General features: G+C 44.8%; 10 protein-coding genes and 1 long non-coding RNA gene across 19 annotated transcripts; 5 read left to right on the top strand and 6 right to left on the bottom strand.

Annotated features, from left to right (window-relative positions):
- The first annotated feature begins 217 nt into the window (after positions 1-217).
- Positions 218-10,146, top strand: LOC118507664. Of its 2 annotated transcripts, none has more exons than XR_004905683.1 (2): positions 218-1,463; positions 10,015-10,146. It is a non-coding gene; the product is annotated as an uncharacterized LOC118507664 (long non-coding RNA). The 2 variants fall into 2 exon arrangements; XR_004905682.1 differs by having other exon boundaries at positions 218-1,487.
- A 102-nt stretch (positions 10,147-10,248) lies between these two features.
- On the top strand, positions 10,249-53,488 carry LOC118507663. The gene is made up of 4 exons (XM_036046440.1): positions 10,249-10,979; positions 25,908-26,056; positions 40,392-40,472; positions 41,065-53,488. Exons 1-4 carry the CDS (start codon positions 10,916-10,918, stop codon positions 41,227-41,229), a joined length of 459 nt encoding a protein of 152 aa, XP_035902333.1. The 5' UTR covers positions 10,249-10,915; the 3' UTR covers positions 41,230-53,488.
- Positions 53,489-53,936: 448 nt separating this feature from the next.
- On the top strand, positions 53,937-54,476 carry LOC118507662 (39S ribosomal protein L34, mitochondrial). The gene is made up of 2 exons (XM_036046439.1): positions 53,937-54,080; positions 54,153-54,476. The coding sequence occupies exons 1-2, from the start codon at positions 54,058-54,060 to the stop codon at positions 54,400-54,402; spliced, it is 273 nt and encodes a 90-aa protein (XP_035902332.1). The 5' UTR covers positions 53,937-54,057; the 3' UTR covers positions 54,403-54,476.
- Positions 54,477-54,578: 102 nt separating this feature from the next.
- LOC118507660 (zinc finger protein 615-like) lies at positions 54,579-55,970 on the top strand. Its single transcript, XM_036046437.1, has 2 exons — positions 54,579-54,859; positions 54,922-55,970. The coding sequence occupies exons 1-2, from the start codon at positions 54,611-54,613 to the stop codon at positions 55,822-55,824; spliced, it is 1,152 nt and encodes a 383-aa protein (XP_035902330.1). The 5' UTR covers positions 54,579-54,610; the 3' UTR covers positions 55,825-55,970.
- Positions 55,971-56,385: 415 nt separating this feature from the next.
- LOC118507659 (40S ribosomal protein S6) lies at positions 56,386-58,639 on the bottom strand. Its single transcript, XM_036046436.1, has 3 exons — positions 58,497-58,639; positions 57,765-57,972; positions 56,386-57,667 (listed from the first exon to the last, which is right to left on the bottom strand). Exons 1-3 carry the CDS (start codon positions 58,500-58,502, stop codon positions 56,613-56,615), a joined length of 1,269 nt encoding a protein of 422 aa, XP_035902329.1. The 5' UTR covers positions 58,503-58,639; the 3' UTR covers positions 56,386-56,612.
- A 480-nt stretch (positions 58,640-59,119) lies between these two features.
- Positions 59,120-61,631, bottom strand: LOC118507658 (histone H4 transcription factor). Its single transcript, XM_036046434.1, is given in 5 exon segments — positions 59,120-60,044; positions 60,108-60,424; positions 60,494-60,935; positions 60,937-61,143; positions 61,220-61,631. Coding segments are annotated over 5 exon segments (1,998 nt in total). The 5' UTR covers positions 61,520-61,631; the 3' UTR covers positions 59,120-59,312.
- Positions 61,632-61,839: 208 nt separating this feature from the next.
- Positions 61,840-63,190, top strand: LOC118507661 (60S ribosomal protein L36). Its single transcript, XM_036046438.1, has 3 exons — positions 61,840-61,975; positions 62,281-62,412; positions 62,710-63,190. Exons 2-3 carry the CDS (start codon positions 62,290-62,292, stop codon positions 62,926-62,928), a joined length of 342 nt encoding a protein of 113 aa, XP_035902331.1. The 5' UTR covers positions 61,840-61,975; positions 62,281-62,289; the 3' UTR covers positions 62,929-63,190.
- An 876-nt stretch (positions 63,191-64,066) lies between these two features.
- LOC118507657 (secretory carrier-associated membrane protein 5A) lies at positions 64,067-69,499 on the bottom strand. 2 transcript variants are annotated; one of them, XM_036046432.1, is made up of 8 exons: positions 69,341-69,499; positions 68,835-69,011; positions 68,468-68,728; positions 68,222-68,230; positions 67,330-67,664; positions 67,020-67,272; positions 66,808-66,950; positions 64,067-65,238 (listed from the first exon to the last, which is right to left on the bottom strand). In XM_036046432.1, exons 2-8 carry the CDS (start codon positions 68,889-68,891, stop codon positions 65,229-65,231), a joined length of 1,068 nt encoding a protein of 355 aa, XP_035902325.1. In that variant the 5' UTR covers positions 68,892-69,011; positions 69,341-69,499; the 3' UTR covers positions 64,067-65,228. The 2 variants fall into 2 exon arrangements, with proteins under 2 accessions (XP_035902325.1, XP_035902326.1); XM_036046433.1 differs by lacking the exon at positions 68,222-68,230 and having other exon boundaries at positions 64,093-65,238; positions 69,341-69,494.
- A 194-nt stretch (positions 69,500-69,693) lies between these two features.
- On the bottom strand, positions 69,694-71,565 carry LOC118507655 (bystin). Its single transcript, XM_036046431.1, is given in 5 exon segments — positions 69,694-70,052; positions 70,130-70,930; positions 70,998-71,127; positions 71,209-71,425; positions 71,427-71,565. Coding segments are annotated over 5 exon segments (1,488 nt in total). The 5' UTR covers positions 71,484-71,565; the 3' UTR covers positions 69,694-69,769.
- A 390-nt stretch (positions 71,566-71,955) lies between these two features.
- Positions 71,956-114,729, bottom strand: LOC118507654 (protein tweety-2-like). 7 transcript variants are annotated; one of them, XM_036046430.1, is made up of 9 exons: positions 114,566-114,729; positions 112,349-113,226; positions 86,765-87,037; positions 85,414-85,638; positions 83,084-83,326; positions 80,324-80,721; positions 80,019-80,249; positions 79,102-79,271; positions 78,764-79,012 (listed from the first exon to the last, which is right to left on the bottom strand). In XM_036046430.1, the coding sequence occupies exons 2-8, from the start codon at positions 112,490-112,492 to the stop codon at positions 79,145-79,147; spliced, it is 1,641 nt and encodes a 546-aa protein (XP_035902323.1). In that variant the 5' UTR covers positions 112,493-113,226; positions 114,566-114,729; the 3' UTR covers positions 78,764-79,012; positions 79,102-79,144. The 7 variants fall into 7 exon arrangements, with proteins under 7 accessions (XP_035902316.1, XP_035902317.1, XP_035902323.1 ...); XM_036046425.1 differs by having other exon boundaries at positions 78,871-79,012; positions 79,950-80,249; positions 114,566-114,669; XM_036046427.1 differs by having other exon boundaries at positions 78,871-79,012; positions 79,950-80,249; positions 114,599-114,667.
- Positions 114,730-115,028: 299 nt separating this feature from the next.
- Positions 115,029-118,794, bottom strand: LOC118507653 (poly(U)-specific endoribonuclease homolog). Its single transcript, XM_036046422.1, has 5 exons — positions 118,273-118,794; positions 118,086-118,181; positions 116,013-116,910; positions 115,513-115,945; positions 115,029-115,432 (listed from the first exon to the last, which is right to left on the bottom strand). The coding sequence occupies exons 2-5, from the start codon at positions 118,138-118,140 to the stop codon at positions 115,199-115,201; spliced, it is 1,620 nt and encodes a 539-aa protein (XP_035902315.1). The 5' UTR covers positions 118,141-118,181; positions 118,273-118,794; the 3' UTR covers positions 115,029-115,198.
- Between the last annotated feature and the right edge of the window lie 1,257 nt (positions 118,795-120,051).

The raw sequence follows: 120,051 nt of genomic DNA, 5'->3' as shown, positions 1-120,051 counted from the left end.
TCCATCGCATCGTGAGACCCCACGGTGGATATGCGTATATTGAGATGCGCTTCTCTTCACTCTCGGATGAATCTTTACTCTCACTTCTGATCTCGCTCTCACTCTCGCACTCGCTCTCTCTCGTTATTTTGACATCACCGTTCTCTTCCGCAGCTCAGCTGACCGAAACAAAGCCTGCGGAATGTAGGCAGACGGGAGACGTTGCAGTATTTTGAACTCGAGACCGAGACCGTTTCTCCTCGGGCAACGAGGAGTTTCAGTTGCAAAAGTGTTGCGGTACAAGTCGGACGACTAGAGGTGCGCGTGCAGTTCGTCTCCCAGCGGTCTGTGGCGGACGGACCGGACTGCCGTAATTCATTCTACGACCGTTTACGCCGACAATCGTGTCAAATCGATTTTGCGATCGTCAGCCGGAACGGCGGTTCCGGTGTATAACCTGTGCTACCGTACACCATGCGTGAAAACGTGTCTGCTAACTATCGCGGTGACCCAAGGGCGACCCGAGCCTAACATCTAAGGCATTCGGTTGTGGTCCATAGACGTGTCGTTCGCTCTTGCTCTCCCAGGACAGCTCTCTCGCTCTCTCGTACCCGTACACCAAATACACTCTGCGGACTGCAGATAAACCAGCAGACGGTTGGACGCCTTCCCGAAACCGAAGGTAGCAAACGAAAAACGGGCAAAAAACGGAAGCAGATAAAAGTAACACAACAACAACAACAACTGAGGTGAACCCAAAACCTTCTCGGCTACCAAAACAACTTGTCGACGTTCAGTTCTCGGTGGAAAACAAACTCCAAAGTGTTCTGTACTGCAGTGTTTTCCTCTTCGGGAGTGTTGTTTTTGCTTTTTTGTTGTTGGTGAATTTAGGAGACTGTCTCCTAGTGAGCTTTGCTGCAGTGTGTCAAAAAGGTGGGGAGGAGGAGGAGTGCAAAGTAAGAGTGAGAAAGGGAAGGGTGTGTGTGTGTGTGTGTGTGCGCGTGTTAGCCGTGTGTCTGATGTTTGTGGGCACGTGAGCGTATGTTCCGTGCTGTCAGCGGAAGCGATTGATGATGCGGTGACCAGTTTTTGCTGACCCTTTTGCGTGACCCTTTCGTGACACGGTTGAGGTGAAAAAAGCCATAACAGCTGGGTACGATGCCTGTCGCACCTGCACTGCACACAGCAACCTGATGCAGTGCTATTCATCATCACCGAACGGTGTGATTATCGCTAAGGTTGTGAGCAAGCGTACGTGTAAGTGTGTCCTGGTGGAGTTTAAGAGTTCCCCTAGATGAATCCCACGCTTGCAGTGAAATCAAGCGTCCATAATGAAGTGCACCTGTGCGTGGTAATGGTGCAATACAGTGCAAACAGTGCTTCAGAATAGTGTTTATTCGATTGTTGTTACCGTCCGTACAAGCAGCTCTCTCGATAGGAATAACACATAGCCAACAGTTACCAGCAGTGTTGCAGAGCGAAAGGTATCCCGTACCGTAGCTGGAAAAGTAAGATAAGCTACTGTTCGCTAGCACCACAACAGCACAACACAAACACCATCCACCAGTACAGAAATCGATACCAAAAATTCAACAAATCACAAGCCCGGGAGACTGTGGCCTAAGCGGCAGGACCCACTGCAGTGAGGATTAAATATTCATCACTTTCCTCGTGGCTTAGCGCGCAATCTGCATGGGAAGAGGATCGAAACAAAGGAAAAATGCTATTTAAATGTGATTTAATCTATAAAGTACACTCTTTGATATGTTATGTTATCCCAACAGGAACTATCAGTGTGAGGAAATACAAACACTGTCTCTTGGTATTATCTTATCCATGTTCCAGTCAAGAACAATAATAAATTGGGCCACACGCGTGCTCTCACTTCCTCTGCGAATCTGTTGGTAGATTATTGATTCTAGAAAACTGTGCTACATTTACAGCAGAATTTACAGTTCAATGATCAGTGTAAAAGTGTTCTTTCAGCATTCAGCATGACACACGCCCACAAACAGTAACATCCACGATGCAACCAAACCCGCTTCAACTGAAACACCCTACACCCAGCAGTCTATGCGGCTTGCGACATTGACGCGATTTTGCAATGATAATCCACGGCAACACGACCACACATCTGCTCGGACGCAGACTCTAAAAATACCTGTGATACCATTTGGTGCGTCGCTTTTTTTTGCGACGGTTCGCTATGGGACCAACCGTATCATCGGTGGTCTCCCTTGTCACACCGGTGATTTGTCTTTCGGTTGAAACTCAAGCTACAATTCTACGTAAACGAGCCGCGACCCGTTCAGGTTCTGAGGGCAGATTGTTTAGTGTTTGAGAAAGATTCAGCGGAAACTTCGCAACATTGTTTATTTGAGCTGACAAACGATGTGTCTTGCTTCAAGTCTTTGTAACTTTAAGGAACAAATCTATGGATATCAGCAAATAATGATTTCTTTTACATATGCAAAGTGTATCAACCACAAAACGCGTGCTGCACAACAAACCAACCCAACGAACTATCATCATCATCATGCTAACTTGCTTCATACATACATGGTTCGGCAAAGTTGCTTTAAGCCACAAAATGTTTCATCCCTCGTGAAGTACAATTTGGTCGCGGTCGATTCGCTCACTAGACCGCTGTTCCACCAGACGTCACTCATCAGTTTCCGGTTGTTTTCGCATCCGGGTTCGCATATAATGGTGCTTCCCCCGAAGGACTCTTTAGCGCCGTACCATGTGACTGGCTGTAAGCCTCGGTCCATGGTGGTACGGTACGGGGAAGCAGATTCGTGGTCACGTTACACCGTGGCTCAGGCTTCAGTCGGCTCAGTCAGTCAGGCAGCCGGCGGGGATTGGACCAAATTTTGTGCTTGTTTGCTATCCATCACCCATACGAACGTTACCCGGAATCACCATGTGCATCAACACATTCCAGTAAATCACACCCATGATATTGCTACCAGCAGTTCTTTCCCGGCAAACAATAGTAGAACGGCAAACGAGAGTAGCTCAGTAAGCCACGGAATCATTCACGCCTTTAATAACGAGACACATTCCCTTTCTGGAGGAGGTGAAGTTTTGCAAACTTTGAGCAGATATTATGCAAAACTGAGGTAAAAGACTTTGATTAAAGCTTCAATTCTCTGCCAATGTTTTGAGCTCACCGTTAATATGCTCGTATTGAGCAACATATTAGCACATGAGCGTTTTATGGCCCTAGCACACCAAGCACAACCTAACAAACTAATCAATTTCACGATTTTCTGCAGTGAACGCCCTAACATGAAACTGGCTAGTCACGCGACACTATGCCCGAGGTGAAACGAAAGCTTCCGAGTCTATGATCGCAGAGCTTGATTGCACAATGGCATGCTTACAAGCATTTTTGTTGAAACGCAAGAGTTCGTAAAAGTTTTACTATTTTTCTCACGGATATAATTCGATCCAGACGCAGCACTTGCGATAAGCTGTGTGATAAGTTTTGTGACAGTATTTTAGAGGAATTATATTTTTGAAGCGCATTTGTACACACCAGAAGCAAGTAAATTACATCGCAGCTCAGTAATGTGCTGCTGATTAGCTGTATTGGCAGGTTGTATTTCTAGAGTATTGGGTGACCGCATTATGACTCGCAATGTAACAGCAACCGATGGCTCATAGGCTCAATACTTACAATTACATTTACTCGATAATTATCACGATCTGCTGGTGTGGACCCATCGATTTTCTAATTGTTAGTTCCCTGTGCGGTGTAATGTGGCACTCTCACGATATCTCTCACTCTCGCAATCTCGCTCGCTCTCTCTCCCTCTCCCTATATCCCTCTCGCCAAAAAGGGAATCATCAACAATTCAAAGGCGGCAGGCCAAATTACATAGTTTTGGGCGGATAGTAACCACAAAGCCCTAGCCCATGACAAAGAGCAGCAGTTGTAGTCAATTAAGTTTCCCAACCCTCCCAATTTACACTTTCCTATTGGCAACAAGTAGTCGAATTTTGATTCCACCATTTAAATGCCAAGCCTCCCCCGCCGCTAATCCGTCATTTGGTAATGGACGCACAGCACACCTTTAAGTCCTTCGGAGCCCGGTCTATGCAGCGTACAGCAATCCGGACAACATTTCCACAATGTCATATTTGCATGTTTTGCCCACCCGTTCGCCGGCTTTTCCCCGTTGATGAATTCCGTTACCCTTGCCGGTCCCGGGTGTCAAGATCAACAACACCCACGTCCGGATGGAGCCGCACGGATTGGAGTTGGATTCACCGTTGGAAGTCGGACGTACTTCATGCAAGGGTGAAAGGCTCGTGATATCTCGTTTTCGCCCTTTAGCCGAAAGAAATCAACGCGGATGAGCGCGTGAGTGAGTGAAGGGTCTCATGAATCCTAATTTCCGTTGTGGTTCGTTGAATTACGCATTAATTTTCATTAGCAATGAGGGAAAGTTTTTAAATTCGATTTATTCAACTTTTTTTCTCGCTCCCTTCATTTGATTAAGCGACTTTGTGGGTGTGTGTGTGTGTGTGTGTGTGTGGCAACCACCATCCAGGTTGACCAGTGCTCATTGCTTGAATTCGGTAGTCATTGCGACGGCACATTTTCGTTCATCGAAGTGTGTGCTTTTATATTTCGGAACTCATAAATATTCAATTGAAGCAGCAACATTGAAGCTGCTTAAGGATGGCGTTACTAGTTACCGGTAAGCTAACGGTTTTGCTCACCTAACATTTCGAGTGTAATTGGCGATATACATCGAAATTCTTGAATGAAGTACTTAGCTATACTAAACTTAGCAACAATTACTAGCTCAACTTTGTTTGGCTCTTTATTTTGTGCCAATGGTGCTGTACGACACTTTCGGGCTGTTACAGCCTAACGATAAAGAAGTCATTATTTATTTATTCTAATGTTTATTAAATTCCTACCACTGTTTCATCAGAGTACTATAGTTGCCCCCACTACGCACACTCTGCTTTCAAGCGACACAAAATACCAAACAATCTCAGCCCCAAACAGCACTGATCTCTCACGCTACGGTCAGACACGCCCCGTACACGCACAACCATCCCTTCTTAAGCCGGTCCGGTTATTTGATGTATTTTTAGCAGCTGCCGACATTTTCATCATAACCTTGCCGGCGCGACGCAGAAGAACAACCGAATTCTATCTTTTCTTAGCTTCGCGCGAATGTTTTGAGTTTTGGTCTCCCGATCCCGCCACTTTCTTCGCACCACCGCTTTTTTTTTTGCCCGTAAGATTAACCCCAAAAGGCACTCGGCCACGCTAATTGCTATCAACACGGTTCACCACCACAACGATATACTACGGGTGTGTGTGTTTATGTGTGACGATTCTGCCAAAAATAATTTCGCTTGCAACAAATGATGGATGGGTTGCGATGCTGCTTGGAGGCATCAACAAATAAACAACACAGAGAGAGAAACGGATGCGAACCATAAGCGGAAGAGAGAGAGAGAGAGAGAGAGCGAGAGAGCAAGCGAGCAAAGAGTGATGATTTCGTTTGAATTCTTTCAAGTTTGTATCTCATTTTCCTCACCACATATATCCTTCGCCACACGGATGGTGAACACCACAGAGACGACAATGCCAGACTCGTCCCGCCCGGTCACATATCATCGGAACGGAGCATCTCCTTGTTTCACCATTCACTTTTCACTGTAGTTGTCACTTGAAAACCAATTCTGATCAAGTGCAAGTAAGTGTTTTCTTTTGTTCGGTTCACCGACGACGGTAAATATCTTCGCCAGTGGAGGATGGTGAGGTGGATGCCTTATTTTTCGTTTGCTTTTGTGCCTATTTATTTGCTCATCGGAATGAGGATGGGCGAGGTAACGAATCCACTTTTTATCTAATCTTAATTAACAAACGCTTTCATCCGAAGCAAAGCCTTAAAATCTTCAGACAAAGCATACAAATGGATGAAATTAGATTAGATTTTGAAGCTCTAGGTTTGGATGCAATTTTTATGGGCTTTTTTTGTGCATCGTACTGCTGTAAGTACATCGTACCTCTACTATGGGGCGGTCCGGTGCCCGAGGCGATAACGGCACCGATCTTCACACGGCAGGACCGGGGTTCAAATCCCATCCAGACCGCCTCCCCCCATGCGCAGGGCTTGATTATTTTGCTATGGGTGAAAACCTAGTCACAGAAAGCTAGAAATGGCAGGCCGAGACCTCTCGAGGTTATAGTGCCAAGGAAGAATTTGAAGAAGCTCTAAGTAGTTGTGGAAGTTAAAACAAGCCGCTGGAAACACTAAATTTCTCCAGCCAACTTTATGAGGATTTTGGCGTTTGTGTTAGTTCATTGTGACATTTTGTTTTGCTGAAAATAAATTTGTGTAATTTAATGGTTTCATTTAGCTCGCTTTCTACCATTTTCTATTTTCCTAAATTCTCCTAAAACACTACTGCTTCCGGACCCTAACCGGCTTCATTCGATCTAGGAATCCATCCGCTCTGGATAGTTTTAAACTCCTCACCACTAGATGGCGCTGTTTTCCGCAACCATAGTGATCATTCCTTGCTAGTACTTTACAATTAGTGAAAATTAAAACCATCCAACTACTCGTACTATTGACACATTAAGTACTCCAAATTGATGGAAAACCGCACACGAATAAGTTGCTCTTAAAGAAAACCACTAACACTTACTAATACCCTTGCAGCCACGCAATTCAATTAAACCAACAACCCCACTCATCGTTCACCAAGTTTTGCATCGACGCTCTTATAAACAAATAAACCCAGTTGATGAAATGCGCAACGGCGAAAGCAAACGGAACAATGATCGCACTTTTCACTAGCATTTCCGTAAACATTGCACTGCTCACTTTCACCGCAGCCCGGAGCACCCTAGCTTTCCCCACCTCCTGTCCGGTTTAATCGAAAAAGACAACAGCAAGAACGGCCGCTGCCGCTCATCCACGAATCTGCTCAGCTCAGCGTGCGGTACAGCTTGCCTCCAAACAATGGGCAACGAGTCGCTTTGTGTAAGGAAAATTCGTTTACGGAATGTGTCAATTTGGCTTGTTCTTGTCACCGTCACCGCTCCAGGGTGGCTGTGTAAAGAATCGTTTATACTGGAGGTTAAACAAAGGCAAGACACCAGCATTTGGGTGGGATTTGGTCGCCCTTTTTTTGTGGGGGAAGTGCTTGGGTCGCGTGGGGTTTAGAGGGAAATTGTTTCCGTTTTTTTTTTTTTGTTGACGGACGATTTATATTTGATGTATAAAGATGTTTTCCCATACTTTTCGAGGGTTTTCATTCATGCTCAAGGTTGAAGCTTTAATATTTGTTGTATGTGTCGAGTGGAGTCGAGTGGACCTTCTCGTTTATTGTGATGGCAGTAAGCAGAAGACATGCAGGGGATATCCATTTCCATTTCGACCATGCCTTATAAACGGAGCTGACACATCCGTAATGCAGTTGACAGTTCTGCAGCATATAGTAATACCGTACCGGGTGAAACTCACACTTATCCACTCATTTTGCATCGTTCATCACAAACAGGCTATATCGCTAGCCGTCCTGGCCCTTCTGCTGTCAGAGCTGCCACAGCTGTCAGACAGCACGGTATAACAGCAAACTATGGCAGCGGCAGGACTGCTTCACAGAAGGAGAAAACCAAAAAGTAACGCCCGTCTCCGGCCAGACACAGCCCACAAACAACACTCCAATAGCTCATTGCAAGGTATCAAGTGATAACAATTTTGCAAATACCCACTACGCTTTCGCATTGAACGAAAACTGTCCATGACACCGGTGTTGTCGCAGCGCATCACATGCCTGTGCCACCTTCGGCTGTAATCTCTCATCTCGCACTTAATGCTCTTATCATGAATATTTATGCGCTAAAGAATGGGCAATTTTTACGCGACAACAATAACGAAGCACGATCCCGCGCTGTTCGCACCTCGCACTCTCGAAGCATCCGAAGGCCACACCGAAAGGTTAAATTTAAAAATAAAACCAAAGGGACCGCCCCACCCTGGCTATAATCCGGTTTTTCCTAAGAAGCTTGAGGGAATTGAAATTACGCATTTCCCGGCGACTGTCGCTTTGGGTGTTGTTTCCTTTTTTCGCGCCCATAAAACGTGCTTCCTCCAGGGTTGGACTGAAGAATGGATCGCCAAGACATCATACGCCGGTCATCAAATTGTGGACGATGTATTGGATTATATTAAACCAATCGCTTTTAGAGAAAAAGACACACAGAATTACTGTTTCAGTATCCGACTGACGAAATACCTTTCGGAGATCCTGGATCCGGAGCAAGGTGTATGTATTTAGAAGGTGGATTTTTATCGATTTGACAGGGCGACATTTTAGTCGAGTTATGTCAGAGTTTGTTTACAAAATCATATGGTATGGGGCTACCAACATGAACAAACAGCCTCGATTCTCAGTCCTTTGAGCAATTTCGCTAATTTATGGGTCATCTTCGCATATTAAGTGTTGTCCCACAGACGATTGACGATATTTGGTTGCATTTTTCGTCAAAAAATCGCAAGCGATACCACCACCGGCGCCTCCTCCGACGCTGCCGTCACTCTTCTCAATACCCTTCCCCTTGATCACCACGGAACTGTTATGTCAGGTCGAGAAATGTCAATTTGCTCTAAACAACTCTACCTTCTATATCTACATACCTTGATCCGGAGATCCAAGATGGCGCATCGTCAAAACGTCACATTTGACAGGAATGAACCAAACCGTCCCGTACTGCGTATTACAGTGACACTCCTAATCAATAATGCTTTCACAGTACCGTGCAATGCGTTGGTTAACGCACCTCACATTAAGTCGTTAAGTTTCATTAGATTCGATTATCGGTACGATGAATGCGAACAATGAGACAGGATGATGATCACCGGAGCGAAAGCATCTGGAGGACGGTTACCATTTTTCCGACGCCGGACCATTCCGCCGAGCCGTCCAGCACAGTATTGTGTCTGGTTTGCGCTAGAGCTTGAATTTCGCATTAATTTGTTTACATCCTTCGTTCCACACTTGGCGCGCGCCCTCCGGGGAACACGAGCGAACGAACGAACGAACGGACGAAATTTGATTGCTTCGGATGATTTATTTTATTTTGTCGCACATCCACTGGCGGTTCAGATTGGTGGAGTCAAATTTAATGTTGAATATTTTGACGCATTTCGCGCACCCGATGCTTACTCCCGCGGGGAAGTACGGCTTTTGTGTGGAGGTTTTCGTTCGTTACGCTTAATTTTACCTCCGCCCAGCGTATTTTTGTTCGGATATCGGTGCGGGTGGAATGTGCTTCCTGGCAGAAGGAAGCTTTAAAGGGAAAGCGACAGCTGACACCATTTATGTCGGGCAACTTACGGATGGGTACGCTCATAAATCATTTCTAATGATAAATCAACCTATAAGGCGTTTGGTGATTTGCTACTTTTCTCCGGCACGCAAACTCTCCTTTCGGGTTTTTGGGTTAGGTTCGTCTGTTAGGTAAAATCATTAGTTTGGTCAAGTTTTTGTGTGCGAAGAGCAATGGAAGAGAAGATATTGCTCACTAAGCTAAATCAACTCCAAAAACCTCCAACAATATAATTGCAACAAACCATTTGTGAAATCTATTTTAATTATCTCTCTCTCCAACGTCGCAGTTACGCCACGATCAATAACCACAACTTATGGAATTACTCAACATTGTGTTTGATCGTTCTCGTGCGTCGGTGATATCACACCGGCTCTCCTGCTACCGTACAGTCCCATTTCATCGACCGAATAAGCTATCCTTTCGGCAAAGCAAAAGCAAACACGGGAAATCAATACCCTGGGCCAGGGTGTATGCCGCGTTCGTATCGGCTAATGCGAAAAGACATAAGCCAACGACCGAAGACACGGATTTACGAAACCAAACCAACACTTTCAAAGACACACACACACACACACACACCTGCCTAATATTATTTGAACCATTATCAGCCAAATCACGATTTCTTATTCCGTTTCTCCTTCTTCCAATGTTGTTTTCAGATAGCCTCATCCGGCCGACCACCAACTCAACTCAACGCGATCGGCAAATTTTCGGTCGGCTACACAAGACCACCGCCTCCTAAACCGGCCGTTCTGAAAGTTCGATCGATTTGGTGTGCCCGATGTGAACAACAACAAAAAAACACCCACGAAATAGAAACTTCCCCAACCTTACCCGATGGCAGGAGCGACAGTGAAGTGAAGTCTTAAATTAAGCCCTTTTTGTTTTTGCAGCAGCGGTGTGAGTTTTTTGGAAGTCTAAAAATGATTAAAGCCCCAAGCATTCATCATCCAAAAATACGTCCCAAGTTTTGTGTCCCTGTGCTGAGCGTGTCTGTGTGCTGCGAGCGAGTAATGAAAAGCTGGCCGGCTAAAGTATGCCCGGTACAGCTGTACAACGAATAGGTATTTGCTTTCGGGAAGTGACGAGCACTACAAACAACAACAGCAACGACTGAAAAGCTCGTCTAAAGCTCGGGCACCGTCCATTTGCTAAGCAAGTTACTTCTGAATGGAGATTCGCTAACGGCACTCGGGTGTCTACACTGGTGTGCCGCACCAGCAAGTGTAACCGCTTGACGAGACGAAGCAAATTGACACCGGGTCGTGTTTGATACAAACGGTTTCACTTCACTCGTAGCCACTCGCGATTGTAAGCTGTTTTTTTTCCTCGGTTCGACCCTCCCGGTTTGAAGCTTACCCAGTTTGTCGTACTGCAGTATTAACCGGCCCGAACTACGCCCGGGATTCGGAATCCCGGGAATTTTCATTGATCCAACGTTTCCAGCTTTGCAGTCGAGCATTTCGTTTCGGGATTAATTGAGTGCTGCCCGCTGCTGATATCGACACCCATAGGTTCCGGTTCCATAGGAAGGAAGGCGCGAACAGTGTAGTGAACACAATGAATAGCAAGCTGCATCTGCTGGCTGTGGTGCCCTTGCTCAGCCTGCTCATGGGCTACGTAGGTAAGTACTGCCAGGTGTACCTTTTTACAAAAAAGGGTAAATTTTTATCGTTACTTAAGTACTCTTACCACTCGGCATCGGTTCAAGGGTGGTGGCTGTCAAGTGCAAATGCCTTCCATCCCAGGACCATTCTACCTAGAAGTATTTATTTTTTTACAACAAACTAAACACAGACAATAAAAACAACTTCATAACGAGCTAAATGATGAAGATGCTTGTAAGGGCACCTTTTTGCCTTTTGGGCTAAATGAATTGGAATAGCGACGGGGGGGAAAAACTGACCCGGTGAATCAAAGCGATACAGATTAAAATAACTTCCTCCACCATCCAGCGCCCAGCAACTCGATCCACTTATTGTTTACTGGGTTGGCCAGTCAAATGTCAAAAGTTGGTAACACCCCACTCGTCATACAAGTGCTCGAATCCGCATGCAACGTCCTAATTTTGTGTCACAAGCCCGCCGGCCATACAAAATTGAGGACGTTTTTACATGGACTGAGGACATTCTGAGGACGTTCGGATTCGGGCTTATGGGGTGGTGTGCGTGAGCGTTTGCGCTCCAGGGGTATACATGTGTGTGTGATCACGCTGTTTGTATGTATTGTGATATGTGTTTTCTTTCGCCTTGCCACTATTTGCTTCACAAACAAAACAGCTCTTTTTTTAAACCATTTATTAAAAGAGGCTTTGGCCCTCAGAGACCTCATCCGCCTCTTTAAACACTCCGATAGTATCCGATGCCGGCTCCGAAACACATCCGGAAGCTTCCTACGCCGGCTCCGAAAGAGAGCCAAAGGCTTTCATTGCACTAGGTTTTTCCCGCAAATTTTTAACACAATTGATTAATGCGACGGTCCCTCCGATACAGGAGCGATCTCGACGTGACGCGGATGTTTTGGCTGGCAAACTTGCTTTGCCTAAACACAATTCTAATCCATAACAGCAACTGCGGCCAATGGTTTGTTTACGTGCCGGCACCGTACCTGTCAAGTCTACACCGACGCGACAATACATACCAATACCGCGCGTTTACACGGTCGAGCAGTGGCATACACAGGCATACACATCGACACAGGCTGTGGAAGAATTGACAGAGCAGCACAGACGATCATTGCCATACTGGCAAAGAGGGATAGCAATATGGAATGTTGCACACGGGCACAAAATTGGGTACAAAGCTGAGGACCTTGTGCGGAAACTGCTCGACAGGACCAGTGGGACGACAGCGCTGAGACTGCTCCTGTCACAGCGAATGATTTTTCTAAGCTATTCCTGCTAAGCAGGAGCTACCCCTGTTTTGTGACCGTTTCGAAAGTATTTCATACAGCAATGAGGAAAAACGTTAGCGTGCACGACAAACTTTCCTTCGTACGGCATCGGCCTCGGAACTTGGCAGCAAAGCAACAAACTTTCCCCAAACACACACACACACACACACACATACTAACGCTACTGGACGATGTTTAATTTCCACCAATTCCAAGCCCAATGCGAAGCTTGGCCGGCAAATGGTCTAGCTTGGAGCAGGGTAAAGTATTTTGACAGTAGAAAAAAAGCAGCCCTGTATAAGTGTGAGTGCCAGTGTGTGTTGTGTGTGTATGTGGCAATCCTTTGTCGACTTGTGGTTGACTTGTCCACACAAGTCATATGTATTCGCTTGAGGGAAAGGCAACTTTCCGTTCTCGTCAGTGGGAGCTAACTTCTTACACCGTCTCGAACTGTGTACCGTTACTAGCTTAGTGGCTTACCAACTACTATTAACAACACAAACAATTTACTTTCAGCTGCCTGATCTTGTTCGTTTGATTTTTGCACGACAATTGGCGTTCGACGCTTTTAACCGTTTTCCTAGTTAATTATTAAAGTTGTTAAGTTAGCGATCTAATTTATACATGGGTACGTTTTTTTGCCACTTCACCCCTTTGACTTATAACTTTAATCTCATCAATGTAATTTAATTGATTCGATGGAAGTAGACTAAAATGATTGATGTATGCGATTTACCTATTTGCTAACTAATTAATTCCGATTGAAATATCTGCTCCATATTAACGACACGGTACGCCGGAATGGATTTGATGGATTCCTGGTTGCATGATGAACTCGGGTGAGCTTTAAAGCAATGCACCAGATGGCTGTGAAAGACACAACAAAAAAACCGCCGACGGTAGAGATTAACTTTACACGATAAAAACCTCCCCCCTGCCAGTCCCAGCCGGATCGTAGCAGCAAGAACTAATTATACACTTCACTTACATACGTTTAATTTACCCTAACGAGCATGCACCGGAGCACTTGTCCTGCATCCTGTGCAACCGTACAACGGAGGAAGAACGGTTCTTCATTTGCTTCAATATTTTGCCCCAGCACAAACACTTAACCTTTTCGCCCGTTTTCCCCCCTCCGTACCAATTTTACCAGCAAGAGCCTTTACTGGCAAGTGGAATGATACTCGTCAGCGGATGCAATAAGCCAATGTCAATGTTTTTGTAATCGTACGGCACATGTCAGCGCAATTTTACGAGTCGCCCGCCTCGGTTTCCCGGGTTTTCATTTTGCATTTTTTGGTCCCTTTATTAGTTTATAGCTACTACCGGGTCTTTCAAATGTGACCCTTGCCAGCGCACTTGCCAGTAGCGATTTCTTGAGCCTTGCTTTTCAAGTCGGGGCATGGCCACTTCAAACCTTTCCCACTGCTCCCACATGTATGCACTAGGCAAGCTAACTCGAAACTCACGGCCTTGCTAGTTTACAAAGGCTCGAAGCTAGCACCACTTCACTTGACCGAGATCATAACCTTCCACAGTGCAGGGAGCGTGTATGATTGTGTGTGTGTTAGAGAGAGAGAGAGAGAGTAGTAGAAAGCATAAGCGTGGATAAGGAAATAACAGCCACTAGTGAAGTAATCGACGCAAAGTGAAGTCAACACTGACGTTTTACCACGCACTACGATGCTCGTACTTTCTTCACACAAACACACACACACACACACACACACAACACATATGCTTTACCATTCACAGTGGTGGAAAGACATTCCAGGAAGCCCAGCGAACCCTTAAGCGCGAAGGGAAGCGAAAGAAAGAGTTCCAAAAGGAATTATAACTGCGATACGCTTTGGTATACCCTCTCTCTCTCTATCTCTCTCTATCTCTCTCCCACTGGCAGCCCGAAGGAAAGCTATTACAACGGGCTCTTTGCGCCAAGGAAGCGTTCGAGGTGTAACCACCACTTCCAGTTGCAATCCCGGTTTGTCCGGGGTTTGTCTTCCGGCGTGCACAAGGACACTTTTCAAGCAGGCAATAAACATTGTTGACAGCCACCGTCCAAGTGGCGTTATGCATTTTTTTTTTGCCATTTTCTGGCCACCCTCTGCTCAGCTCTGGCTCGAAACATTGTTTCCTTCCGGATAGCGTGTGTGTGTGTGTGTTGCGGACCGGTTCTTGGTAGTAGCCGGCCAAGCGTCAAGAAGTGAGTAGTGGATTGTTTTAAAACCCCTGGGTAAGATGGATATTCCGCTCTGGAGGTCAAACGGGTTCGGTTTGTGTGGCAAATTGAAGAACCATTTCCGTACGTTCTTTATTTTTAGAGCCAGGTTTTGTTGGCTAATGCTTTTTTGAGGTAAGGTTGGGTTATGAGGGCTCCCGTGCATAATTCTTGGAGCGATGATCCTGGTAAAGTCTTATTTGTCTGCTATAACAGGTCATCAATTTGACGATAAGACAGTCGCTCTGAGTCATTTGTTGTAAAAATTTCTAGACAAATGCATTTTATATGGTTTTCTTGTAAAATATGGATGGAAATCTTGACCGAAAGTTTTGACTTAGGCGCCACTAACGATTAATCTAGCAGGAACCAACCCTCGGGATTATCTCCGGCTGTTGAGCAACATAATAGTGTCAAGCCTAGCACGTGACTTATTTGATGTTTAATGTGGTGGATGAATAACACCCTTTTGATAATGTTAACCGACACTCAATTCAAATACACTAAGGTATCGTCTAAATCTCGTGTGGCCAATCAAGGGTAACACCCGTTGGACCTTTTTACACAAAATCAACCGTATTTGATGCTCGACAGACAACAAATCTGATCCATCTTGCCGAAGCACCATCCAGACACGAGTGAAGGTCGCCGCTAATGGGCGCAGCAAAGCCCAAATAATTCACTTACTATGCATGAATCATCAGACCCACCTTCTTTCGTCACCTTCACCGGAATGCAAACAGCTTCATTGATCGGAAAGTTTTCCACACACCCACTCACCTATGGCACGGTAGAAATGGAACGGTAAATTTGATTTGTAATCCAAATTAGCACGGCTAACCTTCTTCGTTCGCTTCTCTCCATGCCTGCTCTCTATTACGAATGGAGCACGTTTGGCCTGAAGCCAATTTAAGGTAAGGGAAATGATGGAAAATGTTGAGAGTACCTGCTAGCCCGAAAACGTCAGCCGTTCACGAGCCACAATCCTTTAGCGAAACTCGTGGATTTGCGAGTGTTCATCACCCCTTCTATTTGCAGATTAGTCGTACATTTTGGACTCAGTTCAAAAGCTCATTTCAACGTCTTCAATGTGACTCAATGCGATGACGCTTGCAAAGGGATTCGACGACAGTAGGATTTAAGGAATGCAGTTCTTTGTTATTATCCCATCTAATGCAGAATAGGTTTAACAAAATAATGACGACTTAATACCATTTCTTTTTGAAAATTTGTCAAAGGAATTGGATACTATTTCGTCTAAAATCACAATGTCCTAGCCGAATAAGACATGTCATATGTCAATTACATACTTCTACCTCTTTACGCTGATAATTCAGAAACATGTCTATCCTTTAAGCTCACACGTCGAGTTGCGATCATTTAATATTAAACGTGCACTTAAAATCAATCCCATCATGAGTCAGCACCATTCATTCATTAACTCATCAAACGGTGCGGCTTTTGTTGGATTGATGACCAATCTTATTGACAGTACAACCGAACAAACATGTTTCTACTCGCATCAATACCATGATCGATCCGGGGTTTAGAATATGCCATCATAAACACTTGCTCCACGCGCTACGTTCGATTCCCCTGGGCTAATGCAATCGATACGACCAGCGAGTTTTCCCATACATCATTTTCACTCTTCCGTTTATCTCGTTGCGTTTACCGTAATGCTGCGAAGAGCGTTAGCGAGCTAGACTTGTGCTGAAATTCATTCCACTTCAGCTCATTATTATGATGTAAAGGTTTACTGGCCCTACCCTTCCTCCGGTTTCGGTTCGGTGTACCAATCGATTCTCGGTAGTTTAGCCCACCAGTTCCAAATTACCTTCCACCGAACCTTTCGCTAGCTAAAAAAATATAAACCCACGAATATGGACTCCACCCAACCGTACAGTGCAGTACTTACCGCCACCAGACGAGATTCTATGGTGGAATCGATTTTCTTGCTACATGAGCAGGAGAATATTTTGAATTCTCGATCGATACTACATCAGGGAAACAACAACGAAAATCTAGCTCCCTTTTTGCCGCTTGACTTAGTTTACGTGACTGTGAATCCGGGACTGCTAAAAGCTCACATTTCGCACCTGATCCTGCTCGTACATCCCCCGGTTTTTCGTTCGTTAGTTTATCGCGTCGTGCATAGCACATGCTGTTTCCCGGTTTACCGCAGCTTCTATCATGCAAGCACACATTGTGCTCTTGTCTTACATCGCGTCAAATAAATCATAGTCATCAGCCGGAAGCATCGTATCGATCGGAATCAATGAAGAGCTCGTGAGGAATATATCATCTACGCAACAAACCACCAATCATCGACACATGTTCGGTTCTGAAACAGCAACACCAAAAAAACCCTCAGTGAGCAGCTCAAGCACACGTACAACATCCCTAGAGGGTAGCTCAATTCACCGTTTTGTGAATGGTATTGTTTTTCTGTCCGATCTCTCACATAAAGTTATCTCGAAGGATGCTTCCTTATCGTTATGTGTATTGTTGGATGTAAGCGACCGAAAGCCCTTGATGATAGCTCTTTAATATTAGCCTCTCTGTTTAGGATTTTCTTCACCATACAATGGCAAACATACGGTCTTGTGTCATAAATCAATCCGATCGTGCAAAAAGCTTTCAGAACCATCGTATTAACTTTAGTACTTTTAAGCAGCGTAGACGCCCTACTTCAAGGGCACGTGCGAATACGTTAACATTAGCCAGTCTTTTATAACACATTTTATCTTACCAGATTTCTCCTCGCTATTCAAATTTCCACCAAACATGTTCTATGGATAGCTTCTTACAAAACATTCTACTTCTACTGCCGTATGTCAGTTCAAAGTCACCTCCAAAGCAGCGTTCGGTCGTGGAAACAGCTTACAGCAGATCTAAAATAAAAGCAATCCACTCAGGCAACTAGCCGACCCGGGCCAGTCGAACCGTTTGCTGGTCCAATTCCCTTCGTATCAGCATAGTTTACCGTTTGCTCGCTCACAGCAGCCACCCAAAACCGCGCTCAGAGACACTCACTCCTAGCCTTTGTATCCAGATCGAAGAAGACAGCTTACCGAGCGCGAGAGTTCTAACTGCAACCGACAAGCTTCCCTTAGCGCTTTCCCATTTACCCACGTCAAACGCCCATTTTGCCATTACGCATTCCGGTGCTTTCCATAGTCGATTATAACGCTTGCTATCTAATTTGCATACATTTCGGCGAAAAATGCTAACGATAATAACCGGTCGGGCAGGCGTGCGAGCTAAATGCTGGCGGCAACACTTATTGCCCCCGACCCGCGAAGCAACCCGTGGCAACCGAATACGGCGGGCTCGTAATATTTCCCACCGTCCGCGAACGTGTCGCGCCAACACGATGAATGGCACACAAATACGGACTCCAGAGCGGAAACGAATCAGACAGACAGACTTGCTGCTGCTGCTGCTGCTACTTGCCGCATTGAAGCCACGCGGAAGCGTTTGGTTTTCTGAGCTGTCTCATAAATGCTTGCGGTTAAGGATGTGCCTGAAGTGTTTTAAAATGGCGCACCAACAATGTACGCTATCGCGTGTACACGGGCGAAGCCCGTCAGTCTGCTTGCAGCGCGTGCAGATCGGGGCTTTCTAGCGATTGAAAAATGGCTTCTCGCTTTTAAGTTGTACATGTCTTTGCATGTCGTTTCGAGCCCGGATGGTTGGGACCGTAATTAATTTAATAATGTTGAATACGGGCGGTTTTATTCACATTTTACCGTCTTACGAATGATACATACCATCTTATACTTAACTACGATGATGGTTATTAAAGCCCGCAAAATGGTTTACATCTCTTGGATGCTTCTTGTTCTACGCTAGTACTACAATTTCAGAAAGCTTCGGTGTGTCGTTTTCGATTTCTTACTGCTGAAGAGTGATCAAGAAATCAAACAACGTATCATGTGGCATGTTTTATTTTAGTAACCATTATTTATAAAAATACCCTTCAACTTGGACTCCAGGAAACGGAATACGCTAACGTAGCACAACAAAACTAACCTATAAACAAAATCGCTCCTTCAAGAAGGACTCACCGTCTGCACTGAAACGGTCCAAAAGAAAACAAACCCTTACCGTCGCAGGTAATACAGCAAATCCGCTCACATTTCACACCCCTACAGATTCTTTAATAGCTTCACCGAAACTTGACATTTCACAGAATCGTACAAGCCAATGAATGCAATTTGCAGAATCAGGTCAGTCGGAACACGGCCAAAATCTACCGAAAAACGCTCCGTCAGAAATTAAATTTATGCTCCCGTTTCAACGGCAATCCCTTCCTCTCGCTAACTACCAAACTGCTTCATAACGAGACTTTTTACCTGATAAGAGCAAACAAAACAAAACGGAACCTTTTTTCTCGAGAAAAACTCCTCTGCCAAAACGTCCCCAAACAATCAGAGAAAATGTTTGTCTTGTCAGTGACCCGTAGCGAAGAAGTTCCGAGCTATCGGATGGAACAGAATTTGACGTTTTTTTCTTTCACCCGTTCCGTTTTCGAAACCATTACCTTACCACTGAAAGTCAAGGATAAGATTTTTCCTCCCAGGTTGCAAGGTTTTCGGGTGGAATGGTTTAAATTATTCGCAAACAGCACCGCACAATACAGCCCGGTGAAGTGAAGCGAGCGCATTAGCAAATGAAACCTTGCCTGTAAAACGGAAACTAAATAAAACGGAATAACGCACTTGAGCTGAACGGTTCAGTTGGTTGCTTTGGGCGAGTTGTAAGTGAGTGTGGATAAGCATGAGAAAGTACTCTTCACGAACAGTTCTCTTGCGGTTGATGGGTTAATAGTAGTTTTGGCTACTGCCGGCGTGAGGTAATGTACTCACCTGCGTCAATATACTAACGGTGCGATTATTTTGACACTTTGCCCTCCGGCCATACATTACACCAGGTAAGATCTTCGCGAAAAAAAGCACACCATAAAGGATCACCACTTCACGTTAGAAACTAGTGCATAAACTGTCCCGAAGGCTTACCCGGTATCGCAGAATCCGTCCAAGCGCGCACGAACCATTAAACATTAACCATACGCCACCACCAACGAGCGAAGCTCCAAAATCGCTCAACCGTCCGCAGCGCTTCACCAATGTTCACGTGTTTAATAAGGAATGAAACGACACACCGAACCTTGCCCCCTCGTGTCGATGGAATGTACACCGGTACCGGTAAAGATTATAAAGTGACGACACATTCTTTGCGCCATCCCTTCGGGGAAATTCTTGCTCACTGCTAAGAAAAGCGTGTGCGTGTGTGTGTGGCTTAGCTCGGCATGTGAGTGTACAGGCAGGGCCGCGAAACGAAGTTAACCTTGTCACACAGGACACACAGCTTCTTTCTGGGGTTCGGGGGCTAAATTATTTACACCACAGGCTCCAACACAAAACACTTCAAACGCGAATGGAAGTTGACCGAGCGAAGGTACACAGCTCGCAGCCGTGTGCTTACGTTCGCAGCAATCCGAAGAAACGCGTCAAATATTTAATGCATGCCGCATCTAAAAATAGTTCAAATCTGTTACATACAGCTCTTGCAAAGTGATACTTGCAAAAGTATAGCTGGCCTATTTCCTTTGTGAGTTGAAATCGTACTCTCTGATTAAGAAAAACAAGATGATATACTATTACTGTTGTTGTAGTCAACATTATCGATAAAGCTGATTCGGGACAAGTTCACCATACCCTAGCTCGACAAAACACGCACACGAGTTCATTAGCTATAAGCAAAACATCCGACGCTTAAAGTACAAAACATAAGCTACGTACACTGCGCATTGTTTTATCTAGGCTAAACTGTATTTGTAATTTCCTATCCACAAATAGAGCTCCCGCCAAAGACACACCAACCAGCACCGGTGAGGCGCGTTGGTGAACATTATTTTCTTCCCTTCTAATTTTTAATTTCCGTCATGCCTTATGGCTACTGGTGACGGCGCCACTCACCGGGAATTTCCGCCCCTTTTTTTCCACCGCTGGTGCTATTCAGTAGCACCCAAGCACGCCTGTAAACACACGGTCATGCCTGCCATTCGCACCGAAACCACTTGCCTGAAAGGGCGAACGCGAACGCTGGTTTATCGCGTGCAAAGTTAAAGAAGCATCCTACTTTATGTTTCTTACCTGGTCGGTCACCGCTACGGTCGCGCCCGCCCGTCGCGAACGTCCCGAGCGCCACAGGATGCCCGATGTGATGTGCCGGCGAGTTGTGCATTTTATTTTTCCCAACAGCCGGGTTTTGCTACTGGGCCGCCGCTGCCCATGGTACCGCTGCTGATCACCGTAGCCGGACGAGCTTACGGCTGGCGAAGGTATTGTTCACCACCAGCACGGGCTAAACGGGCTTTGTTCGCAATCCACACCCTCAAAACAATGAGCCACCAGGCGCCTCCATTGAACGTTTCGCTTTGCGTAACAAACAATGAGCCGTGCCGTTATGCCCCGAAAATAGCTTATTTATTGTGGGACAAAGATTCCGATTAGCTTTGCAATTGATGGAAAACACTTCATTAGCTGCTTGCTCTTTCTTGTGGGAAATTGCTTAAAGGTGCTTAAATATAGAACCCGTCTAATGTATCGGTTTCCAATATAATGCTTAAATAACGCCAAAACAACATCGAAACCAATCAAGAAACAATTTTCTCGCTTATCCCAGATTCAACATGGGCAACATTTTCAAAGACGACTTCCTCCAACTATGCATCAGCTGGATGATGTCAATCCGCTGCAATTTAAACTTTTGCTTCCATTTGTATGAAAGCAGCTATCTACCTCCAATCCCTCGTCAATCCATCGCCATTTTCTTATCCAAAGCGCTAGCATAACAAAATGCTACACAAATCTCTGTTAGATTCCTGCTGCCTTCCTTCGTTCGCGAGCACGATCTGTCGCGCGTGGAATTTTTCAGCATCAAACGAACGGTCGCTTTGTCGCTGCTCTTGCCCCGTTTACTCAGCTGACACGCTTTGCGCCACGTTTTCACTTGACCTTTGCCGTGCCGTGAAAGACGAACTTTTTGCCTAGGCAATGGAAGACGGAAAACCGACGGTTGCATTTCGATTGAGCGTACATCAACACCACCATCCGTCACCCTGCTTGTCACAAATTGCCGCATAGCATAGACAAGATTGCATCGGGATGATGACGACGTTGCAAGTTTGGGGCTACAGCAGTATCACATTCGCCGCCCGCCGCAACAGCTCCGGCAGCTGCGCGACGCAAAGGATGTGTGTCAATGTTGACGTCATAATGCCGTACTTCCGGCAACGTGTCCTGCCAAGCTAACAGACAGCTTTCGCTGGCTTATTGCTGAGCTTTGCCAGAGAGAGAGAGCGCTCACTACCCCATTCACTCATACGCTCATACGTTTGCATACCCACTGTCACTCATTCGCCAATGGGCACTCACCACTACTTTTCCGGTATGATGAGCGAGATTTCGAGCAACATACCGAAGAGCGACGAATGGATGAGCAGGAGCAAGGCACCGTGGCTCGAGACAATCTTCTCGTTCTGCCGGTTTTGTTCGAGTTCTTCGAGTTTTCCTCCTACTGACCAACTGTACTGTAACGATCGGGAGTAGGCAAATATTTTCAAAGTGCTGCCGTTAGCAGAGCACTGTTAACGACCGAAAACCGGAGGGGTTCTCACCCAACCCACCCGGATTGAAATTACACCGCATTGACCATCGAGCTGGTTCCGAGAATTGTACGATCAATCAAACGATTTCCTGGCCTACAATCAGTCGTGGACAGGCTACTTCGGTGCTGGTTACCACAATTGACAATCAATTCTTCGTCAACCGCAAGGATTGTGCTGACATCTTATTGCTAAGTTCGTCGTCGTGCAAGAAACATCCATCAAAATGTCTCGCCTATGACGAATATGGCACAGAAACAGCTATTAGGTTGAAGTGAACGTTTATTGCTTTATTTATTATTTATGAATATTAGTCCGAAGATTATCTCTCAGATACGATTGAGCCAGTTTGAATCCTAATGTTGTAGAACCTGTCAATAGTGACACTCAAACTCCGTAGCTATTGTTCTTATTTCAAACTTAATGATTTGATTCAAAGATTAGTGCCTAATTCCTTAGCCTAAAATAGTTAAGTGAAATTAAAAATTGAGCTACTTAACATCTTCTAACCACTAAACTGCTAATCTGCTAGTCCGTCCAGTGTCAAGTAAGTCATTCGAAAGGTTCTTCTGCGTGCTAAATATTCTCGGAATCATTGAACAAATTAAAACTTGCCCTAAGCTACAATGACAACCTTCCCGGTTTCATCGTAGTCAAAAACAGAAGCACACAGCTCCATTTCCAGCAACACGCTAAGGTTCATCTGAATGTTGTTCTTTTGCACCCGTGACCTGCTCCCACACCTCCGAACGGCCCGTAACTACCCTGGTCAATTGCTAATGTAATTCTATCGCTTGATGACACCCGACGAGCATGCCGGCTTCCCAACACACCACTCGCATCGCTTCGCCATTTGTCCGGCACGCCACCCCATGAACAAACATAATTGCACCGCACACGTTTTCCACGGGTACGCTGGAACGAAAACGAGAGCCAGGGTGCAAATAGTAACACATTGGTTTCCTTCGACCAGAAGCGTTTGGTCGGGTGCTGAACAGGTCCCGTTTCACCTAGCCTGCGGAAAATGTTTCGCATTCGAGTCCAGCTTCCGTTTCACGTACGTACTGTACCAGCCGGGGTAAGAACGTAATTAAATTCTTCGAGGAAGGACACACACACACACCGACACTAGCCCACGAAACTCAATCAACTTATTCCGGCTCGTGGCACCGGCAAGGGTGCGCTGCTTCGGGACATCTTACGGGACCTTACGACGACATTTTCAACGTCATGCTTCACGTGCTCTGCAACTACAATAATCAATGGTTGCCCAAGTTTTGCTTTGCTGTGGTTTAGTGGAGGCCATGCTGGGAGGCCGAAAGTACGTCAACGTAGTGCAGCACATGACACGATAATGCACTGAAACTAGAACCTAGGCTCTAAAAATAGTACATTTTAAATTGATTATTATTCGCTGAACTTTCAGCACGCTGTATCGGTTTCAGTACCATCTACCGGGGCGCGCGCGTTTCGGGGAGGGCCAGCGCGATTGTGTACAAATATAGTTTCAATTAAATTTCAACCATCGGTGCCATCATTACCTGTCCCGCTGACAGATGATGGGTACAGATGATGGAGAAGCATTTAATTATGCATATGTATGCAGCAGCATTTGGTGGGGATCGATGCACGGAAAGCTGGCCCAGTTTATGTTGAACGCTACATTTAGCACTAACGCCACATGACGGGTACTTGAATTGTACCGGCAGGTAACAACTGCCAACAAAAACTGCCAATTTAATTAAATACACATTTTGGGCAAACATATTGGGCGCACCAAGTTATCCCAACGAGATGGAAATATTTTTTCTTCTTCCTTGGCACTAACAACTTCGAGGGGTATCGGCCTGCCATTTCTGGGTTTCTGTGCCTTGATTTTAACCCGTTGCAAGGTAGTCAGTACGGGAAGACAGTCTGGACGGGATTCAAGCGCCTGTTCTGCCGTGTGAAGACCGGCGCTACTGTCGAATCGGCCTCCAGACCGCTCCGAACATATCTTACCAATCAAGAAAATCTTTCCTTGAACATCTCGCAGTGGAAAATTATTCGAACCCAGTTTAAAGTGTGCAGCAAATCGTTCCATTGTTTCACACAAAGAACAATGTTGATCGTAGTAAGCAATACAATCTAATTTAATCGTTGCGGCTCATTAAGCACAACACTGAACCAAAGCATTTGTTTAGCCAATTTCTTGAATTGCTTGTCTACACAACGCTTGCACACACACACACCCATGCACTCCATACACTTGATTATCTTGACCTTTACACCCCGATTCCCGCTACCCGTCCCGCTAGACAATTACTGCAGCGACAATGCTACAAATCTCGATGCACAAACGACAACGCGAGGGCAGGTGGAAAAGGAAGTCTTCCACTAGAGAGCTCATTCTCATTCAAGCATCCTTCAAATCTGAATACTCACAGCAAGAGCGTTAAGCCCTGCAATCGTTCATTCGGTACTTTCTTCACTGCGGTAGATACGCGGCCCTAACTATCTTCCCCATTCGCCGTACACTGCCAGTACAAGATTATGCACCGGAAATCTTACTCTACTATTCGCCGAGTCCTTGTACAAGACAAATTTGGTACCGGCTTTCCAAGGTTGCCAACGGAGCCAACCCCATTTATCCATCTCGCCTTCCTGCTCGCTTTCTCTTAATCCCACCCTGTACGCTTGTAATTTGCTTTATGAGTTAAAGTCTCTCTTGAAGCGGAGCTTCATAGAGCACTCTCAAGACATGCCTTTCCAGTTAGTGGGAAAAGCATCTGCTTCTTCGGTTTGTCCCATGCTTGTCAGCTTTCGCCTAAGACGCTCGCTTAGGAGTAGTTAGTTCTGCAGGTTTGCTGGTGCAGGAATAGTGCAACAAATTTCAATGCCACGAACTTTCTGGCTGCCCTTTAGCTGCCACCATTAATCAGGAGTAATGGTGTAAGCGACGGGTTCCATGTTTCCGAACAAAGGCTTTGCATCACACACACATGTGTGTGTGTGTGCGTATGATGGAGGACTGGTGCATTTTGCTTTCTTATCAAGAGCCACTCGCAGCAATGACATAATCCATTATTATCTATCGTAGTTGTTTAGCTGCGGGCGATGCACCGATGTAATGATAAGCTGCATGTTTGTTGTATCTGCCCTGCAACACTATAATTAATCCTTGTGTTGTTTCGGATTGCAATGTGGATAAGGTTACAACATAATTACTTTATTTTTATTCAACGTACAAGGTTTTATGGGTCAAAGCCCAGGGTGGAACACATGAACTCGAAGTTCTACTAACTTTCGTCTGAATTGCTCCGTAATGTATGAATATATCATTCTACAAATAACACAACATAAAGTCATACCGACAACTTGTTTGCGGAAAAAGTTTCGCAATTTCGCTATCCCTCTATCCCTTTAGCTTTTTTCTTCCGTTCCCTCATGGTCATACGTTGAAGTTAAAAGAGGAAAACATTCCCAGAAAGTAGTATGTCGTCTGCTCGGCTCGTACTCGTAAACTTGCCATAGAATCGGCGGTTGCTCAGCTCAAGCCGTTTGAAATGCACCAACAACTTATACGCTCAAGTGTTTGGTGGATGGATTTACACAGTCGAAGCATAATCGATTAACCACCACCGATGGTACTTTGCGGAAAGTTCATAGCCAAAGCAAATCACGTTGGTAGAAAAATCTGGTCTATCTGTTTAGTGTGATGCGATTCCGTACCGTTGCTGCTTACTTACCGTGTTCAATTGTTCTTTTCTCTCTCTCTCTCTTTGCAGCTAGCCTAGAAGAGGATTGTGTCGACTTCCAGGGAAACTCGGTCGCACACGGTCTACTCTACGTACCTGGACCGGGCGTGTGCAGTTTGTGCGTCTGCTACCACTCTGAGCCGCTATGGTGCAAAGCAATATACTGTGATCCTCCTTATGTAAGTGTTTGCCAACAAAAACAGCGTCCACACGATAAAGACAAATACAAGCTTCATCTCACTTGTGACATTCAGCAGAGCGACACAGTGCAGCTCATTGAATAAATAGTGTTTTTTTTTTCTTTTTAATAGTAAAAGCTATAGCGATAGCAGTTTGGCTTGCAAAGGGCTTGCAGAAAAATCAATTTTCATGTTCAATGCACACTGAATAAATGCATACGTTTGGCATGTGCAGCAGGTTTTTCGAACCCAAATGCAGTATGCAATCGATTTTTAAACAAACAATCTCTTCCAACCCAAACACAGACTGTTCCCGGAAGCAATTTTCAGCACGAATCAATCAATGCAAACCACTTGTAACGAAATGGAAATTGTGAGCGGACTCCCGTTGCTTTGTGTTTGGCTCAATATATGTTCTTAACATGCAAAATAAATCACCCATTTGATGCTGTAAATGGGGGGCGTAATTTACGATTCCCACCGCAAACGGATTGCTAAAATGGTTGACAATAAATTTGTTACTGAATGCAGTGCGACAACAGCAAAAAAGACCAGCACATGAAAGTATTCGATTACACTGCGTGCAAGCGATGGCTTTATTGCTCCACATTGAAGCACATACTTCGTGAGCGAAATTATGCATACAAGTTTAACAGTCGCTGTAGAATCTGTTCTGGTTGTTAATGAGGTGGTACCGCGCAATTGAAATCACTGTCACAACCACTCACACACACTGCGGTAATGTCGATCAATCGATAAAAACACATCCATGCATTGTTGTTGAACGATGTTTGAAGCATAATGAAGCTGTGTTTTTGAATGCGATTGGCGATAGACACAAGAGGTGTCTAAATGGGCGCTTTCCACTAACATAAGAGCTATCGTATTAAACAGTTCAATCGAGTTGTTAGAGGCAAGATATCATTATTCTAAATATTTGTTTACGCGTGACATATCAGCGATCATAAAGAAAATTGTCCAAGTTCTATTTTTGCCAGCTTCAGCAAAAATCATACAACGTCACGCTTGCTGGCAGAACTCCATCCAACCGCAAGTTAGCAACGAGCGTCGGTAATCGCTAAATCAGCATTGGGAGTGTCGTGTTGTATCCAACGCGACGAGTTATGCTGATGCGGCGATCGCTGCTGGGCCGTTTATGGGCCGATAACGGAATCGGCTGAATTCAATAAAATAGTTAATTTCAAGACACCGAACTGTAAAAGACTCTTTCTATCTATTCAGAAAGAAAAGTTTTAACTGGCGCCCGAATAGGGACCTGACAAAAAAATCAGCGGGAAGTGTATAAGTTAAAAAAAAATCCTATAAAGTTAGCCATTTAAAAATTGTGGCTAATCTCGTGGTTGAAGGAGCCATCATAATAACGAAGCGAACTTTGGGACACCGTGGTTAATTCCCGATTGCTGCCAGCGAGCCCCCAGTCATCAGAAGGATAAAAAGGAACATCTTGCTGTAGCTGCCCAATTTTCCCCCGAAGAAAAAGAAGTCAGATGCCCATGGAAATTAACTCAACCATACTGTAAGTAAAAACCTAAAAAATCCGAAATCAGTGAAATTTTGGTGTTTAATTAAATAGCTTCTGCTGTAATTTGTTAGTGGTGAATCGTGATCGTGACAAGTGTTAAGTGAAGTGAGCATTTAAAACACAAAAATGACCAATCCCAACACTGAAATGGTTCTACGATCTTTCGTGGAGATGGGAAAAACCCCTGACTTTTTGAGGGATGTTCCTATTTTTGATGGAAACCCAAATGAGTTGATGAATTGGATTTCGGATGTGGAAGATGTTTTTATCATGTATAGAGATCTTCCTGACGACTCTGTGCAGTTCCATCTGATCGAACGAACAATCAGAAGGAAAGTCCGTGGAGAAGCTTCCGATGTGTTAAATGCAAATAATGCAACATGTAGTTGGCATCAGATAAAATCTATCCTAATGCTTTACTATAAAGATAAGCGTGACGTGAAGACCCTGGATTATGAATTGACGTGTATTCGTAAGGGTAATTCGGAAAGCCTCGCCGGATATTATAGCAGGGTTAACCAATTGTTAGCCGCTATAATAGCACAAGTTCAAACTGACAGTAAGTACTCTCTGCATGCAAATGTCCACATAAACTATTTCAGAGAGAAAGCTTTGGATTCGTTTATTAGAGGTTTAGAAAAACCATTATCCACTTTATTAAAAACTGCTGACCCGAAGACCCTTAGCAAAGCATATCAATTTTGCATTGATTACTTTAATATGGACGTTCGATCAGCACCTTTTAAAAATCAATATGGAAATCAAAATTCTCTTAATATTCCCAAGCCAAGAGATTTAGGCTTCGAGCCTCAACCCCCTAGGGTAGCACCCAGAAAAATTGTTTATCAACCAGTACCCCCTCCTAGAGCAGCGCCTCGTCCAGCTCCACGATACAATTCCCATTACCTGCCTAATCAGCAATATACCCCACAGAGGCAACAGCCCGAGCCAATGGAGGTAGATAGAAGTATAAATTCACGTCATATTGACTATGGTAACAGACCCACATATGGCGAAAAAAGACCAAGACCACCATCAAGTCAAGAAGCGTGGGTAAAGAGGCAAGCTCACCCATTATATGCTCATCAAATGAATAAAAATGCCAACGACGCAAGGTATTGTCACGGACAAACAATAAATGAATTTGAGCTCACAGAGCAAAACAATCTTGTTGACAAATTACAAAACATAAATTTGCAACACGAGCATGATCCGTTGGAGGGATCAAGTCGCGATGGTCAGAACCATTTTTTAGAGTGGAAGATGAGTTGGTAGTTCCCAGCCTTCCTTTTATTTATCTTAAAACTACCATTGGAAACTTTCCGTTTTTAATAGACACAGGTGCTAATATTAATTTAATACATCCACAATTGGCACGTGCATATGAAATCAGTAAACCGTACGAATTTTCAGTAGGTCAAATAAGTTGTGCAAATAGTACATTTGCTCCTACTAGTGCAATTAATATAAATTTTTTCCATCCCAAAATTGATTTTGAAGATCGCTTTTTGTTACACAAATTTCACAATTTTTTTTATGGAATCATTGGAAATAGCATGTTGAAAACATTGAAAGCTAAAATTGATCTAGAAAATGACCAAATCACATTGAGTAGAAACTCTAAAAGATTCGTCATCCCAATCTCATACTATTCTCCACATAATCGGTCATCCCACAATTTGATCCGAACATCTCATCTATCCAAATTAGAGCTAGAAAAACTAAACCAGGTTTTAGATAAAAACAGAGATGCATTTTACAAACCAGACAGTAAACTAACATGTACAACCAAAGTGGAATGTGCAATACACACTTCAGACGATACACCTATCCATCAAAGAGTGTATCCATATCCTGCAGCATATGCTGACGAAGTAAATAAGCAAGTTGACAAGCTATTAGCGGATGGAATAATCAGACCGTCTCGCTCAGCTTGGACTTCACCGGTATGGATTGTGCCAAAAAAACCGGATGCATCAGGACAAAAGAAATTTAGAATGGTTATCGATTATCGAATGTTAAATGCTAAAACCATCTCCGAAAAATATCCAATGCCCGAGATAAATTATGTGATAGACCAATTAAAAGGAAAAAAATATTTCTCGACTTTAGATTTAGCTTCGGGATTCCATCAAATTAAGATGAAAGCATCAGATATTGAAAAAACGGCTTTTGCTATTAATAACGGTAAATACGAATTTACTAGGATGCCGTTTGGTTTAAAAAACGCACCGGCTATATTTCAAAGGGCTATCGATGATGTACTTCGAAATTTTATTGGAAAAATATGTTACGTTTATATAGACGACGTAATAGTTTTTGGCGATGATTTAGAAAATCATTTGAAAAATTTGGACACAATTTTGACAACATTAAATAATGCAGGACTAAAAATTCAATTAGACAAATCAGAATTCCTTCGCCAAGAAGTTGAATTTCTTGGTTTCATTATTTGCACAGAGGGAATAAAACCCAACCATAAAAAAATAGAAGTTATAAATAAATACCCTGTGCCCAAAACCATTAAAGATTTGCGTGCCTTCCTAGGATTAATGGGCTACTATCGACGATTTGTCAAAGACTTTGCCAAAATTGCTAAACCTTTGACAAACATTTTAAGGGGAAAGGGATCTGACACATCCAAAAAGAAAATTACATTAAATCAACAAGAAATCGAATGTTTCAATAAAATGAAGCAAATACTATCATCGAGCGATATTCTCATCTATCCAGATTTTAACAAACCATTTATTTTGACAACCGATGCTTCAGATTATGCAATTGGATCCGTTCTTTCTCAAGGTGAATTAGGCAAAGATAAACCAATTCACTTCGCATCAAGAACACTATCTAAAACTGAAGAGAAATATTCCACCCCTGAGAAAGAAATGCTTGCAATTTTCTGGTCACTACAAACTTTCCGCAATTATTTGTATGGAGCTAAACTCAAAATATTAACTGATCATCAACCACTTACTTTTGCCCTCTCCCAAAAAAATACTAACGCAAAATTAAAACGTTGGAAAGCATATTTAGAGGAGCATGACCACGAGATTTTGTATAAACCAGGCAAAGGCAATGTTGTAGCAGATGCCCTCAGCAGAATAGTTTTCTCTATGACTGGTACGCAACATTCATCACAAACTAGTGACGATTTTTACATTATCTCTACAGAAGCACCACTTAATGCTTTTCACAACCAGATCGTGTTGAAAAAAGGGAAACCAAACACAGTAATTGAATATCCATTCCAAAATTTTAAACGTACAACAATTTACTCCGAAATAATAACCGAATCATCTCTTTTACAGATTCTAAAGGATCATTTCACAATATCAAAAGTAAACGGACTTTTCACGAGTGAAGACATAATGGGAAAATTTCAAGAGGTTTATAGGAAGTATTTTGGAAGTCAGAAGCTCCTTAAGATTCGATTTACTCAAAATCTTCTGGAAGACATTACAGACGAAGATCAACAACGAGAAATAATCACGGCAGAGCACAATAGGGCACATCGTGGAGCCCAGGAAAATAAGTCGCAAATTTTACGTAAATACTATTTTCCAAAGCTGCTAGCCAAGATAAAAAAAATTGTTTCCAATTGCTGTATCTGCAATGAAAACAAATATGACCGAAACCCTATCCGGTATCCTCAACAACAAACTCCAATCCCCGTACACCCTTTCCAAATTGCACACATTGATATAATGTTTCTCGAAAAACATTATTTTTTAACTTACATCGATAAATTTTCAAAATTCGCTCAAATTAAAGAAATTCAATCGCGAGCCGCCTTAGATATTGTTCCGGCAGTTAAAGAAATAATTACAAAATACCATCCTCCTAAAATATTAGTAATGGACGGCGAAAAATCTTTTGGTACACAAGATCTAATAGATTTTTATAAAACTCACCAAATCCAAATATATTTAACAGCTACAGGTCGAAGTGAAATGAATGGAGTAATAGAAAGGTTCCATTCTACCATATTAGAAATTTATCGAATAACGAAATTTGAGAACAACAATTTAACTATTTCTGATCTAATCGAGCTTTCACTTCACAAATATAATTCATCCATTCATTCGACTACTAAATATACTCCTTATGAGATAATTTTACCGTCTGTCCGTTCATCAGATATTTGTGAAAATGTTTACAAAAATTTAACAAAGAAACAGGAGAAAGATATTTCATATTACAATAAGAGAAAAAAGGAAATAAATATAAAAGAGGATATGACAGTTTATGAAAAAACCAGAGCCAGATTAAAACACAAGCCGAGATACAAGAAAATCAAGATTAACAAAGTAAACAAAAGCACTATAAACACAAATGATTCACGAAAAATTCATAAAAACGATATAAAAATAAGATAGCTAACAATACCGTCATTCTAACATCATTGTTCTCTTCTTACAGTTTTCTATTTGTAGTATGTACCCTAGCTGAACCGAGGATCTCTATTCTGAAGGTAGACAACCAACCTATAGTTGCAATGGACGAAGGTTGGGCAAGAATAAGGATAGATAGCCATATTTACATACACCATTACAATTTAACTGCGTATAAGGGTTATATTCAAGCAATTAAGGACGATTTCGAAAAAATGAGCAATAATCAATTTTCCAGTATTATCCAAAACCAATTCGAAGAACTGAATACCATATTGAAAAGAATGCTTCCCACTAAAAGATTCAAACGTTGGGATTCCATAGGAACAATTTGGAAGTTTATTGCAGGAACACCAGATGCAAACGATCTTCGTGTTATTAACAAAACAATTAATAATCTCATCGATGACAATAATGCACAAGTTACAATCAATAGGAATATTAACAACCAGATTAAAGAAATAACAGAAAAAACTCGTAACGTAATAACTCAATTCAGATCAGAATCATTAGAAATTCATTCCATCAATATTTATCTCCACCTAAAAAAGATGATAGACACACTGCAGGAAATAGTTGATAGTATAGTTATGACGAAAGCGAATATTTTAAACGAAAAAATATTGTCAAAATATGAAATCAATTGTTTGGAAAAAAACCTGGCAGCAGAAAACATTCCGTTCGACACAACTCTAGAAGCGCTTTCCTACGCCGACGCCTCTATCGCCACCAACCGCCAAGAAATAATGCTGCTCATAAAAACACCCAAACTCGACCCAAGAACGTTCCGTAAGATAAAAATTTATCCAATCCTGTACCACGACGGCAAGATTCACCTCCAGTATGACAGATTCATAACTCACGAAGCAATCAGATACCGTGTTAGCACTCTAACCCCGAAAATCTATAAAATCAATGAAATAGAGTTGGATGAATCAGATTGCATTCCAAGATTAATGGAAGGTCGAGAAGCAGAATGTAACTTTACGAAGAGTCCAGCCAAAACTGAAATATTACAGATTAATAATCACGCCATATTGATTAACTCTGTAGAGAAATTTACACTCGTCTCCAAATGTGGTATAAGCAACAGAACACTTCAGGGATCGTTCGTAATAAGCTTCAACACATGCGATATTTACATAAACGACGTGAGATACTCATCCAAACTCACCGATCTAGTTGGAACGTTGAACTTATATCCACTCGACGGAGTGTTTATTAAAAGACAGCTGGAAATTTCGAACATAAGTCTGGAAGATTTACATAATCTGCACATCGAGACACGTAAAGAATTGGAGCACATTCGCTTACAAAACAACTCTTTTCAAATAACCTGGCCAACGATAAACATTTTCGGAGGTATCATCTTTCCTCTCATTATACTGGGAGTAGCATTGCTTTACTGGTTTACAAAGAGGTGCAAAAACACGCAAACGGTAGTCACAGTACATAATTCGTCACCAAATCAGACACCCGACTACGTCACATTTCCTAAACAAACACAGTGAATCGTGGACGTTCACATCTGAGGGGGGGCGAGTTAGCAACGAGCGTCGGTAATCGCTAAATCAGCATTGGGAGTGTCGTGTTGTATCCAACGCGACGAGTTATGCTGATGCGGCGATCGCTGCTGGGCCGTTTATGGGCCGATAACGGAATCGGCTGAATTCAATAAAATAGTTAATTTCAAGACACCGAACTGTAAAAGACTCTTTCTATCTATTCAGAAAGAAAAGTTTTAACTCGCACAGGGTATCGGTACGAAATTAGTTCAACCATTACTTCTACCCCCAAACATCCTATCCCCATCGCTTGGCGTACTACAGGCGTACCGCAAGCATCGGCTTTCAAACCAACCGAACACAATGTTCCGCAACCGACCAGAATTTTCAAAAACCGAACCAACTTTTTAATTAGATTCTCCAATTAGCATGCTCATAAACTACAGCCTCGGCCGCGTCTCCGGATGTCAGCCCCGTTTCTCCCTTCCCTTCCCTTCCCAACCGGCTTCCCGCCAAACGAGTTCATTAAAGCATTTGGAAAAAAAGTTTTCCACTCGCACACAGAGTGCCGCCGTCGCCAGGTGAAAAACGTGAAAGGTGCTCGATTCGCAGCGCTAGATGAAGAATGCCGGGCACACTTTGATAAGACAGTGACAATCGACTCGGTGCGAACGAACTCATAGAGCGAACGTGCGCTTTCCGGGTGGAAGAACAGATCTTTGATGCCTTACCAACCACAATTGTGCGCGAAAATACCTTCAGCTTTAGGGGTTTGGCTTTGGAGCATGGGAAGTTGTGCGCTTACACGATAATTAAATGTTGTTGTGCCATTTTGTTTGTTGCCGAGTGGATCAAAACTTAGCGCTGGTGCACTTAATCATTTTCATTTTGCTCTAATTAAGATGTTTTCTATATCGGTTCTCGCGCGATAGAGTGTTGTTTGAAGATGTTTTGTTGAAGCGTCGAATAAGCCGTAACACGGCAAGATGAGCTTTATATTTAAGTTTGCAATATAATGCTTGCTTCTTGGAAAATATTTAATAAACTAAGAAGAGAGCTTATGCATTATAATAAACGCCAATACAATAGAAAAATTATTCTACATGGTAGATGTTGAACGCCAACCTCCACTCATCATCCTTCCTAACCGAGTTCATTCTGCCCTAACTGAACGCACAGTGTAAAATTGTTCAACAAAACGGTTAGAAAAACAAACACCTCAACCATGCTGAAATGCCACAATCAAGCTTCTGTTCGCCTTTTTTTGTTCTTAATAAAACTTAAGCAAACACTTAACGTGCACTGCTTCGTGCACTTGTGCCACAAAAACAAACTTGCCTCTCACCCAAGGGCAGGATCGTTTGATGTGTCAAAAGCTTAGCGCGTTAGTCGCTGGGCGAGCGCTGGGCTCTCTCAACCGGTAGACCGGTAGCTGGCGCAGCTGTTGTTTGAAATTATTTGCATACTTAAGTGCTATGAAAAACTACTGCTCACCATGTGTTGTTTAGCGTGTTTGTACGCTTTTTCTCTCTCGGGGAGCACTGTAATGAAGTGTGTGCCCCGGGACTGGGCTTTGTAGTAACGGGTTTCTTTGCTTGCCATCAAACTTCCTTTATGAACTACACAACTTGCACCGATTTCAAAAGACCGGTAGTGTTTCTTAAAGCGGCCAACAGTTTCACCTTTCCAATGAGAATGTAGAACAAAGAATAAAAATGTACTAAATAGAAATGAATTTAAAGAATAGTGTGTATTAAAGCCCGGGGAAAGAATATGGGAAATTTCATTCCTCTATACTAGCCCGACGTTAACGCTCGATCAAAACCTTAAACGAAACTGATTACATATTGTTATTGCATACGCTCCATGCAAACCACGTGTTCTAAACGTGTCTGGCAAGCGTAGTTTGGTTTGCATTTGCACTGGCACTGAAATTGCACACTGTGCTTATTGAACCATACCGGAACACCAACCGACCCGGCTATTCCTGCCATCAAGTAATATGAAACAGAATTGACGATCAAAGCGTTCATCGCGCTAGCCCAGCAGGCTTCACATGACCCAACCAGGGTAACGAATGGGCATACTGGCAACGAACAGGGGAAAACCGCTCATCCCATCACCATCTGCTCATCCGCTGCACAAGCATCCAGATTTATCGCGAACACTGCAACGGTACGTGCGGCTTTTGTGTGGTAACGCTAGCTAAAGCCCCCTAGCGAGCGGTTTCGTTACGGTATCGTGTAGATCGTGGGGCTTAATGCTGCTCCAGGTATACATGCCGGGATAAATGTCAACCTGGCGTGTAAAACAACCGCTGCTCTGCAATGGCATGCATGTGTGCGTGTGTGTGTGTGTGAGTGTGTGCGTTTGTATGAATGGATCCCCAAAGCTAGTGTATAGTTTATTCTTCTTCGTGTAAAGCACTCCATCACCAGAGCTCAATCGTACCGGAGGCGCATGTTAGGAACCTACCGCATTCTAACGATTTACCTCTTCAATCTGCTAACCAAACACTTCCTTAAAGCATTCGTGCCCTATATCCGGAAGTGTAAAAACTGCATCAGCTATTTCAAGAAGGTTCAACACTCTTCAGCCAAGAACCAATCGAATGAAGTTTTGTTAAGGAAATATCCCGGATTCAAAATTAGTAAAATAATACTTCTTGTATTTTTTTTTTTATTTTTACAAAATAGAGGTTAAATTAATATGCTAGACATTATTTATTTATTATTTTATTCATAAATAAAGAGATATTACAAACTAAATGGAGGCGCCCAGTACCTGATGCACATTTCATGTGGAGATTCATAATCAGATGAATTACATTAGCAAAATAATGTCAATCGATACAAAATCGATAACAACAGTATTCAAAAAAATAATTATTTTACAAAAAATAATCTATTTAAAACCTTGTTTTTGTTGATTAATTTCAAAAATAATTCACAAATAAATAGGTAATGGAAAATAAATGGAGGCGCCTGGTACCTGTTGTTCATTCCTTATGATCAGAGATACGGAAATAAAATTTCTGAATTTAGTTAAAATTAGGAAATTATTGTGATAAACAATTTAAGAGACATAATAAAAGAAATAACAATTATAATAATATACTAAAAGAGACACCGAGAGCACAATATGAATTAAAGTGCAGTTTTTTTTATTTTCTGTTATTATTTTAAAAAAAAAGCATTTTTTTTTAAAAAAGCAGGTATTCTATTATTAAAAAAAAGCATACAATTTTCATTTCCAGAAAATATTATTTCCCGCTTCCCGCTCCTAAAACAGAAACTATTTTAACGATTGTTACTAGAAAAACTATTATTTTCGTTAGTCCGAATTCACAGTATCGATAGAACCACGTAAAAACACAAATACTGGGAAAAATAAAATGAAACGATTGGGTTCAACAAAGCTTCGAACTATTCCCTGCCTCGAATAGATTTTCCACGAACATGAAAGATTAAACTAGAACAAACCACGGTCGTGCTCATTGTTCTATACGTGTGATGGTGCTATACGCCCTAAACTATCACCGCTGGTGATCGGTTGTGCAATGTGGTTGCTCAAACTATTGTAGCCATGCATTCGTGTGTAATGATAAATAAAAAGGCAACAATTATAACAATGCCTCAGTAAACAGACAATAGGAGCCCAGTTTAATTAATACAAACAAAGTCGAAATGCTCTATATAACCATACATTACACATTTTTTCTCTCTGCTTGCTTTACGTGTCTCATTACTGCCAATGCTGCTGCATCCTCCATATGCACCATAACACAGTAGGGGACATAAAAATTCCGACCATGCTCATTATTCGATCAACCCGTCACCGCACCCCAACATCGCTTACACCACCATTTTCAAATATCTATACCATTAATTAACGGATACTACCACCACTAAAACCATCCAACCAAATGAATCCACCACCCGCTCGGTGGATCTGATGCGGAACGAATCCCACCAGACGGTGATAATGATCGTGGACGTTAGCTGAAATGCAATGCAACTCACACCGAATGGAAATTTTGAGCTTCATCACCGTGCCGCAAGTCACCAGTACCTGTAGTATTTACCCCTTTGCCATCGTTCAACTGGTGCCAGTACGAAACAGTTCATCATCCATCCAACCGGCTGTGGGGCTGTTAGTTTGGGAAATAATGCAATTTAACAGCAATTAAGCATACCGGCACCGACAGTTCTCCCGACCAAAACTTGTGCCGCAGGTTTGCGTTTGGGAACGAAAAGCAAAAAAAAAAGAGGCAAAACGAAATTACTCTTCCACTAACCCAGATGTGAAACCAGCCTTGCATAATAATGTTATACTCTCGCGAGGGGGGGGATTACACCGCACGGAAATTTTGTTTGCCCAAAAAAATGTTAGATTAAACTTTTTGGATGCATGACTTTATAAAATGGTGCTGAAATCGAAATTTGAGTATGGGCTTTTTTCGTCCTTTAAAGGAAAATTTATATGAAAGGACCACTCCGTCACTAGATAGCGAAGTGCCGCGATTGCTACTCTTTTATTGCTTTTTTTTGTCTCGAATTACATCAGCTATTTTCATGACAAGGAGCGTGTAGCACAATCCTCGGACTCTATTATGCGAGCTTATCTTTTCATCTCAATTTTCGCGCTGCCCGGCAGTATCGGGCAATCTGAAACCTTTTCATCATCATTTTGTATCGCCATTCGAGTAGCGGGAGAGGAACAGACATGACACATTTATCTCCGAGCCGCGACGTGGAACATGAAAGAGAATGCTAGATTATATAGAAGTATAAATCCAGGCAACGGCTCAAGTCATTCTTTATTAAGCAGTATCATTGAGCTATAAACCTAGCTGTAACCTAGCTGTAGCCATCCTACAAAGCTCATCAAATCGCACACTTGCACTAAGTGGAAAGCACCAATTAATAAAGTTACACTAGAAAAGTATCCCACGATTGTAATAAATTCCTTTTCAACGGAATATCCCACCACAACCCACCTCACTGCACTTTCTTCACTAACGCTCACAGCAATCACTCACAGCACATGGAAATGTATGAATATGGTTGATCACCTTCCCTTCCCCCGCCCCGGAACTGCAATAACACCGAAAAGAAAACCTCTAATGAACATGCTTTCATTAGCTCACAATCAACTGTTATTAGGGGATTGGTTCAGACTCGAACCCATGCGTCACCATGATCTCATTTCGAGCCTGCAGGGGCACGGGGCACGGTACGCGAACGGAAAAGAAAACAGAAAGCATCACCAGCCCGGCGTGCAGTGCAGCAAAACCATACACGCTGGTTGGGTACAGCTACGGGCTGGAGTAGTCTCGAAAGGAGTCGAATAGATTCACGGCACAAATGAATTGGCAATTACCTCTAACAAGATTGTTGCTGGATAAAAATAGACTCGCTGACGTATCGGGAGGCGGGGGCTTCATTTTCTCGTTCATACACGGATCATTGGCTTCAACCTGCACATCCGTACGTATCGATACTGTTGAGCGAATGAGCATCATTCAGTCCTGCTGTTGCGAAAGAGCCAGATTGAACGAAAAACAAGTGATTCCGGTACTTTCCGGGGTTAATTGGTTTCCGTGCCATCGTCATGGTTAAGCGAGCGGAACATAAAATGCAGTTCTTTCTAATTTTTTAAAATTTTAAAGCAATGATAATAATTCAAGAAAAATTCTTAAAGGTGGAAAGACTTTTTTGCGATACCGTTTTGATGTAAGTCCTCGTAATACATTTTAAGGAAATACTCCCCGTGACCTCAGAAATAAAATGAACAATCTACCAAAATTCAACCAGCTTTCAACACGATTTGTATTCCATTCAGCATTTCCCGTGAAGCACGAGAAACGGCACGTTCGAACCTCCGAGTTCGCCCTTTTAACGCTATACCTACACCGTTCGCGAAGCTTCACGTAGAATGAATTTAAAACCACTGCTTGGTAAAACAAGATTTATCAACACCACTTATCGGCTGCGAGCGAGTGCCGATGTGCCCCTGATTTACGCTTCCATTAGCGTGCGCCTTGCTTTCCGTCAATTCCGTCCACCGCTCGATGCTTGATTCCTGCTCATCTAATAAGCAACCAATCGAACAACATGCAAATTGCAATTTCCCGCCTTTCCATGCCCATTCCACGGGGAGGAAGTGCAGTACCATCGTATCGTAAAATTCATTCCACTAAAACTCAGCACGAACAGCTTAAACAAACACACCCTCGAACTGGGTGCGACTGCAGCAAAGCGCAACGGTGGTGACCTTTGGAGTAAATTCGATTGACTCACCCGTACCCGACCGAGGGGAGATGGCATTTAAGCAGACCGCTTAAACTTCCATCGGGATCGGGTAAGATAATGCAAGTACAGTACATTCATCTCGGTGCGGAAATTGTACTTGGTAGTTCAGCCTAGATGCTCCTACGATTGTTATTAAATCTTTCCCGGAACACCGGTACGCAGGAAATAAAAATGGATCCGTCGGCAAAACGCAATCCCGGAACGCTCTCTAGGTTTATTAATTTAATTCCTAAGAATTTGTGCCCTTGTGAAACTCAATGAACTGGTACCGCCCGCGCAGAAAACGGTTATGTATTTGATTTGGTTTCGCGGTTGCCGACTCAATGTTGTTGCTACGAGAGTCCACCAGCAGACGGAAACAACAGAACAGTCTGCAAATAATTTAATCATGCCAACGTTTATTCAATGAGCTTAACTGGTAGGAAAGCAAAGCACCGGTCACGAACAAGAAAATTACACCCGACTGTATTACACCGCATATTGACCGCATAACAGAGCTAGATATGATTGAGATCTGGCGCATTGAAGTATATATCTACGTTTATTTATATCGCTTTCCTCATCTCTTTTTCGTTGTAGTTCTGTAAAAAATTTCGTGTAGGTGAACGATGCTGTGAATTTGAATGTCTAGATCCACCCGGTGAGGACGAAATGTATCAGGTATGTACCAACGGTACGGAACGAGCCGAATAAACCTTTACCTTTACACTGTAACGCTTCAGTATGCGTTGTTTGCATTAGGAACCAATCGATAGCTTATCCAACCGTAGCATAACATCACCGGTCAAAAACCTCGCCATGATTAATTGAAACCCAATTCCCAGTATGTGTCCCTGCTGCTGCGAGCCAATCACATCCAGCGCTTTCTGCATTCCGCACAAAATAGCTTTTTCCGGTTATACAATCCCGCGTTAAAACCAACTCTCATTGGCACGCAACGGCTCTCTCTTTCTCTCTCTTTCACTCTGTTGTTTCGTCCGCATCCTCCCAGCCCGGCTGCACTGAAAATTGCGTCCATAATTTATCGTTTACCGGAACGCTCCCGCCTTTTTCCACGACCGCCCTGTGCAATAATTCAATAGCACCGATTACACCGACAGGCTTTTACCTTTCGCGTCTCAAACTAATTTTAAAAGTTTCCCACAACTCCCTACCCACCTCGCCCTTGGTAAAGGGCATTTTTCTACTTGCCTGGTATTCTGCATTGATACGCTTTTAACTTCTCTCACGGCTCTCGCTTTCCTTTCCACAGGCTCGACTCCGGAAGCGGGCCGAGATCTTGGCCGGAAATGGGGGCAACCAGCTAGCAGGGTCGAGCTGGCGCTGGCTACCGGTAAACCGAATGGCCACCGCTAGCCTGCTGCTGGTAGCGTTAGTGCGGGGCGTTACGCAAAGGTTGCTGCTGGTGCCGTCATAGCTTTGCTGAGGGTATGCGACGACGCCGGTATGCGTTTCGTTACTCCGTTCACCGTCGTAACACCGTGTGTTGCATTCGACTGCGAGGCAACCTCCTAGCCTCGTACTGCGGGTACGTACTGGGGACGGCCGATCGCCCCGGGCTATAGAATATTTAGAAATGGCGAAAGGAAAGCAAATAAAGTTCTAAACTGACGATGCTAACGATGGCTGCGGTCAGCAAGCATAATTGCATAATGGTAAGGGAACACAACACATAGCGAGTGCGAAGGTAGAAAAAAAACCTAAAACAAGATGCAACAAATCTTTAAACTAATTTCTTACAAAAATAAAATACAGTGAACAAAAAAACGAACGATGAAACCGTGATTATTAGCTGCTGCTAAAGATACACTAAGATAGCTATTACTATAATGAAGCAACACAACACGACAAAACAAAACACATTTGCTGACACCACAAGTCCAGACAAAACAATTAGAAACAAAAAAAACAATATAGTCAATAGACGATAGCTTTTAATGAGTCGAGACAAGAGAAGCAATTTGGTACGTGGAAAACTAATACTAGAAGGAAAGCTACGTTACATGCAGCATAGTCCACAGGAGGCTAGCAAATCTCGTTGCATCACATCGTTATTTCTTCTACCGGTTCTAAAAATCGATCCTCAATTTTTAACTACATTTTCAACTACTAGCAAATACCTTAACACGCTACTGCGTAGGCGGCATGTTTGTAGTCGAAGCCACGCTCTCGTGGCGACACTGTTGGCCATCGTGTCGTACAGTAGTAGCTGTAGCCGGGGACGGGGGCAATGTTTTCCATTCCGAGTCGGATGGAAGATGTGAATTCGGCAGATTTGGCTGGCAGCTTAGCAAGATGTGTGCGTACCATTTGGCGTACCGCCCGCGTTCCCTTTAAATCCTCTTACATCTGAAACGGTTTCGGTACAGTGATTGTATGCTTAAACCTTCCGTCGGCTGGTGGACGATGCACTCACACACCAGTAGCTTTAACCGAATGGTAGCACTTTTAACGGTCGAGAAACACATTAAGTGCAATCCAGAACAGACAGACACGAATTCATACACACACACACACAGACGGAACGCAAATGGTCTGGAAAGCAATAAGCTTTGGAGTGATTTTTTTTTTAAAGCTGCAAAGGAACTTAATTACTAAAGATATTTTGATATATTATTTAAGATATATTTTTTGGTAATTTTGAACTAAACCACTTGGTACTACTTCACAAAACAGCATCTAAAACATTGTTTTCCTCTTTGATCTTCTTACAAGCCTTCTTAGCGACGATAGCGCCCTCTATCGGATTTTTGAGAAGCAATGAATGAGTGGATGAAGTTTCTTTTCATTTCGAGAATCTTTTTAGTTAGGTCTCTATTGACTTTGTTTTCGTAGTGTCTTCACAGTGCTGTGTGAATTGTCAAGGGTCAATAAAGTGTTGACAATAATTCGTTGGAAGTTAGACTGTAGAGTGTACATTAATTTCAACATTTGAACTGCTGGCACGCTAGCTATCCTTTACCACCTAAAATGCAAGTTAAAGAAACTCAAAACTGAAGCCCATTGGCACACACAAACACACACGCACTCAGCAAAAGTTGTTCTCTGGCAAAGTCGTTCGGGCTGTCAAGTTCGTTTGGTTTTCCCGTAATCGGATTCCATGCCAGGAAGTGGCCCAAAATTTAAAGCACGAGCAGCACCCCGTTGGCCGTATTTTCGCACTGTCCAGCAACACTGCTTGGCACCCGAAGCCTAACCTGAAGCGGATCGCAACGGCTGTCCAACTTTTCCTCACCAGCCGCGACCTTATTTGTTTTCCATTTCGGTTCAAGCGCTGCTCTTGAAAGCATCCACCAGGAGCATCCAACATCTCGCCCCATCTCGATCAGACGAGGCACCAAAGGGAAGTGTATGCCTAGCAAAAGGGAACTAGGTCGAGAGAAAACTGGTGACATGACCTTTCGGCGTAGTTAGAAAATTGGAAATTGAAACGAATCTGGCCCGCTTCTTGCGCCAGTGTGCCCGTGTGCCAAGCTTACTGGCATCGGAATGGAAAAGGAGATAGGCAAAAACGGGTCCAATTTGTTTGGGTCTGTCGATTTTTTTTTTTTTTTGAGTGTGCTACACAGCTGGAACAGATTTTGCATGAAACAGGTGTATAGCGGAGGGACGAATTCAATTTTGGTCATTTTGTTTTATTTTGCGTTTTGCTGTGTCTTCTTGGGTGGATGCTATGCATCGCGTGTCTTAGGCCCCATCTAGAATCTTAAATTTGCCATTTTATTTCGTGTTTTATGTGTCTTTCAATCTCATAAACATGACATCTACCGCACTGAACCAAGGCTTTCGTGGTCATTAATTTTCCTATTGATTAAAACAAAACCTGTTGGCCTCTTGTACATTGGAAACGAAAGTAGCGCTGCCTTGTGCGTTAGGATATAAAATTTTGAAAGCTTTCTTTATTGCCAATATTGAACGAAGGGTGATCTGTTCTGTTTTTTTTTTACAAATACTCCACATGGCAAATAAATAAAAACCTACACAATCAGCATTTCGCCGGGCGGTTCCAGCGTCTCACCAAAACATATCCCTTGCCCGCTCTTGGGTGAAGCTTTTATCAGAAATAAATCACAAATATCCTCCTGTTTCCTTGGGGCAAAAGGTCTGTGCCTACTTGCCCGGGAGGGAAAAAAGTGGACAAAAATTGATTAGATCGGCTTCCGGTTGGCTTGTGCGTCCCGAGAACCATCGCCCCCGAAAATCGAACCAAGTGAGTGACAAAATCGATCGGGATGACATTTTTCCGGCCATACTTTCCGGCTGTTCCCTTCTTTTACTTTTTGCTTCCGTTTTTTTATCATTCATTCGCCTTGTCGTTGTATGGACGATCATCTGGCCGTTCCGTTCGGTTATTACCAGCACGCCACTACCAGGAACAGGGATTAAATTCAAAGAGATAGTAGTGAGGGTTAAGCTAAATCCCGGGATGTAACAGTCCTATGTTCCTGACAGGTGTTTCATTCGTTCCAGCAGACCTGTACTACTACCTGTCAATTGGTCAATGAATTGTCCGAAATGGACCCCATGATCCCAACGCTGGGAGTGAGCCAGCAAAAGCTCTTCAAAAGCCCGCCTGCTCTGTCTGGTGCTCCAGGGCGAGAAGAGCTTTTGTGTAGCATTAGCTTCCTTAACACATCAACTTAAAAGGGAGTGAGCAAAGCACAGACGGAACCCCTTTTTTCCGACCAATTCCAGGTTAACCGACACGGAAAAGCGAACCTTTGAGATAGGTTTTTCTTTTAGTTGTTTGTGGTACAAAATCCCTGTTCGATGTACCGAACGCAGCTCGGTCTAAAACCCTTCCAGCTCCAGTCGTTGCCTGTCCGTCGTCAAAAATCGACCAACCCGTGTGCGTGTTCATCACACCCTGGGATCGATTTGTAATGCCGTTTGTTCCGCACCGATCCAACGGCACACACGCACACTCCCAAGATTTTACCCCTTTTTTGTGGGGCTGTAGATAATATTTCAAATTGCTCCCCGGGGGGCCATGAACAGTGCAGCATAACGATACCTTTTTGTTTTGCGGAGCCCAAAATTAGGTTCATAAATTTCAACTCCCATGCTACCCGTGTTCGGGCCATTATATATTGAATGTGCAGAGCGGGCGGCACACAATATTCACACAACCAGCCGATTCCATTTGGATATCGACGGCACGGGACAGAAGAAACTAAAAAGACAGCATCGAAACGGGCTAGAACATCAAACGCATTTGGATTTGTTTTGTGGTGAATATCAAACGGCACTGAACTGGCGAAGTACATGTCGCACCCCGTGACACCCGCTGCTCGGAGCCGGGGTTGCCTTCCTTTGCCAAAATAATGAGACTCGGTACCAAATCGCACATACATTTTCCAGCGCGACCCAACAGAAAGCGGAGCTCGCTTGCTTTGATCCTTGCTTTGGCTCCGGTAAGCTTCAAAGGATCCGGTCGGTCTTCCATTGGGGTTTTTTTCGAAAAGGATGTCCTTAACATTCGCTTTGTAATTGATGGTCACATGCATGGCCGAACTTTAAGCACATAATTAAACCAAACAACAGTGATTCGAGCTCACAGCGATGGATGGTTTCACTTGGCGGATTGTGTATGTGTGTGTGTGTGTGTGTGTGTGTGACATTTTACTTTATTTTTTATCACGGTTTAGAGTTTTTATGATTTTTTATTCACTGCATTCCTTAAAAAGGGCATCACCGTATTGCTAGATTTAAAGAAATTTAATGCAAAATAAATTTGTAATGCACAAGTTCGCGATGCCGCTCACGGTCAAGCACCGACGTCTGCAAATCCATTGTACTGGAACCACTCTACTTGGGCCATTCAGTTTAGGCCTTTCGATGGTGAGATTTCCGTACAGCTATACGAGCTTGTCATTTTAGCGGCTTCTTCATACTTCTCCACAGGCTTTCAGTTTTATTGGGGTCATTATTTTTCATATAAATTGATCTAAGTACGAGGAGAAGCTCTGGTATCGCTTCTTGACTATTTATCTTCTACAGCGCCCTCTATCTGTTAATAATGGCACTAACAGTGCTCCTTCAAATTTACTATACATTTTCCTGTTTGGTTAAATTTGCTTTAAAAGCTCATACTAGAAAGAAAAAACTGTCAGCCAACAATAAAAACTCCTCAAATTCGCCCGATTAAGTCGACTGTGGCCAACACAAAACCTTCCCCGTTCCGTGCTTCTCAATACTATAATTTTCATCACATCTTATCCCGACACCATCACACCGTACAATTTGCCTATAAAAGCGTTTATACCTGCCCCATTTAATAAAAAGGGGCATCACATCAAAAGGAAAGGCCTAACCGTTTGAAGGACTTCCTACCCGGAGAGCGCGACAACACGTTCAACAACGAACTGTTGCAAACCCCCGATTCCTTTAGGCCGCACTCGGGCTCAGCTTACGCAAAACAGGACCGGCTACTACAGTTAGAAGAGCTATGGCAAAACACACAGGAAACCCGAGCCGAAGTGCACTACAAACTCTTAGGAGCGATAAAAAAAAACAGACAGCCTTCGCCCGTTTCGTTGAACTGTCACCATAAAAATGGGGCAGAAAAGAAAAGGAACAAAATCCCTAACGAAAGGGATGGTCCAATGGTAGCAACAAATAGGGAGACAAAAAAAAGCAAGCCGGACACCAAACAAAGAGTAAGCTACCGATAATTTCATTGTTTGGCAGCGAGAATAGATCGATCGGAGGAGTTGCAACGGCGAACAAAAACCAGCATCAGCGATCCTGCCCTTGCCGGCCGGCGATAGTCGAGTGTGGAAAAAAACGCACCTCCACCGGGGCGCAAAATGAAACCAAAACAACAACAACTTCAACACACACACACACACACACACACACACACACACACACACAATCTATCCCAATCGACCGTGCTCGAGTGGAAAATGGAGGGATCAAAATTTTTACCATCACCACGATAAGTAACAGTAATCCGAAGGGAAATCGTCCATAGCGAGGCCGCTGTACGATGTGTGTGTGTGTTTGTGTGTGGAAAATGGGCGAAGCGCAATAGGGGCGACACATTTTTGTCGCATCGATTTAATGTATCCACAATGGTCCCTTTGGAGGCGGAGAACCTACCATGTGTGTTCTCATGTGTTTTGGAGAAATGGGCAAAAGGACTAGGAAAAAAAGGACACTTCCGGCATGGATGCATGGGAGTTTTTTTTTTTTCTTCTTCGCCACTATAGGAAATTATGCTGCCACTCACCAACGGAGCGAGGCCGAACGAAAAAAAAACCGGACCCGCTCACAAGGATGTGGATGGAAAGCGGTTATGCGCCGACCATACTTCATATGCCGTAATTGAATTTGCTCCGGTGTTCAATGGTTCAAACGGGACAGGCACCGCACCGTGGCCCGTCTGGGGACGTTTTATCAAATGATTTAAAGCTCTATGAGTTTGTAGCCGTAAAAAAACGGAAAAGAACAAATTTTCCCATTCATCACGGTTACGCTCCTACTACTACTTTGACCCAGATTGATGACGACAGATGGGCCGGTTTTCGCTTCTTTTTTGCTTCCTCCCAATTCCAACGAAATGAGCACGGGTCCACGGGCTCATCGGAATGTTTTCCGAAAGGTCAGTTTATATTAAGTCACCGCCGGTACGATCACCTTCCAGTGAACATGGTATTAAATATTAACAAAAATCTTGTGACACAATAATTAATCCCGGAAAGATGTCACCGTTGTGGTAGGCTTTTGCGTGAACAGCCAAAGTTACACCCGGTAAGCTGAATTAACTTTCCACAAAAGTATCGGCTTTTTCCATGGAACTTGGAACGATTTTAGTACGGCGTGCTGACAGGAGTTACACGATGTGTCAGCACATTTCACAATGTGTATGGCATTTCCATTCAAAAATGAAACAAATCCTCCTCTAACTTCTTGCGCTTAATCATGTTGGCTCGCGAGTCGAATAAAACACAAAAAAATATAAATATTTTAACTTCGCATGAAAAGATTAACAAATGAAACTGTTGGAGAGATATTGATTGGAAAAATTGATTGGTGATTGGTAGGACTGAAAATGCAGGATCCAGCTACAGTACTGTAGTTCGAGACCTGCTGAGGTTGTAATCAACTGTTAAAGTTGATGTGAGGCAATGTCAACTGAATAAGCTACTGAAAATTGCTAAAACAAAACGGTTTGTTGAAAGCATTAGCGTGCAGTATACATACAGTACGGATTGCATACATTCAGGCTGACTTTAATCGATTTTGGGAGTATATTGATCCAAATCTGAAATTGCTTCATACCGATTGCATTAACACAGCATTTTTTGAAAACGCATCCCCTTTTTCGGTGTTACGCATGCGAGCCAGCGCCTGATGGTATGCAATTTTTTAAATCAGCACATCCTTCGTGCAGCGATCATCAATAAGTAGCTGCTGCATACTTGCCGGGCGTTACACATCCCATATCCCAGACAACAAGGAAATGGTGTACTTGGATCGAAATCATCCACTGGGAGCATTCGTTTAATAATACCCACACAGACAAGGAAAACATGACAGTTCGATGTCTCTAGCTATGGTTTATGTACAGAATCATGTTGCAGAAGAAATTCCTTCCGCACCAGATATCCAGACAGTGAAAACATCCTGCTACATTCATTCGCTTCGCAATGGTGACATCGTCTACTGAACTTGTGTCCAGCGATTGCACTCGCGGGGAATGGTAAGCAATAGCAAATGGTAGCGGGGTTACGCTTTTTGGTTCACTGAAGAAAACGACACAATTTTCATATTGATATTTCTACTGTGAAACGATGATGATGGTGACGTTTGACTTCATCAATCAAAATTCAGGACATTGTACAGTGGAGACAGAATCTCAGCGGAGGACTTGGGGAGCTGGTGCAAACATTGTGCCACCGGCATGTTCTTGCGAACGATCTCGGTCGGTATTCAATATCTGAGATGAGTTTTTAGTCGAGCTGAAAATTTAATTAACTTGTCCAACGTTTGCTGCACTGTTCATGAGCTACATATGAGTAAGTGATTCGTGCTACAGAACGTGCTAAGACCCCAACAAAAAAAAACTCTCTTATCAACACCAAAAACAACACCGACTAACAATAAGTAACAAGATTAACATGCCGGTGGAACAATCCTCTTTTCACTTTGAACTGTTCTCTAGCAAAACTTTCACCCATCCTGCTATAAACCGTGGCCAATCGAGACAGCCACAAACGAAGCGAAAAAAAGCCGGAAAAACGGATAGTGAAAGCAAATAGTTGTGGGAAAGTGTGCACAGTAAATGCTTCCACCGGCTATAATGCCTGTGATCAAACTTCATTTTTTTCGTCCTCTATTTATGCCATTTATGAGCAGAACAATATTTTCCCCTTATTTAACACCTTTTCTTCCGGGAGTTTCCCCCCAACCCCTCAAGCTGGAGTAACATTTGATGGCACCGGAAACTGGAACGAAAAACGAACGAACGAACGAACGGTCTGATTGACGGAGAAGAAACATAAATACGAGGCACGGTCTCCAGCACGGTTGCAAAAGTGTAAATACGTTTCTTTCGCTTAAGCTTTTCTGCATCACGACCCCTCATCATCGGGGCTGGTACTGGTAGCTATTTATTGCCATTTTTTTGTTCCTTGTTTGAGCGCGTGTTACGTTCCAAGAAGTGATACCATTGCAATATGAAAGCGATATTATAGCAATTTACATCAAATCGAAATTTAATGAGATTTGAGGATTTAAAGCAAAAAAACTGTTTCTGGTCGAGGTCGTGATCGTGATTTTTACTAGTCCAGGAAAGAAAGACTTGCTACTAAACTTTTTCGCACTCCGCAACAACACGGCATTGGATTGGATGGGTTGGAAAGTACAAGATTAACCCCTAAAATCCCCGACAGTCTGGCTGAGCTATTGGAGATGCGAGCTGGTATCGGTCGACACCAGCTTTCAGCTTCATCAATCCTATCCGCTAATGGTTTAGGCATTTAGGCCAATTAGACAACGGCAAACACTCGGCTCGGGAAAAGCCCTCCCCAAGACTTGATTATTTCGCTCGAAACCATTAGACGAGTTTGTTGAAGGCAGGTTGAGGGACGTTCCTGGAACTAGTCTGGAACTGGGCAAGAGTTTTTTTTCCCAGCGGATACGGATTAACCAATGCGATGGGTTTGATCCTTGATGTTTCCCCAAAATTGTCTGCTACCCAATGCAATTGGTTGGTCCCCTTGATTTTCTCTCTCGTTTGGTCCTATGATAAGTTAATTTTTCAAACATCAAACACAACTTTTTGGCACGTGCTTGCCTTCAAAAAATTCGTCACAACTTTCACCGATTCGTGTGTGTGTGTTTTTTTTTCGAATGATGTTGTAAGAGATATCAAGGGAAGAGCGATATCCATCGACGCAAGCACACGGAGAGCATGTTTTGGTTTATTTGGTTTAAGTCTAGTCCTCGTTGAAGCTCATTAAAATCGTGCTTTATGTTCTCATCTAACCAGTTCAGCGTAACACGACTTCGTGCTACCCTTATATTTACAAAATCCTGAGGGCATTTAAAGTTTTCTTAATCCATTTTTCATTTGAAGAAAAATACTTTAAAAAGCGCTTTAACAAAATCGGAAAAAGTCACTCCATAGCTTCATTTGCCTTGTACAGAACTTAACTTCCAGACCGCAACATAATAAAGCAACACTGTGAAGAGTACGGTACAGTACAGCAGAAAACCTTCAAAACAAAAGAGTATTAATAGCAATTTGAAAACCATTTTCCTCAACTTTGCAAAAATTACACATGCAAACCATACCACACCATGAGAAGGATTTGAACGGAACAGTAGACAAACCGATCGACCAGGCTCTAGGCAGCGCACCAAACAACACTCGTCCACATCGCTTTGAATTTTTTAACGAAGCGGCCGGCAAAAAAACGAATCATTCAGCCCACATGCACACGTCCGCATTTGGAAGCTTTTTTTGCAGTTACTTTCAACTCAAACAAACACACAACTGTGGCTAGCATAAATTGGTACACGAAAAAAAAACCAAACCCCTTTAAATCTAGCATAAGCAACATTTTTAAGCAGATTTTTATCATGAAAAGCAGCAGCCAGGATTAAGCTAATAAATCTCACAGCAACAATGCAAAACACTATATATCAAACCAAACCAGGGAAGCCAAACACACACACCCGCACCGAATGCAAACAAGCTATCTGCTTTACGGGTGTGTTTAAGAATTGTACGCACCCTGCTAGCGCCCTTGTCTCGCTCCTACCCATCGTAAGGGGGTCGAAAGCACTCGCTGGGGAGGCATCGGGATGTCGTGGGCAAACATAAAAACAAACACACGCATGCAAAACGCGCTTGCCCGGAAGCTACCGTACGCAACATTTTGTCCCCCTAACGTCCACGAATGTCCAAAGAGCACGCCAAAATGGGCCAACGAAGCAAGTGAGTGTCGCTTGTCGGTTGACGATAGCAATGTTAGGTGTAAAAGGTTGGGTGCCTGTCATCAGGCAACATCCAGGCAAACGGCCAATACCAGGTGATGATAGGTTAGGAAACATAAATTGCAATGAATAAGGAACAAAGGATTATCGGCTGTTGTATCAGGTAGCCCCTGTAGAGCTCCACAGGCATCGAACGGACGAATCCTGGAAGACAGGCTAGCTAGAACGGAACGCGAGAACGGAAAGTGAGTAATGGGTTAGTAAGAAAACAAAAATGCAAATAAAACGACTAAGAGATCGATATAGGAAAAAATAATTCCACAGTGCCTTGTTTGCTGCATAAGATAGCTCGCTGCTTACCAAATGTCGTCAGGTCCTGCAAACGCCCAAATGCTATACAATCGTTCGTGCACTCTCCCGATGGATGCGTCCTGCCGTTTGTAATGCGCAGCGTGTGCGGCGGCATCATTTCCTGCAGCATTTTTTTTAAGTACATGCTGAGCTATCCTAGTCGAGACTGAGGGTCCCGGTGACTTGCGGCCTCGACCAATCGCGCTTTCCGAAAAACCCCCAAACCAAACAGCTTTACGCGTTTTATGGCAGAGCGAGTGCAGCGAGTAGTAGGCCATGCTGCTACTGTGCTTTGCTGTTCTTAGTGTGAGCGGAAAGAGAGGGAGAGAGAGAGTGATGAGTAAGGAAATAAATACACACACACACACAGATACAGATTATGCATATCTCGAGACAAGATAAATTGTGTTTTCCTTTTTCTAAAAAAGATTAGAACTATCAACTCTGTTAATATGGCGCTAATCGTGGCGCTTGGTCCTAGCCGATACAAGCAAATCCTTCCATACAACTCTAGCTCTAGATAAAACAAAAAAAACATTACAATTGATCCTAGGCAGCCTAGGTTTTAGGTAGTATTGGGTGGGCGCAGTAGGTGGCGCGGCACCGGCAGACACGACTAAAATTATAAAACCATAGCAACCTAGGCCCAAAATGCAGCCACGCTGTCAACCACACGTGGCTGAATGTTGTTTTCTCTCTCGCTCTCTTCAACAAGGGCCGTTTCCGTTCTGTCGGACTGCTACTACCAACTAAACTACCCAGGTGACTCGAAGCGCAAACACACGTTTTCCTACTTGGACTTTTATAGATTAAGGCAGTTGGTAGGAATTGCGGTGCAGTCAAACTGCACTGCCGCGCCTAGCTAGATTAACCTTCTATTGGCTGTACTAAAAACAAAATACTAAAGGACACACCCGTTAGGGACATCCAAACACTCGCATTGTAAAATAGTGTTACTTTCTTCTTACGACGATCGTTACAGCTCTTCAGATGTTTTACCGTTTTTCAAGATTGTTCTTTATTTTCATGTTATCTACTAGCATGATTCGCAACAACGCCAATTAGAAGCAACAAAGCAAACACAAACTTAACCCCCAAATGGTTTTGTAGCTACTGCTGGTAGCAGGATAGTACTAATAGCGTAAAGTATGATTCAAGCTCAAGCTAACACGCGAACCGAACGATACAAAAACGATTTACGCATTCGACGTGGAGTTTGAGCAAGTTCAAGTAGGGTTTTATCTAACGTAACTTACAAACAGCAATGCTAAACTAACGTAAAACAGCCGACTAGCGAAGCGGTGGTCGGTCCTGATGGTGGAACAAAATATTTCAAACCTTACAAACAAGCAAAGAAGAAGGCGAAAGAGAGGAGAAAAAAGAAACCAACCAACAAACCAAATACGCGCATGCACACTAATTGAAGCTTTATTCCTTTTTTAATGAAAATGGCAGGGGGTGGGAGGAAAACGGATGAATTTTCATCGACCAAAAAAAACACACAAGAAACACTAACACTCTAGAAAGGATAAAAAGTTTAAGAAAATAAAAGAGTAAACAATACCAACAAAACAATTGATTCTTAGAAGCAACGCATTCAAACTGAAACTAATCGAGTAACAGCAACAGAAACGGTGAACAAACTAATCAAACTAAGCTACAATGAAGGAGAGAACGATAAAGGAGGGGGGAGGGGGGAGTAATAATTCAACAAAAGTAAATAATTTAAATGGTTTTGACATCCGACAGGAAATTAATCTTAATGAAACTAAACTCAAACTTAAACTAATAATAACAACAACAAACTCACACCACAGCAACACAAAAGAAACAAATGAAAGTAATGTGTGGAAAGACCTATCTCCATTTTGCCCTGATATTATTGTGCGTGTACGTGTTTTCTTTGCGATGTTGGAATATCACACAAAATGTTGAGCTATGTTCTTCACGCTGTTGGTAGACAAGGTAAGTATTTTCGTGTGTTGGTTTTGTTTGCATCTTTTTTAATAGTCCTGCTTACTTAGCGAATGCCTAGAGAAATAAATGTTTCGCCATATCATATAAAAAATAAATTATAAAATAATATTTTCTATCGATTTTTTCGATTCATCCCTCTTTACATCTGCAACCACTGCCCTATAGGCTATAGGTTTGGAAACGAATGCAGGAATTATTAATGCTCTGCTTGCTGAAATTTTTTTTTGTATACAGTACAACTAACGGTCTTTTCAAAATCTCACGGTAACGACAACATTGCCGATAACCTTGACTGATCTAGATCAATTGTTGTTGTTGATGTATACACCCTGTGCATAGCAACCAGCTGTCAAATGTCTTTCTCAATCACAACAATACCATCTTGCAACTAAAATAATTCACACATCGTTTTGCCACATTTCTTCAACCGGGTTCACCGCAATACTAAAACACTAAATATTCCCTCCCAATGGCACTGGTGAGATCGTTGCAGTGAGTATCTAGTTCAAGCAACAAATTCCACCTGGCAATTACCACTTCGGTTTCACTTTACGTAACTTGCAGAATCTTGCTGCCTAGGCTACCGGCAGTTCCATTCTTGAGCGGAAATCTAGCGAATGGAATCACCGAGGCAATGGCTGGTGGTGCCTGGGGCCTGCTTTCCACACGAACGGTGATTCGCAATCAGTTCCCACGTGCACGAGAAACGAAGCGTGTCCGGGTGCACGGTTGGTGGAAACGGATGTCGACTGCCGCCGGTCGCCGGGTGCTCATGAGGAAAATATTGAAGGGCAGACACGTGCTTTCGCATTGATCGCACATCGGGTGTTGGATAGGACGGAATTGCAATCGTTTACATAAATAGAGTCTTGTTATAAACTAAGAAAATATGTTTTTCATTTACTTTTCGCACGTATTTCTGTATCGGAAAGAAAACATTGGCCTCCAGCACAAGACCGAAGCCTAGACCACCCTGTGGTAGCGTCTAGCAGCGGTTTGTTTACATCGTTTGACAGCTGTTCATGCATCACAACAAAGCTGCACGCATCTTTCCACTTTCGGCTCGCTGTTTGCGGTGTTCTGTTCCTGCAACGATGGCCTCCAGGGACGAATCTGCGTTCGAAATCACAATCACCAACTTTAGCATCTGCTGCCGGCTATGCCTATCGTCGAACGATTCCGAACATTACTTCGATATCTCCAACACCTCGTTAGCGTCCCAGAACGATATCACCATAATCGAAGCGATACAGAAAGTCACCAACAGTGAGGTAAGCTTTCCGCGGCTTTAGCTGTGCACATTTTCTACCAAAGCCTACCCCGCTTTTTACAGATACTTTTGAGCGATAAGCTTCCCACAAAAATCTGCAAATTATGTTCCACCCGGCTGGACGACGCGTACTGCTTCATCCGCGATTTCTTTCGCACCAACGAGATGCTGCAAAATTTCCTCTACAACGAAGAGCCCGACCGTTTCGCGGACGATGATCAAATCGCCGACAGCTATTCCGTGGTGGAAAGTGACGAACAAGGGGACGCCGTGACGGAAATGGAGCTGGGCGATTTAGCGCTCAGAGAGCAGCGGATATTCGTTGAGGAAGGTGACGAACCACATCCCACCGATCCTAGCAGCGGCGATTGTTTACAAGAGGAAAAGCGCGATCTAACGGCCGTCGAATTCATCCTGCAAAAGATCGGCACAAAACGACCGGCAAAACCGCGGATCGATAACCGGACGTCCGTGCGCACGGCGAGACATGCTTGCACGCTGTGCGAAAAGACCTTCATGCGCCGCTCGAACCTGATCGATCATTTGCGGCTGCACGCGAAGGTAAAGATGTACGAGTGCGACTACTGTGACAAGCGGTTCGTGCAGTCCGGCAATCTAAAGTCACACCTGCGGACACACACGGCGGAAAAGCCGTTCGAGTGCGGCATCTGCGGCAAGTCGTTCACCCAGTCGAGCTCGCTCAAAACGCACATGCTCACGCACACGAACGTAAAGCCGTACGTGTGCGACGTGTGCGACAAGGGCTTTACGAGCAGTTCCGACCTTAGCAAGCACAAGCGAACGCACACGGGCGTTAAGCCGTACCAGTGCATCATCTGTCCGGATCGGCAGTTTACGCAGAAGGTGCACCTGCGCAACCATCTGGCCCGGATGCACCCGACCAGCAACATTTCCCAAGCGATCGAGTTGGGCGACTTTAACGCGGAAAAACGAACGATCGTTTAGCGTTTCGTTGGCCGCAAATGTTGTTAATTTTTCAATTAGGGATTGTATTACTAATTTAAAAAGCAAGGCCCAGTACAGATGTTTGATCATCGAATCACTTACCTCACTCAATAAAAACCACTGTGGTTTTGGAAATGGATGCTTCATTAAACGTGTGCTGTCCAGGTGCAACGTACTATTCATTATTCTTTCGGGCGGGCTGATCCACACCTTCACTTATGCATGCGAACGACGTTTGAAAAGCTGCACAAGAAGGTCCTTGGAGAATCCTTCTAAGCATCTTCCTCCAGACGAGTAGGGTGGTTTCGTCAATTTCCGACAGAATCCTCGACAAAGATGCGAATGCGAGTGCTGGATTGCTATTCTTAGGGTAGCCATTCGAAAGAAAATGCCTTCTGCTGTTTTACATTCAATTGAAGAGCAAATCTTCAATTTTACACCGTCGGAGGATTGATGCATCGCATTCTGAGCATGATTCCTTTACGATTATTTAGGCGTTGTTTGATTGTTCGGATTGCTGCACAATTTGCAGCTCTTCAGCCAACACAATAAAGAAGCAAATTCAACTATACACCTTGTCCGATCCTTTATCATTTACCTCTGTATTGTGTGTTTCTTCATATCGTTTAAGATTAAATTACAAAACCCCTAGTTTGCGAATCGGGAACGAAACCCGGTAGCAGCAGGTATCAGAGTCGGGATCGGCGATCCGGCTGCCGGATGCTGGTGGTGCTGGAACCGGTTTTGCTTGCTTTTCAACTCGCCGCAGCCTGCACCCTCGGCCCTCTCTACTTCTTTTTCTGCTGTGGCTGTTTCTTGTCCTTCTTGGCCGCGCTAGCCTCACCCTTCTGCTGGGCCGGTTCCGGCTTGCGCTTCGGGGCTTCCTTCTTTCCTGCGTCCTTCGCCGCCGGGGCTGCTGCCTCCTTCTTGGCCGGCTTCTTCTCGCCACCGGTCGCGGATGCCGCTGCCGGCTTCTTGCCCTCCGTCTTCGGGGCAGCCGCCTTCTTGGCCTCGGGCTTGGCAGCGCCCGCTGCCGCCTTCTTGCCGGCGGTGGCCGCTGCCGGCTTCTTCTCCTCCTTCTTCGGGGCATCCTTCTTCACCTCCTTCTTGCCATCCTTCTTCGGGGCATCCTTCTTCACCTCCTTCTTGGAGGACGCATCCTTCTTGGTGGCGTCCTTCTTGCCGGCGACGGCCTTCTTGGTGGCGTCCTTCTTGCCGGCATCCTTCTTCGCGACCTCCTTCTTCTTCGCGGCGGCGGGCTCCTTGGCGGACTCCTTCTTGGACGCGGCTTCCTTCTTCTTGGCCACGGCCAGCGACTTCTTGTCCTTCTCCGAGGTCTGCGAGCTGCGCGAGTCGCGCATCGACGACAGGCGCGAGGTACGGCGCACGCGCTCCTGACGGCGACGCAGAGCAAGCAGGCGCACGTACTGAGCTTCCGCCTCGCGGCGAGCCTCCGAACGGCGCTTCTTGATCAGCAGACGGTGTCTCTTGCGCTGCAGCACCACCGGGGTGATCAGACGCTGGATCTTGGGCGACTTGAAGCGGGGCTTCTTGCCATCCTTCACTGGCAGTGGGCGCTTGACAACGTACTGGCGCACATCATCCTCCTTGCTCAGGTTGTACAGCTTGCGGATGTTGCTCGCACGCTTCGGTCCGAGACGGCGCGGTACGTCCACATCGGTAAGCCCGGGAATGTCTTGCTCACCCTTGCGCACGATGATCAGCGCCAGGGCGGACAGGTTTTGGTCGACAATGCAGCCACGCACCGACTTACGCTTGCGCTCTCCGGTACGACGCGGACGGTAGCACGAGTGTCCCTTCTTCAGGAGCAGACGAACACGAGCTGAAGCAAAAAATAAGGACGCGTGTTGCCATTAGATTCAGTTCCGTGCGCCCAGTCGCCACATCCATGGCGACAAGTGTATTCGCCGGCTACTTACTGTTGGTCAGCACACCCTGCTTCATGGGGAAACCCTGCTTGTCGTTGCCACCGGCAATCTTCAGGACGTATCCCTTCCATTCCTCGCCAAGATGGTCGGCGGTCAGCTCCGTGCCCATACGCTTGTCATAGAAGTGACGCAGCTTGTGGTCGTCCGAGGGGATCTCGAAGGTCTTCTGAGCCCCCGTAGCGGGAAACGATACGTTCAACTGAAATGCAAAACACAACACATTAGTGACGGTGGGGGGGGCTCACTCTTATCATGCATCCCATCCGGTCCCGGGCAACACCGCGTCGCCAACTTTTCCCCTTCCCGTTGTTGCTTGTTGCATTGAAGGAAGAACCACCAAAACCAATGATTGCCAAGATCAATCCCAAGCGCCATACTTTTCACACTATTGCAATGGCGAAAACTTTTCGTAGATCGCGATACAAATAGTGGCCACACTACTATTTAAAAAAAAAAACATACAATCGGCACATAATCGGCCCGCCGGGTTCCTCATCTCCAACGCACACAGTCCACTGTCAAACATTGGGGCACGACAACGAAACACTCATCAAGCACGCGTTGCCTTGTGGCCGACAAACCAAGTTTATTCCATCATTTCGAACCGTTTCACTGCCACCAGCAGCGTAAACGACTCGCCACCGTTAAGCCACACCTCAGGCCGTACGTTTAAGCCGAGATTTCACCATGTTTCGTATTTATTTTAACGCCATTTGCCCGTACCTTCATTTTACACGTCTATTCCCATACACTCCAGGAGAGTAAAAAGGCTGTCAAATTGCAACGATTCTGGCAAGCTGAACACCGCTGCCAACTTCCGTTTTCCGTCGAAATGACGTTTGACGTCCTGTCAAATGCTGTCGGTGACGTGAGCCGGGCAATGCGTTCGATGCCGACCGAACACAATTTTATGTCGACATTCTAATTACAAACAAATATTTTTTCAAATTTTTACAGCTAAAAAAAAAACAAACAAAACATTAATGAACAATAAATAAATAATATAGAATAAAAACAAGCTTTCTCATCTGGCTACGGGCGTTTCTGTTAGGTATACATTTACTGATGATGCATAGCGTTAGGAGCATAGGAACTGCAGCGACCTCCTATCGCAATAAGACATTAAACTTCGGGAACCAGATGATCCTGGCACAACTACACAGATATTTGGTTTAAGGCTCTTCAGGGTCGATCGAGCAGGTGTCACACAGCACAAAACGAGTAAAGGATCAACAAGCATCAGCCCGTTACGTGCTTAGAGACATGTAACTCCGATGCCGTGAACAGTATCGACGACCGAAGGAACAGTAAATTACCTTAGTAAGTAATTTGAGCATACATGAGCATACAGTGCATGTCCTAAACTCTTTATTACTAGTCTGAACATCTGTCGACTAAAGGAACAGAACAATCAATTCATTTCGACTTTTGTTAATAATACAAAAAATATGAGCGTAATATTGCTTTCAACAAATTCTCTTATCGCGATTGAACCATGCCTTCTATTTCTATAACACACACCCAAGCTCAGTTTTAAACCTAAGCTGACTTCTTGCTTAATTTCAAGTAACGCTTCATAACCGTGAAATCCTTCACATCTTTCGGCTGTTGTTGCGCCGACGGTGGCGGCGACGGTGGTGATGCTGCGTCCTCCACCGACGATTCATCCTGTAAGCCAACAAACTTCACCACCGTCTGTTCGACGCTTTTACGTTTTACTCGCGCCGTCTCCGAGTTGCGCTTCGCAGCTGTAGCTGTATCTTTTCCTTCCATTTTCGAAACATCGTCCAATCCGACCGATTGCGTCTCTGCCGGCTCCGGTTCCATATTAAGCTCAATTAAAAATTCATGCGCACCGATCGACTTGAAAGAATTAATCTTGGGCCTTCCCTTGATCGGCGCGTAAGCCGTTGCATCGGGCGGTGATTTTTTCGAGTCCGTTGCACCCGTCTTCTCGGCAGGCTTCTTGGGCGATTTCGCCTTCTTTCGGCTCTTGCCAGCTTCCGTTGCTTCACTTTCCTGGTTGTCCGCGGCCGTATCCACCGATGGAGCCGACGTTTTACTGTTGCATTTCTGTTCAACGTACGTGGAGAGCCGGTGCACACCGTCACTGTCGGCTCTGTACATAAACTTGCCGTAACCGGGAGTTCGCTCCACCTGATGCACCGACCGCAAATGCTTCGATAAGTGGTGCGCGTTTTTGTACGTTTTGTCGGTACAAAGGTGGCATCCGAACAGCGTCGGCGGTAGGTTGTAATGCCAGGCAATGTGCTGTGTGAAAGAAAGAGCACGGTCAGCTACGGCACCCATCTGCGGTTTGCCTCCTTTCCTTACCTTCTTTATGGCCTGCTCGCTCCTGTACGCGACATTGCATCCAAACTCTTCGCATCGAAAGAGCTTCGTCCGATCGTGCGTGCCCATATGCTTCACCAGCTCGCGGTTCGAGAACGCGGCATACTCGCACTGGCCGCACTTGAAGTTGCGTTGCTTCATGTGCATCCGGAGCATGTGGCTGGACAGGGAACATTTGCTTGTGAACTTCAGCGGGCATAGCATACACTCGTGCTGCTTGTTGTGCGTATCGACATGCGCGTTCAGCATCGACTTCGTGGCATACAGCTTGCCACATATCGAGCACTCGTGCGTGCGTTCTGTGGATGAAGTAACAGCCTGATTAAGCATGGGTACAAATTCGATTGCGCTGGGCTTCCTTTACTCACGAGACATTTCAAGCTGACGAATGACATGGTGCGCGAAGTGTATGCGCTTCCAGAATTTAGTACCGCACGTGAAGCACGCAATGTCACGCTCGGTCGTGTGAAGTCGTGAGTGCCACAGTGCGTGAAACCTCGTGGTGAACCTTTTGCTACAGAGCGACCAGCGACACTGGACTCCATCGCGGACCGTCTTTCGATCCGTCGGGAATTGGTCACACACGTGGTTGCTAACGTGGTGGAAAAAGTGCAACGCCTTGCTGAAGCGCTCTTTGCAAACGTCCCACTCGCACCGGAACGTTACCGGGAAGTTGGTGATGGTGTTTCGCACCCGGCTGTCGTTGTTGCAGCTGGGCAGCTTCGCCAGCATCTGCACACTGGCCCCGTGTACCTTCAGCTTCGTGTGGTACGCATGGTAGTGTACATGGCCCGTGTACTCGTGATCGTCCGGAGGTCACGAAACCGCACAGGTCCCATTCGCAGGCGTAACTTGCAGTCTGACAACCCATCACCGTTTCGGCGTGCGATTCCACATGCAGCACGTACTTACGATCATCGCCGGACATGAACGTGCATTTGGACCACTCGCACTCAAACTTGAAGCTTTTCCGTGCCGTTGTTTGTGAGTGGTCGCGCAGGAGTACACTTATGTTATTCTTTAATGCGTAAACAAAAACGTTAAGCCCTAAAACATTCATCAAGGGGTGGGTACATCATCATCATCATCCTTACCTGAAGACGCTCAACATCTACGGGCTCTTCGTGGTCTGACGATTGGTTGCTCTCTTCGAGCAGTTCATCCATATCTGCCCTTTCATACTCTCCCTGTTTCTCCATCCAATCGTTAATCTCTTTCCGTATGCTCGAGATATCCGGCCCATTTTCCGACGTCTTTGCTGGCTCCGCCAATGGTGGTTCCGGTGACACTAGCCCATCTTTCGTCTCTTCCACCACAGCCAGTTTCCGCTTCTTTACCTCCTTGGCCCCTGCAACTACTGCTTGCCTTTTTCGCCTTTTTTTGCCTTTATCCATGGCCGAGCTGTGCGTATCCTCCTAAATCACATCCCAAGGGTAGATTGCGTTGCTTGCGTTTAGGGAAAAAAGCGCGCCGTTCCGGGTCTTCCATTGTAAACAAAGCCTCATCTGACAGCGGTCCGCTATCAATACTGCGGAAGCTGTTAAAACAGAATTTGTGTTTCAATTTAATGCTAATGTTCCTTTAATTGTGGAATGCATTTTAAATGTAAAATGTTATTCTTCGATTATGTAGCGGTAACTTTAGCGGGTAACTGTTTCTTCAACACATTTATTTGCTTCAATTTCTTATGTCGACATTCAAACAGCATCGACTGCATTCGGCTGCCACCGTGCCATGACAGCTGTCATGACGGTGGTGCTGTCAAAAAAGATCAACTTCCGCTTTCGCGAACCGATCTGCGCATCTCTTCAGGCCTTTCGTGTTCTTTTCCGGCTGTCAATTGCAAGGAGGTAAGATGTGATTGAGCTGTTGTGCGGATAATTTCTCAAATTTCTTCACGAGTCGTCGCGGCTGGCTCGAACTAGCGATGGCGCAAGTGTACGCCATTGTTCGCTCAGCGCACGTGCGAAACATCGCGGCGCCGGTTGCTGTGGAAGTAAAGCATATTTTAACGTGATGTTTTCATTACCCTTTACTGCTGCTGCTGCTGCTGCTGGTTGTTTGTGCGTGCGTGCGTGTGGTGCTGCTGTCGTTCTGCTGGTGTGGCCCGTATCTTCCTGATGATGACGACGACGACGACGGACGGCGTGTGCAGGAGACAACCATGGCTCCGAGATACGAGATGTGCGTTGGCCTGAACAAAGGCCACAAAACCACCAAGATCAAGCAGCTGCAGTACCGCGGTGACCGCAAAGTCAAGGGAATCCGCCCGTCCCGCCTGAAGGGTGTAAGTATATATCCAGCGAAGCTGCAATCCAAATCACTTGCTGCAAACACACGTTCGTTTGCTCTTCACCATGATGAAATTTCCACTAATCCATTCACAGACGGTATGCATTTACCTTACCAGCCGCAGACTGGCCAATGTTTTATTGGTCGGCTCTGTTGGCAAGGTTTGGCAAAATCGTACAATCTGGTTAAACCTTGGTTCTGATGCACTTACCGAACTGCCATTCTGTACCCATAATAGTCCCATGGACCGGTGTAACTAAGAACACGCTTTGCTGTTTTCTTTCTCTCACAGATCCAAACCAAGCACACGAAATTCGTGCGCGATCTGGTGCGTGAGGTCGTCGGCCATGCCCCGTACGAGAAGCGCGGTATGGAATTGCTGAAGGTGTCCAAGGATAAGCGTGCGCTGAAGTTCCTGAAGCGACGCCTCGGCACGCACATCCGTGCCAAGAGGAAGCGTGAGGAACTGTCCAACATCTTGGCCCATATGCGCAAGGCGGGACACAAGTAAGCCACTTTTGCCTCCGTTACGGTAGGGGGTTATGGTGGTGATGCCGTGTCTCCTCGTTTGGTTGGATGGTAATAATCAAAAGACGGTCGTACATCATCATCGTGGTATGGCGTTGGAGATACACCATCAGCTTTATGAACCGGTGCAACCGAACAGAAACTGGGAAGGCAGGCAGGCATCCGCTGTCTGGTGATGCGTGTTTGTGTAAGGATTAAAACATTCTTGAGGAATAAAACATTTAAGATCCACCTTGAGTGAAACATCCAGTGCGTTGTTGGCTTGTAAGGAAAGAAACCATTTGAATAGCAAAGCGAGGCGGGGCCACATCATCACAGGTAAGTTTCTTTGTGTATACGTAGTTGAGAAGATAGGTATATTGTGAGAATCTTTTTGGAAAACTCAGCCAATCCGGGTGGATCCAACTTCATCTGATTCTACCATCAGGGCTGTTGTTAAGCACCCTGCTAGTAGGGCTTTAGATGTAGTTGGTATACGTCTGGCATAGAGTCCAGGATCTTTCTTACTCCCGGCCGTGTAACAGTAAGATGAGTGCTTTCACGGTTAGCGCCACCGGAGATGAGCCTTATCGTTGTCTTCGTCGCAAAGATCCTTCATCCGAAGATGTCGATGCCGCCTGTCCTACAACCCGGATACAGCAGAAGTATCCGGCCCCTTTGTCTCGGTGTTCGGTTGAGATTCAACCCCAATTTGTGACGACAGTTTGCGCGAGGGTCGAGGGATATCGATTAGATTTATGTGAGTACTGGTCCTGTAAATGTATAATACAGGCCTAGCTTCTTTGATGACTGATGCTTCCTTTGTCAGGATATGGATTGAAGCTTTTGCTAAATTTAAAGCTAGAATGGTCGTCTCGAGCGCTAAGGTATTCTGGAGCGAAGCTTGCGAGTTTTCCTCTCCAACATTTGCCATAAGATCTGGTAGCATGGAAGCATATCCGTTTCCTAATCCTCTTTGATAGTTCCTAGTTGGCGTATCTACGAATAGGAAAAATCCACCTCGAACACCATAAAACCTCCTCCAATCACGGGAAACGTCCCAAGTTTCGCACCAAGTCTCCTCACACTAACGTGGTAGGAGCGTCGTCATCATTGTGCGTGGGACAATGTTTTCACTGTTGTTCGGAATCGTCTCGCCACGCAAGGGTACGGATAATAGTTTTATTCCACCATTTAAATCGTCGTATTTAGCAGCAGCATTTGAACGCTTTTACATCCAGCAATAAATTTCACATCCTTTTTAAACAACTTTCTCCTGCCCCATTCACAATAATGATTTCGTAATGTTTTTTTTTTCCTAAATGCCATTATTAAGTAATGTGGGTTGAAGAATACGTTTGAAGATAATGTAATGAATGTGTTTTTGGTTTGATTTTTGTTGTTTGTTTGTTACATTACTATCGCGGTAACCGCTAGCCCCATTACAAATGGTGTAAATGATCGGGAACGCGACACGTGCTGCTCATGCCACTTCGGTTATTTTAGGGGGGTTAACACATCCATCAATCTGTTTGCTTTAGCACACGTGAGTGTGTCTGTTCTGTTCTTACTATTAGTACCATAGTTGTACACTTGCGACCAGTGCAATACACCAAAAAACCAAACAAAAAACGCATGGAAAGTTACGACTTTGGCTCTCTGAATGTGCAATGGTAATCATCTTACTCGCTATCCATCCATAAAAGTAAAACACATTCAATTGGTTTGCAACTGTTAGGTGCGTTGATGGGAATATAAGTGGGGAATGTCGTTACGTTCACTGCTAAACTAAAATCCCCTCAAAGTTTGCCCCCCTTTTTTTCTGATAAGCATTCCCGAGATTCCGAGTGTGTGGCCAATTGTATGTGAGGTGAGTGCCAATCGGCGAGAAGCAAAACACAAAATGGCAGCAGCAGCAGCAGGGATTGGAAGTAAGAGGGAAGGGAGCGAACCTCCTCGTAGGTGGTAGGTTACAGAACCTTACCGAGCTGCCAGAGGACATTGAACTAGTGAGAAAGGTACCACCGATAGACGGGTTTATGGGAACTGGACCGGGAGCCATGCCAGAGTTGGATTACATAGCAAACACACATCCACACACCACACCATTAAGGACGTTCCTATTTGAAAGGGAAGCAACAACGCATCCGCGGGCAGCATGTATCTCTCTCTAGTTTGAGCTCGTTCGTTGAAGCTTGGTCCGCGTGTGTCCGCGGGCCTCTGTGTCTATCCGGCCGGATGGGTTGCGCACAAGAGGAGAGAATCGAGGAGCCGAGTGTTCATCGCCCGGTGTACGGTTTTTGTTCAATATGGGCTAGAAATGTAATACACCGAACAAACAAACAGGAGCAATTTTAATACATCGCGGAACTGCTCCGTGTAAGAGTGAAGAAGTTACAAAGGGGAGAGAGGGAGTTAAGCCGGGGATCGGTGGTGAATTTGCAGAGAAAGCATGCATGCGATAGAAAGGAAGAAAGGCACAATACACTCTAACAAACAAAAATGCGATCGCATTCAGAGTAAAGGTCATCACTTCCGGTGGCTTAATGCATGCGAACCGAGGGGAAAAAGCAGAACCAAAAAATCAAGCAATTAAAGATTAAATACAAAAACAAACTAGTGGACTAGTGGACCCAACCATCGTTCAAAACTCCTTTCCAGCTCTTTTCTCGTCGTCTTGCTGCTCATTCACTTGAAAATGGTGGCTTTATTCGTGTGTAATAGTGTGTGTGTGTGTTTTTGTTTCCTTTCTTTTCATCTCTGTGTCACGTTTGTTAAGTCTAAGATAAATATAAATCATAAGTAAAGTTTTCCGTAACTATACCGTTAATCGTTTGTAACGCAATTTTTAATTCGTTTGCTCATATTCGTAAACACCGTATCTTTCCTACTCGTGCTCCTTGGATCTATCTTTCCGGGGGGGCATTGGAATTTTGTCACTCGCGTACGGTGCTACTAGTAAAGTAGTGGTAGTTTTGTCTAAAGAAATCCTTCACAATTGTGTTCGATCCGAAAATATAACGACGAGCATGATGATAATCACGATAGCATGATAGCAAAGCATGAGAAATTATTTCTGAACCTCTTCTCCTGACACACCGCGGTGAATATTGTTCTGGTTGACTGTTTTGTTTGCCCCCCTTTCCTATCCCCTAATCTGATGATACTTAACTAAACAACCACTACAGATTTACCCAAACTCATCAGCAGCTTCTCGCAGGGGAGAAACTCGCACGCCACGCCATAAAACGAAGAACCAAAGTACGAGGGGAAGAAAAAATCATTCACGTCGTGATGGGAAGGCACTACTAATAAAAGTGGGGGAGGGGGTAGCAAAAAAGTTTGTCAAAAAATCACAAAAACGCAAAACGCTACCGTAATACACTACCAAACGTCTAGTACCGAACGGAACTGGAATAGCAAATGGATTTACACGGTGGTCTACACGATAGCTCTCTCCACCGAAGGTTGGTTGTGTTTTTCGTTAAGGGGTTTAGGGGGAGTTTAGGAAGAAAAAAAATTGTATCACCACCCGCTTTCCACCATGCAGGAGAGGAAAGGTGACCAGCGTGAAAGGCCCTCGAGCTCTACTACTAAGGTCGCGGAATATTGAACCACTCGCGTTGTGTTGTTCGCGAAAGTAGTAGATAGTAGGCGCTGGTGGTGATGGTGGTGGTGGTGATAATAGTAATAGTAGTAGTGGTAGTAGTAGTTTTTTTTGTTCTTCTGTTGTAGTAATAGTAATAATAACAACGGGCTTGGTTGCACTTGTTGCAAGTATAGGAAGTAGCAAGTATATGAAAGTAGTGTGAGGATGTGAAGGCGACGGCCGAAAAACAAAAGAACCAAAACAAAATGGAACCAATGTGGACGGCTCTAGTACCTGTTCATGGTGCTCTGAACGGAGGCACGGGCCGCACCGGCTGCCGCATCCCGTACGATCGAGTTGCTCATAAACTGGGTCTGGAACTCTTCGCGCGCCTTGCCCATCGTCATTTTGTCACCGGAACGGTAGATTTGATGGATCTGCGATGGAAAAGGAAAAGCGTGGTTAGAAGAACTTTCGCCGGGGTGGGAGGTTTGGCATGCATGTACCTTTGTGAGCATGAAAATGTTGCCGGCAGCACAGGCGCCGTACGCAAGGGCTATGCACATCAGAAACAGGCCAACCACGACGCCCCAGCCCGCGCTAAACTGTTCCACCGCCATAATAATGCCGCACGTGCCCGAACCGGGAAACCCGATCGTCTGTATGGTGGTTACGAGCGCTTGGAAGGAAAAGATGAAGAAGAACATCATGAAGTTGAAGCTCGAGTCCGTCTTGAAGGCTTTGTACGCTGGGCGATACCTAGGAGGATAGAAACGCATTAGAAAAGAAACATCTCCCGCATTGGGTCCTTCTTACCAGCACAGGAACGATGCCGGCGTAAACAGCACGGCATAGAAGATGCTTAACCCGAACGTGCGGAACTCGCCCGAATGGATCAGTATGACCAGCCCGCCGAGAATGTTTACCACCATCACGAGCGCGTAGAACATCCACAGCTTGTAGAGCCGGGTCACCGTCTTCTGAAACTCGGACGGAATGTCTAGGCTGATGTCGTGGTAGAAGCATGGTTGCATCGGGCAGAACGATGGCAACGGTGGCCAGTTGTTTGGTTGCCCGTTCGTGCTACGCATCATATTCGCCTCCCGGCGTTCCAGTTCGCGCGTTTTGCGCTCCAACTCTTCCTGGGCACGCTGAAAGAAAGGTGTCGGGGCACATCCGCGCAAATTAATTATAAGTTCACTTAAATCGTACGGTGAAATCATGCGTTTGGTTAATAACTATTATATTTAAACCAAATCGTGGTGTAAAGGACAAAACCAGTCCCCATTATCATGCTATGAAATGATGGCGCAGTTTACGAATGGGACCAACCAGGCAACGCTAATCGAAGGCAGAAAATCAATCACAGCAAGCGTGAAGGAAACGGAAGCAGTTAATTAGTCAGCTCACCAACACAAACGCATTCTACCCCGGTATCACGGGCATGCTCTAGTGGCTTGCTTTGTTAGTTTTTGATAAGCGAAATTGATTCGGAAGCAATTGTCAAAGAGCAATGCAGTAAAACAAACGAAAAAAAAAATGAACAAAGATGACGAGAAGTAAAACGTAAACTCTTTTTGCTGGTGATTGATAAGAGCGGATAAGGCAGCTGTGACAATTTTAGAAACATCAAGATTTGGGAAATGAAGCGAAAGCAGGGTAATCTAAAGCAGAACACGCGTTGTACAAAAAACAGTATCTAACATACCCGAAGATTCTTTGGTTCGTTGCAAAAAGTTCATCGTCAAAGTTCCGTCGCACGCAGCAGGAATGTGCCACACCACGATCGTCCGTTAGCATATGTAGCATGTGCATGTCGATTCGAGCAAGTGTACCACCATCATTCATGAGGATGATTATGAAAGCGAATTAGATTTTCTCCCCATATGGCGGTAGCAAAAATGGTCTTTCAGCGGTAATGCTACACAAGAAAACTGGAGGAACATTGACCTACCTCTAGCTCCGCGGTAGAGATCTGTGTCATACCGTCGGGTTTGCTTCCGCTCGCGGTCATCGCACCATTGCTGTTGGTTTGAAACTGGGCTCCACTTTGGTTGTACACTGGTGGGGACTGTGTGGACGGATGTAGTGTAGCCGGTTGGTTAGCGCCACTACCGTTTCCCAGCACATTCCGATCATTGTCGAACGGTCGGTAGTCGTCGAGGGTCTGTTGCAAGCTTGTAGTGTTTCTCGTGATCTGCTGTATAGAAGGATCCTGCAGGATAAGGAACAAGATGGAAACAAGACGATGCCGGTTAGTTGGGAGAATGGTTATCGTGGATCGAATTACAACCCACACACACACACGCATGCACACTTACCGCAAACGGATTGTCGATCTCCGGCTCACCGAACGGATTGTCGTTCAAACCTGCCATATTGCTGTGGTGCGGTCAGTACCACCCGTGTAGCGCCGTGGATGTACAGTCGGTAAAGTTTCGGGCCGTCTACGATTCTTCGAACGACTCACTCCAATTGCGAGCAGGTTTGGGGGGAGACTAGTTGGAAGAATGAAAAAATAGCACAGAATCAATGGAGCCGTTTGCTATCGTTGCGTTCGCCGCCCAAATGCGTGGGATGGTAGACTGTTTCCCTATCTGATTGAGAACCGTATTTCTTTCAGCTTTGGGAGGTAGCAGCCCAACGACACTTTTCCTTTCGCTACTACTGCCCACAAACAGCAGCTACGTCATTGGGTCCTCTGTTATCAGTGTGCGACTCTGACTAACATTCTAACACACACACACAACACTCTTTCTCTCTAGCAAATAAAAACAAAGCTACGATGGTAAAACGGTTGCTAGTTGCTTTCGGACCCAAAACTTACATTGCACAGCACAGGAAACGCGGTGGAAATCCGAGTATTGACACCTTTTTGTGTGTTTTATCGTGCAAGCAGCTGGAAAAGCGAACTTTGCAGGATTTTCCTCTTTTTCCTCCCTGTCTTGGCTTACTCATCTACCTGACAGCTTGATTTTTGTGAGGATTCCCAACTGTCATCTGTACCGTGGTCATGCCGTGTGACAGATGGATTTGTTTTTATTTAAAAAAAAAGTCACAAACCTTGGGAAAATGGGTTTAAATTATTAATTATCGATTTTACTTGCTTTATTTACTTTATAGCTTCACTACACATTTGCATTCATTTTGCATACTTTTAACTTTAAATTTAAACATATATTTTGCTTTAATAATTACATTTATATAGAGTTTATTACAGAAGACGTTTTGCCTTCAGTATGAAAACATGCCGATACTACAACTCTTCATCATCATCATCATCATCATCTTCATCCGCATCATCATCGTCGTCGCTTTCCATCGATTCTTCTTCGTTCTGTTGCCCGCTGGCAAATTTCACCATCCGCTGTTGTGATCCATGTGCCTCTTCATCGTCTTCCATCGGTGTGTAGTCGTTATCCTCCTGGAATTCCACTTCACCCTCCAGGGCTAAGCTTTGACCTACTTCTACATCTCGGCACCGGGCAGCCTGTAGTTCGCGGCGAATTTCGGGCGTAATTTTTGGATGCGTTTGTTTCCTGCAAAAAAAAAAAAATGATTTGAAGATTAGCTGTAAGCACCGGGGAGGCAGCATATTACATTCGAGCATTCTCACTTCAACAAATGCAGCAGTGCATCGCGCTGCTCGGAGGAAATGTCGTTTTTGTACCGCTGAGCAAACGTAAGTAAAGAGTTATGCCAAAGCGTTGGCATTTCCCGTTTATCCTGTTCAAACTTCAGGAAGTGGAACACGGCCGCATCGATTACACGGTACGGTAACGCGTACCGCTTATCCAAAATGATGCGTATAAACACGGAACAGGCGCCCGAGTACTCCATTTCGCAGATTTTCAGCAAACAAGCGGCTGTATGTAGCACCGGGATGGACGTACAGCTGACCACACTTCCGATGATGATTGCCTCGCGCAGAGTACAATCGCCCGCCTCGAGCAGTGGCAACACGATGCCCTTCATGAAGGCGGCCGGTTTGAACAGTGCCTTCTTCAGCGATCGGTACAGATAGAAATTCAGCCGACCATATTCGGCCAAATCATCGCGAACGCGGGGCAACAGCACGAGATTGTAGAAGCGCTGGGCCATGTGCTGGGTAAGGCCGGAAGAGAACAGACGCGTTGCCTGGAACATCGCAGCCGCACTCCAGGACTGGGGCTCCGTGATGTACAGGAACTGTTCCCAGTTGCGCAGCTTGGGAATGAGCTTGAACGCTTTCGGCACCTTACCATTGCGGTAGCGTTTCAACACATCCCGCACGCCTTTGTACATCTCGCGCACGTTCGGATCGATATTGTCCAGCTTGAGCGACTCATTGTCGGAGAACTGTGTTTGAATTTCGGTCTGCTTCTCGGTCATTTTCTCCAAAATAATGTCGGCCAGCGTACGCGTTTTGGGCCCATCTCTGCGATAGAACGGTATAGACAATCAGTGCCGCAACTCGTACGAAAAGTAAAGTGATGGGTTCTTACTTGTGCTGAAACATTTGCAGCGCACGTTCATCTTCCTCGCTGATTTTAAGATCATCGTACAAATTTTCTCCATTAATATCGGGCTCGTTACGATCCTCCAGGTCCGACTCGTCGTCGGACGATTGTCTGTCTGTAGAGAGAGAGATCAGGAAGGAAGATGGTTATAGGGTTACACCTAAACCCGAATCGAACAACATCACGCGCGTCCTACCATCCAACCGGTGTCGTTTTCTGGCGGCGGTAGCCGATTCTGCCAACGATGGACCAAACGAGTTGTCGAGAAAGTTCACCTCGGCCTGTTGTTTACGCGCTTGGCGCAGAATTTTCTTAGACGACTTCGAATCCACATAGTCGGTTTCTTCTGCCCGCAAACGGATTTTGGGCTGTTTCGACTTCTTCGACACTCGGCCCTCGTTCGTTTGCTCCTCGTAGAAAGATTTTCGGCCCGGCGATTTTCTTTATACGATTTGCTTTCGATTTTCCCATGTTTTAGTCGATTGGAAAAGCTATTTTGCGGACGAACACGAGCAGCACCGCGAGGAAACGCACCAATGCAAAACAATAACCTCGTGCGGCGTGAGGCTGTCAAAATGTGCGACAGGGGTGCTCAGTGAAATGGACTATAGCTTTTGACAGATGTAACTGTCACCGTTCAAATCACCGGTTTCTTCAGTCGAAAATGAGGAATTTTAAATAATTGTTTGATAAAATTACTATAAGCGATCGAGAAAAAGTAGTAGGTACTTAAGGACAGCAAAATACTAAGAAACCAAGATTAGTCATCAGTTGTATTGTAGTTGTACTACAATTGAAGGAAGCTGTACTCAACCGAATCACGTGGTCGGTATGTGCAATTTGAAATCATCGCTACAATACGCGGCATTCTATTAAAAGATGCAAAAACTGATAAAACTACACCATCCCAAAACATTCAATTAAATATCAAACGCAATGGTACTTTTTCAATTATTTTGATTTGTTTATTAATCCTTTTTCACAATCGTGTGTGTTTGTCGTGTGTTTTGCTTTATGGAAGTAAAACTGACTAAATATGAAACACTAATCGATTCGGCCAGATGCAAGTGATGCACGGACAAGTGAAGTGTACATTATTAAATAAATACCGACACTTTACTAACTAACGGAAAATCGGTACACGTGTGGCTTCCCTGCAGAAGTGCAGAAACTTAAAATTTGCAACTGAAATCCGCTTCAAACTGTTTCCGAAACATACACACACTCACGCTGACTGATCTGAAGCACAGAAACTGTACGAGCTTAAACCCTATACCGGGGAATTACCTACTAAAATGCAAAATAGGACGAAGATAGAAACATAAAAAACTAGTCGAGTACAACGAGCACTAAACTTAACAGAACCGAGAGCCGAGAGAAATATGCGCCCTCCTTTATATCCTAGGAGAGAGGGGGGGTTCGTGGTGAAGGTGTATACATGCATAATGTGTCCGGTGTATGACCATGGCGCATATTATGTCGCGTTCTGTTTCGTGTGTTCTCCTAAATTACGATTAATTGTTTTCATTTCTAATCAAGATGGCACCCTTCATAAACTAGCAACATCACACAGCATTAAACAATCGGTCCTACTGCAGCGACCACACGCGCGCACGCTCACTCACACACACACACACACACACTCTCTCTCTTTTCCTCACTTCCAACATGACGCCGTCCTTACCGCCGAAGTTGTAGTGTAAAACGCGGCCAGGCATATGCCCGATTGGCCTATCATTAAAGAAATTCTTCCCTCACACACACCTCACACCATATTCCATTCCTGCACTGTGCCCCCACGCTACGGATAACTGCCACTGTCCTTATCGCCTTATCGAAATATTAATAAGTCCTAAAAGTTTTGACATAATCTACATCATCCTCAAACTGTTACCAAGTGCGTTCCGACTGGAGTTTCTATAGGGTTTTTTTTTGTTTTGTTTTGTTTGTTTTGTTTCTCTTACATACTTTCTTTATAAGTTTAGTTTGTCGTTGGCTCTATCCACGTGGATGGTGTGGACTCTCTCCACACTCTTCCATTTTTTCACTGAGCGCCGGCGGTTAACGTAGGTTATTGTTTTGTTTAAAATCAATCAAACTTATGCTTCATTTTGCCCTGAAGCCTGTTTTTTTTGAAATATTAATTGCCTTGCTGCTACACGTTTCAAAACGGGAAGGAAAACGTTTAACTGAAAATGCGAAATGCTTATGTGTGCGTGTGCTTTCATTTCCTCCCCTATCGTGGACATTGCTCCGATATAGAAAAGCTCAGTAGGTTAGTTCAGTTTTGTAGCAGCGCGCTCTGCTCACCCCGGTTGGAACTTGGAAGTTAATCAAAAACGTGAGAAGCTAGTAACTCAACCATTTCTCCCTAATTTGTGGTGTGCGGTTCTATTCCTTACGTTTGTGATCTTTTCACTGCAGCTCTATCATACTTAACCATTTGCTTCGTTAACTCTTCGTTTCAGTCTACTTGGCGCAACTTAAGCGATAGGGAGACAGTTCTGGTCTGTTATGTTTCTAGCAAGGGGTTTTTTGTTTAACACAAGCGCAGCACTGAACTGAACGTAGTATATGCAGTAAAATCATTGTCATCTGCCAATGGGGGAGACCCGCGTGTATCACTTTGGCCCTTTAGGGGGGTTGAAAAGTCAATTTAAAATACTGTAAATTTGCGCTAGGCTCGTTGGTGGCATCAGCATTGTTGCTGGAGGGGGGCGGAGAAGCGATGTTCACGGAAACTAGATGCAAAAGGCCCAAAAAGAACATTTAACCAACGTGAGAGCCTTCCCATCGTAACGGGCAATGGGTACGATTCGAAATTCAGCAAAACAGTGCTTATGCTTTAAATAGATTCCGTTTTGTTTTGTTTGTCTTTACATTCCATCCCATTCTTATACATTAATAAATTGACCCGAAAAATGCTTGCTTGCTTTTGCGCTGCAAGTATGTCTTCCTCAGCTTGCTGTAGCTTTTGTCTGCACCGAACCACCCAGTCTCGGTCTATTGCTATTTGTATTTTGCTTCGAAGTTTTTTTATATACGTTGTTGGTTTTCTATTTGCAAATGGTTAACAAAATTCGCTTTTAGGAAAGAAGATTAGGGAAAAAAACCATGAATCCTTCTCACCGTACAGCTAATCTGAGTTTGAGCTTTGCGAGCATGACGATCAGCAACTATCACTGTGACACTGTACGCTCTTTAGTTCTGCTTCAAGAAAAGATGAAAACGAAAGGAAAATTAATAAAATTCGCCTCCTCTTGTTCGGTCAGACTATTTCTGCTTTAACTTTGAGCTACATCAATCTTTCTCCTTCGCCACGCTGACGTGCCGTAAGTTGCGTGTAGTTGGGGAGGGGAAAACTTTGATTTGCAGGATCGGATTTCCGACTTCCCGCACTGCGTGCTTTTTATACCCAACGTTGAGCCATCCTTTTGTGGAAATTTTCCCATGTAGTGATCATGTGTGCTAACAGTCTAAGCTACGTTGTGACCAATCATCTTCGACCCGCGTTCCCTCCTCCCTACTTCCTGCGTTATAACGTCGTTTAATGCTTTAATGCTTTATCATATGCTTAGTATAATTTAGTACGATACATGTGCCTACCGCTTCGCTTGTCTTTGTAATGTAATGCTTTCAACGAGATTTCTTCTTGGGTGTTCGCTTTCCCCTCAACTATGATTAGAATTTGATTTGTTTCGAGAATTAATTAATGCTGTCGCATGTAATAACTTGCCATTCTGGTGGCGCGCGCTGTTATAGGCGCGGTCGGGTGTGTAAGTGTGAGAAAATCGAGTTCGTGTACGTGTACTGTAAGTTTCCTATTCCTATTTTGCTATCTCGACCCCCCCGGGGGTCTGTTGTAGTCTCTTATGTATCGTGGAATTGATTCATACTTATAAGCGCCAACCCGCCTTATTGATTCCTTACACTTTACTGCCTTACCTTTTCATTATTTTCCCTTCTACAGGATTTGGTATAAAAACTTCTGCCTCGCTTCTCCGTTCCTCCCTCTATTCCCTATTTGTAGCATGCTATTGCATGCTTACACTTATTACTAGACCACCGGTACTACATATTATTTGGAACATGTAACTAAACGAGAAAAATGGGGTATAATGTAAAGATCTTACGGATGTACAAAAAAAAAACGCAACAAATAAACTAGATAAGAAAACTGACAAAACACGGAGCATATCAAAAGAAGAAATGTTGTGAAAGTAAGAGTCCGAATAAAAGAGTCCGGAAAAAGTTAAAAGAATCTGAATCTCACACAAAATCGTAAGCAACCAAGCTATAGTAAAGTTAAATTTTACGCTTTGTAAATAATATTGTGTATCTTTTCACTTTAATTATGCGTTCATGCTTTATCTCTCGTTACCTTACTGCCAACTGGTGTCCCTTTAGCCGAGTTTTGCTCAATACGCCGTTTCATTCGTAAGTCACTTGACAATTATCGCGAGGAGCGAACAACTTTAGGTTCTGCTTCTGCCTTAAACTGTTCTGGCTTAATTCGTTTCGCGCTATATTTCCCCGCGTGGTTGCCACCGCCATTGTGCATGTCCTGTTGGAGGAATGTCTCGATTGATTGTTTTTTTTTTAATTTTGTTTTGTTTTTTTTTTTTCGTAACTGTGCAAAACTATTTTACCTTGCGTTCCTACTGTCGGAACGTCCGCTGTTCGTGCATAATCGAATTCTTCACACGTTCGCTTGCTTCGACATTTGGCGAGTTTGGATTGAAGTTTGTCTATTGTTGATAGAGTAAAGAGATCTTCCTTATTTTACTTTGTTTAATTTGTGGTTGCACTACGCTAGTCGGAAAAGACAATATTTAATAACATTAACAGTAAAATTGTTCACCCGCGCTCCGTCCGCTTCTTGTTTCTCGATTGCTTTCTATGTACAGAGTCGCGACATTTTGCATCAACGGTACAGCTTGTGTAAAAATTTGAGTTTTGGTTCGATCGTTTGATCGTTTGCTTCGCCTCCCGCGGCCTTTGTTCGGTGACATTATCATATAACAAGGTTCGACATTTGTTCGTTCGTGTGTCTACGCTTCGCTCGGTTTTGGCCACAGTCCATCTGCCTGGGCCATTCGTGTAAATGTGCCCGGCCCCGGCAGAGAACGCATCTTACTTATTGCATATTTCGATCGATTGTGTGTCCCTAGCAAAGGGACATGTATTAAAATTTCGCCCAAACCGCTTTACGCTTGTGGGATTTCCTTAACTGCCTATTCTATTGCTAGTAGACATTCTCCCGAAATCGTGGAGAAAGAAATTGTGCCGTTCGAGTTACGTTTCGTTACGTATGAGCTTTTTGTTTCGTTCGCTATAAGATAAGAACTTTCCGGTATAGTGTAAGAGAACGTGAGGAGTGAAAGATTCATGCAATAGACAGGAAAACACATTCCGGCATTCACGCCCATTCCGACACGCCCCGAGAAGCCTGCTCTCGATGCGGACGTGCGGACGCACAACATCACACATTCGCACGCGGATTGCGTATGAGAAGAGTGGCGCAGTAGGGATGGGATGTTTGAGTCGAACTTAAGCTGCATAAGAACAAACTTAAAAGTCAAACCTTTCTCACAATTCCGTCACCGAGTACAGATCATTGTTAGCTTGCAGACCGCCGCGCTGCAGCGACCGATAGTACACGTTCGGATTTTTGCTGCTCGCCTGCGTACCATGGCTAGAGTCGTGATGATACTCATGGCTAGATCGATGATGGTGACTCCGTTCGGCACGGTCACGGTCGCGGTCCTGATCCTTCTCCCGTTCACGATCCCGATCACGGTGCTCTCGGTCCCGATCACGTTCCCGGTCTCGTTCCCGATGTTCTCGGTCTCTGTTTCGTTCCCGGTCTCGGTCCTGATGCCGGTCACGATCTCGCTCCCGATCTCGATCCTTATCACGGTCGCGATCTCGGTCCCGGTCCCGATCTCGGTCTCTTTCCCGTTCCCGGTCTCTGTCCCGGTCTCGATCACGGTGGTCACGGTCTCGTTCACGATGGTGTTCCCGGTCCCGTTCTCGATCCCTTTCCCGCTGTTCTCGTTCACGCTCACGCTGCTCCCGTTCGCGTGTTTCGTTGGGACGTGTTTTGCTGAGGATGCTCTTTGGCTGCGGCTGATGCTGGCCCGCACTGCTCGTAGAACCGAACGAACTCGATTGACCCTGTTGCAGGTATTGTTGTTGTTGCTGCTGTTGTGGTGTTTGCTGCTGTGGATAATGATGATGATGGTGATTTTTCGGAAGAGTCTGATAATTCGCCACCATTGAGCCACCTCCACTGGGGGCCGGTGCACTAACGGACGACGAGTGGTGATGGCTCTTGGCCTTCTCAATATTGCTAGGTTTGGGGTGCGGTGCTGGCAGTGGCTGATCGATGCTGCTGCTACCGCCCGAATATGAACGATTGCGACTGGAAGCACTGAGACCAGCCTGCTGCTGCTGCTGCTGTCGATCGTAATTTGCAAAGCTACCAGCGTTCAAAATGCTGTTCACGTTCGGCCCCGATTGCTGGGGTAACTGTTCCCGCTGCCACGGTTGCTGGGTAAGCTGATGGTACTGCTTGAAATGAAGCTGATTCTGCAGCTGCTGCTGGATGGCGTTAAAATTGCTCGATATACTCATGCCACTGCTGCCACCGTAAGAAGCCTTCGTTTGCTGTCCGCCTGCCTGGCTGTGATGGTGGTGAAGCGATTGTGTTGGTGGTGGCGGTGGTGGTTGAGGTAACGGTTGTTGTGGCCGTGAGGATGGCAGTGGAGGGGTTACGACGGATCCGCCCGCACCGGATGCCAACGCGGCCGATTTGCTTTGGTACTGCGATTCGTCTTTGTGTCGATTCTTTGGCGGCAGCATCGGTGGGGTCACCTTGGGAGGAATGGTGGGTTTTCCCAGTCCCGTTGAGGTCGCGAGGGCGGACAGACCGCTGCTACCGGTATGCTGCTTGTGGGGTCTTTGCAGCGAACGGTACTGGTTCAGCGTAGCGGCACAGAGCGGCTGCTGGCTGTTTTTGATCGAATTGCCACCAGTGCTGCCACTGCCACCGCCAGCGCTGGTCGGTATGTCCGGCAGCGGTTGGTTAATGATCGACACGTTTGAACGCGTGGTCGCAGTTGACGCGATTGACGGTGGTGGACTAGCGAATACCGAGCCCGCTCCCGTCTCCTGATACAACTGATTTGTGCTCGACAGCGATCTGTGATGTGTTTGCTGTTGTTGCTGCTGTTGCTGCTGCTGCTGCTGCTGCTGCTGCTGCTGCTGATACTGTTGTAACTGCTGATTTTGTTGGGCAAGCGATTGCTGGTGATGGGAGGATTGTGAATGGTGATGGAAACCGCCACCACTGCCTTCCCGCTGATGGTGGTAAGCGGATGTGTCGATGCTGTACACCGTTGGCGCGTACCGTTGGCTATCGAGATTGCTTTCCTTCTTCAGTATCGATGTGGTTACCGTGGCCGGTGCGGTCGTTGTTTCTGTGTAGCCACTTCCCGGCTTCTTGTACGGCAGCGTTGCACACGAGTAGGATTGCTGGTTGTACTCCTTCGACACGGTGGAAATGGCGAGCTTTTGCTCGGTACGGTCCGTTCCGCCATCGACGGTCATTATGGAAGTAGTGCCCGACGACAACAGCTGCCGGTCCTGATGGTGCTGCTTGTATTGCTGTGTTTGGCTTTGGCTCAACATTGGTTGTTGAACGTTTTTGAGATTCGGGCTCGGGCTTGTGCCCGACCGAGCACCACCGAGGCCGGCTACGGCGTGATGACCACTACCTCCCCCCATTCCAGCACTAACGCTTAACGAACCACCGTAACGGCCGCCGTGACGCAGAGTGGCACACTTGTTTACATTTGCTGTTACGTTGCTGACCGTGTTGCGGATAGCTTTCGGCCCAATGCTGACATATTTCGGGTCGAAGCGATTGAAGCCATTGTTGGAAATGTCGCGCGGATCTTTGTCGGATAGTGTTGCGGATGATGCTGTCAGTTTCTTATCTGAAACATTGACGACGGAGAACACGAATGAGTGTGGGGCGGTAAAGAAGAAGAAAAAAAGGCAACTATGCAGCGAAACCGATGCTTACCTAGCTTATTGCTGCCTGCAGACATATTGCAGGCAGGCGATTCTCAGTAGAAATCGTTCGATTCGAGCGTTTTGCACTGTTTACTTAGGGTGGCGTATTTGCCATTATTCGGTCCCATCATCGGTGCGTGTTGCGACGGTAGCCGCCCGAGAGTGTGATGCCCAGATGCTCTGTAAAGTAACACGGAACGTAATTAGTATTGCTGTGGACCAACGGCCACGCTCTAAAGCAAATATTCTACACATTATGCAAAGAACAACCGTCCGGCCACTATACTTAAGATAACCAGAGTTCATAATTGGGAACAAGCGAGGGCTTTAGGAAAACAAAGAAAGTGCTTGATGTACAAAACATCCTATGAATTTGCGGTGCACATAAAAAACTTAAACCAATCATCTTAAACAAAAAGAGAGGGTAAAATCGGTTCAGTACATACAGTATATGGTAGCAAAAACGAGTATCAAAAAATTGAATGTTTATGATGCGATGGATTGTTTGTATGGTTCAATGTACATGAGCTGTAGACTATAAATGATGTGTAGAAGCAAAACTTAACTATCTAATTTCCGGTACGACTTATAATCATCATGTGCCAAATGCATTTTAACAATAGTTTTAATCCAAACACGTTGTGCGGTGCGTGTTTTGTTGCTGTACAAAGTTGCCTATGTCCTTGCAAATACAACGCTCCTTGGCATTGCTGCGCGCTCGCCTAGTATTCAACCCGATGCCGCTTGCAAAAATAACCAATCGCATAAATAAAATGGTTTAACAATTTCGAGTCCAACAAGACCAGTTGTTTTGTGTACAATAACTTAGGATAAAAAATAAGAACAAAGAAGCCATGCCTGTTGTTATCATGCACCACAACGTTATAATCTGGTGGCGGTGATTCATCGCCACTATAGGATGCAAACCCGCGCATTCCGTGGGTGGTGCCGTTTCGACCACTGGTCGGGATGAGGGTGCCGGTGCCCGCTCCGGCTCCGACCCCACCCGTCGATCCATTGCTCGTGGCGGTTTGTGCGTGCAGCAGCGTTCGATTGATCGTCATCGTGCCGGAAGCGATGATTGGTGCGGCCGGTGATGCGTTTGCACCCGCCGGAAATAGTGGAGTCGTTTCCGCCTTATCCTCGTAACCCGGACGCCTGTGGGAAGGAGTGTGAAACGTAGCGTTAGGTAAGAGAGTATTGCGAGAAACTCACCGCGACCGATTACTTACTTTTTCGTCAGATAAATCCATGTGTGCGAATCGACACAAACGAGCAAGCTTAAAATGGCTGCAGAAACTAAGCTGGCCAGCAGCATTAAGGTGAGTCCAAGCAGGCCACCCTCGCACAAGCTTCTGGTTGCATCCGCATAGTGTTCGGCCACGGTGCGACGATCCAGCATGACCGAGAGTGCCGTCAGCTGGCGCTTGCTGTCATCGAGCTCGCCGTTGATTTTGTTCACTTTCGAGCTGATCTGAATGCCCGGGTACAACTCCATACCGATGTTGTTCACCGTCTCCAGGGACTCTTTCGCGCGATCCACGTGTACTTTCGATTCGTTCAACCGCAACACATACCGATTGGTGCCAACGGTGCTGCAGTACGTGTACTGGACATCTTTTAGCTTTGGCTGCAAGCATATCGTGAAGCAGAAGGATATTTGATCAGTATTTCCCACTGTTTTTAAACCCACTATTTATCATAAAATAAAATAACTTAGAGCGTCTATTTGTCAACATTACTATTTCCTCGTTGCGATGGTACATCCCACTTTGATAATGGTACTTTATAAGAAGCTTCAAGACTGTTGTCCACCAAAGCTCAAGGCAGTTTTGTGGCTATCATCAAGAGCGGCTCTTGGGTTTATCGCTCACATTAACCATCCCAGCTTATAAAGAGGTCTGCAGCAAAACATTACAACTCTACGAATTATTAAGCACCAAACATTAAGTAAAAGCGCCAGCCTCCGGAGATCTTAATTACTCATTCAAAGTGAAATGAAAGGCATGATAACCATTGCTCATTTGTCAACAAAAGAGTTCATTTTTATGACTCGTGAAGCATAGTGTAAGTGTCAGAGTTCTTGTATTTTCTGTAGACCATAACCAAGGAACTCATTGGTAACATAATCGCAATATTACTTGTTGCTATGGGTACACAACCGGGCCAATAGTTCACCAGTGAATAAAATAAGCACAAGTCCGCAAAAGTTTAACACCAGAGTGTTGTAACACTAAATCAGACAAGCCGGAAGCTGCATTAGGTAACTTTCATGCTCCTTCCATTTCCCCAGTTCCGTTCTGTTTGAAGGAAAATAAAAGCAAGAAATCGTTACAATTCTCAACCCAACAGAATCCAACTCACTGCGAGAAGGACTTTATTCACACAAGAATTCGAACTTCCCATTGCCGCCTTCTTGACCACCATCATCCAGCATATGGCCGGGAGTACAAAAGCGCGCCCCGTTGTACAGCACAATCCACCTACAACGGCACCCGGCAAGGACGCGTGTTCCAGGTTCACGGAGCACAGTTGGTTGGTTCTGGTGGCGAGTTTGCATTCCGGCAACTCAATCTCGTCCCTCTTTCAACTTTATTATCCAATTAATGTTGAGATATGACATAATGGAGATAATTTTATATCTTGTTTATCTTTCTCCCGCCGCTATCGCGGAGAAGCAATTTTTCGTTACAAATTTTACCGACCGAGAGCGGAAGGAATTGGGAGAAAACCAACCATCTTCACGCACTTTACCCGAGTTTTTTTTTCTTTGAACGAGCTTTGGTGTGCGCACTCTGGTCGGGTGATAAACTGTTTCGAGAACCTTGAAGAAAGTTTTTGAACTGCTAATTGTGGGTGATGGGAGCCAGTTCCAAAGCATTTCTATTGTTGTGCTTCAACGGTAACGATATTGGACAAGTATCACAACTGGTGTAAATTAGTTTGAGAGTATATGCTGGTTTAATGCAACTACGTGAAGAAATTTAAGTAAAAAAAGAAACTAAAGGATTATGTTCCAAAGCAAGCTTTACACCATTCTGCTGAATAAACAATTTCCCTTTAGAGCAGTCGTTTCTTTGGCAATTCAAACGGGAGAAAAAAATCGAGCAATTGAATTATGCCTGCCATGTAAGAGTGAACACGATATGTAGCTGCTTGTCGCAAACCTAGCATGTGTAAGAACAAATCTGAATAATTATTCGACGCTTGCTTCATTCCACATCGGACAAGGGCTAGAAACATTTTCCTGCATTGCTATTGCGTTTCAAAATTCTTGAAATCCTACAAAACCAGCAGGATGCGAGGGAACTAACCATAGACCACGCACACACACACACGCGACCATACCTACAGGGGTAGATTTCATGAATGGTAACTACATAGGCACCAACAAATGCAGGAAAAACGATTCCAGCCCTAGACAAAACCGAAAAGCGGTAGGGGGGAGAAGAAGAGTTGAATGAACGGTAAAGAACGTCATCTACTCAAGTGTTGCAATACATGCCTAGCCGTTCTGTTTCATATATGCGCCTTCTTATGAATGCAATGATGCATCATGCAGTGGTAGAACATTACAGGATGTGTATATAGGCAAAGCAACATCGTTGACTGCAATAATGAAAACGCGAATGGCACTTTTGGCAGCAAAAGCCCAAAAGAGTGCAAATTAATGGTATACATTAGAGCGTAACAGTTATACCGGCAGATTTTTTGCTTGTTACAGGGAAAAAAGATGTAGAAGATCTCCAGAACAGAGAGAAATAGAGGGAGAAAGGCATGGAAAAGCATATAGACATGCTAGTTCTCCATCGAGGCCAACACATTATTTCTGCATGTTAATCTCACGGGAAACACTGGTTGTAACACGTTCCTTCCCTTTAGTCAACTATTTTTATCCCTTTTAAAAACTTCGCTGCGTCCCCGGACGCAAGAATGGTTTCGAACAACTTCGCTATCGAGCACTAGGTTGCATTATCGATTCGAGGGCTTACATGGCTGCATATGAAGTCGTTCGGTTTCATGCAGAAGTCACCCAGGGCGACGGCACTCGCCAAGTAGATGCCGGACAGCAGCCAGCACACGGTGACGGCTAGCAGCCCGCAAACGCTGAAGAAGATCAGGGCGCAACGGGAACTTCGCGTCGCACCAATCATCAGGATGATGCACAACAGCAACAGGAAGGTAAGAAAGCCGAGCGTAATGGGCCACCGTAGCTCCTCGTAAAACTCGTACGTCTGCGAAGGGAAAAGAAAGGAGGAGAGACATTATTTGTTTTACGCTCAAATTTTTTCACCATATTTATTTACTTTAAAATCATTTAATTCTGAACAGTATGCTGCAAAGAAAGTTAAAATACTCCACCCGTTCTACCGTTAGTATAAATAAAGCTAGTATTAGTTTAATAAAATGAAAATCACTAAAGGCAAAATTCTGGAAACGAATCCCGAAAGAAAAAACAAAACTCCAAGAACAAAAGAAAAGAAAAAAAAAACATCCGCCTGCGGCTATTCAGGAAACTTTTATCAAATTTTTCAACACCACTCAAAGAAGGAAGCACAATGCGCTGCCGAAGGCGAAAGATGGAAAAACCCAAGGGGCAGCAGGCACAGGTCTTCCATGAGGGAAGCTGCAAAACATTTTCTTACGTGCGGGGGCAACCTACACGGGAAAACTATTTTAATTATTAATTAGAAAACTTTCGCTGCACTACCTGTAAACTTTCCAAACGTACCATTCGTTCAAGTCGTTTTCAATTCTCGGTTCTCGGAAGCACTTGCTTCTTCTCGTCAAATTATCACCAGACCCAACCAAACAGGACAGGGAACACGGAAAGAGGAAAAAGCACATAAACAAACGGACCGAACGGTGAAGCAATTCATTTTCACATTTCTTTGTCTCAACGAAACACATCTCTTTGGAGAAAGATTTTCGAAAACTCTATTAAATCTGGCACAACATAAAACCATTTCGGGCATTTTCTCACTGTGATATCGAATAAGAGAAAAGGAAGTAGAATGTTTTTTTTTGCCTTGAAAAGTCCGGAAGTGAAAAATCGAACGAAAAGGCATGACAGGCAAAAATCAATAAGGTTTTTTATGCCACCGGGGTGCCACCGTATGGCTAGATTGGGACCAATTTGGTTTCATAAGTGTGATACATTATATACAGCCTCTAGTTAGTAAAAATTCCAATATCGAGCGCTCGGCTATCAACATAAAACCCGTCTCTCCGGATACTGTGCTCCGTGCCTTGTTGGGCGCGTGAATATCTGTGAGCTTCGTGACACACAAATGTCATTCAAAAAAGTGTCAACCGCTGAGTGTTTTATGATAAACCAAACGAAAAAAAAAATGAAAGGAAACATAAAAACACATCTTTCATCAAAACTGTTTCTCATCCAATCGTTCATACCATTATGCGACGAAGGCACCACTTCTCGGCCCGGAGAACAGAGCGAAACCACTGGCCCATACCTTCAAACCTACGGGATCGGCGCGCTCGCGCCTGGAATTTAGCAACAAAACACTGGTGGCGTTGAGGCGTAAATTTTTCATCTTCTGGGAAAGCTTTTGTTTTTCCCTAGTCGTTGTTGTTGTTGTTGGGGGCCTACAAAACCGAGCCTGGGACAACTACTATATCGAGCCTACCAACACAGTGCAATCTGCAAAAGCTAACCTTTTGCACACAAAATATTACATCAACCAAAGTGTTTAAGCTTAAGGTAGAACTTTTACTGTAATTCCTGTTTTTTGTTTGGAATTCTAATGAAAATAAAGTTTCTTCCAAAAGGGGTTTCATTAATTTTTGAAGAGTTATAAAATATTTCCATTAACTGTATTCTGACGAGTTACCGGCGGGAGAACATTTTTCATTTACTGACCCAAAAACTAGGTCAACCGGATGAGCAAACCGAAAATGCAAGTATGATGCAAACCAAATCAACATGAGATGATATCGGATGCAGTGACTTCATGCCACCGTTGCATCGGTTAGCACATCTCAGCTTAAGTGCTGCTACATTCAAGTGGTAATATTGCATACGATTCGGGAAAGTTTGCGGCTGGAAATCTCAAGGCTCTACTGGATAAATTGCTCTTGGGTATTACGGGAGTGAGTATCTATTCTTAGTGGATATGCCGTCACATTCAATCATGCAGGCCCTCTACAGGTGATTTACATTCAAAATTAGCAAACCTATGATAAATAAGTAGTTAATTTATTCATTTTAATTTTTTTATTAAGAATTTCAGCCATTCTGCCATAATAATTGTTTTTGAAAACCTTATTAAACCCTTGACACAAATATTTATAATATACTTACATCCAGCAAACTTTTCAACGTGATGTCCGTATACGCAGGGCGCGTAAGATAGACGATCGTTTCCAGTGCATTGATCGCGAAGGTTGTATTGTCCTTGGCCATCTTAACCGTGTCGTGCAGCATGTAGAGGGCGGTTACATTCGGCCGATGGGGCGGTTGTTCGAAGATTTGCTCCAGCTCCGAAAGGACCACCTTCGATTTAAGGTTATGCTTAACCATTTCCGTCTGTAAAGGAACGCAGGGAATAAAAATGGGCGGACATTTATTAAAAATTATCGTAAGAAGTAGTAACCCCGAAGAGAGCAAAGCAACAGACACCGAAGGGCAACGTATGATAAGGGAGAAAAAGTAAAGTAAAGATACTACAACAAAAAAAGCAAAACAAACTGCTGGTACCTTGAACGATAGTAATGTTAATGCCCTCCGCACTTTATTTACTGAGGGTGAAACAGGGGCCAACAAACCCCAGCCCCAATGGTGAGTAATCCCTCTGATGCTACTGCCCGGATCTTAAATGGAGATCGGATGAGGATAAACGTCAGCAATAACAGCATGTACAAACTTGACGAACAATGGTCAAAGGTTAAAACAGTGTTTGGCGTGCTTCGATTTCGGGTTGGTTGGTGGGGGGTTTCATTTCAATTTAATGATAAGTGATTGCTGATACCAAACAATCGCGTTCAATCATTTCCACGATACTGTTGTACTGTTGTTTTGGACAATTTCCAACAGGTTGTTTTCACATAAAATATTCAGCTTCAGCTTGACTTCAGTTCCAGACGATACAAATCAAGAGTCTCACTGGAAAGTATTATGTCCGAATTTGCAATCACGTCACTCGCGACGAGGTAATTTATTGAAGAAAGATACAAAACGCCCCGAAAAGAAACCACCACCATATGCTAAATGCTGAAACGAAGTCAACCCACCAGCGGAGGGGCATCATATGCATGCCGTAGCCGCATTTGCAACCACACCATGACTAATGTTAAATGTAACGAAACCGGCACACTACACCGCGTTCGTTCTTGTGACAAATCTGGCACTATTTTACCAGTGCCTTGGGCAGTGTTGGTACGTACGTACGATCGATATAAATGAAGGGTATTATTTCAAACCGCACAACCTGCTTTCTTAGTGCTGGGCTTTGCAAAACCCGTTTTTAGTCATACTTTTCGTGTGACTTAAGCACGGTCTCTGCGATATTAGATTACGAAACATTCCTTTCAAGGTACAGATTTTCTTCAAAACGTCGAGAGCAACCGGCAACCATTCGGTATGCAAACCAAACCCATCCAATAGCGAAGACAAACCGTTTTCCAAAGCCCCAACAAGCAACTCAATCACTTACCTGATTTCGTACGTTCAGTATCAGCTGCTCGATCTTACGGCCCGAGCCGAAGATCTGCAGCACACCGTTATGCAGATCATCGTTGCCGTACAGACCGAGCCCGATGGCAGCACAGCAGATAATGGCAAAAAAGATCAGGGTGCACTTCTGGCAGCCGTGCGATTTGGGTTTGCGCGGTTTCCGATCGCAGCAGCGGGTCAGCAAATACAGCAGCAGAAACACGAGTGAGATGATCAGCAGGGCTGCTGGTATTGACGCCAGTATACCAAGGCTCTGTGAGGGAGACGAAAGAACAGAAAGGACATATAAATAAAATTAAGGGTTGATGTAAATAGCATATAAGATGATACCAGATGAACAGATTTAAAGCAATTAATTACAAAAAAAAAGAAATCAATTTTCATGACGCAATAAAAGTCGTACATTTACATTTACAGTTTACGTCTTCTTTTCAACTTGAAGCATGTCGCCCCAAGTTCCACACCAGTATTATGAAGCATGTAAGAGATTCCGGGGCGAAATCAATGCCTTTCCAACCACAGCTAAAATGGTTGAGCATGCTAACGAGCAATAAACTATGCAGAATTACATTTACCACCAGCGCTACACCACTACCCCAGGGACACACGCGTCCTGTGCTACACGTCAACAATTTCCAACAATCAGGCACAGCACACAGACGACACACGTCCGGCGGGGAGTACTGCGCGACGACGCTGATGGAACACGAATTTCCGTACGGTTGACCGGGTAGAACCAGTACCGCCGCCAGCCAGCAAGGCTAAATCTTCGTTCCTTCGGCACAACCGTCGTCGGTAGCATTGGTGGCAAAAAAGCAATCGAAGACGGCGTCCGTAATTCGTTGGGGAGCAAGAAGTGTACCAGAAGTGTAGCACCTAGCACTTGCACGACACGTTTGTGGTTCGGGGGATTAGGTTCGATGCACCTCATCATCGGTAGGCCAAATGGAGGAAAAAGCTGATGGCTTGGAGTGGGGCGAGCGACGCGAGCGAACTCTAGCCGCACCGTTCCATTCAATTGTTAGGCGTCTTGCGGTTCCTGTGCATCCAGGAACAGGAACCCACACTTTCATCATTTTTCTAGCCATACTTACAACCGGGCACCCCTTCTTTGCATGAATATGATGAGGACAAATCGGGACAAATTATTCATAAGCCTTCTGTGCAGCGATTGTGCCCGGTGTAACGAAGACACAGATTCTAGCGGCGCTGCACGATGACGGTTTATTTTCGTGTCATTTTCGCGACCAACTACTGGTACTACCGCACAGCTGGTACTGTTCCCGGTGTGACTTCCTCCAGTACCATTATTTACCGGAAGTAAGCGAATTGGTAAGCTTTTTATGTGTCTGATCAGTGCAGTTCATGCTAGAGAAGGACAAAAAAGAAATGCCACTGCCGCCCGCCGGAAGTCCATCAAAGCATTACGCTCCAGTTTTGACTGTTTTGGCTTTCCTGCTTAATTATTAAAGCTACAAAACAAATTCCTGCCTGTGCCACCCGGTCTTTGAAAGCAAAAGAAACATCGTCTTAAGCTCGTGCAGAATTCCCCCGGTTTCGGTGGTTCTTTTGGCTGGTTTTATGGCAGCAAAACATCCCCCGAATACCTTTTCGGACGGAAGTTTATCGATGCTAACGATGAGGCAGAAACCATAAAACTTTCATCATTTGCAAAGCCAGCAAAGCTTTTCCTTAAGCAGCCTAAGCATGCCCGCCGCCCCGTGTTAATGCCTTGCAAGCGCATACGGATAGGTTTAACCAGACTTCAAGCAACCCCCTAGCCCTCCACAAAACTTCTTCCAAATTTTGCGGAAGTAAAGAATATCGCACCCAACCGTTGTTGGTGACCCGAATATGCTTCGCTGAAAGCATGTGCTGCTACTTCCCCCGTGCACACTGCCCACACATACGTCACACCACACAGCAATGGGAAACCTTTAAAGCCAGACACACCGAGAAAGAAAAGCAAACGACACCGAAACACGGTGACGAAAGGCGAAACTTAATCCTTAGCTTCCTTAATTGAACTTTCCACTACTGGCAGCAATGCGGATTTGCTCTAGCGAACCGTCCTGCTGCTCCTTCTTGCTGTACCTTCTTGCCGATTCTGTCCAATTTTTGCGCTTTACTTGGTAGGTTGGCTGTGGGTCTAATTATACTTTAAACTAATGCTCTGGCACGCGATGTATTTTATGCCTTAATTTATGCACACATTTTTGTCCGCTACGGTACGGAGACCATTGGGCTGCTATTTCTTACTTATTATGGCCCACTGAAGCAGTTTCCTCAATGCTGGCGACAAACGGTCGCAAATTGAATAGAGATACAGCGGCACAAGAAATGGGAACGACGTGAATTGAGGTAAATTCCAGCTTGAGTATTGAGAGTTCTGTATGCAACACGTATCTCACAGTTACACAAACGAACTGGATGTTGGGATAATCGAGGATATATACACTGCTATGTGGATGGTGAGTACCGAACCGAACTCAAAATATGTTCATTCTAGGGTTACCTGTTGTTTGGACAAGCCGGCAAGACACGTTTGCTTATGGCTTCCATTAAGGATTCAATGACCTAATCAGCGAAAGCTTAAACCAAGGCACGAAAGCACGACGATTGGTCGATTAGGTCACAGGTTCTGAGGATACGGGGTGAAAACTCTCGTTTGTTTGATGAAATTCTTCGGCTCATTTCAACCCATCGTGGCGCTTCGCCAAATGCCGGTGTGGCGAGCATACGACCGGGAACGGTTGGGCGACAGAACAGAATGGTTGAAGAACGACCGGGAACCAAACTGCCCATCATGATGATAATAAAAAAGCTAATTGCATCGCAATCCGGAAGCAGGCCGGTGTCCCATTGAGATACGAGCGGAAATCACGTCTAGCACCAAATAAAGGTACGTAGGACGCCGGTTGGCTGAGCAGTAGGAAATTAATTATTAAACCGAAGAATAATTAGGGTAAAATATAATTATGCCATTCGCTTCCCTGCCATCGACTCGTTTGAAACTAGGCATTATCGGATGACGACTTTGTCAATCGTTTGTCCATGTAAGGGTCCCATTCGTACATACATAACATACAGACACAGGGAACAGGAACATTCAATGAACATGCATTAATATGTACACGATACGGACACGGGCAGGAGATTCCATCGGCTGGGTTTGTGATAGCGCACATAATTAGTTGCAGCATTCGTTGCCGCCTTCAGACCACAGTTTTGCACGAAGAAAGGCTGGATAAGTAAAGCCTGGGAAGTCATTTGAAACTGAATATGCTCTGTAATGAAGCTTTTGTTCTTGCTTTGCAGCATGCAGTTCCACAATGAAACATGTCAGTGCATGTGTGAGGATCGATATATACCGGATCGCGATGGCACCGCGCTGTGGAGGAGGTGAATCCGCGGCTAGAGAAATCGAAAAGGATGTAGGAAATGAACCGGAAGCAGTCGACAGAGCATCGACAAACAGCAACCAACCCGAAGTACAACTTTGAACGATTCATCAACCTGCCCCACATGCAGTCCACAAACGAAGTGGATGGGCAAAGAAGGAACACAAATTAAAAAAGATTTCCCCTGTAGATTACAGCGCAAAGAACAAAGCCCGGCGGGCTGCAAGCGAACGCAAATACTATCCTTGCTAGCGGATACTTTTTCCAATGTCCTGATATGTCGTAAACCAATAGAAGTGGCTGGGGTGCTTGCTTGTTCCATATGCGCATATGGTCGCACATTATATCCGCGTGCCATATTCTATTACCGCCACAGTGCAGACTTCGATAAAAGTTACAAAGCATTGCTGCGATAGGTGTGTGTGTGTGTGGCAGAGCACCGGTGACCAGGGGTATCAAAAGGATGTACAAAAAGGAGTCTAGATGAGGCTGGAGTGTGTACTACTATTTGCTTCCTCGACGCACTCCGGTGCACTAAAACATGGCCAACGGTGTGCAGTTTATTTATAGTAAAGTGTCTGTTTTCCCGCCGGGATGCAGATCCTTGGGCATGAGAGGCAGGAAGCGCAGATTCAACGCGGTGCAATCTCTCATTGACCAGCAAACGCCGCTTGCTACATTTGAATGGGTTTTGTTACACTCTGCAGACGTTCCTCTAAGTTTTTTTTTCTCCCATTTTTGCTGTTGTAGCTGTGCGCTACAAGCATTATGAATGGAAAAGTGCATTTCCCTCGTTAATTGGCTTTTTCCTCTTTGTGTAGATAGAATGCCGACTGAAATAAAAAAAAAACTTCACAAACACTCGAAAAACAAATCCAGGAAAGACTGCTCCCATTTTCCTTTCAAAACTCTCTTCAGTAAGAAGCAAAAAAAAGCAATTCTATAAATATATGGCGAGTTTTTAAGTATCTGTCACCGGTTAAAGGAATCAGAACATAAAATCACCCAAAGAAATAGTTAAGAATTAACACATAAATTACTGTCCTAATGTTGGCTTCATGAATGTGCTGTGTATATAATGCAGTGCAGTAAGCAGTTTGTAAGCAGTGTTAGGTTGGTTTTATCAAAATAAGGTCAGTGCCCTTTAAAGTCCTACCAGGTTTTCTACCAAATAAAACATCCTGACGTGGGGGTTGGGGGACGACATAATTCCCCAAAAAACTCTAAAAAACTTAAACAATCAATAAAATTATAAAAGAACTAAGCGCAATCATTGAAGACAAATTTAAAGATTTGATTGCGGAATTTTTGGCTCCATTCATTTATGAGCAACTGGGATGAGTCATACAACCGCTGAGCTCATATTTTATTGCATGATTCATATGCTTTTCACCCATCGTGATTCATCTTGTATCCGCAACAACAGGCATGTGAATCTCGTCATAATGCAATATATTTAAACAGGTAGTAGCTTTATTTAACTTTAAAACATAACAAACAAGGAACATACCTCCCAATCAACAAGTCGTGAAAAAAATGGTCCTATCAGAGTCAGTTCACTTCATTCAAACGTTTCAAATAGCTATCAAACGAAGGTGAGCGTCCAACGGCGATGGCGGCGGTTGGGACAAAAGGAAGACAAAATGTCAAATCAAAATTATCCGACATTTATTTTTGTGACAGACTAACGAACTCAACAGTTGTGTTATTTTTGCGCCAATGTTAACCGCAACGAGACCCGTGTCTCCGCCCGTCTGGTGTGCAAAAACACGTCAATGGTGTTGTTGAGCACCTTCATGCTGTTTCGTATGGTGGTGTTAAATTTGTGCCGTTTTTTCCAATCTCTTATGCAAAACGGACATTCTCTATTGAAGTGCAAATGTATTGTGTTTAAATGATAAGACGATTGCTTAAGTTGAAAATCAAAAGAATAAAAAAGTTCTATTTGCATTTATAGTTACGATCAATTTAAATGTTACGAAACATTCTAATCAACGTTACACACCACGACGCTGTTTATCTTCGCTTATGACGGAACACAAACTTTGCTGCGGCGAGCTCTATCCATCACGCGTACCTCACGTTGACAGCTCTCGCTCAAATTCTGCATAATCGTTTGGCCGAACGAAGGGAGCCTTACCAGGGCACATGCTGTTTGAAATTTTCCACCAACGGTAGTAGCACTGTGGCTACAAAAATAAACACTCACAACCACCGCATGCTGAGCAAAAAAAAAAAAAAACACCGTACTCGGCCGAGGAAAAGCAACGAAAACACACCAATCCATGAAAATGTGTTTATCAGCTGTTTGAACTCGGTAAATACTTGATGAAGGCAAATAGCAAAACTCATTTGATGGATTTGATTCAAATCAATTCCATATGCACGGGCAGCAAATGGTGGCTTCGGCGGTGATGCTTGTGGTTGTTGTTGAGTGTTTCGTTTTCGTTTTTCTGCTTGGTGAAATGTTTGAAAACAAAATTAGACCCATCGGGAAGGGCGGCCCACCGCGGTCTGAAGAACCCGAGGATGACGGAGAACGTCCGTCGATCAGTTATGATACTATCAATTATCGGGGTAAAATGAAACTATCCGTGGAACGGACAGTGGATTGGCGTTGAACTCAACCACGTTTGACACGACCACAATGCACATACAGTATAAGGATACCAGGCCGAGCGTATTCAATGTTTGGAGGTAATATTTTTAAACCATGCTTTGTTAACATTTTACCAAACTTCATGAAAGGGAATGTAAACACTCTTACCGACCACCGGCAAACCGAATCTCTGACCTTTCGCAAACTTTTTTTTGCCGAGGGGATACTTTCAAAACTTTCGAAGCAATCAATTTGATTTTTAAGAGCATGTTTTAACGGCATTATTCTAAATTGCAAAAGAAAACACAAACAAATCCACTGAGAGCACTTCTTGCACCATTATTAAAATGGAGTAATCCGATCCGAATATTTACTCAATCGGCAATCATGGAAGCTTATTTAATAATCAAACCGACAGCTAGCTATTCGTTGTGCTAAAACTGCTGCACCCCCCGGGATAGGAACAGCACGAAAACATGGACAAACAGAATGAAATGGTAAAGCAACTGAAATGAATAGTACCTCCGGATGGTTTTGTGCTCACTAACCTATCCTATTCCCATTTATGTAGGGAGCAATGGCAAAGATTTGATGACTATGAGAAGCATCGAAAGCATGTTGTTAGTAAGGCTGCAAAAATAGGGATGTCCAGTGTATGTATTGTAGGCACGAAACCCCGTATTGTTTTTAGATTTAAAATGCTCTCGAAAATTAATCGCCACCAAAAGTTGTATGGTGCCGTTTCTATAATTGGAAAGCTTGTTGACCGTTCCTGTTATTATAAGTTAATTGTGATCAATATCAGTTTGCTGTAGAATCCTAAACCTGACTAAGAAAATTTACAAAAAAAGCCTTTGAACATTACGCTTTGCTTAAGTGTGCAATAATTCCTTTCCCCGATTAGGCCCAACGGTAAGCGTGCACGTTACGTGATTAATCAAACCATCTCGACTTTCCCGGAATGTACCACTCGAGTGTCTCATTCTTCAATCACCTTTATTTAAAGGCCAATGATCAATCACCAGCTGGGGCAAGAAAGTCCAGAGCGGTAATGTTCTTGCCGGCCCCCGTCCGTTACTGACCCGCTCCAGGCCAGCTTCCGGTGCTTATGTAATTCAATTTTCCTCCAGATTGGATTCGGCTCAGAAATGGACACGAAATGTACTGTTCACTCTGGAGAGTTCGCACGGTGACCTTACCGGGGGCCCAGTTCTGCGCTTCAATTTATCACATCAAGACATCCTCCTACACCGGACGAACGAGTGTCTGATAGGAACAATGTACAAAAAGAAAGTGTGTGTGTGCCGACCTTCTTTTACACTGGACGGGGCAAGTAATTCTGGTACGAGAAGTTTGAGTAAATTTGACAAATTGTTCCTGGATTGGGTTCCTGGGCTTTGAGTTCTTTTATAATTTAAATCGATTACCATTTTTTTTCTTCTACACGATATCGATTCCCACCGAAAAGGATACGAGAAACCCGAGAAAAGTGGATGATTACTTCTAAATGTTAAATCAATTTACAGAATTAAGAAATATCCAACGGCACGGAAATGAGATGGCAACGAGCAATTCTTGTCCAACTGCTCAAGGAATTAATTTACTAGGGCACAATCAGGGCGCCCGTTTCTGGCATTTCCACGAATGCAGTTACATTTGTTGCTGTCGGTTCTGGTTTTTCGCGAGACGAATTTCGCTCCTCCTTCGTCTTTCGGGTTCAGCATAGATAGCTGTAAAAAGAACGGCAGAGCGTGTATTACTTCCTGTGCTGGAATTGTAGTTTCCGTCGTTCATGATGGTTCTACTGCTTGAGAATAAATTATCTACCGATCGGCGGAGTGTAACCTTTCATTTCGCTTCATTTGCCAGTAGCATTCCAATCACCTCAATCATATGCAACGTTGAGCGGCGCAGTATAAATGGCAAGGCATTTAATTGGACAAGGTATAATTTCCATAAACGAGCAAAGGACATTTGTTTCAATTGGGGTAATAGAATACTGTGACACCGAGCAGCGAATTCTGCAATAAAATTCAAATAATTTAACTGCTGCCCAATCAATCAAACCTTCAAGCGCCTGACGGAATAGTTGTAACTTCAAAAAGGGGCCAATCTTAGCGTGAGTATTTCTGAGAAGTAATAGCTGAGATGGCTTTCGGAGAGTTCAATGCTTTTTGGATGTACTATTATGAAATTACGCTCCCTTCCATTGCCTTGCCGAGGCTATACTTAGGAAGTTGTGATTCAATTCAAACGATTTCCTTATGAGGAAGTACTACTTCCTGTCAATTATATTGACAGGGTTGCTTCCATTTTGATCGTGTTTTTATGTCAATATATGATATTCTGTGTGGAAAATTATTAATGCAGAGTCACTACAGACACCCTGAAGACACTGGATAGAGAAATTGAATCTAATTGGGAAGTTATAGCTCTTGCAAATGTTTATTCAAGTTCTAAGAAATCTAGCACACACATCTTGGAACGTTTCCTTGGCTGAAACAATAGCGGCTGGAACCAATATACGCCTATAAATATGGACCACACCACAAACTTATCAATTTACCGATCTGCGCTGCTACGAGAGGAATTCATAAACCGAAGAACCACTCGCCTGCTCTTATCCCTACCTACCAATCATCTGCCGGAGGGCCTGGTAGTAGGAACCATTACGGGTCTCACGTCTATTGAATATCAATTGCAGAAAGACCGCATCGGTCACAACAGGAAACGGAACAACTACGGAGCACAGGAAGCGTGTTAAGCAAACGGGTTCCACAGCAACGCTACCGAAACGATGGACTTAATTCCACACTTAGCGTTAAATGATCCTTCCCAACGTCAACTCCTCAATTTGGCAACGCAATTTGACCACGCGCCGGGACGATGGACGAATTTTTGCCGTCCCATGAACAAGCAGACGTGAGGGATCGTCTACCCCCATCACGCTGTGACTGCCACTGACTTGAAACAACGGAGAGACGCACTTTGCTACATCGATATCATTACATTCCTTCATCCACGTCTTGGTGGGTGAACCCATAAAAAGGAGGTTGAAAAAGCGAAAAACGACACGGCAATGCCACACGATACAAACACAAAATGAAGTTGACAAACTTGCTTCAAGGTCAAACAACTCGAACCAGAAGTACAACAGCAACAAACGAAAAAAAAATGCAAGGAGTAACCAGCGGCCCTTTTGCTTTGCTGCAGCAGTGCTTCTCGGTACGTCGAGAAAGCGTGCTTGATTTACTTGTTGATGGCGTTAGCAAATGGCGATGGTGATGACGATGATGACAACCGTCGATATCGCGAAATGGTATCGTTTCGAGTATGATCGATAAAAACTGCTTCGGCACAGACTGTCCGGAGCGAACAAAAAGACATTAACAGCGTGAAGGACGTTGCGAGTTCGCATGGAAGGTCGGTTAACAGCTTACGACACTTTGATAATCGTCTTCTGCGGAGACGGGTGCGGCGGCGGCAGCGGCGGTGGCTTTATGTTGGCAGGAAACGGTTGTTGGCCATTCCGGCGGAAACTTGTTTCCAATCAGTTGTTGCTCAGTTGCAGGTGATTCGCAGTGATTTTTTGTACAGTGTTTTCTTCGACTTGCTAATGTCCCTTTCACAAATTTGTTTCGCTATTCAAAGGTAAAGCGGTAGATAAAGACTCTTCCATGTTCTTAAACTTCGAATCAAATAAATTTTGGAAGCAATGCTAGGTAAACGGTAGACCTTTATCAATTTTTCCATCTGCTTACAACGAGTGCGTCATCATGCCATCTGCACCATCTGCATTAGGCAAGAGACCACACCGGTTCTGTCTGTGCACAACAAACATAGACCCCGTTCGTTTGATGTGTGAATCTTATCATTGAGCAAACTTGCATACATGCCGTATTTAAGTAACGTTCGTAGAATCCACCTCGGTGGAAGCCCTTCTTTTGCTTATCTTTTTTATCCATCAATATTTTCTTTTCTTAGTTCGCTTGATGGCAAGTCTATCGAAAAGATTACTATATCTTATTGATTTCTTCTAATATCCAGAGTAACTTTGTAAGACAGAGTATCGCATCTGGAAATCCAAAGTGGCATGTGGAACTAGTTAAAGCTTCCAAATAAATGGACAATATGAAGGTCCATCTGTTTTGACCAGTGTTAGCTCAAAAAATGCGGAATTTCATAAACCATAAATCATGTTGTTATTGTGGCTGTTAAGCAAACCTATTGTACGCATAGTGTTACGCTGTAAGGATTGTAAATCTGTACTTCTCACACTGTTGGTGTTCTATGCAAATGGAGAATTGGGCATCAATTGCTCAATCGTGCGTCCGACGAATCGTGTAGCTTACCTGAAGAGAGAAAGCAAACAAGAAGACAAAAAAATGTGGTTTCCAAATTTCTTTTGGTAGTCATAATTTAGCTCGTGCACGTGACAAATTTCATATCTACAAATGGAATGAATCGAAGGCAAAGGTAAAGTACGACAGAGAAACACTTCCACCTCTCGCCAACTTTTTACAGCTCAATACTGTTCCTAAGTCAACCTACGACCTACGACTGCAATTATGTTGTCTAAGAGTTATGGCCCTTGGGTCCCTTTCGTTTTCCATCACGTCCTGATCATCGATCATTCCCACAATCACACCCAGCGACACACATACACAGATGCAGGGAGCAATAAAATTTAGCACCCACTAAGCAAAGGTGAGCAGCATCGGGTAGGTTGTAAAGATCAATGTGCTCGTGCTGTAAAATATGGGACCACACCGTAGGTGCGTTGTGGGACGCTTTGTAGGGGCTTTTCTTTTTGTGTAAAAATGTTTCCTTTTCCTATTGTATCGTGTGTCAGTTAGTAAGGGTTTGTGTTTGATATCTTACATCAAAGACTAACGATAAAATTTTAAATTTTTTATACTTGAAAAACATATTTTTCACTTGGTGAAGAATTGCGTTATTTTTATTCTGACCAAACTCAAACTTTTATCGCACCGGAAGTCCAGACCTGGACAAACATTGACAAATTGAACATGGCCGAAAATCTTCTGTACATAACGAGACACATGCTTGCTTGGCAAACAAACCTGCACCAGCGCGTTCTCTTCAACGATGGAGGTCTTGGGCTGTTGGGCATGAATGTGTACAGATGGGGAAGACAACCATAACGACGAACCACCACTACAGAAGGCGACGATTAGAGATAGATGTAACTTTAAGTGAAAAAAAAAAATCGGCAGAGTTGTTTTACTTTTCACTCCCAAGCAGTCTTTGCGTTGGCATTGCCTCTCACACAAGTTTTCACTCTTACTTTCCTACCACCACCGGGCCAGAACCGATCGGCGTGGTCGATTTGACAATTTTGTTCACCCCCAGCAAACCTACCACCACCACCGAATGCTTTACAATCACACCACCCTCCCTGCTCTCCAGGCTAGTCTGGTAGGGGCTAGTCCCCCGGGCTGCGCTTTACCGGCAGAACACATACATTATTGAGAGAGGAAATGGAATTTATGAATATTTATGCTGCCGGGTTTTTATGCTGCTCGCTCGACGCAACCGGTTCGCGGGCCGTTCTCGCAGCATACGTCGCGTTCTCTCTTTCGGGTCCCTTTTTGACGCACACACTCACACATGTATCGGCATATGACACTGCACGCATTCAGCGTCATTTCTGGCTTCGAAAAGTCAATGTTTTGCTTTACTGAGCTGAGATTTACTGTTCGCTCTTTCCATCCTGTGCCCACAGTTGCGCGCACAAGCCCTTTCCTACGCATCGATATCCATCTCACCACCGGGCTGAGGGAGGGGTAAAGAGAAGGGGAGTCTCCATGCTGCATGGGTGGGACGCGGATGGTTTAATGCTTAGTTGCACACCACCAGACGGCAACAGCGCCAACACGACGACACTCGGACGGAACACCAAAGCGGCACACACTTCCCCCGATCGGGACTCTGTGGCCCTGGCCGTGGCAATGTTGGGTATGTAGATCGGGATTAACGACGAGGAAGGAAACACTCGGGGACAAAAAGAGAATCTAGATTTTGTACATGTTAGCTGTTCTGTTCGTTCCTTCACGACCACGATGATGTATGGTTTCCGGTGGTGCAATAAAAAAAAAAAATTTGTACTTTGAAGGGACCACAACGGGCAGATCCCTCGAGTGAGAAGAAATAACATTGAATTAGGGATGTAAATTATTTTCAAAATATGTTTCCATCATAATCAGCTACATGCAGAAACTTTAAAACGATATTTTGCATCAGCCATTTATGCTCATTCGAGTTCCCAGATGAGTCCTTCAATTCTTCGATCCAAAATAATATGTGTGTGTGACTAACATCATAATTTAAGGGCTTACGGATAGCACCCTTCGTGACCACCAAACCCATTGCTGGAAAAGGGTTAGCGCGCGGATTTATGAAGAGTGACATTTCTTTATTTAACCGAGGCGTAAATAAATCATACCAAACCAAACAACTTACATATTGCAGCTTTCCGTCGAACCCGGAACACCACACACCATAAGCGGGTTCGTGACCGTAGCGAGAAAACAAATAAAATAGCGCTTTATCGTTCCACGCGGTCTGCAGCGCTCTGCGGAGATAATCTCGGGTGTGGTGCTCGCTCACACCATTCTACATTGCACACGTTTAACTTCTTCAGCGTGCTGGGGGGACGTGCTCCCACTGTCCCGAAAGCTTCCCCGCCTCCCGGTTGGTGTACCGGTCTTTCCTGATGTGCTATCCTACGCTACGACACTTCGTTTCCCGACTAAAATGCTCCCCAGTTTTGCTGCCCTAATGCTGGCGAGCACTAGTGAATTGGATCTTCCAGCAAATCGAATGAAATCATAAATTTCGCTTAATGCTGGACAAGCCGACAACCCTGGGACATGGGTTTGAGTGGGCGACATCATGCTCGTTGAAGAGCAGACACACACACACGCACACATTTTACGTAAGGAATAGCTGGACTGCAGCATCGGGCGAACGGTTGGACATGTTGACGACTGAACGCACTAACTCAATTTCTTCTAATTTATGTGCAATCACGCTTTGTTTGGAGCCGATTCCTCATGCAATCATTCCTACATGGTTGCAAGGGAAAAAGCGAAAGGGAGAGCGAGAGAGAGAGACATCAGGGTTAGGCTGCGAGATGCTACTGACAACTGCACTTCATCGCGAACGGACGAGAGCTCGGGGAGGAATGCAAAAGCGCTGCAATTGTGACAGAACTGTGGTTGAACCCATTTATAACTGTACGAATTTCCCCCAGCACGAGCGAACGCCGAGTCGGGGGACGACGTTCGATTCTACCCTATTTTCATCGACCGTTGACGTCATCAGCGCCAGGTAGTGACGTAAACTAGGATTCCCAAACTAACACACCCTAGCGTGCTGGGAACGCTGGAAACTAGGTTAAACGTTACCATGGCAAACCGAACTCGGGAGACTTGGGTCGGGAAAGTACGAAAAAATACGAAATACACACCCATCGCAGCATTCGCCAGAAGTCAACAGCAACAGCAGCATAAAGTCAAGCAGTAAAATTGAGGAATGACGTAGGAAATGACCTGCATTGGGATGCAATGTGCAAAATTCGACGCTATGGGTGTAACGTTGTGCATTCGAGGGAGAAAAGAAAGACAGCGTGTCACAGCCCGGGAACGCTCTCGGTAAATCGGCAGGAGGTCATAACCTATGCTCAAGGCCTTCTTGAACAAAACAATGCAGCGAGGTAACGTTTGCTGAGTGTATTACAGTCTTTCGGAGACTTTGCGGGAGGTAAGGCGTACGAATGCCGTTGCAGTGCTCAACTTCGATGGGTGCATTGGGACCAGAGAGCCCAAACTATTATCGAAGGATCGCAGCGGGAGGGCTCGGCATGAAAACTCTTATCTTTGCGTGCTTTGCCAGAGATGTTGGGTAAAACGAATTTTAGCCTGCCTCTACAGCGGAATGGCCTCGAGTAGAAAATTAAGCGTGATAAATACAACTTCATCAGCAAAAAGAAGGTATCTGGGCATGAACTCGGAATAGAACACATTTCAGAATATTTAACCCAACACAATCTACTTCCTCGTATCACCTAACAAACTAAAATTTGTTTGCATCTATTAAAAGCAATTGTTTAAAGCAATCCACTTCCACTTCTGAATATACACATCAGCTTCAAATTCCTCTTGACATCAGACGGCGGACCCTTCATCAATCAGCAGCACCACCAAGAAACCAATACGAAAACTCCTTCAAAAATATTATCAACCAGATCCCCCCCCTGGAACCCTTTTCTCCCACGATCCCCACGGAGAGACTGTTGATCTCGGTTCGATGTCAGTATTCGCGGTTCAATAAACTTTCTCCTCACCAACAACAACAACTACACCAACCCACAGCAGTTGCACGCCCACGGACCAGATTCGAACGAAATGCACTCAACGGTCCCTTGGCCCTCACCACGTTGCACCGCTTTTAAAGGGTGGTGCAGCGGCTTGCGATGTGTGCTGGCAACCACAGAAAACAACCGGTATTCTGGCAATCCGGCCATTCGACCGTCCAGAACGGTGAAGGCTTGTGTTTATTGAAACATCCAAGACCGAGAACCGTCCTAACCTGTCGGAGTACTCGAACGGATGCACTGGAATAGCCAGACGGCCGAGCGAATTGAACTCGTCCGTACGAATCGTACGATGACGGCTTTTTCCGTCCGATGGTCTGTAAAGTTTGAACCAGATGATACCCGATTGTCGATTGAGTGTGCACTTGAGTCCACATCCCGAAAGAGTCGTTTGCATAGGAGTGTGTGGCTAGACAATGTCTATGTTTAGAAGTTTCCAGCACCAATTATTGCCACTAAAGATGCTTAGCTATTGGAAACCAATTTAAGGTAAACTTTGATAGGAACTTGATGAGTAGTTGTTGTAAACTTTTGTAAGGTTCCTAACGTTCGAGGAAAAAAGTTAAAGGCAAGATGTCGACAGAAACCTAACATCAAATGAGTCGTCGATAGGAACAATTCCCGAGGATTCATTTGTGATTAATTATATAAACAGTAAGAGTTTGACTGATTGATTGTTAATTGTTGTATAGCTGAACGTTATAAATACACTACATTCCCCACATTAATTAGGTTTCTACTCCAAATGAGCGAACTTAGCACCTTTTCTTTGCGACAATTAACGGCTTGGTGAGAAGTATTCGTAGCACCTAGCAGCGAAGGGAAAGAAGTGAATGCAAATTAATATCCAATATGCCAGCTCCGTGGTCTTAGACCGAACACTGAAAACTTCAAACGAGCAAACCGAATGCTGAAAAGTAAACCAATCCTTAGAAAGCCCTCCATGGCCACTCTATATTAATGTTACTACAGTCTCAGGCCAAGGTAAATGTAATCTGATAAAATTGGTTGTTTAGTCTTACACCCAATTGCAGTCCAATCATCCACTTGGCTTAACAATCAAAATGATGCCTTTCGGACGCTGTAACCCTGACGAGCCAGGTGCCTGGAGTGCCCCGGAGCTCCAGACCCCATAGACGATATGCAAAATATATGAGAAATTTTACAAATTCAGTATGATTGGCTTGAAAGCCGGAATGACTTCAAATTGAATTCTTTCCATTTGCACGTCACGAGTCTGCGAGACCGAGGAAATTTACCACCGCTGACCTCGGATTAAAGAGAGAAGGCCTCGGTATCGACTTACGCGGTCGGATCATCTTGTACTTTGAGCTTAGCTAGGGTAGGTGATGGAGGAATGGTCCACCGTCCCCCCCTCAAAAGAAGCAGAACGAGTCGGAGAGTAGAAGTAGACAAGAGTGAAAACAAAAACCCTGCGATCGCTCTCACTCGCGCCAACTTCATTGTGCGAAGGGCGGCAGCAAAAACGAGTTTTCCTCGATCTAGGTTAGGTTCAACACTCGGTGTCTCTATACACCGCAGCTAGAGTGTGCGTGTAAGCACACGTCCGTCTAGTCAATTAATATTTCCTTTAGACTTTCTTGACGGTGAACCCTGAACCGAGCAGTACCCGGGAGTGTCTCCTGTGCCACCGATGCTTTACTACTGCCGTCTATTGAGAAATTTCCGAGTTGTAGCATTTTTGATTCCACCACAGCGGCACCGGGATCAGCGGGAGAAGCAACACAGCGGCAATAAACAAACACAGTGGAGTGCAAAATGTACATAAATATTTGATATACTGTTTAGCCGCAAGCTACGTCGGGCAACGGCGACAGTGCCGATGCCTCTGCATCGTCGTCCAGGGTCGCGTCCAGATGCTTGCGAGACGAGATATTCTATAGCGGCGCATGCTGGCTACATGAATGGTCGGTAAACATTGGAAATAAAACGAAGCGCAAGTTGCAGTGATATTGTAGCTCAATTACAAGAGAGTTTCTCGTTCTCGTGCAGGAACCTGCATTTCCGCTCGATGCAACGGTTAGAGACAAACAGGGAGCTCTAAAAATAACCTAACTTTGGACGTCACACCAGGCTAAACTCTGGAGACTCCAAATAGGTGGTGGAGCATACTTTGCTGCAAGAAGTTTTCCCCCCAGACGAACCTTAATGCTTTTTATACTTCCCCCTTCCCAAAAGAGCTACTCTGTTTGAAACTTGCTCTCCATTCCTGCATGACTGGGCATTACTTTATCCTTCTTTCTAACCTAACATTCTTCAATTTTCTTTCTCTCTTGCTCTCCTTCGATTTTCCATCTCCGTACTGTGTAGGCATCTTCAGATGCAGCATTAACATTTTCTGATTAATTACCGTTAGCCGAGGGGATGATACAGGTTCGCGCCCACATACACCTCACCACCGTGCTCGTTCGAGCGCTCCAGTTCAAACGAGAATCAACGAACCCGAAACACGACAAACTTCCCGTCTTTCGTTACGCATCTTCCCAACCCCGCCATTTCGGACCATTGAGTGTGTGGCGTCCATTGCGCTGAACGACCAACTTCCGGTGTGCGAGTGAACGAACTGCCACGACATCGCGGCCCCAAACCATCATTAACCCTACACACACACACCTTCGGAGCCGTTGGACTTTCTGCCGCTTTTTTTAACCCTCACGACCTTCCGCGATGTCGTCGTTTTCGGACCGATTTCATCGAGGTGTCCAAAATTGACCGCTCCATTGGCAATACACCATCAGCCGGGGGCTGTGTTAGTAACTGGTTTGCGGAAATTAATATTTATAAGAACGAAATTATTTTCACCTTGGTTCTTTTTTATGCTTTTGCCACTGCGAACCTCCGATCCGGCTTCCTGCACTTCCTCTGCACGTCCAAAATCTGGCTCGCTTCTTCCTGTTGCGTCGCGAATGCGTAAACGAGGCCGAATGGAAAACCGGTGAGAAAAGCCCGCTTTATCCGCTCGTTACGCTCCAGTAAGGGACCCACATTTCCCCGGAGAACCCGTTACCCAATCGTGCGTTTATTAAACCGGCGGAAAATCCCGCGCGTGGAGTGGAAATTTGGGTAGGGTCGGGAAAATTTTGCGTCGAAAGAGGAAACAAAACCAACCAAAAAAAAATCTAACGCAAAACAGATACTTTTACTCCCGTCCATATTTCACATGCGGTAAATAGAGACAACGGTGCTAATACGACAATACGACGGTTGAGGTACATGAGTGTGCCCGGATTGGTGCGGAAGAACACTTTACCCTTTTTTTTTGGGCCGTCGTCGTTTGCTTAATCCGCACCGAATTGAGATGAATGTTCTATTTGAGCCCCGAAAGGGTTCCCCAATATTTCCAACGGATCGGTGTGTCAATTTCTGAAAATGAGCACAACGTACGAGATGCGATTGACCGGGATTTGGGAATGGAATTTTATGTAGGGAAGGCTTTTTTCGAAAACCAAGTATCGATGCCGTAAGTATAAGGAATTGTTTTGGGAATTGCTGGCTCCAAAAGCTTCTGAAAATCATAGGAGATACTTGAGAGGCATCGTTGGAGTCTACTTTTGAAAATAGTTACCATTAAACACTTATCAACCTGACTAAATTTTCCTCAACTCCCAACACCAGTATTTCTCAGCCATAGAACTTAACCTTTTCATATCAATATTGTGTAGCGAAACAAAACCCCATAAGTGTCTCTACCAACCCAGGTAAATCCACAGCTTTGGGGTAAAAGTGCACCAGCATAGGAGGAAAGTAATTTCTGCTCGAGACAAAGCCCAACCGCACTCATCTCAGCATGTGTCGGACGCAAATGGTCGAATCGAGAGGCTTTTACCTGGCGCCTTAATGGAAGTGAAAGTATTTTAATGCACCATGGGCCAAACCATGGCCCTGGCCCCCGGTAGAAAGGAGGCGAAAAACCAATCACACTGTTGAATGCAAAGGGCGCCACAATAAAGGTTGGCTCCTCCCCGGTGTTTTACTGGACAGAGGACAAAACTGATTATAAAATGGATGGGGTGTTACGAAACAAAAGCTCACGAAAGGAGAAAACTGTTAGATTGATGAAGTTGGAAAAATGGATTTGGATCGTAGCAAAAGATATTCAGGACAGATGGTCTGGGTAAAGTAAACAGACTCGTGATACTTAGTATACTGAAACCACATTTCAAAAATAGTTTAGACTAATCGCCAAATACAACAAACATAGCATCTCCACAACCACACAAAAGGGGATAGATTCATCAAGCGATGATTCAAAAAGATGAAAAGCGATCGCGATGTTTTTGTGTTGCATGCACTTATGTAAACACGGTTCTGCCAGCCGAGCCTTTTACGGACGCTTTTCAACGCACGTTGAAAATTTAGAGTAGAAACAGGAAAGGAAGGAACGTCATCGTACATCAACCAAAAGATACGCTCACAGGCACACACAGAAACATGTGTTTCAGTGCAATCAAAATGGCTGGAAGAAGAAACTGGTACCTATGCCTATCCTTCTCGTGTTACCACCCCATAGGTGGACACATGTAAAAGCATTTGTTCGGGGTGAGATTTAAGCTGCAGATGCTGGGCTGAAAAGCATACCGTTAAACAAACAGCAGCAGCACTGGAGCACGTTGTCGCGTAGCAGCGCCTCGAAATAGACTAGCGTATGACGGTGGATTTCGCATTTTTTTTTTGGTCGACTTCCTTCCAACTATTCTACTGTAACCCGCCCCGGAAGTGTCCTACGAGTAAGAACGACGAATCCATGTTTTGCTAGTGATCCGGCACAAAAGTGCTGGCGATGCCCGAAGTAAAACTTTGTCCGCAGTTTCGGGGAGGTGAACGAAAGAAAAAAAACCGGGCAGCTTGAAAGACACTAGAGGCGCGAGTTTCACTTGAATTTTGCCGGATCATCTGCTGATGAATGAAGATAATGAAGAGAAACCGCTGACACACATGTTGGTGAAGATGTTGCTGTGCGCGACTGACTGATCTGAGGGAGATGCCTTTTTTTGGGCAGTATGGAAAACGGTTTACTTTCTTTCTGTCGAATACGAAGGAAACATGACTCATTTGCTTTACATTGTAAGGAATTATGTCATTTTAACTGTTTTATGAAAATAGCACCACGCATAAAGTATGAAAACAAAAGCTAACATTTGTCGGTTCCCTTACTCGACCTTGTGCATTTTCTGACTACTAATGACCCAGGTCTCCGTCACCATCACACTCTTCTCGCCAGATTTACATAAGGGCCCACCAGCCCACCGTCAAACACCGTCAAAAAAGGGTAGAGAAAAAAAACCCTTTCGTGGTTATTCGCTTTCGCTCGCAACAACTGCTTCACCGTGCAGCGAGGTGCACTGTTGCCACTAACCATATGCCAGTAATTATAAGCATTATGTGTGTGTAAAGAAAGGGAGAAACAAGACAGAGAACGCGTTTGAGAAGCAAATCATAAAGCATAATCACAGCTAAGTGCCAGTTTTCGGTACTATCGGAGAATAATAATTCAGCGGACTGAGTGTACTAAACAACTGATAATCGATGTCGTGCAGCTGCGAAAGGTTTGCGGCAGAGACTACTATCAAAGGTCAGGGAAAGGTGATAAGAGTTTTCAAAACCAAAACAACTACGTTTTAATGTGCAAATTCATCCAGTGACGTGTAATCACCATCAGCGGAGATTTTTTGAGGTTAATCTGATGTTGTGTTTCTTCTACCAACACCTGTCGGACGAAGCTGGAACTGTATAAAATCTTTAAAGCCTCACTTTGAGACATAGACTCTGTCCCAAACTAACTGGAAGTACAACGGAGAAGCTCTTCCAACTGTATGCTGATCTTAACATCGTCGAATTAGAATTAGATTGGCCAGATCTGTCTGACCCTGACTTGCCAGATCAGGGTGGTCTGGTCATGTCATGAAAAAAGGCACCGTACAACCGAGCTTGTGAAGTCTCGGCAGGCCACATGGACAAAGGACACGTGGAAGGCCCATAGTGTGATGGAGTAATGGTGTGGATATGTCGCGCCAGATAAGTAAAATTGCGGTTAAGGTGCCAGGTAGATCGTATCCCTAAGAAGATCTTCCATCACAATGTGCAGTAGGACCCTGCCTGTACACATATGCAATGCGCAAATTTTAAATTGCGTACTGCGGGAAGTTGCATTTCCGTTCTTCGTTGCAGCTGATGGCAAATTGTGAAAAGACGCTCCCTAACGATACAGCAGCACAGTTTCGCAACCACACGCAAACAAAGATGCAATATCTAAAACCGGAAATGCGACTGCAAAAGGAAACCAAAACGATACGATACTGCATTTCTGTAACAGAGCAAGCCACAATCTTTACCGACCTTTCGTTGGCAAATGTTAGCTAGCATCCTTCCATCCTTGCCCATATCATCTGGTAACGCAGCATTACCAGCCAAGAACTTGTCCATTGTAGGCTTTTTTATCGCAATCTTGCTAACGCGCGTGCACCCTAGACTTACAGTTGCTTCTGTAACCGTTTCTTTTTTCTTTGCACTGCCGCCAGAACACTATCAGGGTGCACCAGGCAAGAGCCGCGCAGTGCTGCATGCGATGCAAAACGTGACCAACGATGCAACGAGCGTGCCGAGCCGCCGGGTACGCGCTGAAAGATGAGAGAGAACTCACGAACTAGAGCAACTGCGCTTTGTCGAAAGCTTCCGGCAGCTGTACGACAGAGTTTGACCGAGATAGCACGTCCGTACCATCACCGAGAGGCTCCACGCTGTTCACGTATCGATTCGCATCCCAAAAATCGATCTTCAACAACGCGCGGCACGCATCAACACCGATCCAAAAAAAAAAAAAAACAGCAGCGGTTCCGCGTAAATTAATAGAAAATTTTACCCGCCTTTAGTCCCCACACGCTTTCCACAAATAGTGGTGCCCACGGGTTTGTTTTTAGATCGCCAAACACAAACACATTCCTTCGAACGACGATATTGGGGAGTGAAGGGCTGGCCGGATCGGTTTGTCCGATTGGTGGCCGCAGTACGAGCGCGCGTTCGGGAGTAATCAGAAACCGCGGGCGATTTCAGGCGAGACCACAAGCGGTCCCGCAACGAAATTGGAGCACAATACTGGGGAGGAACGCCAACACAGGAAGAATGTTACGAAATGAGGCTTTGGAAGCATTTTATGCTGCTCACGCTCAGATTCGGCATCGGACGTTTCGCAGAGCCAGCGGGTTCTCGTAGCTCGTTTTTTTTTTGTTTGCAACACATTGGTGCGCTTAATTCCAACGGTGCTCGGGGAAGGTTTGTTTCTGTTATTAATTGTATAGTGCTGTGTGATTTTTGTTTATGGGTTTTTTATAGCAAAAAAATGCGAATTTTGCATTATTTGATAAAAGTGCAAATAAAAGGCTGGCTTAGCAGGCGAGGGAAACCAAACAAACAGCAAGAAATCAAACGGTAAAAGGTAGATATTGAATCTCCCAATGCTTTAGGGAGAATTTAAAGTATGATAACCTAAAAATAGTACACGGCTTATGTGAACGTGATTCAGAAAGAAATCCGTCTCGATCCATCAACGTCAATCTGTCTCGAGCGAACGTCGTTAATCGACGAGCCTTAGCCTGGTTTGTCTGCCAGTCCCACTATTACCCATTCACCAGAATAAAATTTTAAATCTCTACAAAGTGACGTTAATGCGATGGTCTTTAAAAAGGACTAGGGACACAACAGTGAGAGCGGGGAATCGATAGCGCCCCAATCTCGAAGGGCCTTTCTAGCGCAGTGATCATAAACTCACTCTGGTGTGATACTTTCGGTAGAAGAATTTTCATTCGCAACACATTGGACGCTGGTGGAGATTACATAGAGCGAGAGAATTTTCTATTTTTCATTCTACGATATGCGATCGGCGTGATGTGGGTAGAACACTGATTTTGAGACCATACTTCCTGGCGAGACAATTATAGATCTGTTTGCCGTTTCACCAACTATTTTTGGTTTGGCATGTTGTGGGTTGCAGGCACATGCAAAAGGCAAGAAATAAAGTGAGCGAAAACAATACTGCAAAGGTGACGTATTTTGATATAAACTTTAAGCTAATCAAAAACATGCTTTAGCAACGGGGTTTTAATTTGAGATTTAAAGATTCTAATATCTAGAGTGATTTGCGTTGGTGATTTATTCCCATAACACGCACCATTGCGTTAATACAAGCAAAGACTGAAAGTCATTTGCTGAGATCGTCAAACTGATCCGTTTCACAGAAAAATTGTCTTAAATATCCGAAGAGTTGCAAACCTTGGATAATGTAGATACGATAAGCAACTGTGAGGTCATTCCGTCCGTGTGAAAAGCCGGCACTTCAACCAACAACGAATCCCAACGGACCAAGTCCAAGTCTAAAAATGCATACCTTGCACATGAATCAACAGCACAATGTTTTCGCAATTACAGTTCAACGAAGAAGGTGACACAATCGAGCTACAGCACCAGATAAGATAAGAAGACCGGTACGAATTAATTTAACGTAGTTTACTGTCACTTGCTCGTATCGGTCATGAATAGCAAAAATAATCGACCCGATAAGCGTTACCACATGCTGATAGCGACACCCATGAATGGGAGGGTGTATTTTGATGTGTTTAATATCGTTTACTGGTTTGACTAGTTCGTGGTCAGAAGGAAGCACTTATTCAGCAGATGTAGGTAACACACCATACCACACTGCGTGATGATAATGCAGGTCCGACCCTCTCGATAACAAACGCATGAAACGTACGCACGGACTTATCAGACATTAGCACACTACGGGGCGATAGGCCAGGGAATCTAAGGGGAGTTGGGCGAAACCGGCCCGGTCTGGCGAAATCGATTCAATCAACTAATTACAATCACGCGAAAATAAATTCAATCAAGCCGCCGGGTACCGCCACTTGCATTTTGCAAGGCCTGTTCTCTTAACGCCATCATCATCATCAATCGATCGGTTTTTCGTAGGGCGAAGCGTCAAAATCAAAAACCTGCTACCTACAGGTACTACCCTCAGACAACGCCTATTCTTCCTCCGAGTGTCCCTATGGCGGGCGGGTTGCATCGTCTCGGGGAGACATTGAGCGTAAAGTGCTCAGCAAAATTGGAATCGAAATAGAAGGTCCTTGAAGTAGGCGGCAGGAAGTGAGACGGTGTGATGTCCCTCGGGGAGGTATGCACCTGGGCAAACAACGAAACCCATCCATTCGGAAGCAACTAAACTTACGTCACACGCGTTCGTTTAGACCCATCCAACCCGACCAAGAGCTCTGCCAATTGCTGCCAACCCTCAAAGCGGGGAACACGTCCGTCATCATTACTGGAATGTATCATTATTTTAATGTAGTCTATTTCTGAACCGTGAAGATGTGTCCTAAAAATAGGTTTCGCAAGGTAGATCCAAATACTCTCCCAAAAAGGATACTGAAAAACGGGTCGCTAAACAAATTTGATCATGTTGTTGCTCTTGTTTTTTGCTCCTGCATCGTCAATAACTCCCAGAACGGGAACGGATTAACAGGAAGCGAACAAAAAATCTTCCAGGGGACGCCATCCTTTATGGCGTCATCGGCCCCTACTACCACCAGGACCTGACGACATCGTGCACGAGGATGACTTCCTTCAGCAGTTAAATGACCGTACGCGTTTCCGGTGTGTTTGGTACGTATGCTCACGCACACCAACAGATACATTTATGAGAAAGGGCGCTGGGGGATATTGAACCATTTTACGACCTTCACCCACACACATACACACAAGCGTGCAAACAGCGCGGTGTATAGAGTGCGATACACTTCTACCGATGCACAACAAACCAACAACAGGACGATTTGGGTTTGGGTGAAACAGTTTACGCGCTGTCGTTTCCCATAGAAACGCATAGGGTGCTCAGCAATTAACAACACTTCGCGTTGATTTTTATGTAAACAAAAAAACAAAATCTACAAGCACAGAAAAGCATCATGATTAGCAGTGTAAGCTTTTTTTGTTGTTGCTAGCTGTCTTTCCGACATCCCGGCAGCAAGAGTGTCAGGATATGGTGATGCGAATTGGACAAGAAAACTGCACGCATACAGCCAGAGAGCGAATTGCGTGAAAGGATACGTCACAGTGTGCGTACCAGCGTACCGTGCGCTGGTGTTAGTGTAGCATATTTTTTGCGTAGAATTATTGAAGAAGGATACGTTTTCTGACACAATCTCTCGCTCTCTCTCTCTCGCTTTGGGATGACCCATCCTCCCACTTCGCACAGCAAGAGCATGGCATCAAGGATTTCCGAAGAATGTGTGTTTGCCGGTGGGAAATAAAAATGGTAAATGGTCATGAAAAACTGCAGGCGCTACTAAACACATTGCCATCCAGGATCATATAATCGTGTGGATGCTCTTCTAGTCCCAGAAGTAAGAAAATAAATTTTATTTTAAGGATGTTTACAGAACTATCCCTTTTTGTAAAGCATAGGCATTGCTTAACACGGTTTTAATGCTTTCCTTATATAAAAATTACAGTTGTTCTTAAAGCCAACGATTTGTTTTTGGAGAATTCTTGAATGTTTTAATACAAATAAAACGAAAAAAAAACAAACATTCACCCCTTAATCCATACACACGATCCAGAATATGAGTATTCGAGTGACGTCAGCAGTTGATTATTTACCAAAGGGGAAAGGTACTCCAATGGGGAGAGTAATCAATCATTAACTTATCATCATCATGTTGCCGCCTTGGAAACGACATCTCACCGTTTTCTTCCACAGTTAGCAGCAGGAGGACTACATAAACTGTGAGCCGTCTGTGTTGTGGTAGTATGGGCCAGAAGGAATCAGGCGTTGCTATCTGACATAATGTTGACATTGCTGTGGTAAGTTTCTCTTCTAGCGCGTATACACGCGAGCCCCAGCCAATTTTCTTCTCCGGAAAGCGCGAGAAAGTGGGAGAGATTGGATGCTGGCCCAATAGAGTTCTTCTCTCCACCAAGATGATGTGAGCTGATGTTTTGCTCTTAAATTCTCCAAATACCAAAACAGCTCACTAGATCGGAGCCTAAAGAGAATGCCCTTAACGACCGGAGGAAATTTGCTGAAAACCCTTTTGGCCGAAAGCGAGCAGTACAACTGCTACAACTTTGATCCAACCGCTCGACACTTACCTCGGTGTAAACGGTGCTGTTCGGATTAAACGTATCGTTGACCCGGTGCAGCGTGATGTTGATGTGCGGTACCGAATGCAGCAGCTGCACCAGAAACGACGGTGCAGGCTGATGATGCTCCATGATCACGTTTCCGTACTGCATTGCGTTGCGACAGGCAGGAAGGTGCGGTCAGAGGGGTATATCTGCTCTCGCTACCTCGTTCCTCCTCCGCTAACCCCTAAGCACAAGGGGACAGGAATTCCGCTGATGCCGCCTGGTGCAGACGCGTGCGTGCGTGCTTAGATGCGTTTGTTGGGCGGGCGTACGGCTGGTTATCTCTCGGACCTAGCTTATCCACACACGACAAAACCGCTGGTATGCTTTTCTTTCTTACTAACGCATTCTCAGACACGGTGTCGATATGAAACGCCAGCCACACACACACACACGCGCGCGACAACCACAACCTCAGCACTATGTGCTCCTCACCCACCACTGTGCACTTGGGGAAGGATTTTCTCGCTTCCACAGCTTCCGCTTATCGCACGCTTCACACTGCCACGTTCGGAATTCGGAAATATACCACATATATTTACGGTAGAACGTGGCTCAGCTTTTCCGTAATGCACACATACGCAGCTGGACCCTCCCAAAACTGCGCGCAGACACACACACACCACCACTGTCGTCGCACACTGTATAACAACTATTTTTGTTGATCCTTTTTTTCCTGGGGTGAATATTGCCGAACTTAGCCGTGCCTTGATACCGTGCACCCGGAACTTGAAGCTCACTCGCACACTAGCATCTTCATCCGCCGCCGCAAATCGCGAAAATATTTCATCGTGATTACACGCGCGCACTCACACTGGTTAAAAGAAGCAATTTCCCGGCAGCTAAACGGAAACGGAATGAGAAAATGGGACCAATGGGACAATCAAAACAAGCACCATAGAATTAAACGAAGGATGCTGCGATTGTTTCAGCACACGCGCGCACACACAAGCACACATTGATACACACGGCACATGTAGTTACTGGGGAACGGAGGTCCTAGCGATACCGTCGTCTTCGGAAGTACAAATTGGGATGCTGGACGTTAAGGACTCGCTTTTCCATTGCTCCTTGACAGCTCGGCGGTTTCGCTGTGGTAGTGCAGGACAATGTGTTCATCCCGTTTCGTTGCGTAGGAAGAAGCCACTGCAGAACGAAACGGGATGTTTCCTCTTGAGAGCAGAACCGGAAAAAATATCCTAGCAATGGTATTTCCTCTTCTTCGTTTGTAGTGAATACTCAGCACACACACACACAGCGACACAAAATCGCAGCAGCATCCCATTTCCCATAGCTCACGCACACATGTATTTGGCACGCCTTGCGTGGTGAGCAGCTACGTAATCAAAGTAATCCTGCCGGAAGGATAATCCGCTACCGTGATTCATCCGCTGTGACGTACGGGACGAACTAGTCTGCTTAACCATCCGACTCTTAACCTAAAAAGCCCGAAAAGGGAACCCCTATGCAGAGTCCCCCAAAAGTGGATTCAATTTACTTCGTCCGTATTCCAATTAAAAGGGAACAGAGTTTGCAGATGTAACACAACATGTAAAAAAAAAGAAGCGAAACACACAAATGCCGTGACTTTTCACACAAACTCAACACCCCCGGGGAGGACCAACAATTGAGGGAAACGTATCTTTTGGGGTGGTGCGTGCATGCGTGAATGAAACAGATGCAGCCTCCCTTTTGGATACGTCGGAAAGGACACTTCACGACCCCTTTTGGAAAACTCTGCTTCTTGATGCTCAAGCCATGAGATTTGCCATTTACTCCTTCTACCGTTCGGCAGGATCGGTGAAAAGCCCTCAAGAAGGTGCGGCTTTTCCAACTGTTTGCGTTGGTGGATTTTGCAAGCGTTTGCGTATGAGGAGCAGCAGCAGCGATCTATGGCGAGCTGCGTGCCCTGCTACCATGCCACATGCTTTCACACATCACCAAAATGATTTTTATTGTTTCAAATGGTTACAAACTGTTACTTTCGGTTCTCTAACGGGTGCGGGTTTCCAAACAACTGGAGAATTTCACTTTTTCTAGGTAGCGCCCGTTTCAACACAGGTTTTCACGTACACGATATGCACACGGATAAAATAAATCCATTATTATATGCACTAAAGCACTCGTTTGCTTTGCCAGTAAGCTGGAGAAACGTTTAGAACGGTTCCAGTTGAAACTCACGCGAAAAAAACTGTAAAATGGCACGAGATGTACCTAAACACGTCCGACACTGCTCACGGCTTGGTATTTTTTATTTTTTTTCGATTATTTGTGCGTGTTGGTTTTGGGAAGTACTGAACCCGACCGCGCTGTAAACGCAAAGCCCGAACGTTTCCGAAGTGTGTCGAACTTTTTCGACGTAGCGAGTGAAGTTCGAAAACGTGTGCGAATCTACGACACACAAGAAAGTACGACGGTGAGTTTGGTTTTCAAGCAAAATTTTAAATTGAAAATTCGGTTGATGCGTGTAGTAAACGCACGTGGAATAATATTCACGTGTATTAATTCAAAGAGACCATTTATTATGTTTTAATAGCTCTTTTATGCTGTCGTGATGTGTGTTTAGATTTCAAATACTTGTAATACCTCTCAGATCACATAATGGCTCTTTCATTTAGTTAAAATAAACAAAAACCAGATTAGGTAAAAAGATATTTATTTTATTTCATTAAAAAATGAGGTAATATGCTTGATTAGTATCGTGCACGATTATAAGTGACGGTATACAGATAGTGATATCCTCAGCCCATTTCACACCCAGTTCGATGTGAGCGAGGAGGAGGAGGTCAGTTGTAGAGCCGATCGGCGAACCGTTTAAATGTTTGGCCATGCGCCACCGATCAAGTTTTTGCCCCGGTACCGGAACGTGAAGGTTTTGATCGTGAACGGTTTACCATTGATCGCCAGCGGGCACTCCTTGTCCGGTCGCAGCTGGAAGCATACGGTGTAGAGAGCAATTTCCAGCTCGGGCGAAGTACCGACAAACAGCGAGTTGGACGGTTTCTGCAGATTGTCGAACGTTAGACGAACCTTTGCAATTTCTCCTTTCTGGCAAGGGTAGATAATATTAAGACCAGGGTTAGCAAAGCGATCACTTCACAAGAGGCAGTACTCTCGGTTGTACTTACCGTGCCCAGTTCCATCTTCTTGTTCCATCCCTTGTAGTCGATACGGCCGGCCTTCTCCATGTCGTACACGTACAGCCAGTTGTGTAGCCCAATCATCGTCCCATTGCTCACTTCGTTCAGGAACACGTGCTCAAACCCGGAACTGCCAATCTTTCCGTTGCCGCGCGAGTACAGCGTGAACCAGATCGTCTTCAGCAGCTCGTGGTGCGTCTTGGGGTCAGCCGTCACGATGCCCTTCTTCTGCAGGAACAGCATTGCCTGTCGCATCACGTTCGTGGCCAGCAGTGCATCGACAAAGTCATTCTCTTCCTTCTTCTCGAGCGGTGTCACGTACTCATTGGTCATCGTATCCAGCTCGTAGTTGTTAAAGAGCGCGTGCATCTTTTCGATCGTCGGAATGGCGTAGATCTTTGGCTCATCCACAGTCAGGAAGCTGGAAGTGAGAGGAAGAAATCACTAGCATCTGCTCTGCCATCTCTGAAACGCGCCAGTAAACTTACGGATTTGGTGCCTCATCGGTGTTAACGAACGAGGACGTCTGCTTCTGATAGTTGATGGTGACGAACTTGCTAGGACTGTTGTTGTCTTTGGTGAACAGCAGCTCAGACAGTGCCATCAGCTCCTCGTCCGTTGCGGGCCCATCTCCAACGGCACTGGCCGAAGCCGCAGTTGTGCTGCTCACCTTTTGAGCAGTTCCCGGAGTTCCGGGTGTTGTTGGCACAAAGCTCACTCCAGGCTTACCGCCCGGCTGTACGGTCGGTGGAGTACGTGTCCATGCGTTGGCAACGGTTGACGTCGGTACGGGTGACGGCGTGGGACTGCCACTGCGCGACGTTGGAAGTGCTGGGAAAGCATCCTTCGATCTGGGCGTCGTCGTGGTGGTTGTCGAGGAAACACCACCAGTCGACAGTGTGGACACCGATTTTGCCGTAGTCGATGTAGCACCGGCAACAGAGGCCGGTGTTTTGGCCGTAGTCACGACGGTAGGAACGGCAGATGTCTTCGTAGTTGTCACAGATCCCGGCTTTACGGTAGTCGCCGATTTGGCCGTCGTCGATGGAGCAACGGTAGTGGTGGATGTTTTGTCCTTCTTGCCACCGAACAGACCACTGAAGAAGCCCTGTTTCTTGGTGGTGGGTGTCGCTACGGTGGTGGTGGTCGTCGTGGTCGTGGTGGTAGTGGTAGTTGTGGTCGACTTTTCCTCCTTCTTCGAACCACTACCAAACAGTTTGCCGAAGAATCCTTTTTTGGTCGTGGTCGACGGAATCGGTGTGGTACTGGTCGGGGTGGCGATCGTCGAGGATGGTGTCACGCTCGGGTCGACTGGTGCGTACGAAAGGAGTGCGACATTGGGATCCTCTTCCTGTTTCTTTTTGCTACTGCCGAACCACTGGGCGTCTGGAAAGGGGGAAAAGGAGAGAAGGAGATTGTGAATGGATGTGGTGTTTCCACTCGGGGAAAAGTATTCGCCAGATACTTTCACCCGGCGTCATGATAATGATCAGTACAAATTCAATCGATTCAACTCGCTACTTTCCCCTTCTTTCAAATGGAACGGTTGCGTGCGACATTTGCGATTAAAGTGGCCAATTTAGGGATATTAAATAAAATGTTATGAGCCTACGGCACGTCACATGCTTCAGGTAAGTAAGTGAAATAGGCTTAACATTCCATACTCTACGAGACATTCCTAGAATTGATTGCTTGCTACCCTTTGGCAATAATTTAATACGTCTCAAGTCTCCTCGATTCTAGAGCAAGCACGTGTCAAGTCGAATGATTGCTAGCCGATAGTGGATGTTGCGCTGGATTACACTCAAAACGAACTTTAGCGATCGTTTGTTTTGGGAAATGGTGCATCAAAACACACAAGCCCCACTTTTTTGATGTGCTGGCAGTGGAAACCACACCGGATCGTCGGAGCGAAGCATCAAGCGACAAGGCGTTAATTGATACGAAAGATGAATCCTCAACGTACGAAATGGACCCTGTGTTGGTCGGTGTCAAGAAGGTCAGGCGATTGCTGTTACACTCCGTCGAGCAGGAATACGCGGAAAGAAACGCAAACGCTTTAGTAAAAGCAATAAATTAAATGTACGGTCGTACATGTATATAAACGATCGAGACTAATTATCAGACTATACACACCGATCACCGCACGAAACTGTGCTGCCCTTACTCACAACACCACGATCGTTGGGCACATTACTTTCCGATCAAGATTTGTCCGTTGTTTCCAAACGACCTTCAACATCAGACATCGGTCGGCCGATTCAAAACAACGATCACCGGTAGTGTTCCGTGCATTCGTCGATGCATCATTTGCAAGTTTAACCGGGTTCAATTGAATCAATCAATTCGGAACGAAACGAACGCATGCGACCTTCAGGGATCGGGTGTCACATTGCTAATTTATATGCCACCGGATGACATCAGACGCCGCCGGGCATGATGGAAGGTGGCCGCGTACACCGTTCGATCATAACAATCTGTGCGAGCCTCATCTGCACTCTGTTGACGTTTGATCGAAAGCTTTAAATAGCCCAAAAGCTATTTGCTCACCAGTATCTTACCTATCGTAAGCGCCAGACATAGCAATACTATACTGGAAATCTGAAGTGTCCTCATGTTGCTGCCGGTAACGTTGGCCAATATATTAAACGCTCAACCTGTAAACAAATTCAACACAAACACATGCACGAGATTAAACGCACAAATCTTGAAGGAGCCACACACACACACACAACCAGGTCTACACACCTCACAATTCCAAGCCAGAAAACCTGAACTGCACGATCCAACGGACACCAGACGAATGGCGTACTGTGGCAACGCACGGTTCCGACGACCGGTCCGAATCTCCCACCAGCGCGATCTCGTGCTCACACACAGCTGATCGTCTAGCTGGTAGGTAGGTAGAGGGATCGGCTCTTCTCGAAAACTCGCGCCTGGCTATGCGATACCTGATCGATCTTCGGAGATCGCCACCTCCGTCTGCTGCGCTGGCTCACACTGCTCCCGTATGGCGCCTTTACTTTCTTCTTTTCTGCTGCTGCGATGATGACCTCTGGAACTTGGATTATCGCACCTTCGGTAGCCTTGAAAGATGCCTACTGCCACTACCCGTTCTGGGTTCTCTTTTGCTCTGTGTGTTCCTTTCTGTTCCAGTGGCTGTGCTGCGAAAGATGCGAAAGAAAAACACTCCGTACGCCCGATCGTGTCAGGGTCAGGCGAGAGTGTGCCCCCGTTCTGTGGAGAGCCATCTCATCCTATTTACCGATTGCTTCGTTTAGCATCACATCAACGTAGCAAACCATGCCAAAACTTTTTCACAAATCAATCTAGATAGCGAGTAAACAGCGTTAGGACGCTCCGGCAGCTTTAGATAAGCATTTAAGCAGCAAAGAAATCACACCGCGTAAGCAAGAACAGTGTCTTAGTGAAGTTTTGAACCTGCACCGAGCGCAAAATAGTGTAAAATATCAACTAACAGCTTCTGTACCTTAGTCCCGACATGATTCTGTTGTAATTCTGTCAAGGTAGCTTAGAAATAGAATTGCGTTTAATTACACCAATTAATTCCATACTAGTCGATTATTGATGATGCTGAATTGAATTAATCAGTAAATTGTATTATAATTGTAAGAGGGAAATTAGTCGCTGTAATTAAAAGGAAAGCCCACAAGAACTATGCGTAACTATAGGAAGGAAGGAATCACAGTCAGTCAGGCATGAATCTAATGCTTGGGAATGAAGACTCTAGTAGCGTTCTCTACTATTTTATTTTCCCTGCAGATAGCAGCTCTCGAAACATCATCCGATTGTTTAGTGTCGTTTGTGGACGATGCGTTCGATCACTCGATTCGGGCACTGTATCTGGTTGGTCTCGAAAGGCAAAACCTAGCCGAATGGTTTCTATCACTACCTTATCCGAAAGCTGTATTTGATGGCCACACAAGCATTGGCCCATTGGATGAATCCTGTCTGGTTGTGCTATTCGTAGATGTCGCGAATTTGGTAAGTGTAGAAACGTTACTATGACACACACAACCGTGTATAATGGTGCAAAGTTTTGCAGAACTCTTCTTACGCTGCCTTTCGGGTAACGTTTCGCAATGTGGGACCGATGCCTTGGACGGCCAAAGTGCTAGTGCTGGTAGAGCATCGATACTTAAAGGACGGAAGCGCAATAGCCGTGCTGCAGAAATGGTTCCGCTATCATGCGATATCGTACTGGGCAGTCACATCGACACGGAAGGCATCGTATGTCCAGTACGGGTTGGACTACGGTCAACAATTCCGTACCGCCCACAGGCGGTTAGCATTCGCAAAACTCTACACCTACCGTCGGCTGCTCGGCAATCATCATCTTCAGCTTCACGCCCAGGCACTAATATCCTTCCCTTACACGTTTGTGACCATACAGCATTCGTTTGGTGGAATTGATTGTGCGCTGTTTTATCATCTCTTTTACTATCTCAAACTAAATGAACACATAATAGAGATCGAAGGAAGCACACCGCTAGCAATGTTGCTTCA

Source organism: Anopheles stephensi, chromosome 2, assembly GCF_013141755.1.
Source record: "Anopheles stephensi strain Indian chromosome 2, UCI_ANSTEP_V1.0, whole genome shotgun sequence".
NCBI classification, from domain to species: domain Eukaryota; kingdom Metazoa; phylum Arthropoda; class Insecta; order Diptera; family Culicidae; genus Anopheles; species Anopheles stephensi.
Note: the sequence above shows the minus strand (reverse complement) of the source record. Positions and strands in the feature narration are given on the sequence as shown.

Bases quoted from the DNA above. Each gene is read 5' to 3' on its own strand.
- LOC118507659 (XM_036046436.1), bottom strand. The intron at 57,668-57,764 runs GTAAGTAGCCGG...TTTTTGCTTCAG, and splicing joins GCAGGGTGTGCTGACCAACA to CTCGTGTTCGTCTGCTCCTG.
- LOC118507653 (XM_036046422.1), bottom strand. From the start codon at position 118,140: ATGAGGACACTTCAGATTTCCAGTATAGTATTGCTATGTCTGGCGCTT. The intron at 116,911-118,085 runs GTAAGATACTGG...CCCCCTTTCCAG, and splicing joins ATGTCTGGCGCTTACGATAG to ACGCCCAGTGGTTCGGCAGT. The intron at 115,946-116,012 runs GTAAGTTTACTG...TCTCACTTCCAG, and splicing joins ACCGATGAGGCACCAAATCC to CTTCCTGACTGTGGATGAGC.
- LOC118507654 (XM_036046423.1), bottom strand. From the start codon at position 79,126: ATGTCTGCAGGCAGCAATAAGCTAG. The intron at 79,013-79,101 runs GTAAGCATCGGT...TCAATGTTTCAG, and splicing joins TGCAGGCAGCAATAAGCTAG to ATAAGAAACTGACAGCATCA.
- LOC118507661 (XM_036046438.1), top strand. From the start codon at position 62,290: ATGGCTCCGAGATACGAGATGTGCGTTGGCCTGAACAAAGGCCACAAA. The intron at 62,413-62,709 runs GTAAGTATATAT...TTTCTCTCACAG, and splicing joins GCCCGTCCCGCCTGAAGGGT to ATCCAAACCAAGCACACGAA.
- LOC118507662 (XM_036046439.1), top strand. From the start codon at position 54,058: ATGGCACTGGTGAGATCGTTGCA. The intron at 54,081-54,152 runs GTGAGTATCTAG...CGTAACTTGCAG, and splicing joins GCACTGGTGAGATCGTTGCA to AATCTTGCTGCCTAGGCTAC.
- LOC118507663 (XM_036046440.1), top strand. From the start codon at position 10,916: ATGAATAGCAAGCTGCATCTGCTGGCTGTGGTGCCCTTGCTCAGCCTG. The intron at 10,980-25,907 runs GTAAGTACTGCC...CTCTCTTTGCAG, and splicing joins CCTGCTCATGGGCTACGTAG to CTAGCCTAGAAGAGGATTGT. The intron at 40,473-41,064 runs GTATGTACCAAC...TCCTTTCCACAG, and splicing joins GTGAGGACGAAATGTATCAG to GCTCGACTCCGGAAGCGGGC.
- LOC118507657 (XM_036046432.1), bottom strand. From the start codon at position 68,891: ATGGCAGGTTTGAACGACAATCCGTTCGGTGAGCCGGAGATCGACAAT. The intron at 68,729-68,834 runs GTAAGTGTGCAT...CTTATCCTGCAG, and splicing joins AGATCGACAATCCGTTTGCG to GATCCTTCTATACAGCAGAT. The intron at 67,273-67,329 runs GTAAGAAGGACC...CTATCCTCCTAG, and splicing joins CCGGCATCGTTCCTGTGCTG to GTATCGCCCAGCGTACAAAG.
- LOC118507660 (XM_036046437.1), top strand. From the start codon at position 54,611: ATGCATCACAACAAAGCTGCACGCATCTTTCCACTTTCGGCTCGCTGT. The intron at 54,860-54,921 runs GTAAGCTTTCCG...CGCTTTTTACAG, and splicing joins AGAAAGTCACCAACAGTGAG to ATACTTTTGAGCGATAAGCT.